This window comes from Lepus europaeus, chromosome 20, assembly GCF_033115175.1.
Source record: "Lepus europaeus isolate LE1 chromosome 20, mLepTim1.pri, whole genome shotgun sequence".
Classification (NCBI taxonomy): Eukaryota; Metazoa; Chordata; class Mammalia; order Lagomorpha; family Leporidae; genus Lepus; species Lepus europaeus.
In genome coordinates, this window is record NC_084846.1 from 8866820 (window position 1) to 8998089 (window position 131270).

Below are 131270 nucleotides of genomic sequence, written 5' to 3' on the forward strand. Positions count from 1 at the left end.
GCTTCTCCAGGTCCTCAATCTGCATCAAGAAACCCGTCTTGGGGTTGAATGTGCCCTGGTTGTACTGGGCGGAAAATAGTGGCCCCATGTGAATGACCATGGCTTCAGCCAATGGCAGCTTCGTTCTTCCCGGAGCTCAGCACAACACCCTACAGTCTCCCCTCACCCCTCACTCTCTCCCTGCTCGCACTTGATCCCATTGGAGACTCCTACCAGCTCTACCTCGTCACCCCCATGGCTCTGCAGCACTCACATGGTTAACCCCATCCAGGTCCCACACTTTGATGTTCATGTCCCACACTCTGTCCCCTACAACAGCTGAGGGCACCGGGGACATCCCAATTTGTCTGCTTCAGACCAAAGCCGATGCATGCAGCTGACACGGGGACCATGGTGCCAGCTCCCACAGAAATGTTTTCATTTCTGTCAGAATCAAAAGAAAACCTCAAGACAACACTAACGAATGTATTCAAGGAAGCTTTCTTGGGTAGCATTTATCTTTATGCCACACTGTCATAAAGTAATATTTCTAACTTTTGTATGGAAATGGGGTCCCATAATCCTTTGTCTTTCAAAGCCCATGATGCTGTTCGTGCAGCCGTGTCCTGCCCCTGGCTCCTTTACAGTAAAAGCCATGCTCATCCAGATCCTCCCAGCCTGGCCTGGTCCCTGCTCACTGTGGGTCAACCACAGCAGGACCCCTCTGCTTCCTTGAATAACAAGAGGGTCTCTTTGCCTGTCTGGATTCCTCTGCTCTCAAACAGCCAAAGGGCCCCCTCTCTCGGGTCTCACTTAACCTCCCAGCTTCTCAGGAAGGCATTCCAGGCCACACCCTCCCCCTAAAATTGCCAGCCTCCTGGCACACACCTGCCCAGCAGTTAAGATACCTGTGGCATCTTATCAGATGCCTCAGCTCAGTCTGGGCCCCAGCTCTTGACTCCAGAGTTGCTTGAAAGGTAGACACTCGCAGGGATCAGTGATGGCTCATAGTGCTGGGCTCCTGCCAACCACACGGAAGAACGGGATTGAGCCCCAGCTTCCAGCTTCAGCCTGGCTCCAGGCAGTGTGGGTATTTGGAAGAGTGAATTAGGGGATGGAATCTCTTTCTCTCTCTCTCTCCCTCCCCTTCCTCCTTCCCCCTCCCTCTCAAACACCTGAACATGTTCACTTTATAAAAATATTTATTTATTTTATTATTTGAAAAGCAGAGTTATAGAGAAACAGAGGCAGACCATTTGACAACGGTCAAATCCCCTACAATGGCTGGAGGTGCGCTGAACAGAAGCCAGGAGCCAGGAGCTTCTTCTGGGTCTCCCATGCAGGTGCAGGAGGGACCTGGGACATCTTCTACTGCTCTCCCAGACTGCTTTCTCAGGCCATAGCAGAGAGCTAGATCAGAAGTGGAGCAGCCAGGACGTGAGCCAGCACCCATATGGGATGCCGGCACTGCAGGTGGCAGCTGTGCCTGCTACGTCACAGTGCCAGCTCCTGAATATGTTAATTTTAAAACACACACATGGGGCTGGCGCTGTGGCGCAGTGGGTTAACACCTTGGCCTGAAGTGCCGGCATCCCATATAGGCGCTGGTTCGGGACCCGGCTGCTCCACTTCCTGTCCAGCTCTCTGCTGTGGGCTGGGAAAGCAACAGAAGATGGCCTAGGTCCTTGGAACCCTGCACCCACATGGGAGACCAGGGAGAAGCTCCTGGCTCCTGGCTTAGGATCGGCGCAGCTCCAGCCGTTGTGGCCATCTGGGGAGTGAACCAATGGATGGAAGACCTCTCGCTCTCACTCTCTCTCTCTCCCTCTCCTCTCTCTGGGTAACTCTTGACTTTCAAATAAATAAATCTTTTTAAAAACACACACACACATGGGGCCAGCACTGTGGTGCAGCAGATAAAGCCATCATCTGTCGCACTGGCATCACACATGGGGGCCAGTTTAAGTCCTGGCTGCTCCTCTTTCTTTCTTTCTTTCTCTCTTTCTTAATTTATTTGAGAGGTAGAGTTACAAACAGTGAGAGGAAGAGACAGAGAAAAAGGTCTTCCATCCGCTGGTTTACTCCCCAAGTGGCCACAACAGCCGGAGCTCCGCCAATCCGAAGCCAGGAGCCTGGAGCTTCATCCAGGTCTCCCACATGGGTGCAGGGGCCAAAGTACTTGGGCCACCTGCTTTCCCAGGCTATATGAGAGAGCTGGATCAGAAGTGGAGCAGCCAGGACTCAAACTGGTGCCCAAATGGGATGCAGGCACTGCAGGTGGAGGATTAACCTACTGTGCCACAGCACCAGCCCCCTGGCTGCTCTACTTCTAATCCAGCTCCATGCTAACGTGCCTGGGAAAGCAGCAGAAGATAGCTCAAGTCCTTGGGCCCCCAAGCCCAGGTGGGAGACCAGGAAGAAGCTCCTGGATCCTGGCTTTGAATTGGCCCAGATCCAGCCATTGCAGCCATCTGGGGAGTGACCCAGCAGATGTAATCTCTGCCTCTCTCTGTCATCCACTGTCTCTCTCTCTCTCTAACTCTGCCTTTGAAATAAATAAATAAATATTTAAACACATTTTTTTGAAATATCTGTCATGTGTCACACAATGTCACACAACATCCTCCCAGGACACCTAGGAGAGGACACTGAGGCTCACATGAAGGTCGTTCACTCAAGGTCACAGCATCAGGGCAGTGAGGTGATGGCAGACCACAAACCCAAGCACCACCAACCCAGAGCCTGCACAGCCCAGGGCAAAGTATCTAAATGGAGACTCGCATTATGTCTGATGATGACACCCGGCCTGGGCTTCTGGGGGATGCGCCCGGGGAAGTGGCCCTGGTGTTTCTGCTGAGACACCTGTGCTACCGAGTAGATGCTGAAGCCCAGGGCCGGCACCGAGGCGGAGAACAGCAGCTCTGGGCTGGGCTTCTGGCCCTCTGCTTGGGGCAGCAGCAGCACCTCGGGAAAGGGAGGGGGAAGCTGAGCCAAGAGGCACTGGGTGCGCACAGAAAGCATCACACTCAGTACAGCAGGCAGCAAACTCAAGGAGGGGAGGGAGCCCTGGGGAGGGAGGAGAGAGATGGGGGAGGCAATGGAGGGAGGGAGGACTGCAGGGGAGGAGGAGGCTCAAGGGAGGAGGCCGTCTGGGAGGCAGGGGCTCTCCAGAAACACGGAGGAAATGTCCTGGGGGGATTAAAGGGGGCAACTCGGGTGGGAGAAATGCTCCGAAGGGATGCTAAGGGCCAGAGCGGGCAGAGATCTGCAGGGACAGGAGGTGACCACGAGGGGGAGGGCCATGCCCATGGGTGTCCACGGGTGACAGTCCCTGAAGGGGCTCACATCGCTGGGCACAGCGTGGCCACTGGGGTCCTTCAGAGGAAAGTGCCTGCACTGACCGCAGCCGCACCATGCGGCCCACCTTCCTGGCCAGGGGGTTGTAAATGGCGACCTGGAACTGAGGGAGGGGGACAGGCAGGGCGGGGTCACAGCACGCATTCTCTAAACCTTGGGTGGTGACATCACTGGTTACCCTGGTGTGGTCACCAACCTCCACCTTGGTCTCTGCCCTGCCCTGGGGTAGCAGATCCTCAGGAAATCTCACCCAGAAGGGCCGAAGATATAAATTACCTAACCTCCCCTGCAAGAGCCATCAGATGCAGCCCTGCCTCCTCCTCGCCCTGCCCCACCACCTCTGGGGTCACCTCCCTCTGGGGCCCCGCCCGCGGCACCTGCCTCCCGCCCCGCCCCCACCCCGGCTCACGCGCGCCGACGACGTCTGGCTGAGCGGGCAGACGCTGATGTTGAGCTCGGGGCAGATGGAGAAAGCCTCCTGGGAGCCGCTGAGCCGCGCCAGGGCGTTGCTCAGGAGAACCTGGGGAGCAGCGCCACGGGGCGGCTTCGCTCTAAACGCACACCCGGGTCTCCTTTCACTCTGGGAGCACAGCACCCCCCTATTGCGTTCCCGGCCCTGTCTCCCAGGTGGTGACACCCGCCCCACCTTTCTATGTTAATTTGTTTGTTCTATGTTAATTTTCTATGTTAATTTGCAGACGCACTTGCCCCACCCCTTTATCTTCTTCTATTCATTGCCAGGCCCTGTGGAGCTCACTGAGCATCTGCATTGTGCCCTAGCCCTAGCCTTGGCCCTGTCCCCACCTTCCCCGCCTCCTCCAGTCCAAGACCCCACCCTCTCATGTCCCCACCCCCTCCTCTCCAAAGCCCCGCCCCACTCACCTTGCAGGGCCTCTAACCTGCAGCCAGCTGGCACGGGTAGTCTTCCACCACGTGCTGGCTGGAGGTGCCACTTACCACTTTGTGGTTCTGAAGCACCGCCATGGCTTTATCTGAGGACCCCAAGAAGACAAAAAGGCCCCATATGGGAGGAAATCTTGCAGAGGTTAAAAAGGGGCTTGAGGGGGTGGCCCAGGGCTGGGTCCCACCTGCAGCCCCTCTCCTGTCCCCAACCCCACGCCGGCAGACCCCTACCTAGGGAAGCACTGTCTCCTGACCCATAGGGCCCCACATTGGCCGCCGGGCCCACCAGCGCCTCCAGCTGCTTGCACACCTGGGGAGCAGTGCACAAGTTCAGGCTCCTGGTCTAAGGGGCCTCCTGGCTGCCCCCTCCCGCCGGCGCCGCCCACCCACAGGAAGCTATAGCTGACACGCTCATAGTGTTTGAGGGCCGGCCGGCTGGAGAAGTAGCCGGTCCAGAACTGCTGGGGGCCATGGGCATACGGGAAGTAGTCGTCCTCCTTCAGCGACCTGCGTGCGCAGAGGGCAGGATCACAAGGTGTGGAGCACGCCAACCCCCAGCCTCCCTCCGGGATCCCCCAAATACCAGGTGAGGTTGGCCTTGTTCAGCTCCCAGAGGTAACAGGCATGGCTCCCGTTTGCCTGCTGCTGGGGGGAGGGGAGTGGGTGAGCCCTGGGGGACAGTGCTGGGTCCCTGGGACCCACAGTTGTGCATATCCAGCCTCCCACCCAGTACCCACAGGCGCTGAGTCAATGGTGCACCTTTTGAGTGCATCATTGCTCAGGTGTGAAAAATTTAGTCAAATCCAAACATTAGCATCCTTGGCAGGATTCTTGGATGATGCAAGAATTTTACTCAACCTTTTCTGTAACCAAATTTTACTATGATAATTGTTCATGGGAGAGCCAAATGTGACCTTATCACACTTATGATCACACTTATTATTCTACATCATCCAGAGATGATTTAAAGTATAAAGGAAGAGGCCACCATTGTGGCACAGCAGCTGAAGCTGCCCCATATGAATATCATCTTCAGTCTTGTCAAGTGTTTCTAAAAACCAGTTTTGCTCACCCTTAACTTAGTAGGTGGGGGAACAGGATCGTGATATGCATGAGAAACAAAGATGTTCTGCAGGCCGGCGCCGTGGCTCAACAGGCTAATCCTCCACCTGTGGCGCCGGCACACCGGGTTCTGTCCCGGTTGCCCCTCTTCCAGGCCAGCTCTCTGCTATGGCCCGGGAGTGCAGTGGAGGATGGCCCAAGTGCTTGGGCCCTGCACCCCATGGGAGACCAGGAGAAGCACCTGGCTCCTGCCATCGGATCAGTGCGGTGCGCCAGCCGCAGCGCGCCTACCGCGGCGGTCATTGGAGGGTGAACCAATGGCAAAGGAAGACCTTTCTCTCTCTCTCTCTCTCTCTCACTGTCCACTCTGCCTGTCAAAAAAAAAAAAAAAAAAGATGTTCTGCAGTGCTGTGGCCCAGTGTACACCGTAGGTGCTCAACAAACATTTCAGTGTACCAAGAGCTGTGCATCCAAAAGTCTACACACATCCATTCATAGGTGCGTACAGTTGGCCTTCACTATCCATAGGGCCACCCCGTGTCTATCTATGTCTTTATGTACAACAAGGATGCTTCAATATTTCATGGTAAATTCAACTGAAAGGTAAAATTATTTTGGTGCCATATATATAGAAATCATGTATACTGTTTCCATAATACATATATCCGTGAGCTTTTTTGAAGACCCCCTCACGTGTGGTCAGGAATATCAATGAGGGGCAGGCACTTGATGCAGCAGTTCAGAGACCCCCTTGGGATGACAAATCTCATATTGGAGTGTCTGGGTTCAGATCTCAGCTCTACTCCTGGTTCCAGGTATCTGGTGTATACATCCCAGGAGGCAGGAGTTGATGGTGCAGGTACTTGCAAGCCTTTCACCTACAAAGCAGATAGGGATGCAGTTCTGCATTCCTTTCTTCAGCCTGGCCTGACCTAGTTCTTTCAAGCATTTGGGAAGGAAATCAACAAATGGAAGGTCGATCTCTCTCTTTTCTCTTTCTTCTCTTTTTCCCTCTCTCTCTCCTTCTCTCCCTCCTATCTCTATCTCGCAAGCACTCTGCCTTCCCAATAAATGAATAAACAAGTAAATAAATCATTTTTCAAAGGATGCTTTCAATGAAAGCTAAATTGATTTTGACTCTAAAAAATTTAAATCCATACATTGTTTTTTCAATATGCATCTCTAGGAACCTATAGAGGACCCCTTATGGCGCATGATGGCACACAGACACACGAAGAGCCACAGGCTGGTGAGCAGTTCTCCTGGGAGCACCACATGGATGAGGACACTGGTTCCCACGGCTACACTGTTCCTGCATGGGTCAATGAGGAATGCATGCAAATCTACTGTGGGACATGGAGACCGTGACTGGAACAGTACATTCCCCCAAGGGCCATGAGAAGGTGTTAGGCATTGTGTGGGCTGTGGGAGAGGCTGTGTGCCATGTGCACCTCAGTCCCACAGGCTATGAACACCCAGTTACCTGGGTGGCAGCCAAGTCGAGGAAGTAATCAACCAGTTCCTTGGTGTTGTGCTCAGGGCTGTTGGGATTGTCCACCAGGGGCTTGTCACCACATAGCCTGTCCCAGCACAGATACCTTGGGGGGTCATAAACATTGGGGAGCACACCTGTGGGCCACACCAGTCTCAGAGTCTAGCCCAGCTCCACAGACTTGCCCTAGGATCAAAGCTGGCCATACCTCCCCCAGGGAGGGCTTCAGAATTTGTAGGGTCCAAAGCAAAAGGAAAATTCTAGGCTCTTGTTCACAAACATTAAGAATTTGAAGACGCAGACAGCAGAGCACTAAATCAAGACCGAGGCCTGTGTAGCTTGGGACCCAGCCAAGTCCAGGCCCCATGTGACCCTGGGGCACTGGGCAACTGCTCAGGTCACCCCACAGCCTCATCAGTGAAGAGGTCAGCAGTCAGGGGTTGCAGGCTGACACTGGTCTGCCACACCAGCTCCATCTCCCACTGCTTCTCCTGCAGCTCTTTGTCTTGGTAATCCACACGTCCCAGGGAGACCCTCAAAGCTCATCTAGGGGTGGGGCAGGAGAAAGCACTGGGAATTAGTACCCATCAAGCTCCCTTTGGCTTGGGAGAGGCAGGCAGAACACAGGTAGATGATGGGGCTAAAATCAAGTTTCTTTCAAAGCTTTGTGAAGAGTCAGAGTATACCACATAACCTTGGGGAGAGGCGGGACACATGTCAGAATCCATCTGCACCTGCCCAGCAATGTCAAGGCCAAAAGGAAACGACCCATGTGTAATCTGAGGGTGTCTGTGCCAGAACACAAACAATGGAGGTGGGTTTAAAGCACCCTAGGCTTCCACCTGCCACTCAGCTTGGAAGGAGCCAGGATCCTAGCAAGTGGGGTGGGACCAGAGCACGGAGAGGAGAAAGGAGAGAGCAGAGTCAATAAAAAGGGGTTCACTCTTGGAGCCAGACCTGGCAGGGCTCACAATTGGCCAAGGGCTGGGTCAGTGGCGAGGGAGGAGTCAGAGCGAGTGAAAGGGGGCATCCAGAGAAGACAACACAGCACCTGTGCAAAGAGCAAAGCCTGTTCCCGAGAGTGCCCAAAGGGGTCGATGTGCCAGGCCACACGGGGGCGCCCGTCGTCGCCGAACGTGTCCTGCAGGAAGCGCAGCCCCAGCGTCATCTGGTCCACGATGGCGCCATAGTGGGTGGCCGCCTCGTCGTTCATCACCCAGCCACCGTTGGCAAACTCCAGGCGCCCTGCGCGGGAGGGGCTAGGTCAGGGTCCAGGGAGAGTGGTGCTGGGATGAGAGGAGAGCGTTCACTCCCCGTCTCAGAAGCCAGGGTTACAGGAGGAAGCTGAGCTGGGCTTCCATTTCCCCGTCCTTGGGGCAGGCTCACCCTGGCGCACCAGCTCCCGCACGGCTTGCTGGGTTGCGTTCGTCTGCTGGTGCCACCAACGGGAGAAGAAGGCCATCTCCACGTACACGAACCTGCGGCTGGGCTCTGCCCGCAGAGCAGAAATGACAGAGTCAAGGATGTTCTTCAGGGCCCCATGGTGGAGCTCATTCTGAACTGTGGACACAGGGGTCGGGCACTCAGGGACCAGGAGAGCCGGGGGGACCCTCCTCCACACAGGAGCCCAGGCCAGGCATTGTCCCTACCCTGCTGTCCAGGGCTCAGAAGGGGTTCGAGGCCCAGGATGGGTGTCTGGGGCCACGTCCACCGAGTACTTACCCCCATAGTAGTACTGGTCCACTGTCTTGACCCAGCCCATGTCATCATGTGTGTGAGCCAGCAGGTGAACGTTCAGCATGTCTGGCTGCACCGTGGGGCATGTCCGCACGGGGACCCAACACACACACACCAGTGTCAGTACTCCCAGGGCAAAGAGGGGAGTGGGGAAGGGCCCGGCTCAGGGGACAGCATGGTTGACACTGGGGTTTGGTTGGAGGCCCCGAACTGAGCCTGTATGCAGAGGAGGCCAGGCCCTCCCAGGCAGGACACACGCATCCTGGCGCGCACATGCACAGCTCCCACCCCGCACAGCCCCCAGCGCAGCTCTCCCTCTCACCCGGGAAAATCATCAGAGCCCTGGCTGAGGTGCGTTCAGCCCCGCACACAGCTGACCCACGGGCTGAGGCTGGGAGCAGTGTCCCAAGTTCTCAGCTCAGCGTCCTGGGGCACACAGAGGGCAGCGACCTGGGTAAGGTAGCCACAGGAAGTGGAGGAGTCAGGGTGGACTTCACAGAGGTGGCTTCCACAGCCCCGGCTCTCACTGAGCGTCCTCCCCCCATACACCGCATCTCCTAGCCCCACACAGCCTTCCAATTACAGTCTAGGACATACAGAGGCCAGCAGTTTGGCGACACAGGAGAGACAGAGACCACCACGCTTCGTGACAGCCCGGACTTCACTGTGGAGTCAGCAGCCATTAGGAGCGTCCACACCCACGGCCCCTCCTCTCCCTGGTTGGCTTTGGATTCATCCCAGGGATTCGCTCACCTGGTATCCTGGAGCGTGTGCTGCGCGCTGCCATGAACAGCAGAAAGAGCAAAGACAGAGGCGGGAGTGGTGTCCACCAGGCTCGCCCCACGTCCCCGCAGCCCCCAGCGTGGATTCCCGAAGCCTCTGCGATGGCAGTCATGACTCCAGTGCTCTGACCCTGCCACAGCCACCACCGGGACTGCAGGAGGGTTCCTGGGTCCCACCAGGGCTAGACGTCACCCAGCCCCCAGAACCGGACCTGGCCAATCGGCGCTGGAGGGGGCGGGGTTCAAGCTTGGCCAGCGGTCACAAGGAGTGTGGCTGTAGTGCTATGTCAGCCTGGCTTCCTTGAACGCAGTGGACCATGGTCCTGGGATGGCCCAGGGGCGCCTTCAGCCTCTCGCCACCCCTGTGGGGGCCTGGGAACGACTCTATGCCCTTGAGATTAGAGGTCTCAGCTTTCCCTGAGGATGCCGGATGTTCTAAGTGGGTATGGCTGGATCCTAGCGGGTCTCATCGACCATCAGGGAAGGACTTCGGAGGGACCAAGCTGCGTTTGGAGCAGGGCTTGATGAGGGTGTGGGGATCAGGCCAATGGGACAACAAAGTGTCCTGGTGGCTTCCAGGTCCCACCAGTCCAGCCAGGTCCTCATCTTTCTACTAAGAAAACCAAAGCCCAGACTCCTGAGTGGTTGAAAATTGGTATCTCTCTCTCCCTCCAACCCTCTCTCACCTTACAGATAAATAATTTAAAAACATGTTTTAGAGGGATGTTTCTGTGGACAGGGTCCCAGGCTGAGCGGAGACTGGGTGACACTGTCCTTCTTGGCTTCCGTGTCTGACCCAGGCCAGACCCTGGCTCCCTCAGAGGTCACGGAAACCTCAGGATGCCCTCCCACAACCGGGACCCTCTGAGAGCCCGAGCCTGTCACAGCGAGGCCTCAAAGGCACTCCTGGTGATGGATCCAGGGGTCAGACCCAATAGTAGGAGATCAAAGGATGACCCGGGGCAGCTCCATGGGTCATCTTGGCTTCCCTAGGCCAGTGCCCGCCTATGGGACCACAGGCAGCTACATTTTCAATAGGTTCATGTAATCCCAAGTCCAAAGAGCACTCCTGCAACTCAGAAATCTGGACAACTTGGGCTGCACCATCTATGATGGTGAGCTTTATCTTATTTGCGATCAGATCGTCATTACTAACCAAGAACACCTCTAGCAAGTCCAGGATGTCCACTCTCACATCCATCAGCCACAAAGGGCCTGACCAAGGGTATTTGATGGGAGGGGATGTCACTCCCTTTCTACTCTGAACCTCAGCTTAAATCACAGCATCTCCTTGGTGACAGACACCAGAACACGCCATAAGTGTACATTACGCCAACCTCTGCGCCTCTGCCTCCTGGGAAGCCCACACCTGTCTGAGGCCTCCCTACTGGCACCTGCCACAGGTTCAACCTCCAGCTCCAGGACCTCCCCGGTTCCTCCCCCAAGGCCAGCTCAGGAAGGGCCTGGGTTCCCTGTGCCCAGGTCCAGCACAGGCCCTCCTTTGGTAGCTGCTTGAGATGGCTGTGCCAGGGCCTGCGAGCAGGGAGAAACAAAGCAAGAGGTGGGAAAAGGGGAGATGGGTGGGGCTGGGTGCTGCAGACACAAGGTCTGATATGAGCGTTGGCTTGGAAGAGACCTCCCTGCAAAAGGCTCGGCTGGGCGGGACAAAGAGCCTTATGGCACAGGGGATACAGCTGCTGTTTTCTAGGCTGGTGTCTCCTATCCGAGCGATGGCTTGACTCCTGGCTGATCCACTTCTGGTCGTGCTCACTGCTAGTGCACCTAGGGGAATAACACAGGATGGCCCAAGTACCTGGGCTCCTGCACACCCCATAGCAGACCTGGATGGACTTCCAGGATCCTGGCCATTAAGGTCATTTGGAGAATGAACCAGCAGATAGAAGACTTCTCTCTCTTCTTCCTCTTCTCTCTCGTTCTCGCTTGCTGTCACTTTGCCTTTTAAATAAATGAATCTTAAAAAAAAAAAAACTAAAAAGTGCCGGCGCCATGGCTCAACAGGCTAATCCTCCGCCTTGCGGCGCCAGCACACCGGGTTCTAGTCCCGGTCGGGGCACCGATCCTGTCCCGGTTGCCCCTCTTCCAGGCCAGCTCTCTGCTGTGGCCCGGGAGTGCAGTGGAGGATGGCCCAAGTCCTTGGGCCCTGCACCCCATGGGAGACCAGGAGAAGCCCCTGGCTCCTGCCATCGGATCAGCGCGGTGCGCCGGCCGCAGCGCGCCTACCGCGGCGGCCATTGGAGGGTGAACCAACGGCAAAAGGAAGACCTTTCTCTCTGTCTCTCTCTCACTGTCCACTCTGCCTGTCAAAAATTAAAAAAATAAATAAATAAATAAAAATAAAAATAAAAAAACTAAAAAGTAAAAATACCTCAGCTATGTTTGGTGACCATTTTAGATTATAGATTCTACTTCCCTCCAAAAGGTGCCACAACCAGGCCAACGGAGACCCGACCCTTGGTGACGCCATTTTAATCGTGTTAGTGGGTGGTGGCAGAAGCCGCAGTGGCAAAGAGAAGAGGGAAGAGTTCAGGCTTTGAGGGGGGTGTCCCCGAGGGCCCCGGCATCCTTTTCCATTCAACCACAGCTACAAAAGTGCGGATCTCCATGGGCTGCAGAGTGATGGCAGCCGGGTCAGGACGGTGCACAGGGGGGTTCCTTATGGGGCCTGAAGAGGAGCAGTGGAGGGCAAGAGTGAAGGGGTGCAGACGTCATCACCCAGTCACTCCCTCCCCTGGGCCTGTCTACACTCTGCACCAACAAACCCATCCCCAGAGCCTCAAACCCGATCCCTACATGACTTCCCTGGGTGGACCTTCCTCTGCAATGGCTGGCCCTCGCCCTCACACACCCAAAGCCACCCCAGGGGAGATGGATACCTTTGGAGAATTAGAAACCCATGAAGTCCCTCAAATCTTTGTTCCTGGGACCAAATTCTCTATTGCTACTGTGCTCAATGTACTTTGGACCCTGAAGCCCCAAGCCTGGATCTGCCCAGGGTCCTCGGGTTCTACACTGGATCCTGGCCCACATTCCCATGTCTCATATACCACCCCCAGCTGCCAGCCCCAGGCAGGAACCCACCCCACCCAGACTAGGTGCCCACCAGAGTTTGATGTCCACTTGAGCCTGGAGGCGCTGGCCCGGGGCTGGTTGGCCGCCAGTGTGGTCTCCTGCAGGCGGGTGATGGTGAAGGTGGAAAACAGGTCCTGCGAGAACCGTGGATGGGCTTGGTCAGTAGGGGCAAAACCAGGTATCCCCTCTTTATGTCTCTCTCTCTCTCTCCTTCACCCTCTCTCTGTCTCTCCTCTCTCCTGTTTCTTTCCCACCTCTGCTCTCCTTACCAGCAAATTCAAGGTCACGGGGGAGCTCAAGTTGTGGCCTGAGTCCTCCCCGCTGGCGAACTGGTGCTCCAAGCGCAGCAGCAGCGTCTCTGGGCCCCAGCGGGCCAGGGTGAGCAGGTGCACGGAGGGCGGGAGCTCCCGGTGCAGCCCTGAGAACTGCCAGGAGACACAAGTGGACTGATCAGAGAGGGGCATGGCTTGGAGGAAGGTGGTGGGGGCTCAGCAGAGGGGCATGGACAGGGTCCTGCAAGACTGAGCCACTGACACTATGGGGCAGCCATTAGTTGGGGGATGGTCCCAGCTATGTGGGTCTCAGAAAGGTGGAACTGATCTGACCATACGTCCAATTAGAGTCAGGGCAGGGGTGAAGATAGGGAGAGGCGGGGCGTCAGGGGAGGGTGAGGCAAGGCGGAGCCTGGGAGAGGAGAACGGTTGAGAAGGTGGGGTTCACCTGAGATGCAGCGGTGCCAAGGGGTTAGAGCTGGGGCTCCATGTGAGGGAACTGGGCAGGAGCTATCCTAGCTGCTGACCTGGCTTTTGCCTCCCGAGGTCAATTTAAGGTTCAGCAAGGTGGATCGCAGCTGAGCCACAGACAACCTGTACCCAGGCCAGCTCCGGGCTCAGGCTCCACTGCAATCCCAACTCACTGCCCACCATGCAGCCCCTCACCTGTGTGCGTTGGGCGGCTCCTGGGTGGTAGGGGGTGCCTGTAACCGGGGCCAACACCACTTGTGGGGCCAGGACCTCCTTCTGTGCCAGTAGCCGGTGCCCCACGGCCGCCTTGCCCACCACGTCCAGCAGTACAAGGTGGCGCCCTCGCACCCACGACCCCGAGCCCTCCTCCAGCAGCGGCTCCCCCAGTCCATGCTTATCATCAAGCAGCAGCTTTCGGTGCACCTGGAGAGAGTGTGGCCAGGAGAGGGTAAGGAGGCACCGGGTGTCCTTGTCCTTTGTCTTTAGGGGGTCAGTGTGGGAACTGGTGTGAGGACCCCTGCATGGCTGGAGCTCCCCCGCCCACTCACCATGAGCTCCAGGGAGCCGTCCTGCAGGCTGCTGCCCCCCTGTGAGCGATCTGTCAGCACCGTCAGCTGCTTCTTCCCGTCCTGGGGGCAGGGGTGAGTGTGAGGGTGGGGTGGGGAGCCAGCCCCAGCCCCCGGCACCTGGGAGATGCCGCCAGTGAGGAGCACTCCCCAATCTGTACCCCGGGAGGTGCAGGGTGGGGGAGGGTACCGTGATGTAAATTCGAGTGTTGACTGGATAGTAGTTCCCCGCCACTGGCTCTGTCTGGGTCAAGTTCCAGGTGGGCCGATAATTCCTCCTGGGGTGGGGGGAGATCATTTTGTCAGGCTGGGGGACTGGCTCCCCCAGTCTGCTCTCTTCCTTCTTCCTCTCCCTCCCACATTCACACCATCAGCCAGCGCCCCCACCCCTGGCCCCCACACATCACCACTGCCCCGTGGGTGCCCTGTGTCCCCCTCACCTCCTCTTCAGGATCTCCCGGCCATTGCTGTCCGTGTAGAAGTAGCCCTTGGTGTCCAGCGGTGTGTCGAAGCGACTGATCACTTCCTTCCCAAAACTGTCACTGTACCCAACAAGATAGCAAGCTCATGAGCCTCAACTAAACTCACTCTGTAGGAGGTGTTTGGAGCAGAAGTGAAGACACCAAAGGATTGGCCAGTGTCCCATATCAGAGTGAGTCCCTATGCAAGGCCATAAAGCAAGTCTCAGCAAATTCAAAAAAATTGAAATCATACCATGCATCTTCTCTGACCACAATAGAATGAAGCTGGAAATCAACAACTCAAGAATCTCTAGAGCATATGCAGACATATGGAGATTGAACAGCATGTTCCTGAATGAATGATGAGTCATAGAAGAAATTGAAAGAGAAATAACAAAACTCCTGGAAACAAATGAAGTTGACAATACGAACTTATGGGACACAGCAAAAGCAGTGTTAAGAAGGAAGTTTATAGCAGTTGGTGCCTACATGCAGAAATTGGAAACATACCAAATAAATGAGCAATAAATGCATCTCAAAGACTTAAAAAGAATAAGAAACCAAACTCCAAATTAGGAGGAAAGAAATAATTAAAATTAGAGAATAAACAAGATTGAAACAAAAAAGTACAAAAGATCAGTGAAATACGCCTCTGGTCTTTTAAAAAAATGAACAAAGTTGATACATCATTGGCACAATTAATCAAAATAAGAGGGAGAAGACCCAAATTAACAAGATCAGAGATGAAAAAGGTAATGTAACAACACATATCACAGAAATGAAAGAGTCATCAAGAATTACAACAAAGAGCTGTATGCCAACAAATTGGAAAATCTGGAACAAATGGATACGTTCCTGGACACATACAATCCACTCATACCAACTCATGAAGACATAAAAACCTAAACAGACCAATAACCAAGATGTAAATTGAATCAGTAATAAAGATCGTCCCAACAAAGAAAAGCCCAAGACTGGATGGCTTCACTGCTGAATTCTACCGGACTTATAAAAAAGAACTAACTCCGGGACCAGCACTGTCATTTAGCAGGTAAAGCTGCCACCTGCAGTGCCAGCATCCCATATGGGCTCTGGATCAAGTCCCAGCTGCTCCATTTCCTATCCAGCTCTCTGCTATGGCCTAGGGAAGCAGTAGAAGATGGCCCAAGTCCTTGGGCCCATGCACCCCATGGGATACCTGGAGGAAGCTCCTGGCTCCTGGCTTTGGATCGGTGCAACTCCAGCCATTGCTGCCATCTTGGGAGTGAACTAGTGGATGGAAGACCTCTCTCTCTCTCTCTCCCTCCCTCCTTTCCTCCCTCCCTCCGCCAATCTGTAACTCTACCTTTCAAATAAATAAATAAATCTTTAAAAAAAAAAAAAGAACTAATTCCAATTCTTCTCGAGCTACTCAAAACAATGGGAAGGGAGGGAATCCTCCCAAACTCCTTCTATGAAGCCTGCATCACCCTAATTCTTTTTTTTTAAAGATTTATTTATTTATTTATTTATTTGAAAGTCAGAGTTACACAGAGAGAGGAGAGAGAGAGAGAGAGAAAGAGAGAGGTCTTTCATCTGCTGCTTCACTCCCCAATTTGCTGCAATGGCTGGAGCTGTGCCTATCTGAAGCCAGGAGCCAGGAGCTTCTTCCAGGTCTCCCAGGTGGGTGCAGGAGCCCAAGGACTTGGACCATCTTCTACTGCTTTCCCAGGCCATAGCAGAGAGCTAGATTGGAAGTGGAGCAGCCGGGACTCAAACTGGTACCCATATGGGATGCCAGCACTTCAGGCCAGAGCATTAACATACTGCACCACAGTGCTGGCCCCCACCCTAATTCTTAAACCAGAAAAAGATACAACTGAGAAAGAGAACTATAGACCAATGTTCCTGATGAACATAGATACAAAAACCCTCCACAAAACAGTAGCTAACTGAATCAGACAACACATCAGAAAGATCATTTGCTCAGACCTGGGATGCAGGGATGGTTCAACAGTAATATATCAATGTGATACATCACATTAACAAACTGGAAAATAAAAATCATATGATTATCTCAATAGATGCAGAGAAAGCACTTAATAAAATACAACATCCTTTCCTGATGAAAACCTTAAGTAAATTGGGTATAGAAGGAACATTCCTGAGCACAGTCAAGGCAATTTATGACAAACCCACAGCCAGCGTCCTACTGAATGACAAAAAGTTGGAAGCATTCCCACTGAGATCTGGAACCAGACAAGGATGCCCACTCTCACCTTTGCTATTTAATATAGTCCTGGAAGTTTTAGCCAGAGCCAATAGGCAAGAAAAAAGAAATCAAAGGGATACACATTGAGAAAGAGCAAGTCAAACTATCTTTATTTGCAGATGACATGATTCTATATATAGGGCATCCGAAAGATTCCATTGAGAGACTATTGGAACTCATAAAAGAGTTTGGTAATGTGGCAGGATATACAATCAATACAAAAAATCAATAGCCATTGTATATACAGGCAAAGTCATGGTTGAGAAAGAACTTCTAAGATCAATATGATTCACAATATCTACAAAAAGTATTAAATACTTTGGAATAAATCTAACCAAGGATGTCAAAGATCTCTATGATGAAATGTATAAAACATTAGCCGGCGCCGTGGCTCAACAGGCTAATCCTCCGCCTTGCGGCGCCGGCACACCGGGTTCTAGTCCCGGTCGGGGCACCGATCCTGTCCCGGTTGCCCCTCTTCCAGGCCAGCTCTCTGCTGTGGCCAGGGAGTGCAGTGGAGGATGGCCCAAGTGCTTGGGCCCTGCACCCCATGGGAGACCAGGATAAGCACCTGGCTCCTGCCATCGGAACAGCGCGGTGCGCTGGCCGCAGCGCGCTACCGCGGCGGCCATTGGAGGGTGAACCAACGGCAAAGGAAGACCTTTCTCTCTGTCTCTCTCTCACTGTCCACTCTGCCTGTCAAAAAAAAAAAAAAGAAATGTATAAAACATTAAAGAAAGAAGTAGAATAAGAAACCAAAAAAGGAAAAATTTTCCATGTTCATGGATTGGAATAATCAATATCAACAAAATGTCCATACAACCAAAAGAAATTTATAGATTCACTGCAATCCCAATCAAAAAATTGACATTCTTCTCAGATCTAGAAAAAATGATGTTGAAATGCATATGGAAACACAAGAAATACTAAATAGCTAAAGCAGTCTTCTACAACAAACACAAAGCTGAGGGGAAGCATCCCAATACCAGATTTGAAGTCATACTACAGGGCAGTTATAATCAAAGCAGCCTGGTACTGGCACAAAAACAGACATGTAGACCAATGGAACAGAATAGAAACTCCAGAAACTAAACCATGCATCTACAACCAACTTCTCTTTCACAATGGAGCTAAAATCAATCCCTGGATCAAGGACAGTCTTTTAAACAAATGGTACTGGGAAAATTGGATCTCCACTTACAGAAGTGTGAAGCAAGACCCCTGTCATACACCTTACACAATCATCCACTAAGAATGGATCAAAGACCTAAATCTACTACCTGATGCCATCAAATTACTACAGAACACTGGGGAAACTCTGCAAATTGTTACCATAGGCAAAAACTACTTGGAAAAGACCTCAGAAGCACAGGCAACCAAAGCCAACATTGACAAATGGGATTACATCAAGCTAAGAAGCTTGTGCATTGCAAAAGAAGCACTCAGCAAAGTGAAGAGGCAACCAGAAGTGCTCCTGCTCCCTGCTCATGCAGACCCTGACAGGCAGTAAGGACAGCTCTGCCACCCACTCAAGAGACCCAGGTTGAATTCTCAGCTCCCGACTTTCATGTGTCCTGGCTCCAGCTCTTTCTGGCATTTGGAGTATCAACTAGTGGATAACAGAAATCTGTCTACCTGTTGCTGTCTCTCTGTGTAACCCCTTGGAGGGGAGATCTCTGTCTCTCTATTTCCATTTCTCTCCCTTTTGAATGAATAAATAAAGATTTCAAAGATTCAGGTTATTTTTGTTTCAAAGGCAGAATGACACAGAGAGAGGGAAAGAAGCAACAAAGAATTCTAACATCTGATGGTTCATCCCCATAATGGGCACAATGCCCAGGGCTAAGCAAGGGCGAAGCCAAGAGCCTGGAACTCCATTCAGGTTTCCATGGAAGGGAAAGGAAGTCAAATAGTTTGGCCATAATTTGCTGCTTTCCCAGGGACACAAGCAGGGAGCTGCATAGGAAGCAGAATAGTCAAGGGCTCCACAGGCCCATGGACATGGGATGTTGACATCACCAGCTGCCACTCCACTCACTGTGCCTTGAAGCCAGTCTCTTCTGTTTTTAAATTTTCAAAAAGAGGCTGGTGCCGCGGCTCACTAGGCTAATTCTTTGCCTGCAGCGCCAGCACCCTGGGTTCTAGCCCGGTTGGGGTGCCGGTTCTGTCCCAGTTGCTCCTCTTCCAGTCCAGCTCTCTGCTGTGGCCCAGGAAGGCAGTGGAGGATGGCCCAAGCCCTTGGGCCCTGCACCCGCATGGGAGACCAGGAGGAAGCATCTGGCTCCTGTCTTCGGATCGGCACAGTGCGCCGGCTGTAGCGGCCATTTGGGGGGGGGGTGAACCAACGGAAGGAAGACTTTTCTCTCTCTCTCTCTCACTGTCTAACTCAGCCTGTCAAAAACATTTTTTTTCAAAAAGAAAACTCACTCTACTTTCACCCACAGCCCAAGTATCAGCGCTCGTACTCACTGCAGAGGTATCGGCCCCACGGTCCACTCCAGCTCCAGGTGGCGCTGTCCGCGGTACAGGCGAACCACCTGGGAACACCAGGCTGAGAAGTTCTGGTGCACCTCCTGCACCAAGGGCGTCTGAGGACACACAGGGCAGAGGGTGGGGGTCAGCCCACCCTTGGGCAAGGAGAGCCGTGCAAATGCCCCCTGCTGTAAACCCTCCAGAAGCTTCCATCAGGTCAACCCCAAAACTGCACAGGAATCCTAGCCATTACCAGGACCTGCCTGGATGTGAAGTCCACACTTCCCTCTCAGTCACTGCCATAGAATTCCAGAGGAGGACACATGCGCTCATGGTCCACCAATTCTCCACCTCTCCTGCTTACAGCAGAGGCTGAGCTTGGCATGGGGAGACCTGGAAAAGACTTTCTTGTCCTATCTTCTCAGAGGCTGTTATTAGCTGTGTGACCGAAGCCTGCCCCCATGGAAAATGGCCATGGTGCTGTGAACAGTGTTGCCTACCCTCTCCCTTTCAACTGACTCAAATGTAGATGTGATGGCTGGAGGTGGAGATCCATTTTGGATCTCCAGGAAGCCGCATGTTGTAGAAAGCTGTGTGGTGAGACAGAGCAGGCCTGGGTGACTGTGGATCCATCCTGCTGGCCCCAGATGGAGTGGCCTGGCTTCCTGTTTCATCCATCTTGTTTGAGACACGGTGTAGTTGGACCATCAGGCACAACAGGCAAAACTGTATCCCAATCTCACGAACTGGCACAACGACATTCACGTCAAGAGGAATAATGTCATCTACCAGGCTCCTGGGCCTGCACACATGTGAGTCTTCCCATTGTCTGTCCTTCTCCCAACCTAAGAGGAAGCAGCAATGCAAGGCCTGGGAAAAATGCCCTTCCCAGCAGGTGCCTACACTGAATGCCACTCACTCAGGCATCTACCCAAGTCTCAACTCTCAAATCTCCACTCCCAGGATCACTTCCGCTTTCCACAGACCTTGCTGACTTCTGCAAGTACCTGTACTGGGCTCTCTCCATTCATGGTCCAAGTGGGAGGACCCCAGCCCTGAATTCCAGTGCTAAGAGTAGTCCTGACACCCACAGCAGGTGTGAATGCCTTCATGGGTGCTTCCTCGGGAGACAACCCACCCCCTCTTAGGTCTCAACCCTCTTATCTGAGGGAGGTGGGAACCCTCTCCCTTCTCCACCTCACACCTGGCACACCCCTGCCATACCCTACACCCCCACCCTCCACCCCCTTTGCCCAGTCATCATCATTCCTGGCCCCGGACCTTCAGCAGGTGGATCTCAGCCCAGCTGCTCATTGGGGATGGTTCCAGTTGGCTGGGTCTAAAGATGTAGGCACCAGAGACACCAGAGACATCAATGTTTTCCAAGTCCCATGGGTTAGCATTATACCTATAGTCAGGGCAGGTGAGAGTCAGGTAAGGGCTTCCAGCTCTATGCACCCCCTCCCTGGCCGATGATTCCCCTCTCACCAGAAAAATGACTGGCTCACGGGGAGCACAAGTTTCTGCTCCATGTCTTCAATCTGCATCAAGAAACCTGTCTTGATGCTGAATGTAGCCCGGATGTACTGGACAGAGAAAGGTGGACACATATGAATGACAGCAGCCTTAGCCAATGGCAGCTCTGTTCCTCCTAGAGCTGAGGACCTGCAGTCTCGCCTCCTCCTTTCCCCCTATCACTCCTCAAACTTGATCTCATTAGAGAATCCTAACAGCTGCACCTTTGTCACTCCACAGCCCTCCAGGAACGACACAGTTGGACCCTGACAGGTCTTCACTTTTATGTTCATGCCTCACATTCTGTCCCCCATAACTGCCTGGGGGCACCTGGGACATCCCAACTCCCATCACTCTCAGGAGACACAGCCTGGGAATCTGATACAGCCACCACGAAGCCAGCACCCACAGGAGCTCTAAGGGCCCCATGAATGTTTCGTTTCTTTTAACATCTAAAGACAACACAGAGGCCATCACTGTGGTGCAGCAAACTAAATCACTGATTCAGAGGTGGACACCTGTTTTCAGAGCTACAGTTCGACTCCAAGCCACTCTGGTTCCAATCCAACTTCTTGATAACACATCTGGGAAGGCAGCCCTAAATGGCTCAAGGGGCTGTGCTGCTGCTGCCCATCAAAGACCTGGATGAAGTCCCTGGTTCCTGGCTTCAGCAGGGGCAAATGTGGCCATTTAGAGAGTGAACCAGAACATGGAGGTTCTCTCTCTCTCTCTCTCTCTTTCTCTCTCTCTCTCTTTCTCCCCACCCCCTTTCCTTATCTGTGACTCTGCCTCTCAAATACCCAAACTTTTTGAAAAAAATTATATTTATTTATTTATTTATTTGAGAGGCAGAGTTGCCAACAGTGAGAGGCAGAGAGAGAGAGGAGACTTCCACCTGCTGGTTCACTCCCCAGATGGCAGTAATGACCAGAGCTGTGACAATCTGAAGCCAGGAGCTTCATCCGGGTCTCCCACATGGGTGCAGGGACCCAAGCACTTGGGTCATCTTCTGCTTTCTCCACCACAGCAGAGAACTGGATCAGAAGTAAACAGTCGGGACTAGAACCAGTGCCCATATTGGATGTTGGCACTACAGGCAGAGGATTAACTTACTGCACCACAGTGCTGACCCCACAAATACATGAACTCCAATTTAATCTTCAAATTCAATACATACACAAAATTGGATTCCTCCACCTGCACTAGGCTGTCACAAGTCTCTTCATGTTACCTACAATCACGCTGGGACCTCACAACAGCCCCCAGAAAGACACTGAGGTTCACATGAAGGAGACACACACAAGGTCACACCACCAGGGCAGTGAGGTGGTGGTAGACCACAAAGATAGAAACCACCAACCCAGAGCCCACACAGCTCACCACGACACAAGGGAAAAGGATATAAAAGGAGTCTCACCTCGTTTTGGATAACCAAGACACCAGCCCTGGACTTCTGGAGGATGGGTTCGGGGCTGTGGGCCTTGGGATTCTGGAGAGAGACTCGGGCTACGGAGTAGATGCTGAAGCCCAAGGCTGGCACCGAGGCGGAGAACAGCAGCTCTGGGCTGGGCTTCTGGCCCTCTGCTTGGGGCAGCAGCAGCACCTCGGGGAAGGGAGGGGGAAGCTGAGCCAAGAGGCACTGGGTGCGCACAGAAAGCATCACACTCAGTACAGCAGGCAGCAAACTCAAGGAGGGGAGGGAGCCCTGGGGAGGGAGGAGAGAGACGGGGGAGGCAATGGAGGGAGGAAGGACTGCAGGGGAGGAGGAGGCTCAAGGGAGGAGGCCGTCTGGGAGGCAGGGGCTCTCCAGAAACACGGAGGAAATGTCCTGGGGGGATTAAAGGGGGCAACTCAGGTGGGAGAGATGCTCCGAGGGGGGCTGATGCTAAGGGCCAGAGTGGGCAGAGATCTGCAGGGACAGGAGGTGACCACGAGGGGGAGGGCCGTGCCCATGGGTGTCCACGGGTGACAGTCCCTGAAGGGGCTCACATCGCTGGGCACAGCATGGCCACTGGGGTCCTTCACGAGGAAAGCGCCTGCACTGACCGGCAGCCGCACCATGCGGCCCACCTTCCTGGCCAGGGGGTTGTAAATGGTGACCTGGAACTGGGGGAGGGGGACAGGCAGGGCGGGGTCACAGCACGCATTCTCTAAACCTTGGGTGGCGACATCACTGGTGACCCTGGTGTGGTCGCCAACCTCCACCTTGGTCTCTGTCCTGCCCTGGGGTAGCAGATCCTCAGGAAATCTCACCCAGAAGGGCCGAAGATATAAATTACCTAACCTCCCCTGCAAGAGCCATCAGCTGCAGCCCTGCCTCCTCCTCGCCCTGACCCACCACCTGAGGGGTCACCTCCCCCTGGGGCCCCGCCCAAGGCACCTGCCTCCCGCCCCGCCCCCACCCCGGCTCACGCGCGCCGACGTCTGGCTGAGCGGGCAGACGCTGATGTTGAGCTCCGGGCAGATGGAGAAAGCCTCCTGGGAGCCGCTGAGCCGCGCCAGGGCGTTGCTCAGGAGAACCTGGGGAGCAGCGCCACGGGGCGGCCTCGCTCTAAACGCACACCCCGGTTCAATCCCCCTCATCCCGGCCACACCCCTGCCAGACTCAACCAGGCCCCAATACCCAGGCCTCGCTCCTTCCCTTCTTCGCCCTGCCCTTGTCAGAAGCCCTTAGAGGGTCCACTTCACCACCCTCCCTATACCATCGCCGCCCCTTTCTCTCAACACCCATTCGCCCCCAAGGCCCTGACGCTGACCCTACTCTCCCAGGCCAAGAGGCCACTTGCGTCTGCCTTTGCCCACACTCTGTGACCCCGCCTCTTCCAGTATCCACCTGGTCTCTCCCAGCCTAGGCCCCGCCCCTTCCTCTCTCTGCCTCTTCCTCTTTTGGGCCCCCGGCTGGCGCACCTCGCAGCGCCCCCAGCCGGCAGCCAGCCGGCGTGCGTAGTCTTCAGCCACGAGCTGGCGGGAGGTGCCCGTGATGGCGTCGTGGTGCTGCAGCACCGCCATGGCCTCCTCTGCGGGCACACAGGGGCTGGGCAGGGTCTGCATAGCACTCACGGCCCAGCCCCGAAAAGAAAGAAAAGTCCCCTGGGAGAGGGCATCTTAAGGGCGCTAAGGGACCTGGGGAAACGCAGGGCTGGATCCCACCTGCAGCCCCTCTCCCGTCCCCACTCCCGCGCCGGCCGACCCCTACCTAGGGGAGCGCTGTCTCCTGACCCATAGGGGCCCACGTTGGCCGCAGGGCCCGCCAGCGCCTCCAGCTGCTTGCACACCTGGGGAGCAGTGCACAAGTTCAGGCTCCTGGTCTAAGGGGCCTCCTGGCTGCCCCCTCCCGCCAGCGCCGCCCACCTGCAGGAAGTTGTAGCTGACGCGCTCATAGCGCTTGAGGGCCGGCCGGCTGGAGAAGTAGCCGGTCCAGAACTGGTAGGGGCCATTGGCATAGGGAAAGAAGTCGTCCTCTTTCAGCGACCTGCGCCGGTGGAGAGGGCGGAGTCACGAGGCGCGGGACGTGCCAACTCCCCGGCCCCCCAGGACCTCCAAATACCAGGTGAGGTTGGCCTTGTTCAGCTCCCAGAGGTAACAAGCTGGGGTGGAGTAGAGCACGTGGACGCGGCTCCCGTTTGCCTGCTGCTGGGGGGAGGCAAGTAGGTGAGCCCTCGGGGACAGCGCTGCGTCCCCGGGACCCACAGCTGCGCACATCAGACCTCCCACCCGGCGCCCACAGGTTTGCATGCGGTCAGCTCGGGTGCTGAGTCCACCTTCTGAGTGTGCACCATTGCTCTCGTGGGAAAAAGAATACTGGGCAAAAACATTACCATCCTTGGAAATACTCAGGGTTAATGCAGAAATACATCTGGAGTTTGCCTAAAACCGTTTCATGAGTCCAATTACATCATGAACAACGTTCGTGGGGAATCAGTGTGACGTTATAGGGTAGGAGTCACTATTTTCAGACCTGTCAGGTTGTCGCCAAGACACAGTTTCTATAATGAATGGACACTCGCCTTCAACTCCCACTCAGATAAAGGTGACATGCATGAGCAGAAAGATGTGTGTCCTGCCATGCTGTGTCGCGGTGCACACAGTAGGTACTCAGTGAACATTTCCATGAATGAGGGGATGTGCACGTATGGACAAACATGTGTCTACACACATACATTCATACATACATACATTCCCCCAGGATCCACAGGGGAGTGGTTCCACGACCCCAAGCAGATAACCAGATCCACAGATCACGAGTCCCTTGCGTGGTATTTGCACAGCACCCGTGCACATCCTCCCAATACTTTAAATCATCTTGAATGAAATAGTCGCTGCACAGCGTGGCTCAGGGTGAAATTACAGGAAAAATATGTAGGGCGGGCATCTGGTAGGACAGTTAAGATGCACCTGTGGATCCCCACATCCCACATTAGAACACCTGCTGGGTTCAAACTCCAGCTCTGTCCCAATCCAGCTCTCAGCTCATGAACACCCTGGAAGATAGCAGGTGCTCACTCAATTGTGTGGATCCCTAGGAGACCTGGAGTGAGTTCCCCTCTCCTGGCTTTGGTCTTGCCAAAAGGACATCACAGGCATTTAGTGAGTAGACCAACGGATGGAAGATCTCACTGTGTGTGCCTGTATTTCTGCTAAAAATGAAAGTAAAGAAAGGAAAAATTTGTAAATATAATAGGGAAGGAACTGGCATTTTGGTGCAGGTGCAGTCAATACTTGGACAGGTGCATCCCACACTGGAGGGCTGGGATCACATCCCAGCTACTCCGTGCTTCTAATTCTGTCTGCTGCTGATGCATCCAGCACACAGCATGTGATGGCCCAAGTCCTTGAGTTCCTGTTCCCCATCAGAGAGACCAGGATGGACGTCCTGGCTCCTGCTGTTGGCCTGTGCAGTCCTAGGTGCTCCAGGCATATGGGACTATGAACCTGCAGATGGAAAATCTATCCTCCCTCATTCTCTCTCTCTCTCTCTCTCTCTCTCTCTCTCTCTCTCTCTCTCTCATTCCTACCTCCTTCCCTTCCTTTCAAGTAAAGATTAAAATAAATAAATTACATTTTTAAAAATAAAATAAGGACTTGGTATAGTTGTGTAGCAGGTTAAGCCACCACTTGGACATTTGCATCCCATAATAAAGGGCCTGGTTAAAATCATGGCCACTCCCATCTTCTGACCTGCTGCCTGCTAACAATCCTGGAAACCGACAGATGTTATTCTGAGTGCTTGGGTTCCTGCCACTCATGTGAGGGACCCAGCATCAGTTCACAACCTGCAGTCTCAGCCTGGCCCAGCCTTGGCCACTGTAGCTATTTGGGGGTGAACCAGCAGTTGGAAGATCTCTGTCTGTTATCTGTCTCTCTCCGCCTTTCAAATAAAAATGACAATAAGTATCTTAAAATCTAAAACTGAAACTGGAAGAGGGATGCCAAGAATACAAAAGATATGTGATTACAGACACAAGTGACAGAAGGGCGCTACATGGGTGGTATTGATGAGAGAGGAAGGGGCCAGGATCCAAGGAATGCAGGCAGCATCTGGAAGCTGGAAAAGGTAAAGACGCAGGTTCTCTCCCAAAGAATCCAGAAGGCGCCCAGCCCTGCCCACACCTCTGGCCAGCCCAGTGTGATCTGTTCTCGACTGCTGACCTATAGAACTGGGGGATCACAGATTTCTGATGTTTTGAGCTGCTCAGTTTGTGGTCATTTGTCACAGAAGCAAGAGAACACTAAGACGGCACCTGTAGCTGTGCCCATGACCCAGGCCCCTGCACCCAAGTACGCTCTGGGACAGGAGCACCACAGGGCCGGGACACTGACCTCTGAGTTGACCAGCTGGATGAGCTTGTCAAGGTTACTGAACCACATGTCGGCGTTCTCATAATGGAAGTCATCACCCATGGTTATCACAGTGTGGTTGGTGCGGTAGGACCGGCGCTGCAGGGCAAAGGCAGTTCTCAGTCTATGCTGTCTCTGGACACCCCTGTGTCTAGAATTGTTTTGATCTATACAAGTGTGCCAAAAAAAAATTCATGGAAAATTGAATTAAAAATAAATTGAGGGGCTGGTGCTCTGGTGTATCAGGTAAAGCCGCCGCCTACAATGCCAGCATCACATATGGGTGCCAGTTCGAGTCCTGGCTGCTCCACTGCCCATCCAGCTCTTTGCTAAGGCCTGGAAAAACAGTAGAAGATGGCCCATAGTCCTTGGGTTCCTGCACCTGTGTGCGAAGACCCAAAGGCTTAAGCTCCTGGCTCCTGGCTTCGGATCGGTGCAGCTCTAGTTGTTGCAGCCATCTGGGGAATGAATCAGTGGATGGAAGACTTCTCTTTCTCTCTGCCTCTCCTTCTCTCTCTGCATAACTCTGACTTTCAAATAAATAAATAAATCTTTTAAAAAAGATAAATTGATTTTGGTACAAAACAATATTGAAACCCATGCAAAAATGTTTTGTGATATACAGTTTGATGAGCTTTTCAAAGACTCCACCTATGTGATCAAGGATATCAGTGCAGCAGTCACAGTGGGAGATTCCACATGCTCAGCGTTTCCTGGTTACCTGCTGAGAGACATTGCTGGGGAAACTGAACTTATACTGAGGACTACACAGATCCTTTGGATGGTCCTTAGGACAGAGGAGATGAATATTATACCCACTGGGGCTAGCACTCAGGCACTAGTCTCCATTGAGCAGAGGAGCTCAGCTGAACAGAATGAATTTCCCTTACAATTAAATAAAAGGAGAGAGAGAGAGAGAGAGAGAGAGATTTACCACACCAAACCTGGGTATGTAACCTTAGGCACGCCCTTAACCCTGACCCTGGAGAACTGAACAGAGCTCTCTGGCCACATCCACTACAAGTCTCTAGATAGTCACTGAAAGGAGACATTGCACTCACTTATCTAGAGTCATACTAAAAAGATAAAAGCCTTCACAGAAAAAAAAAAAGAGCCAATGAGTGTCTCCACATATGCTGAATAATAAACACACCAATTCAAGAAACAAGAATAAGGAAGACAACATGATGCCCCCAAAATAACATGACACTTCAATACTAGATTGTGAATATTATGGAAGAAATGCAAGAAATGGAATTCAAAAAATTCATCATAATATTACATAGAAATGGGGCCAGCACAGTGGCTTACTTGGTTAATCCTCATGGCACCGGCATCCCATAGGGGTGCCGGGTTCTAGTCCTGGTTGTTCCTCTTCCAGTCCAGCTCTCTGCTGTGGCCTGGGAAGGCAGTGGAGAATGGCTCAAGTGCTTGGGCCCCGCATGGGAGACCAAGAGGAGGCACCTGGCTCCTGGCTTTGGATCAGTGTGCCGTAGTGGCCATTTTGGGGGTGAACCAAAGAAAGGAATACCTTTCTCTCTCTCTCTCTCTCTCTCTCTCTCACTGTCTAACTCTGCCTAATAAAAAAAATTACATAGAAGTAATCAGAAGCAAATGCGTGAACTACTGAAATCCATACATGACCTGAAAGAAAATTTCTGTCATGAAATTGAGATCTTAAAGAGGAATCAAAATGAAATGAAGAATTCACTAGAACACATAAAAAAATACAGTGGAGAGCCTTAACAACAGAATTGGTGAAGCAGAAGAAAGAATATCCGAACACAAAGCACAAGAAATTATACAGTCAAACCAAAGACAAGAAAAGGAAAATAGGAAACTAAAAAAACACTGTTGGGAATCTGCAGGATACTATAAAAAGACCCAATATACTGGTATTAGGACTTCCTGAGGGCATGGAAAGAGAAAAAGGATTAGAAAGCCTTTTTAGTGAAATAATAACAGAAAACTTCCCTAGTTTGGAGAAATAAAGGGACATCCAAATATAGGAAGCACGTAGAACTCCTAATAGACATGACCAGAAAAGATCCTCACCACGACACATTGTAATCATGTTCACCATGGTAAAACATAAAGAGAATATTCTAAAATGTGCATAAGAGAAATGCCAGATTAGTTCAGAGGATCTCCAAGTAGACTCACAGTGGACTTATCAGAAACCCTACAGGCTAGGAGAGAATGGCAAACTATAGCCTAAGTCTTAAGAGGAAAAAAAAAGTCATCTCAGAATATTATACCCTGCAAAGCTCTCATCTATGAATGAAGGTGAAATAAAGACCTTCCACAATGAACAGAAATTGAAAGAATTTGTCAAGACCCATCCAGCCCTACAATAGATGCTTAAGGATGTGTTGCACACAGAAACACAGATCCATGATCATTACTATGAAAGAAAATAAAGGAAGAAAATCTCTCAGTAAAAGTTCAAAGGAAATTCAAAGTCAAAAAATAGAAATATTTTTGTGAAAATTGAAGGTCAAATTCATTACTCATCAATAGTCACCTTAAATGTAAATGCCCTCAACTCTCCAGTTAAAAGAAACAAACTGGCTGAATGGATTAAAAAATAAAACCCATCTATTTGCTGCCTAGAAGAAACACAATTCACCAACAAAGATGAACACAGACTGAAAGTGAAAGGATGGAAAAAGATATTCCATGCTAACAGAAACCAAAAAAGAGCTGGAGTAGCCATCCTAACATCAGACAAAATAAATTTTAACGAAAAAACTGCTATAAGAGATGAAGAAGGGCGTTATTTAAGGGATCACTTCAACAGGTAGATATAACTATTATAAACATATGTGCACCTAATTGCAGGGCACCTGGCTATTTAAAAGAAATGTTAAGGGATTTAAAGTGAGACTTAGAATCCAATACAATAGTATTGGGGTACTTCAATACTCCACTTTCAGCAGTGGACAGATCATCCACACAGAAAATCAACAAGGAAACAGCAGATTTAATCGAAACTATAGACCAAATGGATCTAACATATATCTACAGAACTTTTCATCCTACAGTTTTAGGATACACATTCTTCTCAGCAAGGCATAGAACTTTCTCTAGGATTGATCACATGATAGGCCATAAAGCAAGTATCAGCAAATTGAAAAAAATTGAAACCATACCATGCATCTTCTTGGACTACAATGGAATGAAGCTGGAAATCAGCAACTCAGGAATCTCTAGAGTACATGCAAACACATGGAGACTGAACAACATGCTCATGAATGAACAGTGGGTCATAGAAGAAATCAAAAGAGAAATTTAAAAATTTTCTGGAAACAAATTAAGATGACAACACAACATATCAAAAAATATGGGATACAGCAAAAGTAGTGCTAAGAGGAAAGTTTATAGCAATTGGTGCCTACATCAAGAAAATGGTAAAGCACCAAATAAATGAGCTATCAATGCATCTCAAGGATCTAGAAAAAAACGACAGCAAACCAAAGCCAAAACCAGTAGAAGGAAATAAATAATTAAAAATTAGAGGAAAAAATCAACAAAATTTTAATCCAAAAATACAATACAAAAGATCAGCAAAACAAAGAGCTGGTGCTTTGAAAAAATAAACAAAACTGACACACCATTGGCCCAACTAACCAAAAAAAAAAAAAAAAAGGAGAGAGAAGACCCAAATCAATAAAATTAGGAATGAAAAGGAAATGTAACAACAGACACCACAGAAATAAAAAGAATCATCAGGAATTACTACAAAGAGCTGTATGCCAACAAACTGTGAAACCTAGAAGAAATGGATATATTCCTGGACACATATATCCTACGTAAATTGAGCCATGAGAACATAGAAAACCTAAACAGACCCATTAGCAAGATGGAAACTGAATCAGAAATAAAGGCCCTCCCAACATAGAAAAACCAGGACCAGATGGCTTCGCTGCTGAATTCTACCATTCATTTACAGAAGAACTAACTCCAATTCTTCTCAAGTTATTCAAAAGAATTGAAAAATAGGGAATCCTCCCAAATTCCTTCTACAATGCCAGCATCACTTTAATTCCTAAACCTGAAAAAGATGCAACAGAGAAAGAAAATTAGATGCCAATTTCCATGATGAACATAGAAGCAAAAATCCTCAACACATTCTAGGCAAATGAATCCAACAACACATCAGAAAGATCATCCACCTAGATCAAGTGGGATTTATCCCTGATATGCAAGGATGGTTCAGCATCTGCAAATCAAACAATGTGATGCATCACATTAACAAACTGCTGAACAAAAACCATAGGATTATCTCATTAGATGCAGAAAAAGCATTTGATAAAATATAACACCCTTTCATGATGAAAACTCTAAGCAAATTAGATATAGAAGAAACATTCCTCAACACAATTAAGGCAATTTATGACAAACTCAAGGCCAGCATGAATGAGGAAAAGTTAGAAGCATTCCCACTGAGATCTGGTACCAGAGAGGAATGCCACTCTAATCATTCCTATCCAGTATAGTCCTGGAAGTTTTAGCCAGAGCCATTAGGCAAGAAAAATAATTCAAAGGGATACAAAGGAGGAAGTCAAACTACTCCTATTTGCAGATGACATGATTCTACATATAAAAGATCCAAAAAGCTCCACTAAGAGACTATTGGAACTCATAGAAGAGTTTGGCAAAGTAGCAGGATATAAAGCCAATACCCAAAAATCATTAGGCTTTGCATACACAGACAATGTCATGGCTGAGAAAGAACGTCTATGATCAATCCAATTCACAATAGCTACAAAAAAACAAATACCTTGGAATAAATTTAACCAAGGATGTCAAAGATCTCTATGATGAGAATTACTAAACATTAAAGAAAGAAATAGAGGCCGGCGCCGCGGCTCACTAGGCTAATCCTCCGCCTTGCGGCGCCAGCACACCAGGTTCTAGTCCCGGTCGGGGCGCCGGTTCTGTCCCGGCTGCCCTCTTCCAGGCCAGCTCTCTGCTGTGGCCAGGGAGTGCAGTGGAGGATGGCCCAAGTGCTTGGGCCCTGCACCCCATGGGAGACCAGGAGAAGCACCTGGCTCCTGCCATCGGATCAGCGCGGTGCACCGGCCGCAGCGCGCCAATCGCGGTGGCCATCGGAGGGTGAACCAACGACAAAGGAAGACCTTTCTTTCTCACTGTCCACTCTGCCTGTCAAAAAATAAAAAAAAAAGAAAGAAATAGAAAAAGATACCCAAAAAATGGAAAAATCTTCCATGTTCATGGATTGGAAAAACCAATGTCATCAAAATGTCCATTCTTCCAAAAGCAATTTATAGATTCAATGAGATACCAATCAAAATACCAAAGACATTCTTCTCAGATCTAGAAAAAATGATGCTGAAATTCATATGGAGGCACAGGAGACCTAGAATAGCTAAAGCAATCTTATACAACAAAAACAAAGCTGGAGGCATCACAATACCAGATTTTTTTTTTTACAGGCAGAGTGGATAGTGAGAGAGAGAGAGAGAGAGAGAAAGGTCTTCCTTTTTCCGTTGGTTCACCCCCCAATGGCCGCTGGGGCCGACGTGCAGCAGCCGGCGCACTGCGCTGATCTGAAGCCAGGAACCAGGTGCTTCTCCTGGTCTCCCATGCAGGTGCAGGGCCCAAGGACTTGGGCCATCCTCCACTACACTCCCGGGCCATAGCAGAGAGCTGGACAGGAAGAGGAGCGACCCGGCGCCCCAACCGGGACTAGAACCTGGTGTGCCGGCACCATAGGCAGAGGATTAGCCTATTGAGCCGTGGCGCCAGCCAATACCAGATTTTAAGACATACTACAAGGCAATTAGAATAAAAACAGTCTGGTACCAGCACAAAAACAGATGAGTAGACCAATGGAACATAACAGAAACACCAGAAATCAATCCAAACATCTACAACCAACTTATATTTGATCAAGGAGCTAAAACCAATCCCTGGAGTAAGGACAGTCTCTTCAACAAATGGTGCTGGGAAAACTGGATTTCCACATGCAGATGTATGAAACAAGACTCATACCTTCCACCTTACACAAAAATGTACTCAACATGGATTAAAGATCTAAATCTATGACCTGACACCATCAAAGTATTATAGAACATCAGAGAAACCCTGCAAGACATTGATACAGGCAAAGAGTTCTTGAAAAAGACCCCAGAGGTGCAGGCAGTCAAAGCCAAAATTAACACATGGCATTACTTCAAATGGAGAAGTTTCTGTACCGCAAAACAAAGTCAGGAAAGTGAAGAGGCAACCAACAGAACAGGAGAAATTATTTGCAAACCATGCAACTGATAAAGGGTTAATAACCAGAATATATAAAGAGATCAAGAAACTCCACAACAACAAAACAAACAACCCAGTTAAGAAATGGGCAAGGACTTAAACAGACATTTTTCAAAAGAGGAAATCCAAATGGCCAACAGACACATGAAAAAATACTCAGGATCACTAGCCATCAGGGAAATGCAAATCAAAACGACAATGAGGTTTCACCTCACCCCAGTTAAAATGGCTTTCATACAGAAATCTACAAACAACAAATGGTGGTGAGGATGTGGGGGAAAAGGTACCCTGATCTACTGTTGGTAGGAATGCAAACTGGTAAAACCACTTTGGAAGACAGTTTGGAGATACCTCAGAAATCTGAATATAGTCCTACCATACAAGCCAGCCATCCCACTCCTTGAAATTTACTCAAGGGAAATGAAATCAGCAAATAAAAGAGTTATCTGCACCCCCATGTTCATTGCAGCTCAATTCACAATAGCTAAGACATGGAATCAACCTAAATGCCCATCACCAGAAGACTGAATAAAGAAACTATGGGATATGTACTCTATGGAATACTATACAGCAGTAAAAAAAATCCTGTCATTTGCAACAAAATGGATGAATCTGGAAAACATCATACTTAGTGAAATAAGCCAGTCCCAAAGAGACAAATATTGTGTGTTCTCCCTGATCTGTGATAACTAACAGAGCACCTAAAAGGAAACCTGCAGAAGTGAAATTGACACTGTGAGAAGCAATGACTTGAACAGTCCTTGTCTTGACTGTTGAGGAACAGCTTATTATTTTATTTTTTTACTATTTTCTTCTTCTACTTAATACCATTGGTTGAACTTTTTTATTTAACACAGAATTATTCATAGGTATTTAAATCCAATTGAAAATAGACCCAGTAAAAAATAAGAGTGGGAATAAGAGAAGGGAGAGATGTACAGTTCTGTACACATTCCCATGGTGTTACCCCTAAAGGTAAACTTAAAAACTTGCCATGGGACTCCAAATCCCATTAAGCTGGGTGGTACTAATGTCATCTTATGTGTTAAAGTGATCATATTAAATGTGTGATTGATCATATACATAGGATTAAGTGTCAAAGAGATCACATAAATAAGACCAAGTGTCTGGTAATAACAATAGATAGAACTAAAAACAAGAGAATGTTCTAATATGGAAGCAGTCCACACAGTAGACTCATAGAATGACAAATGCCCTAACCAGCACTCTAACCTCAGAATAAGCCCTGAAGGCATTCGAATCTGTCTGAAAATCCCATGAGAGCATTTCAGGCAAGGAAAGCCGAGGAACTGTGGCAAAAAAAAAAAATCTACATGAAGAAGCTCTGTGAGTGAGATCCCAGGGGAAAAATGGGGCCATCAAAGAAGGATGTACCTTTCTCTGAAAGGAGGAGAGAACTTCCACTTTGTTTGTGGCCCTGTCTAGATACTGACAGAATTTGTGGACTCAAAAGGCTTCCATAGCCTTGGCAGTTCATGTCAAGAGTCTTGGGTGATCACTGATGTCATAAATAAGAGTGTCAATTGTTAAATCAACAGCAGGAGTCACTGTGCACTTAGTCCCCATGTAGGACCTCTGTCCTTAATGAGTTGTACTATGAGAATTAACTGTAAAGTACTTTCTACTTTGGTGTCTGTGTGGGTGCAAACTGTGGAAACCTTACTTAGTATAGAGTTGGTCTTCTGTATATAAAGTTAATTAAAATTGAATCTTAATGAAGAATGGGATGGGAGAGGAAGTAGGAGGTGGGATGGGAGTGGGGGTGAGAGGGTCGGTATGGGGGAAGAACTGCTATATTCCTAAACTTGTACCTATGATATTTGCATTCATTAAGTAAAAGCTTTCTTTTAAAAAAATGGTGATCTAATTAAAACAATAATTTCTAATAGAAGAAGATATAAGTGCAGGAAACAAAAAAAATAACATATAAAAAAGAATATCAGTGCAGGGCAAGTATTTGGTGCAGTGGTTAAAATGTTTCCTGGGAAGTTCAGTGGCGTGGCGTAGCGGGTAAAGTCATTGTGTACGATGCTGTCATCCCACACGGTCACTGGTTCAAGTCCCGGCTTCTCCACTTCCGATCCAGCTCTGTGATAATAGCCTGGGAATGGCAGCAACAGACGGCTCAAGTGTTTGGGCTCCTGCCACCCTCAAGGGAGACCCAGAGGAAGCTCCTGGCTCCTGGCTTCGGCCAGATGCTGCTGCAGCCACCAGGTTGTGAAACAGCAGATGTAAGACTTTTCTCTCCCTCTCCTATCTTTAAAATAAATCAATATTTCTTAAAATTAAAAGATGCTTCCTGGGATGCCCACATCCCATATCAAAGTGCCTTGTTCACGTTCCAGATCCACTCCTCATTCCAGCTTCCTGCTAATGAGTAGTCCAGGAGGCATGAGATCAGGCTCAAGTACCTGGGTTGCTGCCCCTTATGTGGGAGATCCTGGTGAAGTTCTGGGTTCCTAGCTCAGTCTCACCCAGCCCTGACTGTTGGTAGGCATTTGTGAAATAAACTAACATATGGAAACTCTTTCCCTCTCTCTCTCTCATTCTCACTTTGTCACTCTGCCTTTAAGTAAATAAATCTTTAAAAAATAGTCTAGGAGCCAGCTTTGTGACCTAGCACACACATTACATCCCATGCTTACATGCCTGGGAAAGCAGATGAAGATGACCTAAGTTCAAGGGGTCACCCATGTGAGACCCGGATGAGGTTCCAGAGGCCACTCTTAAGCAATTTGTGAAGTGAGACGGCATAATCACTGTCTCTCCTTTCCCCCCCCCCACTCTTTCAAATACATGAAACAAATTTTTTCTTAAAGATTTATTTATGTATTTAATAGAGTTACAGAGAGAGAAGGAGGCAGAGAGAGAGTTATCTTCCATTCACTATTCACTCCCCAAATTGCTACAACAGCCAAGTCTGAGCCAGGCTGAAGCCAGAAAGCAGGAGGTTTATCCAGGCCTCCCATGTGGGTGCAGGGGCCCAAGCACTTGGACTATCTTCCATTGCTTTCCCCAGGCCATTAGCAGGGAGATGGATTGGAAGTGGAGCAACTGGGACACCAATTGGCACCTGTATGGATGATGGCATTGCAGGTGGTGGCTTTACCTGTTGTGCCACAACGTGGCCCTGAAACAAATCTTTGAAAAAGCATAAATGATGGATTTATTTTGGTGTAAAAGGTTTCAAATATTCATGCTTCTTTTTTTCAATTCCCATTTCCATGAATGGTTTCCGACTCATGACACGTGACCCAGAATTTGTGTGTGGGATGTTATCGTGAGAGGGTATGGCCACACAAAGAGACCCTGGTTATGAGTGGTTCTCATGCGCTCACTCCCTAGATGAGAACACTGAGACCCAGTGCTGTGAGAGCACAGTGCTATGCTGTCACCTGCATGCTCAGTGAGGAATGTATGCAAATCCAGATGGGGACAGACTGTGAGAGGAACAGTACCTTCCCCCAAGGGCTATGAACAGGTGTTGGGCAATGTCTGGGCCATGGGAAAAGCTGTGTGCATTGTACACCTCAGGTCCACAGGTTCTGGACACAGAGTTACCTGGTAAGTGGCCACATCCAGGAAGTAACGAGTCAATTCCTTGGCATTGTATGCAGGGTCAGCAGGGTCATCCACCACATGCTTGTCATAACACAGTAGATCCCAGCACAGACCCTTTGGCGGATGATAAACATTGGGGAGCACACCTGTGGGCCACACAGGTTCAAGGGGTGACCCTGTGCCCCAGAATCACCCTAGTGTCAAAACTGGCCATGCCTGACCCAGGACAAGTGCTGGAATGTGCAGGGCCCACTGCATAAAGAAAACTCTAGACTCTTGTTCACACTGGAATAAGACTCTTTAAGACACTGACAGTGGAGCACTACAGTAAGCCCAGGGCCTGTGTGAGTCTGGGGCCCTAGGTGAGGGCTCAGCTCACCCCACAGCCTCACCAGTGAAGAGGTCGGCAGTCGGGGGCTGTAGGCTGGCGCTGCCCCGCCACACCATCTCCATCTCCCGCTTCTTCTTCCGCATCTCTTCATCTTGATAATCCACACGCCCCAAGAAGATGCCATCAAAGCCCATCTGGGGATGGGGAGGAGGGGATACCAGGAATGAGTGCCCAGCCCTCGACCATCAAGCTCCTCCTGGCTAGGGAGAGGCAGGCAGAACACGGGTAGACAGTGGGGCTAAAATCAAGTTTCTTTAAAAGCTTTGGAAAAAACATTAAAGAAAGAAATAGAAGAAGTTATACAAAAAAGGGAAAAATCTTCCACGTTCATGGATTGGAAGAATCAATAGCATCAAAATGTCTGAACTACCAAACACAATTTACAGATTCAATGTGATCCCAATCAAAATACCAATGACATCCTTCTCAGATCTAGAAAAAACAATACTGAAATACGTACGGAAACACAGGAGACCTCAAATAGCTAAAGCAATCTTATACAACAAATAAAAAGCCAGAGGCATCACAATATCAGATTTCAAGACATACTGTAGGACAGTTATACTCAAAACAGCCTGGTACCAGCACAAAAACAGATGGGTAGATCAATGGAACAGAATAGAAACTCCAGAAATCAATCCACGCATCTACAACTAACTTAACTTTCACAAAGGAGCTAAATTCAATCCCCAGAGCAAGGACAGTCTCTTCAACAAATAGTGCTGGGAAAACTAGATCTCTGCATGCAGAAGTATGAAGCAAGACCCCTACCTTCCACCTTACACAAAAATGAACTCAAAATGGATCAAAGACCTAAATCTATGTCCTGACACCATCAAATTATTAGAGAACATTTGGGGAGCCCTGCAAGAGATTAGCATAGGCAAAGACTTCTTGCAAAAGACCCCCAGAGGCACAGGCAATCAAAGCCAAAATTGATAAATGGGATTACATCAAGCTGAGAAGCTTCTGTACTGCAAAAGAAACACTCAGGAAAATGAAGAGACAGCCAACAGAATGGGAGAAAATATTTGCAAACTATGCAACTGATAAAGGATAAATATCCAGAATTAAAGAGCTCAAGAAACTCAACAACAACTAAACAATCTAGTTAAGATATGGGCAAAGGACTTAAACATTTTTCAAAAGAGGAAATCCAAATAGCCAACAACATATGAAAAAAATGCTCAGGATCACTAGCCATCAGGGAAATGCAACTCCAAACCACAAGGAGGTTTCCCCTCACCCCCATTAGAATGGCTATCATCTGAAAATCAAAAAACAATAAATGCTGGATATGATATGAGGAGAAGGATACCATAATTCACTGTTGGTGGGAATGTGAACCAGTACAACCATTATAGAAGACAGAATGGAGTTTTCTCAGAGATCTGAAAATAGATCTAACATATGACCCAGCCATCACACTCCCAGAAATTTACCCAAAAGAAATAAAATCAGTATATGAAAGAGCTATCTGTACCCCCAAGTTTATTACAGCTCAATTCACGATAGTTAAATATGGAATCAACCCAGATGTCCTTCAACTGAAGACTGGATAAAGAAATTATGGTTTATTGGGGTCAGCGCTGTAGCGCAGAAGGTCAAAGCCCTGGCCCTCAGTGCCAGCATGCCATATAGGTGCCTGCTCAAGTCCTGGCTGCTCCACTTCTGATTCAACATACTACTAATGCACCTGGGAAAGCAGCAGATGATGGCCGCAGTCCTTGGGCCCCTGCATCCATGTGAGAGACCTAGACTAGGCTCCTGGCTCCTGGCTTTGGATTGGCTCAGCTCCAGCTGTTATGGCCATTTGGGGAGTGAACCAGCAGGTGGAAGGCCTCTCTCTCTCTCTCTCAAATAAATAAAATAAATCTTTTTAAAAAGAAATTATGGTATATGTACACCATGGAATACTACACAGTGATAAATAAAATGAAACCCTGTCATTTGCAAAAACATGGATGCAATTGGAAACTATTATACTTAGTGAAATAAGCCAGTCACAAAAAGACAAATACCGTATATTCTCTCTGATCTGTGATAACTCATAGAGTACCTAAAAGGTAATCTATAGCAGTGAAATTCACACTTTGAGATGTGATGACTTTGAACAGCCCTTGTCTCAAATGTTGAGGAGCAATTTTTTTTATACTATTTGTTGAACTCTTTACTTAGTGTAAGGTTAATCTCATGTATAAGGATAATTGAAAATTGATCAAAGTAAAAAATAAGAATTTGAATAGGTTAGAGGAAAAAAATTGGGAGTGTAGGTGGGAGGGAGGCTAGGGTGGGAAGATTCACTATGTTCCTAAATTTGTATATATGAAATGCACGAAGTTGGTATACCTTAAATAAAAGGTTTCTACCACACCATGAGGAAAACTAAAGACATATATGTGACTTCCGGTTCGACCCTCTGGCAAGTGAGTGTGGAAGAAAACAGCAGTTCTCGCATAATTACTTGAAATTAGGAAAGCACTTATTTCCTAAAAATAAAAGTTTAAGTAAATAAAAAAAAAGGTTTCTAGATTATAAAAAATGTATAATTGGATTTAAAAATAAAACTAAAAGCTTTGAGAGGAGTAAGAGCACACCATGTGGCTTTGGAGAGGAGGTGGGACCAATGTCAGAATCCATCTCCACCTGCCCAGCAACATCAATGCCACAAGGAAAGGTCCCCCTGCCATAGCAAGGATGGCTGGTGTCAGAACACTGAGAACGGAGCTGGTTTTAGAGAGGCCAAGACCTCCACCTGTCACTCATCTTGGGAAGGAGCCAGAGACCTAAGAAGGGGGTTAGTATTGGCGAGGGGGTGTGGTCAGCCTTAGGTTGAGAATTGCCAGAACTCAAAAATAGCCCAAGGTGTGGAGTTTCATTAGGCCAAGGCTGGCCCAAGGAAGATGGCAGGGAAAAGGCGGGGCTTAAATGACCAAAGGAGGAGTCAGGGCAAGTGAAGAGGTGGACCTAAAAGGCGGGGCTTAAATGACCAAAGGAGGAGTCAGGGCAAGTGAAGAGGTGGACCTAAAAGAGGAAAACACAGCACCTGTGCAAAGAGCGAAGCCTGTTCCCGAGAGTGCCCAAAGGGGTCGATGTGCCAGGCCACACGGGGGCGCCCGTCGTCGCCGAACGTGTCCTGCAGGAAGCGCAGCCCCAGCGTCATCTGGTCCACGATGGCGCCATAGTGGGTGGCCGCCTCGTCGTTCATCACCCAGCCACCGTTGGCAAACTCCAGGCGCCCTGCGCGGGAGGGGCTAGGTCAGGGTCCAGGGAGAGTGGTGCTGGGATGAGAGGAGAGCGTTCACTCCCCGTCTCAGAAGCCAGGGTTACAGGAGGAAGCTGAGCTGGGCTTCCATTTCCCTGTCCTTGGGGCAGGCTCACCCTGGCGCACCAGCTCCTGCACGGCTTGCTGTGTTGCGTTCGTCTGCTGGTGCCACCAACGGGAGAAGAAGGCCATCTCCACGTAGACGAACCTGCGGCTGGGCTCTGCCCGCAGGGCAGAAATGACCGAGTCCAGGATGTTCTTCACGGCCCCATGGTGGAGCTCATTCTGAACTGTGGACACAGGGGTCGGGCACTCAGGGACCAGGAGAGCCAGGAGGACCCTCCTCCACACAGGAGCCCAGGCCAGGCATTGCCCCCACCCTGCTGTCCAGAAATCAGAAGGGGTTCGAAGCCCAGGATGGGTGTCTGGGGCCACATCCACCGAGTACTTACCCCCATAGTAGTACTGGTCCACTGTCTTGATCCAGCCCACGTCATCATGTGTGTGGGCCAGCAGGTGAACGTTCAGCATGTCTGGCTGCACCGTGGGGCATGTCTACACAGGGACCCCAACACACACACACACACACACACACACGTCAGTACCCCCAGGGCAAGGAGGTGGAGTGCAGGGGAGGGGCCGGCTCAGGGGACACCATGATTGACATTGTGGCACGGTGGCGGGGGGGAGGGGGGGGGGGTGCCGACCTGAGCCTGACTGTGTGCAGAGGAGGCCAGGCCCTCCCAGGCAGGACACACCTCGCACAGCCCCCCAGCGCGGCTCTCCCTCTCGCCCTGGGAAAATCATCAGCGCCCTGGCTGAGGTGCTTTCAGCCCTGCACACAGCTGTCCTGCGGGCGTCCTGGGGCACACAGAGGGCAGTGGCCTGGGCACAGTAAGTGGAGGAGCCAGGGTGGACTTCAGGGAGGCGGCGTCCACAGCCCCGGTTCTCTCTGAGCGCCCCCCGCCGCCCCCACACCGCCCTCACGGGGCTGCACAGCTCAGGCCGGCGGCCCGGGGACCGGGGAGGCGGGGACCCCCTCCATGGCAGCCCGCACGCATTCGGATCCCGTGTGGGACCCGCCGCCCCTCCAGGCACCCCCGGATCGGACCCGTCCACACCCGCGGACCCTCCTCAGGCTTCCCCCGGCCGGCTCCCTCACCTCGTACCCCGCGGCGCGAGTGCCGGGCGCCGCCACCAACACCACAAAGAGGAAGGTCAGAGGCGGGGGCGGTCCCCGCACGGCGCGCCCCGCGTGCCCCCAGCCGCCGGCGCGGACCCCCGAAGCGGGACCGAGGGCGGTCATGGCTCCGCTGTCCCCGCCGCCGCCGCCTCAGGAGGGTTCCCGGGTCCGGCGGAGGCGGGGCGAACGCTCCGCCCCCAGAACGCGGCCTGGCCAATCGGCGCCGGAGGGGCGGGGCCAAGGCTAGCACTGGCGCCGCCCAGGACTGAGGCTGCCCAGAGTCCTCGGGGTCCCTGAACCCAGCCAAGCGCGGGACAGGTGCTGCCCTCGGGGCGCTGGGCTGGCCCAGGGGCGCCGCTCGGCACTCCGTGGGGCACGGGAATGACTCTGCCCCCTGAGAGTAGTGCCCTAGCTTTTCCTGCAGCTTCTGGATTTTCCTAGGGGGTGGAGGGTGCGCGGGGGGAATTCTAGGGTGTCCTGTTTTGGGGGGACCCTGGAGGGACCGAGCTGGGCTTGATGAGGAGCGGTTCTGCCCGCTGGGGAAACAAAGTTCCATCGCAGAGCCTCAGCTCCCACCAGGGCAGCCAGAGCCTCATCTTTGTAGTAAGAAAACCAAATCCCAGATTGCTTAGTAGTTGGGAGATTCTCTCTCTCTCTCTCTCTCTCTCTCTCTCTCTCTCTCTCTCCTTCTAACTCTGCCTCTGCCTCTCTGTAATTCATCGTTTCAATTAAAGACAAATCTTTTTTTAAAGAGAGAGAGAGATTTGCGGTTGACCAGATCTAAGGAACCATCTCTGCTAGCCTACAAATACAACTTGGGTGGGGCATCCCCTAGGGTGCCGCCTTTTATCTTCTGTGCGAATCAGCTCCGCACTAGCCAAGGAACCCACAACAAGCCACTCGGGACAGAAGGACACTCGCTTGGGTGCATGGCTTGGGATGTTCCCCATTCAAGATAGGATGAGTTCCATCGATTCAGCTGTCGGCTGAGGCCAGAGGACAGGATGGATGAGGCACGGGCAGAGAGAGCGGCCCACATTTATCCAGGAAGCAGAGACAGCCGCTGGGCCCCACTCAGACCTCCAGAACCAACACGCTCATAAGAACAGCATTGCAAGGAGAGCTCCCCAGTGACCTAAGGCTCTCCCACTCCTGGTTGTTTTTTTTAAGTTATATATATATATATATATATATATATATATATATATATATATATATTCTTCAAAATACAGAGTGACAGAGAGAGAGAGAGAGAGAGAATCGTTTGTCTGCTGGTTGACTCTCCAAAGAGCCTCTTACCACCAGGATGGGGCACTGTGGAAGCCAAGAGCTTGGAGCTCCAGCTGAGTTTCCCACATAGGCGCCAGGGATCTGAGCACTTGGCCGTCTTGCCACTGCTTTGTTAGGGGCATTAGCAGGGAGGTGCATGTGGGGTGGAGCAGTTCAGTCTTCAACCCCAAGGTGCACTTCCTAAACACCGTAATTAAATTAAGTTCCCACCCTCTCAGTACCCTAAGTCTATGACTTAGGGTTAAAAAAGCTAGATGAGGGGCCAGTGTTGCCTGCAAGTCCCGGCTGCTCCACTTCCAATCCAGCTCTCTGCTATGGCCTGGGAAAGCAGTGGAAGATGGCCCAAGTCCTTGGACCCCTGCACCCATGTGGGAGACCTGGAAGAAGCTCCTGGCTCCTGGCTTCAGATCAGCTCAGCTACAGCCGTTGCAGACATTTGGGGAGTGAACCAGCAGATGGAAGACCTCTTTCTCTACTTCTCTCTGTAACTCTGTCTTTCAAATAAAATAAATCTTTAAAAGAAATCTGCGCCAGCACCGTGGCCTATAAGGCTAATCCTCTGCCTTGCGGCGCCGGCACACCGGGTTCTAGTCCCGATTGGGGTGCCAGATTCGATCCCGGTTGCCCCTCTTCCAGGCCAGCTCTCTGCTATGGCCCGGGAAGGCAGTGGAGGATGGCCCAAGTCCTTGGGCCCTGCACCCGCATGGGAGACCAGGAGAAGCACCTGGCTCCTGGCTTCAGATCAGCGAGATGCGCCGGCTGCAGCGGCCATTGGAGGGTGAACCAACGGCAAAAAGGAAGACCTTTCTCTCTCTCTCTCTCACTATCCACTCTGCCTGTCAAAAAAAGAAAAAGAAAAAGAAAGAAAGAAAGAAATCTGCATGAGCTCAGGAGCCAAATCCCATTCAGCCCACAGCAGCTGTGTGCTCTCATGTTGTGGATTCACCAACATTCCAATCAAAATGGTGACTTGGGAAAATCGGTGAAAAGGCCATCCAGCAACCACGCTCCAGGCCTGAGTAAAAGCAGGACCAAGGCACCCTGCTCAGGCTTCCCTCCCCAGCCTGGGGGGCTTCCTTCCTCCCACTTACCAAGAGGTCTTGGCCCACAGCCCAGCATCAGGGCCCCATGCAGGGTGCAGCTGGCCCTGGGACGCCCTCTGCTGGCCTCTTTCTTTGACTGCAGTCTGGGACTCAGGAGCCTTTTCAGGCAAGAGCCTAAGATAACCCAGGCCCATCAGGAGCTGTGGGCACCCTGGTCACCATACCCGAGCCTCCCTCACTGGCCAGGTCCAGTCTCCCTTAATAGGGGTGGGATTTAGAAAAACTGACACAACCTTGGGGCTGGTATTGTGGCACAGCAGGTGAAGCCACTGCTTGCAATGCCAGCATCCCATAATGAGGCACAGGCTTGAATCCCAGCTGCTCCACTTCTGATCCAGCTCCCCGCTAAGGTACCTGGGAAGGCAGCGGAAGATGGCTCAAGAACTTGGGCCCTGTCACTCATGTGGGAGACCCAGATGTCATTCCTGGTTCCCGGTGTCACCCTGGCTCAGCCATGACTGTTCTGGTCATTTGAGGAATGAACCAGTGAATGGAAAAATACCTTGGGACTGGCACTGTGGCATAGTGGGTAAAGCTGCCTTAAGCAGATCCAACATCGCACATGGACACCAGTTCCAGTCCCAGCTGCTCCACTTCCAATCTAGCACTCTGCTATGGCCTGGGAAAGCAGTAGAAGATAACCCAAGTCCTTGGGCCCCTGCACCCATGTGAGAGACCTGCAGGAAGCTCCTGGCTCCTGGATTCGGATCAGTGCAGCTCCGGGTGTTGCAGTGATTTGGCAAGTGAACCAGGGGATAGAAGACCTCTCTCTCTCTCTGCCTCTACCTCTCTGTAACTGTGCCTTTCAAATACATAAATCTTTAAAAAAAAAAAAAAGTCAACTGGGGTAAGGGGGAGGGGACAAGCAGTGTGGCCCAGTGGGTTAGGCTGCTGTTTGCCAATCCAACATCTCATATAGCAGCAACAATTCCAATCCTTGAGGATCCTCTTGTGGTTCCACTACCTGTTAATGTGACTTGGAAGACAACAATTGGTGGCCTAAGTACTTGGGTCCCTGTCATCCATGCGGGTGACCCGGATGAAGTTCCAGGATCCTGACTTTGGTCACCACCAGCACAACTTTAGAGGCCTATTGGGGAGAAAACCAGCAGATGGGAGATCTTTCTCTGTCTCTAATTCTATCTCTCTCTTTTTTTTTTAAGAGAGATTTTATTTACTTGTTTGTTTGTTTGTTTGTTTTGACAGGCAGAATGGATAGTGAGAGAGAGAGACAGAGAGAAAGGTCTTCCTTTTTGCCATTGGTTCACCCTCCAATGGCCGCTACGGCCGGCGCATCTCGCTGATCCGAAGCCAGGAGCCAGGTGCTTCTCCTGGTCTCCCATGCGAGTGCAGGGCCCAAGCACTTGGGCCATCCTCCACTGCCTTCCCGGGCCATAGCAGAGAGCTGGCCTGGAAGAGGGGCAACCGGGATCGAATCTGGCACCCCAACCGGGACTAGAACCCGGTGTGCCGGCACCGCAAGGCGGAGGATTAGCCTGTTAAGTCACGGCGCCGGCCTCTCTATCTCTATCTCTATCTCCGTCACTCTGCCTTTCAAATATGTAAGTGAATTTATTTAAGATTTATTTATTTATTTGAAAGTCAGAGTTACAGAGAGAAAGAGAGGCAGAGAGAGAGAGGTCTTCCATCCACTGGTTCACTCCCTAGTTGGCAGCAACAGCTGTGCCAATCTGGAGACAGGAGACAAGAGCTTCTTCCAGGTCTCCCATGCAGGCACAGGGGCCCAAGGAATTGGGTCATCTTCTGCTGCTTTCCCAGGCCATAGCAGAGAGCTGGATCAGAAGTGAAGCAGGCCAGCGCCGTGCCTTAACAGGCTAATCCTCCGCCTTGCGGCGCCGGCACACCGGGTTCTAGTCCCGGTTGGGGCACCAGATTCGATCCCGGTTGCCCCTCTTCCAGGCCAGCTCTCTGCTATGGCCCGGGAAGGCAGTAGAGGATGGCCCAAGTCCTTGGGCCCTGCACCCGCATGGGAGACCAGGAGAAGCACCTGGCTCCTGGCTTCAGATCAGCGTGATGCGCTGCCCACAGCAGCCATTGGAAGGTGAACCAACAGCAAAAAGGAAGACCTTTCTCTCTCTCTCTCTCTCTCTCTCTCACTATCCACTCTGCCTGTCAAAAAAAAAAAAAAAGTGAAGCAGCCAAGACTCAAACCGGTGCCCACATAGGATGCCAGAACTGCAGGCAGCGGCTTTACCTGCTACACCACAGCACCGGCCCCAGTGAATTTTTTTTACATAAGATTTATTTATTTATTTGAAAGGCAGAGTGACAGAGATAAATCTTCCATCCATTGTTCCACTCCCCAAAAGGCTGCAACGGCCAGAGCTGGGCCAAAGCCAGGAGCCAGGAGATCCTTGTGGGTCTCTCATGCAAGTGCAGGAGCCCAAGGAAGTGGCCATCTTCTGCTGCTTTCCCAGACACATTAGCAGAGAGCTGGATTGGAAGTGGAGCAGCCGGGACTCGAACCGGGGTCCATATGGGATGCTGGAACTGCTTACAGCAGCTTTACCCACTATGCCACAGCACCAGCCTCTAGGTCATACATTCTACCTCCCTCTAAAAGTGCCACAAAGATTCCTTCAGCGACCTGAGTGTCATCACTATTTTAATGGCATTTTGGGCGGCAGCATGGGGAGCAGAGGGGAAGAGAGTCAGACTCGCCCCAGGAGCAGAGAGCTCAGGCTTGCAAGGCGACTTCCCTGCAGGTCCCGCCGTCCTCTTTCCACTGGACCGAGGCCACAAACGTGCGGATCTCCATGGGCTGCAGTGTGATGGCGGCCAGGCCCAGAGCAGGCACTGAGGGGTTTGGTACGGGGCCTGGGCAGGGGAGAACCAAGAGTGAGAATTCCCCGCCCTCCTTCACTCCTTCCTCTGGGCCTGAATACCTGTGGGTCTCCAGATGTCCCCCCAGGGCTCATCCTTGACATTAAACTCTTTTTTCAAGCCTAAATACCACTGCTAGACGCCCCCCCCCCCCATTCCTCTGCAATGCCTGGCCCTCACCCTCACACCCTCAAAGCAACCCCAGAACTAGACAACCACGGAGACCCTCGAAACTTGTTCCCGGGCCCGAATGCTCAACCCACACAACCTATTGCTCATTTACTGAACCCACTTTGGACTCTGAAGCCCCGAGCCTGGATCTGCCCAGGGTCCTCAGGTTCTACACTAGATCCTGGCCCACATTCCCATGCCTCATACAGCGCCCCCAGCTGCCAACCCCAGGCAGGAACCCACCCCGCCCACGCTGGGTGCCCACCGGTGTCCGGTGTCCACTTGAGCCTGGAGGCGCTGGCCTGTGGCTGGTTGGCTGCTAGCGTGGTCTCCTGCAGGTGGGTGATGGTGAAGGTGGAGAACAGGTTCTGCGGGAACAGTGGACAGGACCTGATCAGTGGGAGCCAAAGTGGCTTCCCCCACCCCACCCCCCGTTTCGTCTCTCCCTCGCGCCCATTTTCTGTCTGTTTCCCACCTCTGCTCTCCTAACCTGTAAATCCAAGGTCACGGGGGAACTGAAGTTGCGGCCCGAGTCCTCCCCACTGGCAAACTGGTGCTCCAAGCGCAGCAGCAGCGTCTCTGGGCCCCAGCGGGCCAGGGTGAGAAGGTGCACGGAGGGCGGGAGCTCCCGGCACAGCCCTGAGAACTGCGGGGAGACGGAGGCGGGGCTGAGCCGGAGAGGGGCGGGGCTTTGGGCAGGGTGGGCGGGGCTCAGAGAAGAGGAATGGACGGGATCTTGCAGGACTGAGCCAATGAGAGGACGAGGTGGTCCCAAGATGGCGGAAGATTCCACCTGCTGGTGTCTGAGGCCCGAAGGGGCAGTACCGATGGCGTGAGGCCAGGGATGAAGATCAGGAAAAGGAGGAGTGGGATGGGGGAGGCAAGAGCGGGATGCATAAGAGGCGGGGCCTAACCGAGGTGGAGCGGGGCCGAGACGGAGAGGCGATGGTGGGGCGGGAGCTGGGGCTCTGCCCTGCCAGCGGAGGCGTGGGAGGGACCACTGAGGCCACAGACCTAACCGACCGGCTCCCAAGTCCAACCAAGGTCCCCCAAGGTGGCTCCCAATCAGGCCAAACAAAACCCGCAGCCAAGCCCCACCCTCCGGGGACTCCTTGCGCATTCGGTCTCTCGGCCTACAGTGCAGGCCCTCACCTCGGTGAGCCGGGCCGTTCCGGGCTGGTAGGGGGCGCCGCCACCGCCACCGGGGGCCAGCACCACCTGCGGGGCCAGGACTTCCTTCTCCACCAACAGCCGGTGCCCCGCGGCCGCCGTGCCCACCGCGTCCAGCAATACAAGGTGGCGCCCTCGCACCCACGACCCTGAGCCCTCCTCCAGCAGCGGCTCCCCCACTCCACGGTTATCATCCAGCAGCAGCCTGCGGTGCACCTGGGGGGAGAGCAGCCAGGAGAGCCTTAGGGCCCAGCGCGGATCCCTGTCCTTAGTTCTGCATAGACCTGGAAGGAGGACCCTTGGATGGCTGCGGCTCCCAACACACCCACTCACCATGAGCTCCAGGGAGCCGTCCTGCAGGCTGCTGCCCCCCTGTGAGCGATCTGTCAGCACCGTCAGCTGCTTCTTCCCGTCCTGGGGGCAGGGGTGAGTGTGAGGGTGGGGTGGGGAGCCAGCCCCAGCCCCAGGCACCTGGGAGATGCTGCCAGTGAAGAGCGCTCCCCATTCTGTACCCAGGGAGGCGCGGGGTGGGGGAGGGTACCGTGATGTAAATTCGAGTGTTGACTGGATAGTAGTTCCCCGCCACTGGCTCTGTCTGGTTCAAGTTCCAGGTGGGCCGATAATTCCTCCTGGGGAAGGAGGTCATCTGGTCAGGCTGGGACACCGGCTCCCCCACTCTGCTCTCTCCCTTCTTCCTCTCCCTCCCACATTCACACCATCAGCCAGCGCCCCCACCCTGGACCCCACACATCACCACTGCCCCGCGGGTGCCCTGCGTCCCCGTCACCTCCTCTTCAGGATCTCCCGGCCATTGCTGTCCGTGTAGAAGTAGCCCTTGGTGTCCAGCGGCGTGTCGAAGCGACTGATCACTTCCTTCCCCCATTTGTCACTGTACCCAACGGAACAGCAAGCTCCTGAGCCTCATCTAAACTCACTCTGGGGGCAGTGTTGGGGGCAGTGGCTAAGACACCAGCTGGGACGCCACCACCCGTATCACAGTGCCCGGGCCTGAGTCCCAGCTGTGCTCCTGCTTCCTGCCTCTGTTGATGCAGACCCCGAGAGACAGGCAGGGACAGTGACAGCCCTGCCACCCACACGGGGGACCAGGTTGAATTCCTAGCCCCCAGCTTCCTCCTGGCCTAGCTCTAGGTCTTTGGGGGCATTTGAGGAGTGAACCAGATGGGAGGAATCTGTCTAAAGGATTCAATCTCTTTTCTAACTCCATTTCAAAAAACAATGATATTTTAAACTAAAGCATCCTGAATCGGTGCTCAACCCCAGCCCCAGCCCCAGCCCCCGCACTCACCCCACAGGGATGGGCCCCACCGTCCACTCCAGCTCCAAGTGGCGCTGTCCGCGGTACAGGCGAACCACCTGGGAACACCAGGCTGAGAAGTTCTGGTGCACCTCCTGCACCAAGGGCGTCTGAGGACACACAGGGCAGAGGGCGGGGGTCAGCCCAGCCATGGGCAGAGGGGAGACATGCAAATACCCCCTGCTGTGAACCCTCCAGAAGCTTCCATCAGGGTCCAACCCAAAACTGCACAGGACTCCCACCCATCACTGCACCTGCCTGGATGTGATGCCCACCCTTCCCACTCAGTCCCTGCCCAGAAGTCTCAAGTGGGGCCCATGTGCTGGCTGCCCACATAACCTCCCCCGCCCTCCTCAGAGCAGAGTTCTAGCTCCACATGTGGCTCCCTGCAAAAGAGTACATTGTCCCAACTTCCCTGAGGCTATCGGTAGCTAGGGGATCACACCATGGCCTGTCTCGGTGGTTCAAGTGCAGATGGAATAGCTGGAGCCTGCAGCCATGCTGGATGGACCACGAGTAGCTGACTGTAGAGGAAGGCAGTGCACCAAGACAGAAGGGGCCTGGGTGCCTAGGGAATCACCCAACATGCCTGGTAGACCAGCCTGACTTGGTGTTAAAAAGAGTCTTTGTCTCGCTTAGACACAGTTAACTTGGGTAATCAGTCACAATCAGTAAGACCACATCCTACTACACTGATGACCTAGGCAGGAAGGCACACACCTCGAGAGGAAGAACATCAACTCTCAGGCTCCCGAGCCTGCACAGATGTGGGTCTTGCCATTGCCTGCCCTTCTCCCACCCTATGACGACACATGGACGCAAGAACCTGGAATACTGCCCTTCCCTAAAAACCAGGCATCTCTGCAAGTGCCAACTCTCCAATCTCCACTCCCAATATCAACTCCTCTTACACTGACCTCGGGGACCTCTGCAGGTCCCTGTCCTGGGCTCTCCCCATGCGTGAACACCCCAAACCTGATTTCCAATGCTGCCAGTAATCCCGACACCCACAGCAGGGGTCAGTGGCATCACGTGTGTGTCTCTGGGAGAGGCAGCCGCCTCTCATTAGCCCCTGTAACCCTCTTCCCTCAGGGACACTGGACTCCTCTCCCCTCTCCACCTGGCACCTGGCTCATCCCCCTCCCCTCCCCACTGCCCACTCATCACTCCTGGCCCCAGACCTTCAGTACGCGGATCTGAGCCCAGCGGCTCACGGGCAGTGGTTTCAATCCGTAGGGTCTAAAGATGTAGGCTCCAGAGGCCTGATCGCTTTTCTCGTCACCTGTACTGGCGTTATACCTGGAGTTGGGGCAGGTGAGAGTTAGATAAGGGGCTCCGGCTCCACATTGCCCCCCTCCCCAGCCTGCAGATCCCCCCTCACCAAAAAAAAGCCTGGCTCACGGGCAGCACGAGTTTCTGCTCCAGGTCCTCAATCTGCATCAAGAGGCCTGTCTCAGGGTTGAAGGTCGCCCGGATGTACTGTGCAGAAAACGGAGGACACACAACAAAGGGCACGGCCTCAGCCAATGGCAGCTCCGTTCTTCCTGGAGCTCAGGACAGCACCCTGCAGTGCCCCTCCCCCTCTCACTCTCCCACTCCTCACGCTGAATCCCATTAGAGGATCCTAATGGGTCCAGCTTCATCACCCCATGGCCCTCTGGGACTGGTACAGTGGATCCCTTCCAGGTCCCTAGCTCCTGTGTTCATGTCCCACACTCGGTCCCCACCGATGGCCTGGGTCAGCCCAGCTCCAATCATAGCCCCCATGGCTTCAGATCAAAGCCAGCACGGGCAGCTGACACAGGGACTGTGATGCAGGTTCCACAGATGTTTACGGGTCCACGGCAATACTTTCATTTACATTAGAATCCAAACACAAACTCAGTATAACACTGATGAATGCATTATAACAAAGTCTTCCTGGATGGAATTTACCTTCAGACCAACATCGACATACATTAGGATTTTCTACATTTTTTATGGAAACAGGGTTACAATAGCCTTGGATTTTTTTAAACTCATGACAATCTTAATGTAGTCATATCCAGCACATGGTTCCTTCATGGTAAAAGCCACAGTTCTGGGGCTGGCCTTGTGGCGTAGCAGGTAAAGCCACCGCCTGCAGTGCTGGTATCCCATATGGGCACCAGTTTGAGTCCTGGCTGTTCCACTTCTGATCCAGCTCTCTGCTATAGCCTGGGAAAGCAGTAGAAGATGGCCCAAGTGCTTGGGCTCCTGCACCCACATGGGAGACCCAGAAGAAGCTCCTGGCTCCTGGCTTCAGATCAGCTCAGGCCCTTGGGGCCATTTGAGGAGTGAACCAGCAGAAGGAAGACCTCCCTCTTTCTCTGACTCTTTCTCCCTCTCTCTCTGTAACTCCGCCTTTCAAATACATAAATAAATCTTCTTTTAAAAATTGCAAACTGCTACATGCCATCCTCTTTGGCTTTCCTGCTTTCCTGTCCAGTGTCTCCCATGATCACCCTGAGTCCTCACAGCAGCCCCGGGAAAGGACGCTGAGGCTCAGATGAAGGTCACTCACTCAAGGTCACTCCATCAGGGGAGTGAGGTGATGGCAGACCACAAACCCCAGAACTGCTAACCCAGAGCCTGCACAGCTCACCATGAAAGCTCAGATTTGTCATCAAAGAAGGAAAAAGCATCACAGGGAGTCTCACCTCGTTTTGGATAACCAGGACACCAGTCCTGGACTTCTTGGGGATGGGTTCGGGGCTGCGGGCCTTGGGATTCTGGAGAGAGACTCGGGCTACGGAGTAGATGCTGAAGCCCAGGGCCGGCACCGAGGCGGAGAACAGCAGCTCTGGGCTGGGCTTCTGGCCCTCTGGTTGGGGCAGCAGCAGCACCTCAGGGAAGGGAGGGGGGAAGCTGAGCCAAGAGGCTCTGCGTGCGCACAGAAAGCATCACACTCAGTACAGCAGGCAGCAAACTCAAGGAGGGGAGGGAGCCCTGGGGAGGGAGGAGAGAGATGGGGGAGGCAATGGAGGGAGGGAGGACTGCAGGGGAGGAGGAGGCTCAAGGGAGGAGGCTGTCTGGGAGGCAGGGGCTCTCCAGAAACACGGAGGAAATGTCCTGGGGGGATTAAAGGGGGCAACTCGGGTGGGAGAGATGCTCCGAGGGGGGCTGATGCTAAGGGCCAGAGTGGGCAGAGATCTGCAGGGACAGGAGGTGACCACGAGGGGGAGGGCCGTGCCCATGGGTGTCCACGGGTGACAGTCCCTGAAGGGGCTCACATCGCTGGGCACAGCGTGGCCACTGGGGTCCTTCACGAGGAAAGCGCCTGCACTGACCGGCAGCCGCACCATACGGTCCACCTTCCTGGCCAGGGGGTTGTAAATGGCGACCTGGAACTGGGGGAGGGGGACAGGCAGGGCGGGGTCACAGCAGGCTTTCTCCAGACCCGCCCACCACACCCCCGGGACCAGCCCCCTGTGGGGGGGTTCAGTGGTCTCTGTCTTGCCCTGGCTTGGCTGAGCCCCACAAAGTCTCGCTCGACAAAGGTCATCCAAAATAATTACCACCACCCCGTGCACCCCATCACCGGGAGCCCTGACTCCTCCTCTTCCGTGAGCCCCACCACCTGTGGGGTCACCACCCCCTGGGGCCCCGCCCAAGGCACCTGCCTCCCGCCCCGCCCCCACCCCGGCTCACGCGCGCCGACGTCTGGCTGAGCGGGCAGACGCTGATGTTGAGCTCCGGGCAGATGGAGAAAGCCTCCTTGGAGCCGCTGAGCCGCGCCAGGGCATTGCTCAGGAGAACCTGGGGAGCAGCTTCGCTCTAAACGCACACCCCCACACCCCAGGCAGTCTACCTTGAAGCCCGCCCCCACCGTCCCCTACCCCACCAGATCCCCTCCTCTCCGAGGCCCCGCCCACTACCTTGCCCCAGACATAACTCCTCCCCACCAGCCCTAGTCCACACCACCTGGGTCCTCAAACGCCCCTTATCCTGGTCCCCGTCCTCTCCTATCAGCTGCAGGCCACGCCCCCTAAAAGCCCCGCTCTTTCCCTTTCAAGCCATGGCCCCGCCTTTTTCCCAGCCTTGCCCCTCCCCTCCAAGGCCCTGACTCCGCCTCTTTCCATCTCCGCTAATCCGTTTGTAAGACGATCCCGCCCCTTGCCCCACCCCTTGTGCCCACCCACTCCTTCCAGGCCCCCGTCCCCACAACTTGCATCCCCCTTCTCCAAGCCCTGACCACGCCCTGCCTCTCCGCTCCGAGCCCCCGGTCCCGCCCATTTCCATCCACCACACGTCACTCTAGCCATGGCTCCGCCCCCTCCCGTCAGGGGCCCCGCCCCGCGGACCTGGCCAGGCCTCCAGCCGGCAGCCAGCAGCCTCGCATAGTCGTTGGCCACGAGCTGGCGGGAGGTGCCGCTGACCGCGTCGTGGTGCTGAAGCACAGCCATCGCCTCCTCTGCGGGCACACAGGGGGTCAAGAGCGGTCGCCAGGGGACTGTTAGCCCGGACCCCACAGAGGACAAGAAAAGCCCCATGCGGGCAGCTATCCTCTTACAGGTGCTAAGAAGGGACCTGGGAAAGCCCAGGGCTGGGTCCCACCTTCGTCCCCTCTCCCGTCCCCATCTCCACGCAGGCCGACCCCTACCTAGGGGAGCGCTGTCTCCTGACCCATAGGGGCCCACGTTGGCCGCAGGGCCCGCCAGCGCCTCCAGCTGCTTGCACACCTGGGGAGCAGTGCACAAGTTCAGGCTCCTGGTCTAAGGGGCCTCCTGGCTGCCCCCTCCCGCCAGCGCCGCCCACCTGCAAGAAGTTGTAGCTGACGCGCTCATAGCGCTTGAGGGCCGGCCGGCTGGAGAAGTAGCCGGTCCAGAACTGGTGGGGGCCATCGGAGTACGGGAAGTAGTCGTCCTCCTTCAGCGACCTGCGCGGTCAGAGAGGGCAGAGTCACGAGGCATGGGGCACGCCAACCCCCAGCCCCCCAGGATCCCCAAATACCAGGTGAGGTTGGCCTTGTTCAGCTCCCAGAGGTAACAGGCTGGGGTGGAGTAGAGCACGTGGACGCGGCTCCCGTTTGCCTGCTGCTGGGGGGAGGCGAGTGGGTGAGCCCTTGGGGACAGCGCTGCGTCCCCGGGACCCACAGCTGCGCACATCAGACCTCCCACCCGGCGCCCACAGGTTTGTATGTGGTCAGCTCGGGTGCTGAGTCCACCTTCTGAGTGCGCACCAGTGCTCACGTGGGAAAGGGAATTTTGGCCACAGCCAACCATTAGCACCCTTGGAGCGATTCATAGATGATGAAGAATGGACATGGAGTTTCACTAAACCTTGCCGGGAGGGTTTTTAGAGTGAATGGATGCTCACCTTCCGCTGAGGGAGGTGAAGGTACTGGAAAGTGAGGTCCATGAGGAACAAAGATGTTCTGCCGAGCTGTGTCCCAGGGGTACACAGTAGGTGCTCAACAAACATTTTAATAAATGAAGGGGTGTGCAAACCCAACATCCATTCATACGGTCGTCCCTCGGGATCCACAGGGGATTTTACCAGGACCCCCAGAAGCTACCAAACTGCACACATCACAAGCACCTTGTAGCAGCTGCATTGAATTTACACAGAATCTGTGCCCGTGCTCCCCTAAAGCTTGAATCATCTCAGGATGACTGAACAATGTGAGTACTTGAATGAGTTGTTGGACAGCGTGTTTAGGGGAGAGTTCCAAGGAAAAAACCGCAGTGGGCATTTGGTGGGACAGTTAAGATACCACTTGTAATGTCCACACCCCATATATGAGACCCTCACATCCAATCCCACACCTGTTCCCAAGTCCAGCTTTCTGCTGTTGCACAGCCTGGGAGGTAGCAGGTAACGGCTCGAATGGGTGGTCCCTGGGAGACCCGGACTGACTTCCCCCTTCCTGGTACAGGGCAGGTCATTGTATGTGTTTGAGGAGGGAACCAGCACAAGGAAGATTCTTCCCTAAGTCTCTATCTTTCCTAAGATTGAAATAAATATGGATTCAGGGGTGGACATTGGGTATATGAGTTAATATGCCAGCTGGGACACCCACACCCCACATCAGAATGCCCGGGGTTCAAGTCCCACCTATGCTGATTCCAATTCCTGCTAATGCACCCCTGGGAGATAGCAAGTGATGGCTCAGCTAGGTGGGTTGCATCCACCCACATGGGAGATCTGTTCAGTTCCCACCTGTTCCACTTCTGATCCAGTTCCCTCATGATGCACCTGACAAAGCAGTGCTTGGGAGACCCAGATGAAGCTCCTGGATCCTGGCTTTGGTTGTAGCCATCTGAGCAGGGAACCAGTAGATGGAAGAGCTGTGTGTGTGTGTGTGTGTCTTCCTGTCTCCCTATAACTCTCACTTTCAAATAAATAAATACATCATTAAAAAGAACTAAGTAACTTTTTTTAAAGAATTGTCAAAGGCACAGAGTTAGTAAGTGGCAGAGCCTTAGACAGGAGAGGGGAGACCAAGTTTCTGTGCTGCGCGAAAGGAAGGACTGTGACCATGGCCACAGCAGCAGGCCACTAACACTGCCCAACACACCTACCCATGGCCAGAAGTAATGACCACCAGATGGCTCTCTCCTTGTCCCCAGAACTTGTGACTATGCCAGGGAGCATGATAAAGGAGAAAATCGAGGTTGCATATGGAATTCAGGCTGCTGATGAACTGAGCTTACATAGGTGGCTTAATCTGGATTAGCTACAGACCAGATGCAATCGCAAGGGTCTGGAGCACTGGAGGTGGAACACTGGTAGTTAACACACTGCTTGGGACACCGGCGTGCTCTATCGGAGAGCCTGGTTCGAGTCCCAGCTCCTCTGCTTATGATCTTATTTCCTGTAAGGCACACTGTGCGGAGTAGCAGATGATGGGTCCTATATATGGGTGCCTGCCACCCACATACTAGACCCACACTGAGTTTCCAGCTCTGGCTCTAGTTTTACCAAGCCCTAGGGGGATGAAACAAGGGGTGAAAGACCTCTCTCTGAATCTCTTTTTCAAATAAAAATGAGGGGCCTGTGCTGTGGCTTAGTGGGTAAAGCCACCACCTGCAGTGCCGGCATCCCATATGGGCACTGGTTCGAGTCCCGGCTGCTCCACTTCCCATAGAGCTCTCTACTATTGCCTGGGAAAGCAGTAGAAGATGGCCTAAGGCCTTGGGTCCCTGCACCCACGTGGGAGACCTGGAAGAAGCTCCAGGCTCCTGGTATTAGATTGGCACAGCTCCAGCTGTTGCGGCCATCTGGGGAGTAAACCAGCAGATAGAAGACCTCTCTCTCTCTCTGCCTCCCCTTCTCTGTGTGTAACTCTGATTTTCAAATAAATAAATAAATCTTTAAAAAATTTCAAAACAGAAAATAAACTGGGGAATGCAGGCAGGGTCCAGACTGGAAAAGGCAAAGATGTAGGTTCTCTCCCAAAACCTCCAGAAGGCGCCCAGTCCTGCCCACACCTCCGTGCCAGCCCAGTGCAAATCTGTGCTTGACTGCTGACTTATAGAACTGGAGCACCACGGATTTCTGCTGTTTTGAGCTGCCTGATTTGTGGTTATTTGTTGCAGAAGCAAGAGAACACTAAGAGGGCACCTGTAACTGTGACCACGACCCAAGTCCCTGCATCCAAGTATACACTGGGACAGGAGCACTGCAGGGCGGGGACACTGACCTCTGCGTTGACCAGCCGGATGAGCTTGTCGAGGTTCTTGAACCACATGTGGGCGTTCTCATACTGGAAGTCGGAGCCCATGGTCATCACGGTGTGGTTGGTGCGGTAGAACCGGCGCTGCAGGGCAAAGGCAGTTCTGAGGCCACCTTGTCCTGGCCACCCTGTGTCTAACTGGGTCTCTGTATACACAAGGAATGTTTCAAAATGTTTCTAGAAAATGGAATTAAAGGGGCCAGCGTAGCAGCACAGTAGGTAGGCTAAGCCTCCGTCTGCAGCAGCAGCATCCCATGTGGGCACCAGTTTGTGTCCTGGCTGCTCCTCTTCCAATCCAGCTCTCTGCTTATGGCCTGGGAAAGCAGTGGAAGATGGCCCTAGGCCTTGGGCCCCTGCACCCATGTGGGAGACCCAGAAGAAGCTCCTGGCTCCTGGCTTCAGATCAGCCCAGCCCCGGCCGTACAGCCATTTGGGAGTGAACCAAGGATGGAAGATCTCTCTCTCTCTCTCTCTCTCTCTCTCTCTCTCTGTGACTGTGCCTCTAAAATAAATAAATAAATCTTTAAAACAAAAAAATGAAATAAAATAAAATGGAATTAAAAGACAAATCTATTTTGGTGCAAACAACTCAGAAATTCATGTATAATGTTTTCACAATACCTATTGTCATGAACTTTTTAAAGACACGTCTCCAACCCCCACATGTGCTCAAGAACACCAAAGCGGGGCCGACGCTGTGGTTTAATGGATGAGGCGGCACCTAGAGTGCTGGCATCCCATGTGGGCGCCAGTTCGAGGGCCCCTCTCTTTCTCTCTCTCTGCCTCCACCTCTTTGTAACTTTGCCTTTCAAATAAAATAAATAAATCTTTAAAAAGAAAAAAAGGGCCGGTGCCGTAGCTCACTTTGCTAATCCTCCACCTGCGGCGCCGGCACCCCAGGTTCTAGTCCTGGTTGGGGCACCGGATTCTGTCCCGGTCGCTCCTCTTCCAGTCCAGCTCTCTGCTGTGGCCCGGGAGTGCAGTAGAGGATGGCCCAAGTGCTTGGGCCCTGAACCCCATGGGAGACCAGGAGGAAGCACCTGGATTCTGGCTTTGGATTGGCACAGCGCGCTGGCTGTGGCGGCCATTTTGGGGGGGGTGAACCAACGGAAGGAAGAACTTTCTTTTTCTTTTTTTTTTTTTTTTTTTTTTGACAGGCAGAGTGGATAGTGAGAGAGAGACAGAGAGAAAGGTCTTCCTTTTTCCATTGGTTCACCCTCCAATGGCTGCTGAGGCCGGCGCATCGCGCCGATCCGAAGCCAGGAGCCAGGTGTTTCTCCTGGTCTCCCATGCAGGTGTAGGGCCCAAGGACTTGGGCCATCCTCCACTGCCTTCCTGGGCCATAGCAGAGAGCTGGCCTGGAAGAGGGGCAACCGGGACAGAATCCGGCGCCCCAACCGGGACTAGAACCCGGTGTGCCGGCGCCGCAAGGCAGAGGATTAGCCTGTTAAGCCATGGCGCCGGCCACTTTTTTTTCTTTTTTTGACAGACAGAGTGGACAGTGAGAGAGAGAGAGACAAAGAGAAAGGTCTTCCTTTGCCGTTGGTTCACCCTCCAATGCACCCCAGTCCTCCAGGTTCGGGACACCAGGTTACCTGGGCAGTGGCTACGTCGAGGAAGTAATGGACGACTTGCTTGGCATTGTATTCAGGACTCTCAGGGTCGTCCACGATGGGCTTGTCGGCACACAGCACGTCCCAGCACAGATCCTTGGGTGGGTTGTAGTTGTTGGGGAGGATACCTGAGGGGTGCACCACATACACCTGAGGGTCAAAACCAGCCATGCCTCACCCAGGGCGGGCTTCAGAATTCACAGGGCCCAAAGCACAAGGAAACTTCCAGACTTCCGTTTATAAGACACTAAGGAGTTGTGTTTTTTTTGTTTTTTTTGTTTTTTTTTTTTTTTTGTTTTTTTTTTGGACAGGCAGAGTGGATAGTGAGAGAGAGAGAGACAGAGAGAAAGGTCTTCCTTTTTCCATTGGTTCACCCTCCAATGGCCGCTGCGGCCAGTGCATTGTGCTGATCTGAAGCCAGGAGCCAGGTGCTATTCCCGGACTCCCATGCGGGTGCAGGGCCCAAGCACTTGGGCCATCCTCCACTGCCTTCCTGGGCCATAGCAGAGAGCTGGCCTGGAAGAGGGGCAACCGGGACAGAATCCGGCGCCCCAACCGGGACTAGAACCCGGTGTGCCGGCACCACAAGGCAGTGGATCAGCCTGTTAAGCCACGGCGCCGGCCCGACACTAAGGATTTTAAGACACTGACAGCACAGCACTCAATGCAGCTCAGGGCCTGTGTGTCTTGGGGTCCCGGGTGATGGCTCTCAGGTCACCCCACAGCCTCACCAGTGAAGAGGTCGGCAGTCGGGGGCTGTAGGCTGGCGCTGCCCCGCCACACCTGCTCCATCTCCTGCTTCTGCTTCCGCAGCTCTTTGTCTTGGTAATCCACGCGCCCCAAGAAGAAGCCATCAAAGCCCATCTGGGGTGGGGCAAGAGAGGGTCTCTATGAAGGAGTGCCCAGCCCTCCACCATCAAGCCGCTCTCAGCTTGGGAGAGGCGAGCAGAGCACAGGTAGACAGTGGGGGCTGCAACCAAGCGTATATCCAGGGTGGGGGCAGGGGCAGAGAGTAGCACTTGATGGTGGGGACGGGTGGAGTCCAAAGTCAGAACCCAGCTTCACCTCCTCCACAAGGTCAAAGCCAAAGGAAGGTGGAAGGCAATCCCTTCTGAAGTCAGAAGGAGGCTGGGGCCAGAACACAGCGAACTGAGCCGATTTTAAAGCAATAGGGGTCTCCACCTGCCACGCACTTGTGGAGAAGCACAAATCCTAGCAAGTGGGGCAGGGCCAGAGCACTAGGAACAGAGGGTCAGTTTAGGGGGTGGAGCTACTGAATGAGAATCTGCTTTGGGGGCCAACTTTGGGCTGAGCTAGTAAAGTCACTTGCATCCCACACGGGTGTAGGTTTGAGTCCCAGCTGCTCCGCTTCTGATCCAGCTCCCTGCTAATGCACCTGGGAGCAGCAGAAGATGGCCCAAGTGCTTGGACCCGTGCAATCCACATGAGAAGCCCGGAAGAAGCTCCTGGCTCCTGGCTTCAGCCGGGCTCAGCCCTGGCTGTTGCAGCCATTTGGGGAGTGAAAAAATGATGGAAGATCTCTATCTCTCTATCTATCTCTCCTCCTGTCTCTGAAACTCTGCCTTTCAGATAAATAAATTTTTAAAAAATGCTTCAGTTGGGATGGGGTAGGACTCACAGCTAGCCCAATGGGTAGGGTTTCATTAGGCCAAGGCCTGGTCCCAGGGAGATGGCAGGCAAAAGGCGGGGCTTAGATGACCAAGGGAGGAGTGAAAGGGAGTGAAGGAGTGGATCCAAGATGGGTCCAGACAGCACCTGTGCAAAGAGCGAAGCCTGTTCCCGAGAGTGCCCAAAGGGGTCGATGTGCCAGGCCACACGGGGGCGCCCATCATCGCCGAACGTGTCCTGCAGGAAGCGCAGCCCCAGCGTCATCTGGTCCACGATGGCGCCATAGTGGGTGGCCGCCTCATCGTTCATCACCCAGCCACCGTTGGCAAACTCCAGGCGCCCTGCGCGGGAGGGGCTAGGTCAGGGTCCAGGGAGAGTGGTGCTGGGATGAGAGGAGAAAAGCGCTCACTCTCAGGCCCTTGTATCCAGATATGGAGTGGGAGCTTCCCAGAGGAGCCCCTGGAGGTGGGGCTTTGCAGGACACAGAGATGTTTCCAGATCACAACAGTGCAGACAGCCTGCACAGTAGCATGATGGACTCTCAGAAGCCAGGGTTACAGGAGGAAGCTGAGCTGGGCTTCCTCTTTTTCACTTCCTTGGGGCAGGCTCACCCTGGCGCACCAGCTCCCGCACGGCTTCCTGTGTTTCGTTCGTCTGCTGGTGCCACCAACGGGAGAAGAAGGCCATCTCCACGTAGACGAACCTGCGGCTGGGATCTGCCCGCAGGGCGGAAATGACCGAGTCCAGGATGTACTCCACGCCAGCGTGCTGGAGGTTATTATAAACTGTGGACACAGGGGTCAGGCACTCAGGGACCAGGAGAGCCGGGGGACACTCCTAGACACAGGAGTCCATGCCAGGCATTGCCCCCACCCTGCTGTCCAGGGCTCAGAAGGGGTTCGAGGCCCAAGATGGGTGTCTGGGGCCACACCCACCGAGTACTTACCCCCATAGTAGTACTGGTCCACTGTCTTGATCCAGCCCACGTCATCATGTGTGTGGGCCAGCAGGTGAACGTTCAGCATGTCTGGCTGCACCGTGGGGCATGTCTACACAGGGACCCCAACACACACACCTGTGTCAGTACCCCCAGGGCAAAGAGGTGGAGTGGGGAGGGGTCTGGCTCAGAGGACAGCATGATGGACACTGGGGTGCGGTGGGGAGGCCCCGACCTGAGCCTGACTGTGTGCAGAGGAGGCCAGGCCCTCCTAGGCAGGACACACGCATCGTGGTGCTCACACGCACAGCTCCCACCCCGCACAACCACAGCGCAGATCTCCCTCACCCTGGGAAAATCATCAGAGCCCTGGCTGAGGTGCGGGCTAAGGCTGGGCTCAGTGTCCCAAGTTCTCAGCTCAGCGTCCTGGGGCACACAGACAGGTAGCCACTGGAAGGGGAGGAGCCAGGGTGGACTTCAGGGAGGCGGTGTCCACAGCCCTGGTTCTCTCTGCGCGCCCCCCGCCGCCCCCACACCGCCCTCACGGGGCTGCACAGTTCAGGCCGGCGGCCCGGGGACCCGGGCAGGCGGGGACCCCCTCCATGGTACCCCGCAGGCATTCGGATCCCGTGTGGGACCCGCCGCCCCTCGGAGGCACCCCGGATCGGGCCGTCCACACCCGCGGACCCCCTCAAGGCTTCCTCCTGGCTGCCTTTCGCTTCGGGCCGCAGGCCGACTCACCTCGTATCCCGCGGCGCGAGTGCCGGGCGCCGCCACCAACCCCAGGACGAGGAAGGGTAGAAGAGGCCGTGGGAGCAGCAGGGCGCGCCCCACGCCCCGGGAGTCCCCAGCGCGGTCCCCCGAGGTCCGCGCGGCGCCGGCCATGGCTCCACGGACACCGCTGCCGGCCGCCACCACAGCCACCGCCGCTGCCTCAGGGTTCCCGGGTCCGGGCCGGGGTGGGGCGAACGCTCCGCCCCCAGAACGCGGCCTGGCCAATCGGCGCAGAGGGGGCGGAGCCATGGCTGGGGCTTGCAGCTCCTGAAGTCTGCCGGGCTTAATAACGCAGGAGATCCTGGGTCAGGGGGTGCCCTGGGGGCGCTGGTTGGTTTGTCCAGCGATGCCTTTAGCCTCTCCAGAACTCCGTGGGACTTTGGAATGAACCTGTCCTCCCTTGAGAGGCGAGGCCTCAGCTTTTCCTGCGGTGGGGACTGGGTATCCCTAGGGAGGTCTTCGTGGACCCTCAGGTGTCAGGGTGGGCACCTGGAGGGGCTGAGCTGGGCTCCAGGCAGGGCTTGATCTCGACGCGGTTCTGCCCCGTGGGGCCCAGGGCAGGTTCCCACCACTCCAGCCTGGATACGTTCCCAGGAGTCACCAGCAGGTGTACCAATCCTAGGAGTCCCGCAGAGCCTTAGCCTGGCCCCTGCGACCACTCCGAGTCTCTGGCAAGCCCTGGCCTGTCACAAGGAGGACTTAGAGCGGTTTATGATGGCGGATCCAGAGCTCAGGCCCCGCGGTGAGGGCCCACAGGAGCACCCAGGGCGATTCCATGGGTCCTCTTGGCCAGTACCTCTCTCTGCCAGGACACTTGGATATTTTTTTCAAGAGCTACAAGGATAGCAAGGCCCAAAGAACCACCCATGCGCCCTGAGAAATGTGACGGATTGGGGGGACAGGCTCTGCAGTGGTGCCTTTTATCTCCTATGTGATCAGACAGGTGTGCTCGCAGTCAGGCCAGGTTCCTGTTAGAATGCAAAAAAGGGAAGTTCCTTTCAGAGTGGACTAGATGCCTGCTTCTCCCCCGGAGAAATGTTTTTAGCAGGTCCAAATACCAATCTCACCCTTCTGAGTTTCTAGTTTTATCCAGAGAGTACAAAGATGAGGTTACCTATCCCACCTTTCTGATGGTTTTGTTGTTTTATCCTGAGCAGGCTACACAGGATTACAAATCCAGCCTTGTGATGGGTTCCCGTAAGGAAAAGGGGGAAAACAAAAACAAACAAACAAAAAGGGGGGAGCAGAAGAAAGAAAAGACAGGATTCAAACTCACAGCCAAAATAATTTTTTAAAGATTTATTTATTTGAAAGAGTTACACAGAGAGAAAGAGAGGAGGCAGAGAGAGAGAGAGGTCTTCTATCCACTGCTTCACAGCCCAATTGGCTGCAATGGCTGGAGCTGTGCTGATCCAAAGCCAGGAGCCAGGAGCTTCTTCCAGGTCTCCCACACGGGTGCAGAGGCCCAAGCACTTGGGCCATCTCCCTCTGCTTTCCCAGACCACAGCAGAGAGCTGGATCAGAAGTTGAGCAGCCGGGACTCGAACTGGCACCCATGTGAGATGCTGGCACTGCAGGTGGTGGCTTTATCTGCTACACCACAGCATTGGCCCCCAAAACAAATTTATTCAAGAAGAAAAACAAATTTGCAGAGGTAGCCTACTGCCAGGGTGCACACAGACCAGTGGGCTGGGCCTTGTAGATCTTAGGACAGGCTAAGGGTCCAGAGGTGGGGGGGGGGGGCAGTAGTGGGGGGTGGGTAGGTCTCTTCATACAGGTTTTTCAGGTTTTTTGTAGGCTTACAAACCTGGAAAAGAATGCAGAAGGAGGGGAGGGATAGAAGATGGAAGATCAGGGTGTGGGGCTGAACTGATTTCTTGATACAAGAGGAAAGGGCTCCATTGGGAAATTTGGTTTCAGGCAAGGAACTAAGACGACTGAGGCCTGTATCCACAGCCCACCAGTTCTCTCTCCCTGACCCCGCCCTCTGAGTGTCAACTGTTAAGCTGATCCCCCGAATTCTGCTTAAAAGACACCACTTTCTCAGGATTTCCTTTCTTGGAACCGCCGCCCTCCAGTTTGCCACAGCCCGAGGTTTCAGACTTAAATAAATCTTGCTTCGCTCACTGTCTCGTCCGCACGGAAATTCGTCCATGTGAGACAAGAACCGAGTTCCCCTTCCTCCATGGCCATTTCCCAGTGACAATTACTGCCACAAGTACCTAAAAACCAGCCACTTAACAAGGAAGGGGCGTTAGTTTTGCTCACCATGTGGAATGTTCACAGTTCAAGGTCAGGTGCGTTCCACTGTGGCCGTCTGCTGAGGCCCACGCAGAGGGAGGGTCCCATGTGGAGCCAGGAAGCAGAGACAGTGGCCAGGCCTCACTCAGACTGCTGGACCCAACCCTCTCACAAGAGCCCCCTTCTGGGGCTAGCGCTGTGGCGTGGTAGGCTAAGCTGCTTGCAGTGCTGGCATCCCATATGGGCACCGGTTCAAGTCCCAGCTGCTCCACTTCTGATCCAGCTCTCTGCTGTGGCCTGGGAAAGCAGTAGAAGATGACCCAAGTCTTTAGGCCCCTGCACCTGCATGGGAGACCCAGATAGAGCTCCTGGCTTTGGATTGGCCCAGCTCCAGCCACTGCAGGTGTTTGGTGGGTGAACCAACGGATAGAAGATTTCTCTTTCTCCCTCTCTCTGTAACTCTGCCTCTCAAATAAATAAATAAATAAAATCTTTAAAAAAAAAAAAAAGTTCTGCCTCACATGCACAAAGCCCCAGTGACTTAAAAGTCTCCCACTAGGCACATTTCTCTCTTTAAAAAAAAAAAAAAGATTCATTTTTATTTTATTTGACAGAGTTACAGAAAGAGGTAGAGCCAGAGAAAGAGAGGTCTTCCCTCTACTGGGTCACTCCCCAGTGAACGCAATGGCTGGAGCTAAGCTGATCCAAAGCCAGGAGCCAGGAGATTCTTCTGGGTCTCCCACGTGGGTGCAGGGGCTCAAGCACTTGGGCCATCTTCTACTGCTTTCCCAGGCCATCAGCAGAGAGCTGGATCAGAAATGGAGCAGCCAGGACTTGAGCCGGTGCCTATATGGGATGCCAGCAGTGCTGCAGGCTGGGGCTTTAACCCATTGTGCTACAGCATCAGCCCCCCACTTCTCTTAAATATATATATATACATATATATATATAATTATATTTTATTTGAAAGGCAGAGGGGCTGGTGCTGTGGTGCAGCAGGTTAAAGCCACGGATTCCAGTCCCAAGGCACAATTTTTTAAAAAGATTAAATTTATTTGAAAGAGTTACACAGAGAGGAAGAGATGGAGAGAGAGAGAGAGAGAGAGAGAGATCTTCCATCCACTGGTTCACTCTCCAAATGGCTGCAATGGCTGGGGCCAGGCCAGGCCAAAACCAGGAGTAAGGAGCTTCCTCCAGATCTCCTACTAAGGTGCAGGGACCCAAGCACTTGGGCCATCCTCCGCTGCCTTCCCAAGCACATTAGCAGGGGGCTGGGTTGGAAGTGGAGCAGCCAGGTGTCCACTCCATCCATTCATATGGAATACTGGCGTCATAGGCAGTGGCTTTACCCACCACGCCACAATGCTGGCCCCTCAAGGCCTACTCGCTAAACACCATGGTTAAATTAAGTTCCCACCCTCTCAGTACTATCCATCTATGACTTGGGGGTGAAACAGCTGCATGTGGGGCCGGCACTGTGGCGCAGTAGGCTAAGCCACCACCTGCAGTGTCAGCATCCTATATGGGCGCCGGTTCGAATCCCAGCTGCTCCACTTCCAATCCAGCTCTCTGCTATGGCCTGGGAAAGCAGTAGAAGATGGTCCAAGTCCTTGGGCCCCTGCACCCACATGGGAGACCTGGAAGAAGCTCCTGACTTTGGATTGACTCAGCTCCAGCCATTGCAGCCATCTGGGGAGTGAACCAGTGGATGGAAGACCTCTCTCTCTCTCTCTCTCTCTCTCTCTCTCTCTCTCTGCCTTTCAAATAAATAAATCTTTAAAAGAGAGAGAGAGAGAGATAAAGTGATGGGGGAGACTGGGTGCTGTAGACAGAGGGTCTGGTATGAGGATAAGCCACCAACTGACCTCCCTGCAAAATACTCAGGGAAGGAGTGCCGTGGTCTTGGCACAGTGGGTTAAGCCACTGTTTTTCTAGGCAGGTGTCTCATATCCGAGTGATGGTTGGACTTCTGGCTGATCCACTTCTGAGCAGGCTCACTGCTAAATGCAACTGGGAAGACAACACATTATGGCCCAAATCATGGTTCAAGAACTTGGGACTCTGTAAACCACTTGGAAGACCTGGATGGAGTCCTGTACCAACCCTGGTCATTAAGACCATTGGGAGAATGAACCAGCGGATGGGAGAACTCTCACCATCTCTGTCACGTTGCCTTTTAAGTAAAAAAAAAATTTAAGATGTATTGACTTATTTGAAAGACAGAAATAGAGAAGGAGAGAGAGTGAGCAAGCGAGCAAGAGAGAGAGAGAGAGAGATCTCCCATCTGCTAGTTTACCCTGCAGATGGCCCCACAGTGGCTGGGGCTGGATCAGGCCAAAGCCAGGAGCCAGGAGCTTCTTCCAGGTCTCCCACATGGATGCAGGGGCCCAAGCACCTGGGCCATCTTATGCTGCTTTCCCAGGCACATCAGCAGGAAGTTGGATCAGAAGTGGAGCAGCCAGGTCTCAAACCAGCACCCATATGGGATGCTGGCACTCCAAGTGAGGGCTTAACCTTCTACATCACAGTACTGGCCCTAAGTAAATGAATCTTAAAAACATTTAAAAAAGAAAAAAAGAAAACCTTAGCTAGGCTTAGGAGACCTTTCTAGATCATGCATTCTATCTCTAACAGAATCTCACACCCTCCCAGAACTAGGCACCCTCGGAGACCCTTGAATCTTGTTCCTGGGACCAAATCCTCAACCCCTAAAGACCTACTGCAAGTTTGCTGAACCCACTTTGGATCCCCAAGCCCCAAGAGCCCGGATCTGCCCAGGGTCCTCAGGTTCTATACTGGATTCTGGCAAACATTCTCACATCTCATACACGAACCCCCAGCTGCCAGCCCCAGGCAGGAGCCCACCCCGCCCACGCTAGGTGCCCACTGGTGTCTGATGTCCACTGGAGCCTGGAGGCGCTGGCCCGGGGCTGGTTGGCCGCCAGCGTGGTCTCCTGCAGGCGGGTGATGGTGGCGGTGCTGCAGGAACCACGAGCGGGTCCATTTCTTGCAAATCCAGCTTTCCCCTTTCTCATCACAAGGGAGTTCAAGTAGCGGCCCCGAGTCTTCCCCGGTGGCGAACTGGTGCTCCAGAGTTACCCCATCCGGCCAGGGCGAACAGGTGCACGGGGCGGGGCAGGAGCTCCCAGCCCAGCCCAATGAGTCGCCGGGGAGCTAGGCGGGGCCTGCGCAGGGAGGGCGAGGCTCGGCGGCTAGGAGCGGGCAGGATCGCAGAGGACCGAGCCAATGAGAGGACGGGACGGTCCCCGGTTGGGGGATGTTACCCGCCGAGCAGGTGCAAGCCCGGAAGGGGCGGAGCTGATCTGCCCAGAGGTCTGGGGGCGTTAGGGCGGGGCTAAAAGCCCGGAGAGGCGGGGCCGCAAGGGAGGGGGAGGCAGGACAGAGCCTGGGGAGGACAGCGGATCCAAAGGCCAGGTCGGGTGCCTGTGCTCGAGATAGGGCGGAGCCTAGGGCGAGAGCTCGGCTGGGTTCCACCCAGGAGAGGTGGGGCAGGTCCTGGTTCAAGTTCCAGGTGGGCCGATAATTCCTCCTGGGGCAGGAGGTCATCTGGTCAGGCTGGGACACCGGCTCCCCCACTCTGCTCTCTCCCTTCTTCCTCTCCCTCCCACATTCACACCATCAGCCAGCGCCCCCGTCCCTGGGCCCCCACACACCACCACTGCCCCGCGGGTGCCCTGCGTCCCCGTCACCTCCTCTTCAGGATCTCCCGGCCATTGCTGTCCGTGTAGAAGTAGCCCTTGGTGTCCAGCGGCGTGTCGAAGTTACTGATCACTTCCTTCCCCCACTTGTCACTGTACCCAACGGGACAGCAAGCTCATGAGCCTCATCTAAACTCACTCTGGGGGCGGTGTTTTGGCAGAGCAACTAAGATGCCAGTTGGGACGCCGCCAGCCCCATATCAGAGTATCTGGGATTGAGTCCCAGCTGTGCTCCTGTTTCCTGCTAATGAGACTCCGAGTGACAGCAGTGATGGCCCTGCCACCCACACTGGAGGCCCAGGGTGAGTTCCAAGCTCCCAAGGTCCACCTGGCCTAGCTCCTGGGAGCCAACTAGTGGATAAGAGAAATCTGTCTGTCTCTCAGTGAACCCCTGGATGGGAGATCTCGGTTACATTCTCTCTCCAACTCCCCCTCTCTCTTTCAAATAAATACATAAAACTTTCAAAGACTTTTTTTTTTTACATTTTAAAGGCAGAGTGACACAGAGAAAGGGAGAAACAGAGAGGGAAGCAGCTCTTCCACCAGCTGGCTCCTTCCTCAAATGGGCGCAATAGCCAGGGCTACGCCAAGACAAAGACAGCAGACTGGAACTCCATCCGGGTCTCTCACACAGGTGGAAGGGACCCAAATACCCAGGCCAGCCGTATTCTGCTGCTTTCCCAAGCACATCAGCAGGGACCTAGGTCAAAAGTGAAGCACCAGATGACCCCACAGGTCCCCAGTACGGAATGCCAGCCTCTGCCCGACTCACTCTGCCACAAAGTCAGCCCCTTCTTGGGGCCAGCACTGTGGCACAGCAGGTAAAGCCAGCCGTCCCAAGTGAGCACCAGCTCGGGTCCCCGCTGCTCCACTTCCAATCCAGCTCCCTGCTAATGCACCTGGGAAAGCAGTAGAAGATGGCCCAAGGGCTTGAGCCCCTGCACCCACGTGGGAGACCGGGTCCACTGTCTTGACCCAGCCCACGTCATCATGTGTGTGGGCCAGCAGGTGAACATTCAGCATGTCTGGCTGCACCATGGGACATGTCTACACAGGGACCCAACACACGCACACACACACACACACACCTGTGTCAGTACCCCTAGGGCAAATAAGTGGAGTGGGGGAAGGGCCCGGCTCAGTGGACAGCATGATGGACACTGGGGTGCGGTGGGGAGGCCCTGACCTGATCCTGACCATGTGCAGAGGAGGCCAGGCCCTCCCAGGCAGGACACACGCATCGTGGTGCTCACACGCACAGCTCCCACCCCGCACAGCCCTCCAGAGTGGCTCTCCCTCTCGTCCTGGGAAAATCATCAGAGCCCTGGCTGAGGTGCGTTCCTCCCCACACACAGCTGACCTGCGGGCGTCCTGGGGCACACGGAGGGCAGTGACCTGGGCAAGGGGGCCGCAGGAAGTGGAGGAGCCAGGGTGGACTTCAGGGAAGTGGCGTCCACAGCCCCGGTTCTCTCTGAGCGTCCCCCACCCCACCCCACCCACCCACAGCCTCCCCGCCCCCACACCGCCCTCCAATCACAGTTCAGGTGAGCGGCCCGGTGCACTCGGACCTCCTATCGCACAGCAGCATTGCTGGGCACCACCAGAGAGAGGGCAGAGGCGGCGGCGGTGCCGGTGGCCATCGTGGATTCCTGAAGCCCGCACTCCTCGGCTCCACTGCAGCAACCGGCAGAGGATTCTGGTTCTCGGTCCCGGGAGCGATGCGCAGCGGGAGCCCAGCCTCCGCACTCGGTGGGGGAGGGCCCGGGGCTGGGCGATGGAGGCTGTGGCCTTGAGTCCACCTGGGAGCCCTGGGGACCTAGGAAGGTGTGGGGCAGGTCTTGAAGGGAGGCCTTGAAACGACCGTGCCTGTAGTTGCTTTTCTTGCGGGGGCTGGGTTTTCCTAGGGGGTTTGCCTGGATCCTAGGGCATCTCACCCACAGCCAGGGAGGGGACCTGGAGGGACCGAGCTGGGCTCGCTGCAGGTCAAGAGGAGGATGTGGATCTGCCCAGTGGGGATCCAGACACCGGAAAGAGCCCTTGGAGCACCGTGACAGGCGATCCCCGTGGCAGGGACCGACGCCGGCGCCCCCTGGAGGCTGCAGGGCCTGATTGCCCAATTCCTACCCTGCCAGGTGCTCAGGCCGGCAGGGTCACTGCCAAGGTGCTGGAGTACAGGGTTAACCCTCTCACCTGTCACCTGGCTCAGCCACACTGCGCAGAGACCCTCCCAGGGAATAGAAGAGACAGGTGATGGAGGACAGCCAGAGTGAAAAACTTTATTACCAACTGATTTCAACAAGAGAATGGGGGAAGACCCCACCAACGTGGGCAGCATCTCCCCCCGCGGCAGGCAGGGTAAGGGAAGGATGGGGACGCCCCCCCCCATCCCACCGGCCAGGCTCCCTCCACCCTGCTGGGGGGAGGGGGAGGGGTCTGGGACCTCTTCACTCAGGACAGTAGCATTCTGAGTGGCCACAGGCCATGCCTGGGGCAAGTGGGTGGCACGGGTCCAGGACATGACCCCTCCAGGCTGCCATCACCAGGGGGGCGTCATGGGCTGAGGGTTCTGGAGATAGGACATCACCACGGCGGAGATGGAAAGCCTGGAGATGGGCAAAGAGGGGCGTGCCCAGGATGGGGGGAGGGGGTCTGGGGCCACCCCGCCCCTCATCCAAGAGCCCCCCACCCCTAGGTAAAGCCTCACATGAAGCTGCTCATCATCTGCTTGGTGTCCTCGGAGCTACGCGAGTTGGCAAAGCTGATGAAGGAACAGTAGACGGCCACCCAGGCGCACCACTTCAGCTGGGGGAAAGCAGGGGGCCGGCTGCTCGGGACCGCCAGGGACCCACGGCGAATGCCCCGACCCCACCCCCACCCCAACCACACTGCACACTGTGCGGGGCGGGGGGGGGGGGGGGTGGACACTCAGGCCAGCAGGTAAGACGCCAGCTGAGATACCCACAGGGTGCCTAGGTTGGCTGCCCAGCTCCAGGCCCCCAGAGGCAGCAGGGGCGGCTGCTCAAGTAGTGCTCACTCGGGCGCCTGCCGCCCACATGGGAGACTTGGACTGGGCGCCGTCTCCCAGCTCCAGGCCCCAGAGAAGCCAATCAACAGACGGAGCTCTCGGTATGTCTGTCTCTCTGCCCCTGTCCTCCTTTCACTCCGCCCTCCCTCCCTAGATCCCAAATAGTAAGTAGAAGATCTCATGTATGCTTTTTAAAATGACCCCACCTTGTCCAGTCGGGATCCTCCCCCCGGAAGTAGCTCCATCCCGCCCCCTTCAGAGGCAACTCCAGGTACCCAGCTCCTGGTTCAGTTCCCAAGCTTGCGTCTCTGACCCCACCGAATTCCCTGAGGCCCAAGAATGGCCTGAGACATTGCCCCATGCTGCCCGCCACCATCATTTTTTCCAGAAATTTCTTCCAAGTTGCTTCAAAGGCTGTCTCCACCCTCAGACCAACATGCGAGGCGCCTCAAGCTGACTCCGACCTGCGGCTTTCGAGGCCCCGCCCCTTATCACCTCTGTCTGGCCTCAGGCTCCGCCCCTCGCCGCTGGCTGACCCCAGGCTCCGCCCCCTCGCCGCTGGCCGGACGCCCCGCTTCCACCGGATCCCGCCCCCATTCTCTGGCCGAGCCACGCCCACGGAAACTCAGCCCCGCCCACCTTGAGCATTAGACCGCACATGCTGAAGATCATGCCCAGCAGGTTCATGTAGTCTGGCGTCGGGTCATCCAAGGCCGGGTTACACTCACTCGGCGGGGGCTTGTACCTGAGACAGACTCAAGAGTCTCGCCCCCGGGACAGGCAGGCGCCTCCCTTGGTCCCGACCCCCACCCAAACGCGAGACCCGCCACCACAACGCTGGGGTCCTCCCTCACCTCAGCACTTTGTTGGGCCTCCGTGGGTCCGACATATTGTTGGTGGACATTGCGCGCTGAAGGGCCAGCTGGCGTCTCTTCCGCTCCCGGAGCCGCCGCCGCTTCCGGTGCGGGAGCGGAGGATGCCTTTTAGAGTAACACCCACAACCCTGACGCTTCCGTTCCACACCGCGGAGGCCAGGACTTTCTCTAGGCAGAAGAAAAAAAAACTAAACGACATCCAAAATATTCCTTGAAAAGTGGAAGTGGTATGAGGAGGGGGGACCTGAGAGAGCGGGCTTCGATATTCTCAACATCAGTCACCACAGTATTGAAATCTTGAATCCGGAAGTGAGAAACCGGAAATAGGTATGGGGGGACAATAATAAGGTTACAACCAAGTGTGCCGGTGCCGCGGAGCCATGGCTTTTCCTGAGCCGAAGCCGCGGGCCCCCGAACTGCCGCAGAAGCGGTTGAAGACGCTGGACTGCGGGCAGGGGGCTGTGCGGGCGGTGCGGTTTAATGGTGAGCGCCTCCTTCGTGCCGCGGCCTCCTCCCGCCTCCTGAGGGTCTGCGGCCCCGTAACCGCCCCCCCGTCCGCGCCCGGTGTTCCCCAGTGGACGGCAATTACTGCCTGACGTGCGGCAGCGACAAGACCCTGAAGCTCTGGAACCCGCTGCGGGGGACGCTGCTGCGGACGTACAGCGGCCACGGCTACGAGGTGCTGGACGCGGCCAGGTGAGCCGCGCGGGCCGGGATCGGGGAGCGCCGAGGCCAGGATCGGGATGTGTGGGGGGGGCGGACGGCCACCTTCCCTCCGCCACCTCCTCTTCCTGCCCTGCAGCTCCTTTGACAACAGCAGTCTGTGCTCCGGCGGCGGGGACAAGGCGGTGGTGCTGTGGGATGTGGCATCGGGGCAGGTTGTGCGCAAATTCCGAGGCCACGCCGGGGTGAGTGCAAACCGGGAGACTCCCTGCCCCCCCCCCCCCAATCCCAAACCCTGAGCCACTCCTGACAGCCTGCCCAGAAGTCCTTCCCCCATGGGCCCATCAGCAAGCCCCGCCCTCTGACCTCCCCCACCCCCTAGGCTGTGCCCTTGCCCCAATCCTCCAAAAGGCCAGCCTCCTCTGAGTGGCAGTTCGTGTTTCTCAGAAGGTGAACACGGTGCAGTTTAATGAGGAGGCCACGGTCATCCTGTCTGGTGAGTCTGGGGTCTTAGGAGTGAAGGGCCGAGGGGCCGTCCCCACCCCCACCCCCTCTATAGGTGACCCCGCTTTCACGGTGGCTTTGCAGGCTCCATCGACTCCAGCATCCGCTGCTGGGACTGCCGCTCAAGAAGACCTGAGCCAGTGCAGAAGCTGGACGAAGCCAAGGACAGCGTCTCCAGTGTGAAGGTGTCGGACCATGAAGTTCTGGCAGGGTGGGTAGACCCTTGGTCTTAGTATTTATTTATTTGAAAAGCAGAGTTACAGAGAGAGAGGGAGAGACAGAAAGATCTTGCATCCACTGGTTCCCTTCCCAGCTGGTTGCAACGGCTGGAGCTGCGCCGATCCAAAGCCAGGAGCCAGGAGCTTCTTCCAGGTCTCCCATGCAGGTGCAGGGGCCCAAGAACTTGGGTCATCTTCTGCTGCTTTCCCAGGCTTGTTATCAGGGAGCTGGATCGGAAGAGGAGCAGCTAGGACTTGAACCGGTACCCATATGGGATGCCGGCACTGCAGACAGTGGCTTACCGGCACCCAGCACTGCCCCTAGACCCAGGATCTAACCCTTCCCCAGCCGTGCCATGGAGGATCAGAGCTGCCTCTGCACTGCTTCAAAATCTGCTTTCTCCTCACCACCGTCTATTCACAGCGCTGTGCAGTGCATGCCTCCCCCACCCGCCCAGCGTGGGCCCCTCGGCTTTTTATTTTTTTTTTAAAGATTTATTTTTAGGAGTGGTGCTGTGGCATAGCGGGTAAAGCCAGTGCCTGCAGTGCTGGCATCCCATATGGGCGCCAGTTCAAGTCCCAGCTGCTCCTCTTCCGATCCAGCTCTCTGCTGTGGCCTGGGAAAGCAGTGGTAGATGGCCCAAGTGCTTGAGCCCCTGCACCCGCGTGGGAGACCCAGAAAAAGCTCCTGGCTCCTGGCTTCAGATCAGCACAGCTCCGGCTGTTGCAGCCAATTGGGGAGTGAACTGGCGGAGAGATCTCTCTCTGCCTCTGCCTCTCTGTAACAAAAAGAACTTTCTTTTAAAAAGAGTTATTTATTTTAGGCAGTGAGGTCTTCCATCCACTGGTTCAGTCCCCAAATGGCCACACGGCCAGGGCTGGGCCAGGCCAAAACCAGGAACTCCATCCCAGTCTCCCACATAGGTGGCATGTGCCCAGGTGTTTGGGCTGTCTTCTGCTCCTTTCCCAGGTGCGTCAGCAGGGAGCTGGGTCAGAAGCTGAGCAGCCAGGACTGGACCACAACACTGGCCCCAGTTGCAAGATCATTCTAATTGGCTTTACATTCTATTCTAGAATGGGACGAAGCTTTTATTCCATAAAACAGGATGAGAGCTCCTATGAACTGAGCAGAGATTGGTTTTATAAACAGGGAAGAACAAAAAGCAGATTGGATTTTCCAGGAATGATGGTCTAGCAGGTTAAGGCACTGTCTACAACACCGGTATCCCATCTGGGCACTGGTTCGAGTCTCGGCTGCTCCACTTCCCATCCAGCTTTCTTCCATGCCCTGGGAAAGCTGCAGAACATGGCCTGAACAATTGGGCCCCTGCACCTGCGTGGGAGACCCAGATGAAGCCCCTGGCTCCTGGCTTCAGCATGGCCCAGCCCCAGTGGGTGGAAGACCTTTCTCTGTAACTCTTTCAAATAAATATTTAAAAATAAAAATAAGTAGAAAAGTAACTGCTTAGTTGAGTGCCAGGTTATATCAGGTTACCTTTCTTGCCTCTTTGGGAAACCTGGCTGTTTGCTGGTTCTTTGTTTTTTTAAAGATGTATTTATTTATTTGAAAGTCACAGTTACACAGAGAGAGGAGAGGCAGAGAGAGAGAGAGAGAGGTCTTCCATCTGCTAGTTCACTCCCTAAATGGCCGCAATGGCTGAAACTAGGCCAATTTGAAGCCAGGAGCTTCCATGTCTCCCTTGTGTGTGCAAAGCACAAGGGCCTGGGCCATTTTCCACTGCTTTCCCAGGCCGCAGCAGAGAGCTGGATGGGAAGTGGAGCAGCCAGGACTTGAACCGGCGCCCATATGGGATGCCAGTGCTGCAGGCGGCAGCTTCACCCTCTGTGTCACAGTGCTGGCCCCATGGGCTGTCCGTCTTTCCTCACAGAGAGCTTTCCAGATCAACCTTGGTCACTGGTGGCGGCTCCAGGATGACAGGAGCCACGCCTGGCATGATCACCGCCGAGTCCGAGGTGTCCACTCAGGACCTGGCCCCAGAGACATGATGCACACCCAAGTCACCTATAGGTCCTCCTGGGGAACGCGCAGCTTCTGTTCCCCACGGGAAAGACACCTCAGTACCTTCTCTGGGACTTCAACCAAGAGCCATGGGGTCCCAAGTCCCCACAGCTGATCCCCGTGTCTGCCACACTCAGCCTCCCAGCCAGGCCTGAAGCCAAGTGCCACGAATACAGGCGAGAAGATGGGTGTCAGGACTCGAACCTGTGCCCCTATGGGATGCCAGCACTGCAGGCAGCAGCTTTACCTGCTGTGCCACAGTGCCAGCCCAAGTCCTCTCTAGCTGACTTGTGATACCTAAAACGGTGGATTTGCTGTGTGGAGGTTATACGGAGGGGCTGTTACCTGGGAATGGTGACACTGTGTCCCCTGCAGACACCACTTCCTGTCCAAACACCCTTGAATCCCTGAAGGTGGGACCCGTGGGTTTCCAGGGGCGATGGTTCTGTCAGAGACCTGCCCAGAACACGCAGGAAAGGGTGTGGGGGGGTCCCAGAAGGGCTCCAGGGGGCTGAAAGTTGCAGAAATGAATGGAGATGGGGCCGGGCACCGGGAGCCTCAGCCACGTGTCCCCTCTCCTGCAGTTCCGTGGACGGCCGCGTGAGGCGCTACGACCTGAGGATGGGGCAGCTCTTCTCAGACTACGTGGGCAGTGAGTGTGGCCAGGGCTGGGGGGGCAGCCAAGGTTTCCTTGGCTCCCCCTACAGCTCCTCCATCCCCTGTCCCCAGGCCCTGTCACCTGCACCTGCTTCAGCCGGGACGGGCAGTGCACCCTGGTGTCCAGCCTGGACTCCACGTTGCGGCTTCTGGACAAAGACACTGGGGAGATGCTGGGCGAGTGAGTCCTAGGGGGGGTTGTGGGTCCCTCCCCCTGGTGTCCGGCGAGGCTGCTGCCACCCTGATGCTGCGCCCACCCTCCCAGGTACACAGGCCATAAAAACAAGGAGTACAAGCTGGACTGTTGCCTGAGTGAACGTGACACGCACGTGGTCAGCTGCTCGGAAGACGGGAAGGTGTTCTTCTGGGACCTGGTGGAGGTGAGCCTCCCCCAGAACTGCCTCACACACACCCTGCCTGCGCCCGGGGACACCCCTAGTGCAAGCCCCGGGCCACATGAACCTGGGCCGGTGGGGGGGGAGTGACCCCATTCAACCATATCCGAACCATCGCAGCCAGACTGGGGGCCCTGGAGGCCTGAGCAGCTGGAATCTAGCTGGGGGGTGGGCGGGCGAGAGGGGAACAGGTGCTTGCATAGGTGGGCTGCAGAGGGAGGGGAGACGCTGTGGCTGGGGAGGGGCAGGCAGGTGCAGCCAGGACAAAGGGCTGTAAGAATAAGTCGCTCCCCCCAAGATGTGTGGCCCGGCCAGCACCCCCGAGCGGCCTGCAGTGTCTGTGGGAGGCCCCTGGAGGGGGACGCCCAGGGCCCCTGGGAGCCGAGGGGTGGCTCGGCCACTGGCAGCCAACCTCCGCTCCCCACCCCCCACCCAGGGCGCCCTGGTGCTGGCCCTGCCTGTGGGCTCCGGCGTGGTGCAGTCGCTGGCCTACCACCCCACGGAGCCCTGCCTGCTCGCCGCCATAGCAGGCAGCGTCCAGTGCTGGCGGGAAGAAGGCTACGAGGCGGAGGGTGGCACCAGCTGACCCGGAGCCCCTGACCGCGGGCTCGAGACTGCCAAGCGTTTATTGCGCGGACACCGCTGGGAACCAATAAATAGGAGGGGGAGCTCCCGGGCCACGGCTCTCAGTCCTTGCTCTTCTCCGACACGAAGGCACTGGCCTTCTGGGCGAAGGTCTCGGCCACGAGCAGGGGAAAGACCAGCGAGGCATCAGCGTAGACCTGCGGCAGGAACCTGAGTGAGCCCCGGGGCCTCTGGCCGTGCCCTGGGAGCCACGGCGCCCCCTCAGCGCCCCCTCACCTTCACGGGCTGCGCATCCATCCGGATCTTGCCCCAGGAGACGGCCTCGTCCGGCCGGGCGCCCGAGTCAGAGCCGTCGAACTCCTGGGCCGTGTTGATGTAGACGGCATAGTCGGCCCCGTTCCGCTGTGGGCGGAGCCAGGACAGCCCCATCAGCGGGCCTCAGCTTCCAGGGTCCCCGCCACCCCTCGTCCGGTCCCTGCTCCCGCTCCCCCGCCCCCGTCTGTTCCCCGCGCCACCGCAAGAGGGTGGCAGTGAGCGCCTTAGAGCCACAGCGGGAGACCCACGCAGGGCATGTGGTGCATCGCTCGCTGCACCCGTCGCCGCGGGGACGCTGCGCCCAGTGGGCTCCCACGCCCTCCCGCGCTCACCATCAGGTTGGCGTTGGCAATGTGGTGCTTGACCATGCCGCCGCCCAAGATGATCATCCCCGTGCGCTTGGCGAAAATGGCCTGTGTGTTGATGAGCCGCAAGTCTGCGGGCAGAGAGCGTGCTCAGGCCCAGGCCCCAGCCCAACGGCCCCCACCCTCCCTCTGCCACTCCCGGGGCCCCAGCGCGCCTCACCTTCCACGATGTCCAGGACCAGGCCCGGGTTCTTGTAGGAATGGAAGAAGATCATGTCTCCCAGGGAGCCGTCAGTCAGCGCCGGGCTTAGCACGGGGATGTGGTTCTGCGGGCGGGCGGACAGCAGAGGGCCAGGCTGAGGCTTGCAGCCACTGGGGAGCAGCCTACCTGGGCCCGTCTGCTTGCCGCAGGAGGGCGCCTACGTGACACACACCCGGCGCTTGGCCACGGCCTGGCGCTCTGGGGCTGCTCCTGCATCCTGAGTTCGAGTCCCAGCTCCTGCGCATGTGCACTGAGCGGCAGCAGGGATGGCTCAGGTACCTGGGCCCCCGCCACCCACACTGGGAGACCGCGGTGGAGCTCCAGGCTCCTGGCTTCTGCCTTTGGCCCAGCTCTGGCTGTTGCAGCCATTTGAGGGAGTGAACCAGCAGATGAAAGCTCACACCGGTATCTGCTGTATTCAGAGAGCAGGGACCCCTCTCGGCTTGCCGCAGGGGCACGCTGCGTGTTAGCGGCCCTCACCTTCTGTGCCCAGTAATACACGGATTCCGGGCTGTTGATCTCCTTGCCAAGCCGGGCAATCATCTTGGAAGGCGTCCACTTCACACCCTGGGAGGGGGGACGTCAGCAGTCAGCCCACGTTCCTCTAACCCCCTGGGCCCAGCACCACACTGGACCCCACTCCCCACCCCCCAAGACTCTTCAGCCCCCACCTCTGTGTTCTGCTCCAGTACCATCTGGTCCAGGATGGGCATCAGCCAGTCCTCAAACTTGCAGTAATTGTCATTGGGCACCAGCAGGTTCCCAATCCTGGGGACAGAAGGCACGTGGCCATCAGTGCCCCCCCCGCAGCTTCGCCCCCCCCCCCCCAGCGGTGCGCAGGGATGCCCCCCTCCCCCAACCTGTTGATCCCATTCTCCCGGAGCTCCTTCCCTCTGAGGTTGAACTCGCCCAGGTACGTGGGCGCCAGGCACTTGATGAGGTCTTCCTCCACACCTCCGGCCGTGGTCACCAGGACATCCACCTGCAGCCCCAAGGCAGCGCAGTTGGGCCCCCGCCCTGCTCCCAGGGAACGGTCCCCACCTCAGCCTCAACCCTGATCTCCAGGAAAGAGCTTGGCCACTTTGGGGGGCGGGCACCACGTTCGGATGCAGAGTGCAGCCCTGGCTGCTCCACTTCTTGTTTTAGTGCATCCTAGGCAGGGGGCAGCAGGTGCTGGCTCACATACTTGGCTCCCTGCCACCCACATGGGAGACCCGGATGGAGCTCCTGGCTCCAGCATGGCCCAGCCCGAGCTGCTGCAGCCATTTGGGGAGTGAGCCAACAGATGGAAGATCTGTCACTCTGCCTTGCAAATAACTACGTAAATCTTTAAGAATGACAGCCCAAGGCTGCAGTCCCACCATGCTGTGCTGCACGAGGTAGCGGATGGTCTCCCGGATGCCTGAGCTGATGAGGTTGGATGTGTAGCCCAGGAAAATGGTGCAGCCGGTCAGCGGGCGGCGGCTCTTGGTCAGGTCCGCGTGCTGGTCTTCATCCTGCGACAGCGGCTCCAGTTTCTTCTCAATCTGGGGGCGGGGGCCGGGGTCAGGTTAAGTTTCCGGCGGCAAACGCCAGGGACTCCCCCAAGGTGAGTTCCGGAAATGAGAACGAACCCACTCAGGCACTTTCTAGAAGGGGGCACTTCTACTGGGGACTAAAAATCCCGCCCTACAGGATCTCCGCTTCCGATCCGGCTCCCTGCAAATGCGCCTAGGAAAGCAGCAGGTGACGGCCCGAGTGCCGGGGACCCTGCACCCGCGTGGGAGACCCCGACGGAGTTCCCCGTTTCTGTCTAATAAATAATAATTCGCCTAGAATCCATCTCCTACCAAAAATCAGGCCCCACCCCCTCCAGACGCTACCGGCCAAGGCCGCTTCGCAGTCGGTTCCCGCCCAGGGCGACGCACCGCCTCCGTCCAGGGGCAGCCACGCCCCTGAAGGAACCCTATTGGTTCTCCTAGAGGCCACGCGCCTTCTGGCCAGGAAGTCCCGCCCCGGGCTCACCATGGCGTTGACTTGCTGCACCGCGCGCCCGAAGTTGGTTGCCTGGAAGCCGGTGGTGCCGAAGGCCTCCAGCAGCGCGCGGTAATCTACGCCGCGGTTGAAGTCGTAGCCCCGGACCTGAGCGCTCTCGGGCGGCAGCGCCGAGCTGTGCTTCAGCACGGCGGCCAGCGCCGCGGCGGGCGCTTCCCCCTCCGGGGAGCCCTCCATGCCCCCGCGGCAGGGTCCTCACGGCTGAGCCCCCAACCGGGCCGGGCCCGCGGCGGCTTCGAAGCACGCTAGGCCCCAGCACGCGCGTCTCCGCGCAGGAAGCAGGGCTCAGGGAAGAGCCTAGAGGGAATTAACGGAAGTTGCTGAGTCACATGACGCCCTCTGGCGGCTGCGGCCCAGGGCGCCGCCATCTTGGCACGCGTGTTCCGTACTACGGAAGCCGTGAGGAGCCGTTAGGCCTTTAGGCGTACCTGGACATTCCTGTTTTGGCGCCACCTGCTGGACACTCATTGCGTGGCGCGGCGCTTACCTAATGTGTTTCTGTGCTCTGGGCTTCGTAGCTGTCACTCAGATAGGATTGGGGTCGACAAGAGAAACAGTTTCAGCCTCGAGTTTCTCTTGTCAATGGGGATAATGCTCCCTGTTCGTTCCCTCCCAAGTGTCCAGAGCCTCCACGCGCTGCAGGTGCCCCCTGTTTCATTCCCCCTGCGGATGCAGCCATCACCTCCTCCAGGAAGCCTTCTCCGACCTTCCACTGGCTCAGGAGCCTCCTCTGGGATTCAGGGCGGACAGCAGCGCCCCCTACACACACCCCAGAGCGACTGTGAGACCAGCACCTCATGCACCCTCCTAACCCACCGTGTGCAGGGCACGGAGAGGACCCCTTTGTCCACTCACTCTGCGCTTTATGAAGGCTTGGCTGTGTACGCTGGGGATTTACTGATTAACGAGACCCAGTGAGACTAAGAAAACAGGACAACAGGGGTCGACTCTGTGGGCATAGTGGGCTAAGCCTCTGCCTGCAGTGCCAGCATCCCATAGGGACACAGGTTCCAGTCCTGGCTGCTCCTCTTCCAATCAAGCTCCCTGCTTCTGGCCTGGGAAAGCAGTGGAAGATGGCCCAAGTGTTCAGGCCCCTGCACCTGCATGGGAGACCCAGATGGAGCTCCTGGCTCCTGGCTTTGGCCTTGGCCTGTCCCAGCCCTGGCTCTTGCAGCCATCTGGGGAGTGAACTAGTGGATGAAAGCTCTCTCTCTCTCCTCTCTATGTAACTCTTTCAAATAAACAAATAAATCTTTAAAAAATTAATAATAGACTTAGAAGGAGGCCATTAGTGTGGTCCATGCGGTGTCCCTCTGAGGAAATTTGTATACACAGAGTACGGAGGGGGTGGGGTGCAGCCCGTGTGCAGGTCCAGAAGAGAGGCCTCCAGCCCTGCCAGCTCCTAGGTCTTGAATTTCTACTCCCCAAGCTCCCAAGAGACAACGCTGTTGCACGAGCCCCCCCCAGCCTGGGGTATTTGGCGATGCCAGGCAGCAGCCTGTGAGGCTGGGGTTATTTATTTATTATTTGAAAGCTGATAGAGAAAACTTCCATCAGCAGGCTCACTCCCCAAATGGCCATTAACAGCCAGGGCCAGGATGGGCCGAGCGGGAGCCAGGAGCCAGGAGCTTCTTCTAGGTCTCCCTGGTGGGTGGCAGGGGCCCAAGCACTTGGGGCCGTCTTCCATTGCCTTCCCAGGCGCATGAGCAGGGAGCTGGGTGGGAAACTGGGATTCGGAGGTGGGATGCCGGTGGGAAAGCCTGAGTCCCTTACTTCTGCCTGGAGTGCAACAGCCAGGGAGGAGGGGGCCCCCCTGCAGAGGGGACATGGGGGGGGCAGGAAGTGCCCACAGTGACAGCAGAGGCCAGGCTGAGCTCCCGGCTTGAAATCTGGTCTGACAGGCACTTGAGATTGAATTGAGGGGGTACTAGGGTACTAGAGAGAGCAGGAGCTGGAGATTTGGGCTTGAAGTTACGCAGGTGGTGGTGAACTTGCCTGGGGGGCGGGGGTGGGGAGAAAGGGGCTGGGAGTGAGGGCACGTGACCCAGGAGCGGGTGGGGGGATGGGGGGGCACATCATGGGACCCGGAGCTAGGGAAGGGGAGGCTGGGGCTGGGGTCCCGGGGAACATGGGAAACAGCGAAGCCCGCTCTGCGAAGAGCTCCCCGCAGGGTGGGACAGACAGAGGGGAGGCAGGCTGCCTGGGGCTCTGGCATTGCCTGGCAGAGCAGGTGCCCTGGGGCCAGCCAGCAGGGGACCCAGCAGGTCAGAGAGGCCAGGGTGCCCCACTCCCCTTTCTTCTTTGGCTTGGTCCCCACGGCCAAAGCCACGCAGCCAAGGGGCCTCCGGGGGGGGTGGGCAGGGACCCCCTCCGTTGGCCGTGGCAGCTGCTGCCGCTGGTGACATTTCACTTCCCGGAGTGCCCTGGCTTCAAAGTCTCCGCAGGGGTGGGGGAGGGAGACGAGGGGCTGGGCGGCCGGTCGGGCTGGGCAGGGGGAGGGAGGGAGCCAGAGCCGGGCAGCCGCCACAGGAGAAATCAGCCCCGGGAATCTTCGGGAGCCCTCAGCTGAAGGTCAGCAGGCCCAACCTGGGGGCGGGGAGTGGCCACCCCTACGCCACAGTTCCCATGGGGGGACACGGGGCTGGGCCTGGTGCTCACAGCCCTGCCGGCCCTCCCCCAGATGTCGGGCAAGGTGGCCATCGGCAGCGACATCGGGCAGGCCCGCCGGGCAGTGGAGCAGCTGCGGATGGAGGCCGGCATTGACCGCGTGAAGGTGAGGGGCCGGGGCGGGGCAGGTGCCCGGGGCAAGCAGGGGGCGGCGGCAGGCGCCTTTCTCCCCACCCCCGCCAGGGGCAGGCTGACCAGGCCTGGTCTGCAGGTGTCCAAGGCGGCCGCTGACCTGCTGCAGTTCTGCACGGAGCAGGCCAAGAGCGACCCCTTCCTCGTGGGCATCCCGGCCGCCACCAACCCCTTCAAGGAGAAGAAGCCCTGTGCCATCCTGTGACTCCCAGGACCCCCGGCACAGCGCCACCACCCCCACAACCGCCTCAATAAACATGAGGGGAACGCTCATCACTCAACGTTCATCTTGGCTGGGCCGGGCCGCGATGGGCCCCCACCTTCCCACCCGCAGGGGATCAGCCAGGTACCTGGCCAACTCCCTCCTCCGCGCGCACGCGCGCACACGCACTGGGACCTCCGAGGCATCCAAGCCCGCCCACTGTGCACTGTACATCGGCTTTTTATTTCTGCTTTGCTGTCTGCGCAGCGGCGCAGGCTGTCCAAATTGTAACCAAACCAGGGCGCCCAGGGTGCAGCGTGGCCCCCTTGGATGGGCCAGGACCCCCACATCACCTCCCCAGGCGGCGTACCTCCCCACGGTCCGAATTCTCTGTGCCCCCCAGACCTGCGGGGCGCGCGAGGGCCCCGGGCGCGGGTGGGGGTGCAGAGGCAGCACCAACGGTGGGGAGGAAGGTCCCCGCAGGTAAACGGAGGCCGGGCCCAGCCAGCCGGCCGGCAGCATCCATCTCCGTGCACACACCCAGGGCCGCTCACGCCTGCAGCCTCCAGACCTCCAGCGACAGGCCCCCGGAGGCCGCCACCACCAGGTTGCCCTCGGCGCAGATCTGGGAGGCAGGGACAGAAGGTGTCAGGGGGCAGGGGCCGGGCAGGACCGGGGGCAGCGCCTGGCGCGTGGGGCAGGGCTCACCCCGTTGAGCACGTTGTGATGGCTCCGGGTGCAGATGGTCTTCGGCGGGTCTGTGGGCACGTGCACCTGGGCAACACGGGGGCGGGGGGGGGGGCAGAAGGTCAGGAGCCCGGCTGGGGCTCGTGGGCGGGGCGGGGCAGGCAGGGGCGGGGCCTCACCCGGATGGTCTTGTCGGTGGACGTGGTGTACAGCGCGCCCAGCGAGTGCTTGATCCCTGTGATCTGGAACCTGTGGCCCACGTCGAAGGACTGTGGGGGTGGGGCCAGAGGCGGAGGCTCAGGAGAGGCCCCGCCCACCCCACCCCACCCTGAGGACGGCGAGGGGATGGGAGGAGGCCCCCGGGGGGCACACCCGAACGAGCTGGAAGCAGCCGTCGCGGTTGGCGAAGACGTGCAGCAGGCCCTGGCTGTCGCCGGCCCAGAGCTGCGGCCCCAGGTAGGACATGCAGAGCAGGTAGGAGGAGTCCAGCTGTGGGCGGGGCGGGGGCGGAGACGCTGCTCAGGCAGGGCGGGGCCAGGCCGCAGCCCCGCCCACGCCCGCCACGCCCCTGGGTGGGCGGGGCCCCACCTGCAGCCGCTGCAGAACGCTGTTGGCACGGCGGTCGAACACCGCCAGGGTGTGGTCCTCGCTGCAGGAGATGATGTGCCGCTCGTCGGCCAGCAGCGCCAGCACCGCGCTCGAGTGCAGCCGCCGGCTCTGCAGCTGGGCCGCGCCGGCTGCGTGGGCGTGGGAGCGGGGCCGTCAGAGCCCCTAGGAGAGCGAGCCCAGGTCTCGCCGCCGCCCCCACCCCATGCCCCAGCTGGACCCAGGATCCCAGAACCCCTGCCCCACCCCCACTCCCGCACCAAGGCAGGAGACCCGCCTCTCCACCGCCCCAGCCCGTCCCTGACCCCCAGGCCGCCTGCCCCGCCCCACCCGCCCTGGATGAGGCGCGCTCGCTCGCTGGCCCAATTCCACAAAATAAGGACAGATTTTTAAAAATGAACCACGGCAGAGTGGGTTCCAGGTGTCTGTGAGAGAAACTAACTTATCAAGCCCCGCCCCCTGCCCCCACCCCCTCTCCCATCCCACTGGGCCCCACGGGAGAAATGAAGCCCTCCCCCGAGCTGGCCTGTGGGGGAGCCAGGATTCTAACCCAAGCCCGGGGGGGGGGGGGGCAGCCCCGTGACTTCCTCTGCCCCCAGCCGCTAGGCTTCCGTTATGCCCAGCACAGCCCAGGCCTCTCCCTCCCTCTCCCTCTCCCTCTCCCGACCCCCAACTGGGCCCACCTCTGGGGTCGTAGATGGTCACCCTCTTGTCGTAGGAGCCGGCCACCAGGATGTCAGGCAGGTAGGACAGGCACAGCACAGCCGCCTTGCCCCTGGGGACACACGGACCACGGGGCTGGGGCGGCGGCCGGCCAGGGCCCCCTCCCCACCCGGGGCCCCTTCCGGGGACCTCTCACACTTGATCTCGCCGAACTGTTGCCCGTCGGCCGCCATGTCCCAGAGTTTCACCGTGCTGTCCCAGGAACCCGAGCAGGCGCGGTGATCCTGTGCGGCCAATGACCACACCCAGCCCTGTGTGTCGGGGGGAGGCCGCAGGGGTCACACGGGGGTCCCCAGCTCCCCTCGGGGCCTCCTCCCTGAGCTGTGCCCGTGGGCACAAGGGGCTGCGGCATTCCTGGTTTTTTGGTTTTTTTTTTTTTTTTTGCAAAGGAGGCTCAGAGAGGTCCATACACCCACCCAGAGCCACACAGCTTTTCCCTTCCGACTGCCCACTTTATTTGAAAGGCGGAGAGACGGAGAGAGCCGAGAACACAGAGGATGTCTTCTGGCCAGATCAAGATAGGCCAGGCCGAAGCCAGGAGCCTGAACCTTGAACCCAGGTCTCCCACGTAGGTGGCAAGGACCCAAGTGCTTGGGCCTGGCCTGCTGCCTCCCAGGGTGCGCAGCTGCAGGAGGCTGCAGTCAGAAGCAGAGCCGGGACTCGAACCCCGGGGTCCCGTGGGAGCTCAGCACCGGTCATGGCTGACGTGAGGCCTGGCCGCCAGGACCCCAGCCAATCACCCTGCCTCTCTCGGTTTCCTTATCCACAGAACCAGAGAAAGGCCCCCACCTCGGAGGTGGAGGCAAAGAGATCGCCCCCTGCTGGCTAACTTGTTCCTTGGCGACACCCCCCCTCGAAGACAAGGGGTCCCGACAGGCTGGACCCAGGGCTCACACAGGATGGACCCGGAGCTCAGAGAGCTTGTCTTCTCACCCGAGGTCACACAGCCAGGGAGCAGCAATCACGCACCGCTGTCCCTGACGGCCCCAGCCACCGGGGGGGAAGGCACCCCTTCTGCCCAGCGGCCTTGCTTAAGGCATACAACCATACGTCAAAATGTTCATAGCAGTTTCTTTTGGCGCAAAAAAAAATCCTTTCTGTAATTCACACATAGGAAAATTCTTGGTAACGCAGGTTAAAATGTTATCTCAGGGCCAGTGTGGTGGCATCCTGGGTTAATCCACCGCCTGCAGTGCCAGCATCCCATGAGTGCCGGTTCAAGTCCCGGCTGCTCCACTTCTGATATAGCTTCCTGGTTTTTTGTTTGTTTGTTTGTTTGTTTAAGATTTATCTATTTGTTTGAAAGGCAGAGTTCCAGAGAGGCAGAGAGAGAGAGAGAGAGAGAGAGAGGTCTTCTATCCGCTGGCTCACTCCCCAGATGGTCATAACGGCCAGAGCTTGGCTGATCCGAAGCCAGGAGCTTCTTCCGGGTCTCTCAGGCAGGTGCAGGGGCCCAACGACTTGGGCCATCTTCCACTGCTTTCCCAGGCCACAGCAGAGAGCTGGATTGGAAGTGGAGCAGCCGGGACTCAAACTGGTGCCCATGTGGGATGCGGGCACTGCAGACAGCGACTTTACCTGCTACGCCACAGCGTCGGCCACCAGCTTCCTGTTAAAGCACCTGGGAAAGCAATGAGTTATGGCCCCAGTCCTGAGACCCTGCCACTCTTGCAGGGAGACGAGGACGGCGTTCTGAGTTCTTCGTTTTGGCCTGGCACAGCCCTGACTGTTGCAGCCATTTGGGAAGTGAACCAGCAGATGGAAGATCTGACTCATTCTCTCTCTCTCTCTCTCTCTCTGCCTTTCAAATAAACTTTTTTGGAAAGTGCATATTATGAAAATACTCTGTACAGATTTCAATTTTTTTTTTTTTTTTTTTTTTTGCACAGGCTTCCTGCTAACACGCACCCTGGGAGGCAGGAAGGGAGGGCTAAGGGCTTGGGCCCCGCCCACCACGTGGGAGACCTGGATGGAGCTCCTGGCTTCAGCCTGGCCCAGGGCTGGCTGTGGTGGGCATTTGGGGAGTGACCCAGTGGACAGAATACCCCCCCCACCCTTAACCACAAAAACAGGATCCTTGGGCCTCCTGCTTTCCATGCCCACCTGCCCTGGCTCACCTTGTGGGTGCTGTTCTGCTGGGTGCCCAAGGCCTTGACCAGGACCCGGCTGGGCTCCGTCCCCAGCTGCCGCAGGTCCCACAGGTTGACGTTGCGATCCCTGGAGCCCGACAGGCAGAGAGTCCCGCCCTGGGCAACGAGTGAAGGGGGTGGGTGAGGCTGCGCAGGCTGGCTCTGCCGGCATCCCCCGCCCCCCCCCCCCCGCCCGCCTCACCTGGAGCAATAGCACCGAGTCGATGGACGCAAAGTGCCCATCTGCCAGACAGAAGTACTCGGCCCGGCGCCCATCCTCCGCCCAGCGCGACAGGTGCTGTTCCAGCTCAATGCAGGCTGCTGGCCAGTCAAAATCCTCCTCTGTGGGGCACCACGCGCAGGGGCCGGGGTGGGCAAAGGCCAGGCTCTGGGCTGCAGATCATGCGCCCACCTAACACCCATGCGGGTCTGGCCCTACGCCTCACCCCAATTTCCAAAAACTGGGGGCTCAAAACCTGCTTTCCCAGGCCCCATCCCTCAGGACGCTGAGCTCCTGCTTCCCCCCCCCCCCCCAGCCCAGCATCTCCTGCCTTGGCCATCAGGGCAGGATCCCGGGAAATGCTTGCTGTAGGGGGTGCAGACATTGCAGAGTTGAGAGCTGGTGGGACCCAAGCATCTGCTCGTCAAGCTGTGTGGCAGAGTCTGACCCAGGGAGTGTCCCAGGAGCCCCCGCCACCTCGGCAATGGCAGGTGATCCACTGCCTAACCCGTCACTCGTGTCAGCTCAGGGCCTGAGTCCCAGAGTCACCATCAACATTAACAGCTTGGGAGCCAGCGCTGTGACACAGCAGGTGAAGCCACCATCGGGGACGCTGGCATCCCATATGGGTGCCAGTTCGAGTCCTGGCTGCTCCACTTCCGATCCAGCTCCCTGCTGTGGCCTGGGAAAGCAGTGGAAGATGGCCCATGTCCTTGGGTCCCTGCACCCACGTGGGAGAAACAGAAGCTCCTGGTTTAGCCCTGGCCATTGCAGCCATTTGGGGATTGGAAGATTTCTCCCCCTACTCTGTAACTCTGAATTTCAAATAAACAAATCTTTATATGTATCAGTTCAAGTTCAAGGTTCCCAAGCTGCCAGGGACTGGTGAACTCAGGAACTCCGGAGGAGTGACCACCAGCCCCTACCCCAGATGCCTGGCCAGACCCAGGCGTCAAAGGCCTGTGTGGTTGCTGGGATCAGAGGGTCTCAGCCCCTAAAGACTTGCTGGTTCAAGGGTGGTAGGCTCTGCCCCTGCCTCATCCCCCAGCCTGGGATCAAGGGTTTTGGCCTCAACTGGTGGCTGCTAGCAGCTTCTGGGCTAAACCCAGAGCGAGAGGATTCTTGGACTAGTGTGGATTCCCCCACAGCCTGAGACTTCAATGCCGGCGTCCAGCACCACCTCCCCCCCCCCCACCCCGCCAGGGTACTTTGTTACCCCCAGACTTCAAACCTGAGAATCAGGGACCCCACCCGCCTGCCGTCGGTTTTCACCACCGTCCACCAACCTCAGCTTCCAGCCAAGTCTATGCCATTCCGAAGCCCGCGCCAGGGGCTGTGCCTACGGCAGCCCCGGGGATTCCCCCTCCCCCTCCCCCCAAGCTAGACCTGAGCGGGAGCCCGCCCCCGCCCCCTCGAGATCGCGCGCACCTTCCACCACTGGGTAGGGCGCGCGCACACGGCGCTGCGCGCGTAGCCGCCAGGTGACATGGTCACGCACGAGGTCGCGCAGCGCGTGGCACACGCGGGGCAGGACGTGGAGCACGAGGCGCGCGTCCAGGTAGGCGCATATCTCGAGCAGTAGCTCCGGAGGAAGGCTCAGCAGGCCCGGCGCACCCACGGCAGGGACTCTGGGCCCAGCCCGGGGCTCCAGGGCGCCCGGAGACGGGGCGGGCGTGGGCAGCAGCGAAGCGCGCGGGGGCGCCACCTCGGATTTCGGTGGACTGAGCACGCGGGCCACGTAGGCCTCGGCCTGCGCGTCGGGGTCGGGGTCGGGGTCCGGCTCCGGCTCCGAGTCATCGTCCCAGCCTCGGGGATCATCGGAGGGCCCAGGAGGCAGCTCCATGGTGACCGGGTGGGCGCGGCCGGCCCGGCTCCGTCAGCCGCCGGCCCCCGCGTCCTGTCTCCTAGGCAGCGCGAGGCCACTTCCGGCGCCGCCTAATGACGCAGATCGCCGGCCGGAAACCAGGCGCCCGCGGGGAACCGAGCGCGCTTCGGCTTGGTGCGGGTAGTTAACGCTTGCTTCCCGGCCCCTCAAACGTTCCGTGCACCCTGGCTTCTAGAATGTTCCAGCACGCCCCGCCCCCCCCCCAAGCCAAGGACACGGGAGGCCGGAGACCAAGGTTTCACAAGAAACTGATCTTTTTTACTCAACAAAGTTCTACACAAGTGGAATCTCAACGCCACCTCGGCGCCAGTCCCCAGCACAGCACGGTAACAAATGGACAGACCCGGGAGCCCGCAGTGGGGAGAGGGCGACGAGGGAAGGGGGCGCGGGTGAGACTGCGGATCGAGGCCAGTGTTGGGTCCACAGCCCTGGGCAGGGAAGAAGGTTGAGAAGCTGAAACTTCGTTGTGCAAAAACCAACAAAAAATAAATTAAAAAAAATTAAATAGCTTTCTTTAAAAAAAAAAAAAATAAGGAACTAGATAGAAGAACCAGGCTCCCCTTCTCTGAAGGTAGTTGGAGTGCCCCTCCCCCGTCGTGGGCAGCGAGGGTGTGGTTTTTTTTTTTGGTACCAATCTCAACAGACGGCCAATCCATCCGCACACCCCAAAACCCAGCGGAGGTCGCTCCGAAAGAACTGGAATTACCAAGAAATTAAACGGTAGTTTTAAAAAGAAAAAAAGATTGACAAATGGCTTTCCAGAGACCCGCTGGAGCTTCGCAGGGAGCGGGGGAGGAGACACCTGCGTTACGGAATGTGCACTGAGCGCCCCCTAGCGGGTGGAGACGGGGCCTGACCTGGCGGAGAAGAGCGCGGGGCGGGGCGGGGGTCCAGGGCCCCCGGGCAGGAATGGATGCTGCAGGACTCCCGCCAAACTCCAGATCAGAAGCCCCCAGAGAAACAGAAAGTAGGCAAGGGAAAAAGGAAAAAAAAGGGTGGGGACAACCAGAAGGGGGCTGCTGCCGGGCCCACGACGCCCCGCCCCCACGGCCACAGCCCACCTCCCTAGCCAGTGCCAGCAGTCTTGGCCTCAGCCTGGCGGGGCATGGTGCGGGGGGGGGGGGGGGGGGGGAGCGCTGGGCGCTTCAGTGGGTCAGAAGTCCCAGGGCCACCAAGCAAGCGTGTGACTTGCGGGGCTGGAGGACACTCCCCCCGCCCCCAGGGTCTCCTTCGTCCTGCTGCCATCGGTGAGACGCCGCTGCAGTCCAGGGCCCAGGCGCCCAGGCGCCCAGGCGGGCAGCACGCGGGATGTCCAGGTGCTGGTGCTCTGGCTCGTGTTCCGCCCCCCGCAGCTCTCCCAAGGGCGCCGCGCTGGGGCTCAGGGGAGGGAGAGAGGGGGCCCGAGGCCAGCCCCCCTCCGCGGCCCCAGCTGGCCGGGTGGGGACCGGGAACGGACAGGGGGACCCACGGGCCAGGGCTGCCACAGGAAGTGTGCGGGGCAGGTCCAAAGCGTGCACGTGCTGACAAGGGCGGCCCCAGGCGGCCGACCTCCTCCCCACCCCACCCCCGGCCCCCTCCGGGGGTCCCGGCCGAGGCCCGGCGCCCCCACCCCCCCACAACCCACCCAGCCCTCCCCAGTCACCGCCGGTTCCGGCAAAAACAGCAGAAGCTTCTTAAACTCTAGATGCAGGTTACACGGAAGGCCTTACGGGTTAACTCAGGGGGTCACTAACTAGTCTCCATGCAGGCGGGGAGCGGGGCGCGGCCCACCCGGCTGGGTTCGCGCGGACCCCTCCCTCCCCGCCTGCCGCCCCCTCCTCGCCGCCTCCCAGGCCGGATTCGGCCGGCCCTGTGGGTTTCTCCCGCCCTCTTGGTTGGCCCCAGCAGACTGCCTGAGACGACCCCGGGTTTTAGAGGTCGGGGGGACCCTCCCTCTAGCCCGCCATCAAGCCCCACCCCCCTCCCGTTTTGTAGGCTGAGCGTGGAGGCCCCTCCCCCTGCCCCACCCACAGTGGCCAGGCAGGTGACCCGACAGGGAAGGCCGCGTCTGGATTTGGGTCCCGCTCACTCCTCCCCAACCCCCCTCCGACCAAGGGCTCAGCGACTCCGGACGCAGCGCGCTCCCCCGCAATCCCTCTGACGACGATGACGCAGACAGAAACCTGCGGGCAGAGGCCGAGGGTCAGGGCCCGGGTCCCCCCCCGCACCGGGCCCCCGCCGGCCAGGGCTGCCCGCTCACCTGGCGAAGTCCCCCCCGTCCGCCTAGACGCCGTAGAAGGCCGCCAGCCTCTCCTTGAGCAGCGGCGGGAACTGCTCCGAGAACTGCTGCCAGTTCTCCTCGCCGACTTGGTCTTTGAAGCCATGGAGAATCTGCGGGGAGCAGGGAGGGGGTGAGGGGCGGGCCCCCCCTCCACCCCGCCCGGCCCTGCCGGGCCCCCCCGGGGCCTCCTCACCTTATAAAACATGTCCCGGAGGTCATCCTTCGGGCTCACCCAGGAGGCTACAGCGTCGCAGAAGAAAATAAAGTCCTAGAACGCGAGGGGGCCCAGGTGAGGGGCCGCCCGGGCCCCGCCCCGCCGCCCGCGCAGTCCCGGCTGCCCCGACCTGCACCACGCCGCCGGGGTTCACGCCGATCATCACACAGATGCCACGGAAGGCCGAGTCCTTCTCTTCGTTGTCCCGGATGTTCCTCAGGGAGGTGCACCTGCGGGAAGGTGGCCAGGTGAGCCAGGGGAAGGGGGCGGGGCTTGCTGGGAGGCCTCGCCCACCCCGCGGCAGGCCCCGCCCAGGCAGGCACACACCAGGGCCGGATGAACTGCTGCAGCATAGGCGCCACCTCCTGCGGGCACACGTAGCCCAGGCGGCCGATGGTGATGGCTGGAATGGCAGAGGGGCTCGTCAGGCGACCTGCAACCCCGAGTGGCCCCGGGACGGTACGTGGCGGGGCCTCTAGTACGAGGCCCCGAGCCCCGCCCCATGGGCCCCAAGGGAGTGGCTCCTGCGGCCAGCCCGACCCCCGAGCTCTCCCGGCCCCATGAGGGGCTCTTCCCGGGGGGCGCCCCGCCCCGCGCACCTGTATTCTCCAGCAGCGTCTTGGGCGTGTTGGGCCGGTTGATGATCTCCACCAGGTTGTTGAGGACCATCTGCACATAGGGCTGCATCTCGGCGCCTGGGGGCCCCACCTGTCACAGCCCACTCCTCCCCTCCCAGCTCACCAACCCCAGCGGACTATGCCCCTCCCCCCAAAACACCACTGCCCAGCTTCCCCCACCCCCTGGAAAAGCAGCCAAAACCAACCAACCAATCCCGGTGGGCATGAGCTGGTCCAATCAGAACAGCCCTCTGGCCCTGCCTCTTTGGAGAAGCCAATCACTGTCTCTCAGCGCCTTTATTGGCTCCGCCCCCAAAGAAAACACTCATAGAGGGGTCCTCGGGGCTAGCTGCCAGTCAGAACCAGTTCCCACCCCGCCCCCAAGCCAGGAAGAACCAATGGGGAGAAGCCCTTACCCATCTGCATGCAGATCTCGCCAATGGCCCACGTGGCATTGTTGCAGACGGAGATGAACTCGGGGTTCAGGTTGGTGCCCAGGATGGGCATGAACTCAGCTGATGGGGAGAGAAACGGGGGGCGCTGAGCAAGACGGCCGCCAGGGGGCGCTCCCGGAGCTGGCCAGGCAGGCCTCCGTCAGACAGTACGAATACAACCCGGGCAGGTCACGGTCATCCCAGGGCATTTCTGCATCACGTGAGGGCGAGGCTGGTGCTGGGGCTGGGGCCGGGGCCGGGGTTGGGGTTGGGGGCGGAGGCCACGGTGGGTACTGTACCGATACAGGGCTTGACGTGGATGAAGCAGGCTTTGGTGAGGTCTCCCAGGAGGGCAAAGGAGCTCTGTCGGACCTCGGGCATGGAGTCCTGAGGGGTTGGACTGGGGTCAGTGTGACAGGCAGCTGCGGGGGCACAGTGCCCGCCCCACGTCCTGACCCCGCCCAGCACGCAGGCTCCTGGCTCAGACTTTGCCAAGGGCCCTGATCCTGTAGGACAGACAAGTTGGCTCCCAGTAGGCACAGGTTCAGCATAGCCCAAAACCATTCGGATAGGTTTGCGATGCAAGTTAAGATACCCAGCTCCTTGCTAATGCACACCCTGGGAAGCAGCAGTGAGTGCACAGGGACGTGGGTTCCTGCGGCCCATGGGGCAGACCTGGGCACGCAGCCCAGGCCGTCGTGGGCCTCTGGGGAGTGACCCAACGAAGGAGAGACGTGTCTGTCTCCCTGTGTATCTGTGTGTCTGCTCCTCAAGTCAATCTAGAAAACACTGCAGCCGTCCCAAACATACCACAGACTCTGCCATTTCATGACTCCAGAAACAACACGGTCTGACAGCGGCTGACCATGTTCTACGTCCTCCAGAGGCGGCTTCAGGTATACACGCCCCATGCAAATCCCACGCCCTTGTAGAGAACACACTGGAGCACGCACGGATTTTGGTACTAGGGCGAGGGGAGGGGTCCTCAAACCAATCCCCTGGGGTCCACAAGAGCGCATTACTACGCATTTCCAACATGATCTGCTTTGGGAATGAGACTCTATTCCCCTTCTTTGTGGGCCATCACTTTCTTACATGCGCGGAAGCTTTCAGAAGCGGTCCCTTCTGTCCCATGTACGTGGGGACCGCTGCAGCGGCTGGGACTCGGTCCTGTCCCCGGGCACCCCACCCACCTGCATACACTGGAAGAGCAGGGTCATGATGTTGCTGCGGGCCACCAGCTGCTCCACATGGCCGCCCAGGCCCTCAGCCAGGCCGCTGAGCAGGTCCAGCGCCACGATCATGAAGTCCTTGTCGGGGGCCTCGTACTGCTCCGGGTGCTGGGTGTACATCTGGACACAGAGGGGGCAAGGCGGGGGTCAGGGCACCTCACCGACCGTAACGGGGTGGGGAGTGGGGGGCAGGGGCGCTCACCATAGCCTGGGCCAGGGTCTTCTGCACCAGGGTGACACAGCGCTGGTACACGGGCTCGCAGTAGGGCAGGAAGCCATTCTGCAGGGCGGTGGCCACCGAGGACAGGCACTGGCAGGGAGGAGGTTGGTTGACTGGGGCCGCGGTGGGCGGGGGGGGCCGCGGGGAGGCCTGGGGCCCCGCTCACCTCCAGCAGCGGGAAGAGGTCCTTGTCTTCGTCCTTGAGCTCATTCCACTTCTGGATCAGAGGCGGCATCAGCTTCTGGATGTACTCCTGCCGGGGAGGGGGAGGGGGGACAGGATGTTGGGGCTCCCTGGCTAGCAGGGGCAGCTGGTGACTCAGAGCCAGCTGCTACCTGACATATGAGGTCTGGGGTCCCTGCTGTGGCTAAGGACCACCCCCAACACAGCACTTACCTAAACACTGTCTCATAAACGTCTCCCCCACCGCTAGACAGGGGACAGGGCAAGGGCGGAGCCGGGTGCCTGTCTGCTTGCCGAGGTCACACGGCCCTATCCCTGGCCTGGGCCGGCAATGGCGGGGTCACCCCCATGGCGTCTCACCGGCTGGTTGAGGTGGTGGCCCACAGAGTCAGCCAGGGTGCCGATGGCATCGTAGAGGATGAGCAGGTTCTTGTGCTGGTATTTGCCGAAGGCGAAGACGAGGGTGTCCAGGATGTAGCTGAGGTAGGGCACCAGCTCTGTGCAGGCCTCCTCCTCCAGGGTGGCGAAGGCACTGGTGGAGGACAGGGCAGGGCGAGGGCCTTCAGTGGGGCCTGGCAGGTGGCACTGGGCCAGGGGGGCCACCAGGAGACGCGCTCTCGGGATCAGCCAGTACGAATACAGGAACCATCAGGGCCATGTCAGCGGTCACAGATATCATCATATCCCGGAGAGCAGCTGGGGGGAGGGAAGGGCTTCCGGGTCAGGGGTCAGGAGTCAAGGATCACCTGCACGCTGCCTCCTGCACTCTTTTATTGCCGTCCAGGATACGCTGCAGCAGCTCGGTCATCAGAGGTTTGAGGTGCATGTCGGGAGGCTGGCTGACCACCCAGTGTGCGTAGCGGCTCAGCGTCCAGCAGGCGATGGAGCGGACCAGGGCCTTCTTGTCCGACAGGCACTGGATGAGGTGTGGGATCAGCTCGGGCAGGTAGGGCACCATGCCCTGCATGCAGCCTGCGGCCGGCGGGAGACAGGGGACGGGCAGCTCAGCTGGGGCGTCCGAGGCCAGACTGCGCCCCGGCCCAGCCCAGCTGGCCTCGTGCATGGGGAAGGATGTGCCCCACATGACACAGGTGGCGACGCATGGATGTGGGCGAGGCCGGGCTGGAGTCTCACTCTCTTGGCCTTGGCCTGGCCCAGGTCTGGTCCTAACAGGCATTTGGGAGTGAACCGGGAGGATGGAAGATCTCGCTCTCTCCCACTCTCTCGCTCTCTGCCTTTCAAATAAATAAACCGAAGTCTGCAGGCTGCACAGTGAGGAAGCAGCAGCCCAGAGGGATGGGAAGCTGCTCTCAACTCAAGCTCTGCTGAGACAGTTGGTGGATTTCTGTTTCTCCTCATCTCCTCCTTTTAAAAATTAATGGCGGGGCTGGCACTGTGGCGCAGTAGGCTAAGCCTCTGCCACATACCAGATGGGCACAGGTTCTAATCTTGGCCACTCCACTTCCGTGCCTGCTTCCCGGGAGGCAGTGGATGGCGGCCCACGTGCTCAGGCCCCTGCCACCCATGTGGGAGACCCAGATGGAGTTCCAGGCTCCTGGCTCCAGCCCAGCCCAGCCCTGGCTGTTGCAGTCCTCTGGGTAGCCTTACGTCCCGTATCACAAGACTTACTACTCCTCTGCTTCTGATGCAGCGCCCTGCTCCTGCCAACCCTGGGAGGCAGCAGCAAGGTCTCAAGTGCTCAGGTGGCAGACCCGGATGGAGTTCCAGGCTCCTTGGCATTGACCAGGCCCAGCCCTAGTTGTTGGAGGCATTTGGGGAGTGAACCAATGGATAGAAGACCTCTTTGTCTCTGTGCCTTTCAAATGAAGTGAACATAAATAAACCCTCCAGACTGAGGGTCTCTGGGGCCGTGTCTGCAACTTCAGGGCAGGTTAGAGACAGGCGATTCCAGGGGCCACCTGTTACCAGCTGTCCTATTGGTCAAGTTGAGCGTCTCATCAGCACTACAGGATTCTGGAACCAGGGCCAGGTGCCGGCCCACAAGGGGTTAAGCTGCCGAGCACTTGCATCTGAGGAGCTCTGTGAGCCAGGGGCACCCTGGGTGGCGGCAAGGGAAGTGACATCACCTTCTCTGTATCTACACAGGTGGGAACTGCAGGGATGGGGAGGTCCGGAAGCGGACTCACCCTGTGGCTGCTGTCGGTCTGCTTAAAGCATCATGGGATGGCCTGCCCGTGAGGATGACGGGCAGGGCTGGCATTTGGAGGCTCAGGGGCTCCTTTTCAGGCCCGGAAGCCAACGCAGGGGGGCAGGCAGCTGCAGGACTCACCCTCGGCGATGGCGCCCAGCACCAGGATGCCCGACTCCTTGACCACCCACTCCGGGTGGAAGAGGAGGCCTTTGAGAAGGGGCAGGAGGTGGGGCAGCAGCTCCTCCCGGAAGACGTTGGCTAGAACGTCCAGCGCCGCCGCGGAGCACTTCCCTGGGTGGGCATGGGGAGCAACAGGCTCAGGCCGCCACGCATGTGGCTGGCTCCCCCAGCCCCACCCCAGACCCAGTGACTTCCGGAGGCGGGGCCCAGAGCTCAGCCCCACCCCCAGGCCAAGCACTCAAGAGTCCAATCACGAGCTCTGCAATGTTCTGACATTTCCAGAGGTGGGGCCCAGAGCCCAACCCGCCCCTGACCACGCCTCTCCGCCAAGCACTCACTCAGATTCCAGTCAGACAGAGCGTCATCGTCGTCGTCATCATCATCTGCGTCCTCGGAGCTGTCAGGCCGCTCGGCCTCGTGGGGCAGTGTTACAGTGCGCGACTTGTGGAAGCGCGGCTTGATGTCCTGCTCGCTGTCCGGCACCGCCTCGTCTTCCTCCACATCCCCCTGGGCGCCAGGCAGGGGGACGGTGCACGGCTGAGCACCTGCTGCCCACCGCACCCCAGTCCACCTGCCACACAGGCCCCGCCCCCCCACGCTGCACCTGCCCCGCCCCCTGACCTTGAGCAGGATGATGTCGATTTCCGAGTACTTCATCCCGTTGACCAGGATGGGGATCAACCTGTAGGGGGTAGGGGGTGGAGGCAGATGCCAGGGCCCTCCCCCAGCCCCCGGATCACCCCACGGGCCAGGGGCGGGGCGGGATCCGCGCCTGGGGGCAGGCAGGGGCACACGGACGGTGCCAGGCCCACAAGCGCTGCTGACCCTCATCCAGAGGGAAGGGTCCCAGCAGGACGGCTGCTCCCGACCCGGGCCTGGCCACCCTCAGACCCCGGAAGCCACCTGAAAACCCTTGGAACTGTACCCGGCCCTGGCACAGGCTGAGGCAGGAGCTGACGTGGGGCTGGGCGGCGGGGCCGACACAACAGATATTCTCAGAGAACTTTCCCAACCTGCTCTGCCGGAGCTGTCGGCCGGGCCCCTACCCCTTCCTACCTCTGATCAAGGAGATACCACTCAGGAGACAACTGCTCATGTGGGGGCTCCGGGGCTGGAGGCAGGCACGGGCCATTCAGATGCCCTGAGCACCTGGATCCAGCCACACCTGAAGCCTCTCACACATTTCTCAGCTCGTCCTGCCGAGCAGCCACCAAGTACTCTTTATGAACTCACTCGAGCTGCCCTAGTCATGGCAGCGAGAGTAAATACCCAAAGACCTAAAGGGACCCAGGATTCCAAGCGGACTGCAGCCCAAGAGGCGGGGCGGGGCGGTACTCACTGGACCAGGTGGGAGGCCAGGACTTCCTTGCAGATGGGCTGCTCGGCCAGAGTCAGCCAGAACTCACAGGCCTCGAGGGCCACGTTCTCGTCGTGGTCCTGGGTCCTCTGCAGCATGTACTGGGGCACAGGGGAGCGGCTGAGGCCCGGGCCGCCCCGCCCACCACCATGCCCCACCCTGCCCCTGCCCTGCCCCGAGCCCGCCCACCTGCCCGCGCCTGCATGCGCTCACCTGGATGATGCTGTGCATGTGGGGGATGAGCCGGTCGATGCGCACCTCCAGCAGCATCACCAGCGCACGGCACACATTCTTCCGCACCTCTGGGTCGTCGTCCACGGCCAGGGCGAACAGGTGCTGCTCGGGCAAGATCAGGGTCAGCGGCCTCGGCCTCCCCCTGCCCAGCCCGCCCCCAGGCCGGCCGGCCCGCCTACCTCTATGAACGTGTCGATGTTGTCCATCAGCGCCTGGGCCCGGTCCATGATGAACTGGTTGACACAGGCTATGGCGTGGGACCTGGGGAGGAGCAGGCACGCAGGTCACCCCTGACCTGGCCTGCCTCCCGGCCCCCCACGGCCCCGGGTCGCGGCTCCCACCGGATCTTGGGGCTGCAGTGCTTGAAGAACTGCAGGAACTTGGGGATCATGATGTTGAGGGGCCTGTTCAGGGCATCGCTGTCCAGAAGCTCTGAGGAGTCCTCGCAGATCTTCTGCAGGGCCCCGAAGGCTCCCTGGGCAGACAGGAGCAGAGAGAGGGAGGGAGAGGGAGAGGTGGGCGTGGTGCACCCCAGCCCCAGCCTGCTCCCACCGTGGCTCCCGCTCCCGCTCCCGCTCCCGCTCCCGCTCGGGCGGCCTACCTCGCAGGTGTTATAATCCTCTGAGTTGAGCAGGTTGCAGAGCTGGGGTAGCAGCTCCGGCCACATCTGCAGCTCGCCCTTGGAAGCGATGGTGGTGATGAGAATGCCTAGGGGGACGGTGGGACAAGGAGGCTCATGCCTGAGGCTGGGCCAGGCTGCCCCTCACCACGGGGCGCCTGCTCACTGCTGTCTTTGCGCACGTGCGCGCACACACACCCCTTTGGAGGCGGGCACAGTAGCACCCAGTGACTCAGCAAACAGCCTTTGAGCCTTACTGTGACACGGCCTGGCCCCAGCCGGCCCCTCCTGCCCTTAGAGGGAGGCACCAGGCTCCAGCTCCGGCCACAGAAGTGGGAGGCCCCATGCCTAGGACTGAGGGAGAAACATAGCAGCAAAGATGGCAACAGCTGGGGGTGGGGAGCAGCAGTTTCCCAGCCCAGACAGGCCACGAGCAGGTGACATCTGTGGGAAGTGAAGAAGGTGAAGGAGGAGACATCCGAGCATCTGGGGGACCAGCAACTAGGCAGGGGGATCTGCCAGTGCTTATCCAGGCCCAGGGGTAGGGCGGCCTGGTGTGCTCCCACATGGGCAAGGGGCCGGTGGGGAATGCAGTGGCGGTGTGTGTGTGAGAGGAGGTAGGAGCAGGCAGGTGACGGGGGAAGCGACACAGGGTGTCATGGCTGTATACAATCTGTCCTATCCCAAACGCCCCAGGAATCTGAAACGTGAGAGCTGTGCCACCCAGCATGTGGTGCCACTAGGTGGCAGTGTTGCCCAGAGGGGGAGGTGGCCAGAGCCAATGCTCAGATAACCTTGACCCTGCCTCAAAAACAGGTGCCTCAAAAACCCTGTGGCCAGCTCTGCAACCACCCCCCTGCCCACCCCCGGACCCCGCCAAGGTCTAGGTCCAGCCCTATCATCCAACTCTCTGCACCTCAGAACTCCTAACCCCAATGAGGTTTAAAAAACAAACCAAAACACCACACTCCAGGTGACGGGGCACCTGCCACCACTATGGGAGACCAGGACTGAATTCCAAGCTCCCGGCTTCTGCCCCCACCCCACCCCGGCCACTGTGGCCATCTGCAGGGTGAAACAGCAGATGGGAGCACTCTCCGTTTGCTTCTCAAAAACAAAACAAATTATTTTTGAAAGGCAGAGTTAGAGAGAGACATAAAGAGGGATCTTCCATCTACTGATTCACTGCCCAAATGGTCGCCAACAGCCAGTGCAGGGAGCGGCCAAGGCCAGGAGCCTGGCACTCCATTCGAGCTTATCTTATGCGTGGCCAGGGCCATCGCCTGCTGCTTTCCCAGGTGCATTCGCAGGGAGCTGGACTGGAAGCAGAGCAGCCAAAGCTTGAACCGGCACTCTGATACGGGCTTAGCCCCGCCGGCCCTCAGATACTGTCAACCCAGGGATGCTTGTATCCAGGCACTTGGTACTTGTAGAAGTGGGATCCGACCAGCCTCGGAACTCAGGAAGTCTAGATTCTTCCACCAGCCTCAGACTGGGCACTGCTGGGGCTAGGAGACACTCCAACTGAGTCAGCAGGCCACACAGCCAGCCCCAGGGTCTGGCTCCAATTTAAGACTATTTTTGTCTTACTGCATTTATTTTAAGGTTATGTTCCCTCGAGAGCAAGTAAGCCTGTCTTTCCATTTAAAACGGTTCTATGTAATCTCCTTATTTATTTATTTATTTATTTTTTAAGATTTATTTATTTATTTGAAAGGCAGAGCTACAGAGAGAGGTCCTATATCTGCTGGTTCACTCCCCAGATGGCCGCAACAGGTAGAACGGGGCCGATCCAAGGCCAGGAGCCAGGAGCTTCTTCTGGGTCTCCCACTTGGGTGCAGGGGCCCAAGGACTTGGGCCATCTTCCACTGCTTTCCCAGGCCATAGCAGAGAGCTGGATGGGAAGTGGAGCAGCCGGGACTAGAACCGGTGCCCATATGGGATGCCAGCCCTGCAGGCATAGGCTTTAACCGCTAAGCCACAGCACTGGCCTCCTAGTCTCCTTTCAAAAGCAGCCTTTTAGAGGTGGGCACTGTGGCACAGTGGGTTGGGCTGCCACTTGTGCTACCCGTATCCCATATTGGAGCACTGGTTCAAGTCCAGGCGCCTCTGCTTCCCAGTCAGCTTCCTGCTAATGCACCTGGGAAGGCAGCAAGACGGCCAAGGGCTTCAGCCGCTGCCACCCACCAGGGAGACCCGGATGGAGCTCTAAGGCGCCTGATTTCAGCTTCGCCTAGCCCTGGCTGTTGTGGGCATTGGGGTAGTGAACCAGCACTGAAAGATCTGTCTCTGCCTCTTCTTCTCTGTTGATCTGCCTTTTGGGTAAATGAAAATAAATAATCATTAAAAAAAAAAGTCATCTTTTCAAATTGATGAAGATTTAGGCCAACGCTGTGGCATGGGGGGTAAAGCTGCCGCCTGCAGTGCCGACATCCCATATGGGCACAGGTTCGAGTCCCAGCTGCTCTACTTCCAACCCAGCTCCCTGCTAAGGGCCTGGGAAAGCAGCAGAGGATGGCCCAAGCCCTGCACTCACGTGGGATACCCAGAAGAAGCTCCTGGCTCCTGGCTTTGGCCTGGCCCAGCCCTAGCTGTTGTGGCCATTTGTGGAGCGACCCATTGGATGAAATCTCTCTCTCTAACTCTGCCTTCCAAATAAGTAAAATAAATCTTTATAAAAAAAACCCATGGAGATTTCACATGTAAAATTGCTAACAAATAGGGCTGATATTCAGCAGGAGTGAAAAATTGTAAGATAAAATGGCTTCAGTGGGGCTGACGCTGTGGCATAATGGACTAAGCCTCCATCTGCGGCACTAGCATCCCTTATGGATAGTGGTTCGAGTCCCGCCCGCTCCTTTTCCCTGGCACTAGGAGTGAGGCGCCGGGGGGCCTCAGGGGCCGCCCGCCCCCGCCCCCACCCAGCCGCCCCTCTCACCGATGGTGGCCCGGATGAGCGAGGAGGCGTCGCCAATGTTGTTCAGGCACTCCTGCTTGATGAAGTCGGCCACAGGCGGCGGGAAGCTCTGGTAGTGTGCTTTCACATTGTTCTTCAGGATGAGGCCGCTGAGGGAGCGCGTGGGCTCATCTGGGGGGGGGGGGGAGTCCACTGTCATCAGGCACCCCCACCCCGGGCCTGGTGCAGGAAGGTGGTGGGGACCGCAAGGGACGCACAGGGGACATTACCTTCGGACTTGAGTCGGGTCAGGACGAAGATCAGGTAGTTGTTGAAGTCGGGAAACTGGTTGAGTTGTTTGAGTTTCTGGCGGGCGGTTAAGGGGCTTGGGAGACAGGGGTCTTCCCCCCCCACACCCCCACCCCATCCGGCCGTGGAGCACACTCCCGCCATAGCCATCCCTAAGGCCCAGACAGCGCAGCAAGGGGACCCCAGCAGCTGCAGAGCAGCAGGTGAAGCCACTGCCGCCCCACTGAGGACCCGGCTCCCTGCTACTGCGCCTGGGAAAAGCAGCAGAAGATGGCCCCAGGGACTTGGGTCCCGCCGCCACCCACATGGGACACCCGATGGAGCTCCAGGCTCCTGGCTTTGGCCTGGCACAGCCTTGGCTGTTGCAGCCATTTGAGCAGACGGAAGATCCCTCTCTCCCTCTGCGTGCTTTTCAAATAAATAAATTTTAAAAACTCCAGCAAGGAGGAGGCTGCAATGCCTTTGCTTCCCTGGTGCCCCTGGGAAAGGTGAGGACCCCGCATGACTGATGGGAGTAGGGGCTTCCCTGCCCTCCTTGCCTGCTTTCCAGTGAGGCCTGGGTTTTCATCCAGAGAGAGAACAGAACCCAGACGTGCAAGCACAACTTGCGGCTGTTTGCAATGTCTATCATTTTTTTTTTTTTTCATTTATTAAACAACCACAGAAAGAACTTTGGACTAGGGGCAAAAGAAAAGCCAAGTACCACCTCGGCCTGGGGCTCACTCTCTCTCACTCAGACCTACCTACCCCTCCCGCCTCTCCACCTGGGCTGGAATTCCCACCCTGGCTTCACTGCCTACTAGCAGCTGCTGCTGCGGCAAAGCCTCAGCGTCCTCATCTGCACAATGGGTACAGTAACGGCGCCTACGTTCACTGACAGTTAACGGAGTAAGTTCAAGTGCTCCCTGAAAGTTAGCTGTAGCTCCACTGACCCGGCTAAGGAACCCTTGCAACTCAGGGAATGGGACCCAAGCCTTCTCTGACCCTCCTGCCCCTGTCCTGGGAAATGCTCTGATGCCCCAAAGTCTGGGGTCAGGGAGTCCGCCCCCCACCACCACCCCGCATGCAAGGGCCGTGGCCATCTGTGCGGCTGCCCCAGCCCCAGAAGGCAGGAAGGATACATCTTGCACAACACGCTGCGTGGCCGTGTTGGGCGACTGCGAGTCTTTGAGCAGCTGCAGGACCTGCTGCAGGCCCTGCTCATCTGGTTGCCAGTCCATGGCTCAAGGCGAGCTGCGGGGGTAGGGGCCGGGGTCAACGCTGGGCTTCTGGGTCTCGCTGAGAGACCCGGGTTGAGACTCCGAGGTGGCGGCGGCCGCATGACCATGGCAGCATCCTCGGCGGACAGGCGGAGGCCGCCGATCCACACCCGCCCAAGTGCGGGGTCCCAGCCAGCTGCACCATCCCTGGCCGCGCAGCCGCGGGCTCCGGAGCGCGGGTGGGGGGATGTGGACGCGGGCCACCAGCGGCGGCGGCGGCAGCGGGGCCCAGTGTGGAGCCCTCGTCCCAAGTCAGCCCATGCCGCCGCCACCCCCGGCTGCGGGCACTAAGGTTTGCACCTCCCTCTCTGGGCGAGGGCCCAGCCGCCTCCAAGTCCAGGAGCCCCGCCCCAGGCCGCGAGAGCGCCCCGGCCCCCGTGGTCTCCCCACAACGAGAGCGCGGGCCCGGAGAGGTCCCCTTCTCGCGAAATCAAGGCCCCAAAGCTCGGCCAGATCCCAGCTGCCCTGCTTGGCCCCCAAGGCGCCCAATGGCCCTGATCCCCCGCCCGCCTCCACTCCTTATCCGACCCCAGGCGCCCGCCGCCTTTCCAGGCCTGGCCAGGTAACCCCGGAGCAGCCCCCTTGCGAGAGAGCCAGTTCAACCCGCGAGCGGAGCCCCCCGGACGCGTCCCTGTCGCCTTCCCCAATCAGGTCCGGCAAAATCCTCCCCAGCGACCCCGCTCCGCCCCGGTCGGCTGTGTAACTCCCGCCGATGGATCCCAATCAAGTTCGGCCAAGCCCCTCTGCGTCCTGCAGCAGCTTCCCCCCACCCCACTCCCGGATCAGGCCTGGCCGAACCGCCCCCCCCCCCCGCCCGAGCAGCCCCCTCAACGGATCCCAGCGTCGCCCGGCCGTCGGACCCAGCAAAGCCCCTCTAGGACCCAGCCGGCCGCCCCCTTCCCCGCCCAGGGCCCGGCGAGCTTCCTCCCCCACCCCGCAACTTTCAACGCGGCCTCCCCCCGGGAGACCCAGCCGAGCCCCTACACACACCCGATCCTCGCGACGTCCCCCAATCAGGCCCTCAGCAGTTCCCAGGCAGATCCCCCTCCTGCCCGACCCCAGCCCGCCCCACTGGCCCGTTTCTCGCGGCACCGCGACCTGGCCCGGCCCCGAGGCCCCACCCCCCCCACCCCCGGAGCTCGGCCCGGTGCCCCCCCACCCCCCGCCCAGCCCGTTCTCCCTTCCTCGCGGATCGGGCCCAACCGGGTTCTCGGCCTCTCCCGGTCAGGCGCGGCCCCGATGCTCGGGCCGCGCACGGCGCAGGCCCGGAGTCCGGCGTGAGGAGACTCGGGCGTGGGCCGAGCGGGTCCGGCTTGGAGGGAGGCCCACTTACCCCGGCCCCGGGCAGCGGCGGCGGCGGCGCCTTGCGATGCGGCTTCTCCAGAGACTCGCGCGGAAGGAGGGAGCCAAAGAGGGGAATTAAAAAAAAAAAAAAGAAAGAAAGAAAAAAAAAAAACGCGGCCGTCAATGAACCGGCGCGGCTTCCGTACTCCGTTCAAACTGGGGCAATGCAGCCAATGGGAGGAAGCCGCCGGCGCACGTGACCTGGCGCGGGGAGACTTGGCCCGCTCAGGAGCGAGTCACGTGACAGAACGGGTGCGGCCTCTCTAGCCGTTCGGTCCTCCCAACGTCTCGGTTCCTCGCCGTCTCAACGCCAAGCCGGCTCGGTGCTTTTTGCAAGAGCCAGAAGTTCGGTGGCGCACAGGGAGGTTGGCTGTGCGACAGACCCGGGAACCCCTCGGCCACAGCCAGCTGCGCCTTTGTCACTCCCGTCCTCTTTAAGAATAGAACCGTGCCTCCCACCCCGTTAGCCAGACACTTGGGAAGAGAGGAGCACAGAAAAGGCTTTCTGGACTTAGCACCCTAGACAAAGGGAAGACAGCTGGACCGAAGCCACGGCCACATGTAGTTATTCTGACAGTTTATCAGCGAGGAGCACGAGGACCTGAAATTTTAAATGAAATAATACGAAACTCGAGCAGGGAGGAGGTGACGGTCCTTGCCCAGGAGACTCGGGGCAGGACAAGGAAGGTCATGAAGAAAGAAATCGTGACCCCTGCGCCATCTGACAGTGTGGGGAGGAGCTGGGGACCCTGAGCCCCCCGCCCCGCTTCCCCTCCCAGCCCTGCCGACGCCAGGCGGGAGACCTCCTGCACTCGGAGCCTTGGTTTCTCCACTTACCCAATGGGTATCGGCACAGTCTGTTCTCTTGGAGATAGTTCAAGTGAGGCACCACCTGGCCAGTCAGAACTGGTCTTTAAAAACGTGGCTTTTTACTCCGCAAAGGCTGGGGACCACCCTGCCACTGTATGCGGCCCCTCCCTAAAGCAATAGTTGCTGACTGCACCGAAGTCCTCATCCTAAAGAGAGCTCCGGCCCCGCCCGGGGGCACGCGCCGACGCCCGGGGTCGGGCTTTGCCCCAGCCTTGAAGGAGAGGTACAGGTGTCAGCCCACTTCCCGTGAGCACACTGCTTATGGGGCTGTCCCAGGCCAGGGAAAGGCCGGCCGGTGCCCGACTCCCAGCGTGCGGGAACACTCCGCCAAACCAAAAAAGAGCAGCGGGCAGGACTCCTGACCGCAGCCACCTCAGACCGCACGGGAACCCGGTTTGGAGACGCACGTGCGCGAAGCGGCAATCTGCGCGTGCGCAGAGCCCTCTTTCCCGCCGCGTGGAAGCCGGAACTACAAATCCCGACGTGCAACGCAGCTCCGTCGCCGCGCTGAGGCTCTGGTTTGGACTCGAAAGGATTGGGGGTGGGGGCGGGGAAGGGCGAGGGGCGTCTGGAGTTCCCACCCCTGCCCCCGCCCAGACCTGGGGGATTGGGAGGGGTAGGGACTAGGTTTCGGAGTCTGCAGAGGACGAGGCGGGAGCGGCGGGAGCTTTGTGGCCCAGCCGGGGCGGGGGAGGGGGCCTGCCCCAGATAGGAGCCCCATGGGGGACCGAGTTCGGAGGCGTGAGTTTGTGTAATGTTTCCTCTTCCCAGAGGCCAGCCTCGGGAGAGCCGGGGCAGAGCCGCGGGTGAACTTGCTGAATTGGGACAAAGGTCCCGTCCCCTCCTCTCCCCACCCCCCGCCCCCAACCGCCGTCTATTTTTTAAGCACTTGCTATCTATCGGGCGATTTCCAAAAACTGCAATTTCTAGCAGCTTCATGCGTAAAACAGCCTGCTTCCGTTAGGAGCGCTCCGTGCAAAAAAGAAACTGGTGCCCAAGGGTGACTCGAGATGGGACACAAACGGGCTCCCCTCCCGCCTGAGCGGCTCCCTCGCCCAGAGAAGCAATGGTGGTTTTATCAGCCATCTCAGGATTCAAGCTGGCCGTGTCAACGTGGTCCTTGCTCCAGAAGCCCCTGTATTTCACCCCTTCATCTATTACTTAAAAATATATGTATATATAAAGAACCCGAGCCATAGAAAGGCTAAATGAATTTTCATCCCAGATCACACAGCCTAACAGGCACCAAAATAGTGTTGGAGCCAGGGCTGTGTGACTCACCAAAACCTGAATTTTGTTCCCAGGTCAGAGCCGGCTAAGGGCTGTGAAAGGAGGCGCCTGCACTTCCAGCTCCTCCTGACACTTTAAAATAGAGGCTGAGCTGGGGCAGGGCCGACCTACTTCGCTCGCTGGTTGCTTTTTAAAGATCCAGGGGCTGGCTGCTGGCTTTCAAAGAGAAGGTAGCTGCCCGTTGCACACGCGCGTGTACACACACACACTCTCCAGCCCCAGCGTCCCCTCAAGTAGGAGGGAGAGATCGCGGGAGTGGGTGGGAAAGGCAGGTGTGTACACAGGGACAGAGGGAGGGAGTGTCCAGTTCTGCAGCCTGATCTTGGTTTCTTCTTTCACAAGCCGAGACGCCTGGTTTCCGACCCCCCAGTCTTTGCACCCACCGGCTGTTCTGCCTGGAACACTCCACGGAGCCCCGATCCTGTTCCTGCACTGCCTGCCGTTCCCACCCATCCCAGACCAACTTAACTTACACTGGGGCATCTCTGGTCTCCTCCGGGCCCCCCTGTAGAATGCATGGCCATCTGATGTGTGGTTTCTGGTCTCCCCAACCCTCCATCTCGGGCCCCACCACCACCAAGGTCAGATTGGCAAGGCCAGGGATTTTTCTCTCTGTAGCTGCTTTATCCCCACATAGCAGGTGCTCCACCCCAACCTCCCAAGGCTGCATCTGCTGAGCTCTGAGGACAAGGGCGCCCCACCAGGACCACACTGAGTCTGCCCTTTGCCCCCGGGACCCAAGTCTCCTTGAAGCACCCCAGGAGGGCCACTCTCTGACCTGCCTTTGCACAAGCTGTTCCTTCCACCTGGGACACGCTTCCTCGCTGCCCTCAAAGACCCTACCTTGGGGGCAGCTGTTGTGGCTGAGAAGTTAATGCTGCTACTGCAGACAATGGCCGCCCACACAGGAGCTCCTGGGTTTAAGTCCCAGCTCGGCTTCGGATTCAGCTTCCAAATAATGTGCCTGGGAGGCAGTAGGGGCCAGCTCAAGGACTTGCGTACCTGCTGCTCACATGGATGACCCAGATGGGAGTTCTGGGTTCCTGGCTTTAGCCTAACTAGTGGAGGAATGAACCAGTGGATGGACAATCTCTCTGCCTTTCAAAATAAATAAAATTTTTAAAAAATATCCTGAGGGCAAGCTTTGGTGTGACAGGTTAAGCTGCTGCTTATAGCGCTGGCATCCCTTATGGGCATTGGTTTGAGTCCCGGCTGCTCCACTTCTGACCCAGCTCCCTGCTAATGCACCTGGGAAAGCAGTGCAAGATGGTCCGAGTGCTTGGACTCCTGCGCTTGCGTGGGTGACCCAGAAGAAGCTTCTGGCTCTTGGCTTTGGCCTGGCCCAGCCATCACGGCCATTTGGGGAATGAATCAGCGGATGGAAGACCTTTTTTTCTCTCTAACTCTGCCTTTCAAATAAACCTTTGAAAAATAAAAGCAGCAGCCTCTACACTTGTTAGCAGCCACTACTCAAAACTTCTCTTGCCTGTGTCTGTCTCCCTCTGCTTAGGCAGGGAGGATCCCGCTTGGTGTTTTTTTTTTTTTTTCCCTGTGCCTCCAGGGCGCTCAAACAACCTTGGCATACAGCAGGTGCTCACTAAGTGTCTGCTGAATCAACGAAGTTAACAGCTTTGGCCCAAGCCAGGGATGAGGAGCTGGATCTTGCACCTGGGCCCACCCTTCCCCACCCTCCGCCCCTCCTCCCCTCTGCCCCTCGGGCTGGCCGAGGGCTTAGATAGGAGAGAGTGAAGAAGACAAACCAAGGACACGGCTCCAGCACTACATCACGTTCTTTACTTCCCAGAAGTGATGGCTAAGGGGAGGGTGAGAGGGGCGAGGAGGAGGAGGAAGAGGAGGAGGAGGAGACAGAAGAAGACCCAGGGACAGCAAGGAGTGGGGGAGAGGAGACAGTAAACCACTGTTCTATGAAGTCTCAGGAGTCAAGTGCTCAAGGTAAAAAAAAAAGTCCTGGAGAATCGGCCGCGGCTGCGGGAGGTGTCTCAGTTTCCTTGTGTTAAGTCCCCCGGGGGAGGCCGCCGCTGCTGCCGCTGCATTAAATAGTTATGTACAACGCACAGTCCCAGGCCGTGGGCAGACGGGAGAAGGGGTCATTTCACCAGGGGCCGAGTTTTATCATCATCGCCACACTGGTGGGCTTTGTACTTTTTCACTTCCGCCATGTACTTGGCCCACGCGTCACCTTTACTTGTTAATACCTGCGGGGGGTCGGGGAGGGAGGGGGGGTGCCAGGGAGGCCAAGAACCCAGGGTCAGGACTGTCCCGGCGACAGCTGACCCCAGCCCCGGCATCACCCTGATGGCCCTGGGTTCAAGGTTAAGCTATGGGGGGGGTTCTGGGAAGGAAAGCCCACCTTCCCCTCCTTGCCTTCCACCCATGCCCTCTACCCCCCCAGGAACACACCCACCCTCCCACTCACCTCATCCTCCGTCTTCTGCTTCTTGGCTACTATTCCCGTCTTGAGGGCTAGTTTGTTCCCGCCTCTGCGTTTGCCCACCTGGGTGAAGGGACAGAAGACTGCAACGGTTAAAGGAGCCGGGCCCGCCCTGGGCGGCGCTGAGGCGAACTACACCTTCCTAGCCCGGCCCGGTGGCCCGTCCCGACGCCGCGCCCAGCTCCGCCAGCCGGCCGACCTGCGCAGCAATCAGAGGAGCACACGCGACTCTTAGCGCCTGCCCTGGGCCCCCCGCCGGTGCCCAGGCAGTCCTGGGGACCCGGGCTGCCCTCCCAGGGCAGCAAGGGGGAAGCACCCACCACGGTGGGCACTGGCCCTGTCCCCACTCACTCACTCTGCGAAAGAAAGCTTCCCCCACCACCACCACCCCTTGCTCTACGAGGGATCCCGTACCTAAGTGGCCAGCAGCTGCTTTTATTGAGCGCTTACTGTATACGCTCAAGAGCTGGAACTATTTTGTGTCCTTTCCCGTGGCCACTCTGGGTGGAAGGCTATAATCCATCGCCTTTTAGAGGGAAAATGCCTCATGATGGCAACAGACACTGATTCAGGGTCCGGTAAGTCTACACCACTGGTCCTTAACCCCCCTAGCACCTCCATTCTGCCCTGCCGCCAACCCTGTACACCCGCGGTGCCACTTGGGAACAAATGCCACAGCCAGGCACAAGTGTTACTCCCTCTCAACGGAGGGGTCCTCAGCCACGCCTGTCACCCCTTCCTGGGTCACCCGGGTGTCCCACTGACTGCGAGCCTCTGTCCAGTGCTCCCTGGGCTACAGAAAAGCCTCGCACACGCCAAGATCACCCTGTCTGTGCTCCTCCACCAGGCAGGGAGGGGACCTGCGCTCCCGGTTAAAAAAAAACTCTCAGTGTCTTTAACAGATGAAGCCGGGAGAGGCCAGGTCACTTGTCCAAAATTCACACAGCCCCAGCCGGGAGGCCGTTAAACTCGGAATTCAACAGCCGAGATGGAGCAAGCTCCCAGCTGACAGCATCTAGCCCGGGGCCCGCTGAGCCAGTGCAGAGTTCCTGGACCTGGGTCTGAGTGGAGACCTCCGGAGCTGGATCGCTGTTGGCCGGAGTAGGGACAGGAGGCCGTCTTCTTAGGCACCCGAGCAGCAACCCTGGCCTGTATCCGTAGATGTCACCAGCACTCCCCACCCCCAGCTCTGACCCCCCCTTAAAAAATGCCTCTAGACATGGCTACGGGTGGGGGCGGCATCTCCAGCTTAGAAGCCCCCGGTTTCTAGCCCGCCCCCCCTCCCATCAGAAGGTGCAGCCACGCCAGCTCCACGCCCAGCACAAGGGACCGTGCTCAACACACGGACGCTGGGCAGTCCAAGCGTTTTCCTAAAGTCTCACGGGAACAGGCTTTATCTAAGGAACACAGTTCAGACTCCACGGGGCTCCAGTGTACGCCCCGACCCCGTTCCCCACAACGGGGAGTGGTCCCAGAGCCCACAGTCCGGGTTACCACCCGAACGCGAATCCTGGGATTCAGGTCTGCCCTTACCCGGAGCGCTGCTCCCAATGCAATTCCCACGGAGAAGCTCCAGGGGTCCCGACTCCCGCCCAGCCCCCACCACCACCGCGGTTCCCCTCTCGTGAGGAATCCAAGCGCCACATCCTCAGCGGGGGGACCCCAGGGGCCCCTCATCGGGGCGCAGGGCGGCCCTGGATCCCGATCCCCCTTCTTGGGCCCCGACTCCCCCTGCCAAAGGAGGCCCCGGCGCCCGCCCCCACCCCCGCGGCTCCTTACGAAGCTGAGTGTGGGGCCTGGGCCGCCCTTCCTCTTCGGATCCCCTGGGCCCGCGGCGGCGGCGGCCGGCTGGTCGGGTCGCGGCGGGCCCGGGGGCGGCTCCTCCTGCCGCTGCCGCTGCTCCTCCTCCATCTTCCGCTTGAACAGCTCCAGGAAGCTGCCATCGTTGGCGAACAAGTTCACGCCGCCCGACACCGGGCTCGAACCAGCGCCCGACACCTCCTCGTCCCCGCTCTCGGACGACGTCCCCGGCCCCGACTCAACCCATCGGCTCCCGCTGCCCCCGCCGCCCGCGGGGCCCGGCGCCTCCCGACCTGGAGGCTCCGCCCGTCTCCCTCGGGCAGCCATTTTGTCGCCAGGTGCCGCGCAAAGGACTCCGGGAAGGCCGCTCCGGCCCCGCGCTTGGCGCCCGACTCGCTTCGTCCCAAGCAATGCATGCTGGGAAGAGCGGTCTAGCCCTAAGACCGTCCGCAGTGGGGGCGGGGCAGGGGCGGGGCGAGCCAGGGGTGTGTCTAGAAGGGCGTGGCAAAGAGAGTCACGCCCCGAGGGTGTTCCTCTTCTGAGAAGAGCCCGGGCCGCGTCGCTCTGAATGGCAAGCTCCCCAGGAAATGGAGCTGGCTATCGGGATCGCGGTTCCCGCTCGGGGCTGGGGCTGCAATTGCTTTCCAGGGGTAGAATCCCTGTCTAGCTCCAGGGATAGCTCCTAGGAGAAGGGCTCCGTTGGGGGCTTGTGAGTTCCAGCTGATGCCTCAGAACTTCACTCCCTGACCAGGTCTACAGGCTCTCTGTAGCCGGTGGTGTCTCTGGGTTGGGTACCTAGCTCTGGGATGCAGCTCACATCTGGAAATGGGGGAAACAGCTGGCTCCGTGGAGCTGGGGTTCTTGTCTGAGGGGGAAAAGTTACTTAATGGGCTGGAGTACTCAGTAGAAGCTAGGGGTGAGGGGCGGGGAGGCTTCTAGGCTGCAGTCCCCCCCCCTTCTAAGGTTAAGAAAGTTCTGGACGCCCGGAACCTGGGATCTCCGGGGCAGAGAGTTTCCAGCAGGGAATTCGCTGAATTGGGAGTCTTCCCCCTGGAACAGGCCGGAAACGGTTTTCAAGATTCTACGACCAAAAGTTACAAGTATGGCCCCTCCCTGCCCAGCAAGGCGGTGGGGAGCGGGGCGGCTCGGGCCGGCACTGGACAAAGGTCTGCGGACCCTACCCACAACCGAAGTCCTCTTCCCCCAGCCCTGAGACCGGTCTCCAGTCCCTTAATCAGCTCGTCTACAATTGGTCTGCGGCAAGAGCCGGGTGGCTCACAGCCAATGGAATAACAGAAGGGGCGGACCTGAGACGAGGTTGCCCCCAACTTGCAGAAGAGGGAGGGAATGATGGACGCGACGTAGGGCCTATGGAGTGAGGCCAGGCCGGACCGGGGATTTAACTTCACCGCAAGGGCTTGGACGGGGTGTTTGGCTGGTTGCTAAGGAGAGGCTGGCGGCTACCGGGATGTGAAAGTGATTGGTTGAAGTCAGAAAAGAAGCAGCCAGTGAGAGGAGGGCTGCAAGACTTAGGGCCCAATCACTGGAGGGGAGTAGTCTGGACCGTACCAATGTCTCCATTAGGCAGGGAGAAGCTGTAGAAAAATTTAGACGACAGGTCTGCAAGATGAACCCTGAAAGCGGAGGAGAGTGAAAATATAGCTTCTATTAGACCGTTAGAGGCAAGCCACGAGAAAATGAATTCAGTCTCCTGACCTCAAAGCAGCGGTAATAGGGAATTTCCCCCCCGTAGGTGTTCTGCATGGTGCGCTCCGCCCTATCACGTGAGCCGGTTCCAAGATGGCGGCGGGGGCGGCCGGGTGGGGGGTTGAGGCGGAGGAGTTCGAGGATGCACCTGATGTGGAGCCGCTGGAGCCCACGCTGAGCAACATCATCGAGCAACGCAGCCTTAAGTGGATCTTCGTCGGGGGCAAGGGTGGTGTGGGCAAGACGACCTGCAGGTAGCGAGGCCGCGGCGGGGAGCCGGCGAGGCGGGTGGGATGTACCACCGGGCGAAGGGGAGACCGAGACACCGGTTTTTCCACGCGGGGCCGGCGAGGGGGCTGGGGGGGTCTTCCAGTTACCCTTCCCGAAGCTACCTCCCCAGTGTGGGCCTGGCGCCCCCCGGAGCTGAACCATGCCTGTTGGGGCTTCCGTGAGCCCGGCGCACGGGGCAGCGAGGGTGCTGGGGGAGGGAGCACTTCGGGGTCCCCACCAGCTGGGCCGTCCCCGGGTTTGCCCAGTAGGCTGAGGGACACTGGGGCTAGCTGTCCTGGCCTAGCGAACCCTGCCGAGTGTGGGATGGGAGGAGGAGGAGGAGAAAGCGCATGATCAGACTGCCCCCGTCAGCTGAGGGGAGGGGGTCTTTGGAGCAGCAGATGAGTTAGAGTTGACAGAGGGGGCACAGACGCAAGCCTCGCTGGCCGGGCAGCTGAACTAGTGCCACCCGGTGCCCAGCAAAGGAACAGGCGCCAGGCTGGATTGGAGCGGTCAGCACGGGAAGCCTAAGACCCCCGCCCTGCAGGGACCTGTACACGTGTCTTTTTATTGTTGTTGTTTGTTTTGAAATTTTTTTGACAGGCAGAGTGGACAGTGAGAGAGAGAGAGACAGAGAGAAAGGTCTTCCTTTTCCGTTGGTTCACCCCCAATGGCCGCTGCGGCCGCCACACCGCGCTGATCCGAAGGCAGGAGCCAGGTGCTTCTCCTGGTCTCCCATGCAGGTGCAGGGCCCAAGGACCTGGGCCATCCTCCACTGCACTCCCGGGCCACAGCAGAGAGCTGGACTGGAAGAGGAGCGACCAGGACAGAATCGGGCACTCCGACCGACCGGGACTAGAACCCCGGGTGCCGGCGCCACAGGCGGAGGATTAGCCTATTGAGCCGCGGCACTAGCCTTGAAATATTTACTTATTGAAAGAGTTAATAGAGAAAGGGAAGGCCGGCGCCGCGGCTCAATAGGCTAATCCTCCGCCTGCGGCGCCTGCACACCGGGTTCTAGTCCCGGTCGGGGCGCCGGATTCTGTCCCGTTTGCCCCTCTTCCAGGCCAGCTCTCTGCTGTGGCCAGGGAGTGCAGTGGGGGATGGCCCAAGTGCTTGAGCCCTGCACTCCATGGGAGACCAGGATAAGCACCTGGCTCCTGCCATCGGATCAGCGCGGTGCACCGGCCCCCGGTGGCCATTGGAGGGTGAACCAACGGCAAAGGAAGACCTTTCTGTCTCTCTCTCTCTCTCTCTCACTGTCCACTCTGCCTGTCAAAAAAAAAAAAGAGAGAGAGAAAGGGAGAGACAGAGAGAGGTCTTCCATCCACTGGTTAATTCCCCCAGATGGCCACAATGGCTGATGAGAAGCTAGGAGCTCCTTCTGGGTCTCCCATGTGGGTACAGGGGCCCAAGCTAACTAACAGATGGGAAGTGAAGCAGCTGGGACTCGAACCCATGCCCATATGGGATGGACTGCAGGAGGTGGCAGCTTTACCCGCTATGCCACAGCACCGGCCCCAACGTCTTAAGTCTCCTTTTAGCGCAGGTCCCTGCTCCTGGGACCCCACAGCTTCCCCTCCTTGCAGACCCCAGGAGGGAGCAGAGGCCAACCCCTGTCCTCCCATCCAACTACCTTCCCTTGCCTAGCTGCAGCCTGGCGGTCCAGCTGTCCAAGGGGCGGGAGAGCGTGCTCATCATCTCCACAGACCCCGCCCACAACATCTCCGACGCCTTTGACCAGAAGTTCTCCAAGGTGCCTACTAAGGTCAAAGGTTATGACAACCTCTTTGCCATGGTGAGTGGTCGCCTTTTCCTCAGTTTAACCACGGGGCGAGGCACAAGTGAGGACCCTTGGAGGAGCAGGAAGGAGGCCAGTGTTGAGTGGGGCTTGGGGAGCAAGAGAGCTTGGAATCTACCCAGATGTAGGGAGGGCTGGGCTTTGCAGGCTGTGCCAGGCAGTTTGTCCTTGCTTTGGTCATTCTGCTTGGTTGTTTTATTTCTCTGAAAGGCAGAGACCAAGAAGGAAAAGAGATATTTTCCATCCATTGCTTCACTCCCTCTCCTGCCCCAAAAGGCCACAACAGCCGTGTTTGGTGAGCCACGCTGAACCCACAGGCCCAGAACTCCATCTGGGTCTCCCACATGAGTGGCAGGGACCCACATATTTGTCCCATCCGTCACCTGCTCCGTGCCAGGGTGCACGTTGGCAAGGAAGCTGGAACAGGAATGGAACTGGGACCCAAACCCAGGCACCATGGCCTGGGATGCAGGCATCTCCCCCCACTGCACCACGCTCCCAGCCCCGACTCCCTGCTCTGAAGCGGAGTTGTTAGGTGTCTTAATGTTTCAGAGAGTTCCTCTGCCTGCTGTGGGGAGACTGGATTGAAAGTCGAGGGTGTGAGAGAAAGCTGGAGTATGTCCCGGTTAGCAACGGCAGCAGCCTGCACATGTGTGGCGGCAGAATACTGAGAGACAGTCAGGCATAGTTGAGATGTGTTCTCAAAGGAGAGCATGGTTGTAATGAGGGTGGGGCAGAAACAAATCAAAACAGCTCTCTTATTTGAGAGGCAGAGTTACAGAGAGATGGAGAGAGAGAGGTCTTCCACCTGCTGGTTCAGTCCCCAAATGGCCGCAACAGCCAGAGCTGAGCCAATCCAAAGCCAGGAGCTTCTTCCAGGTCTCCCATGCGGGTGCAGGGGCCCAAGCACTTGGGCCATCTTCTACTGCTTTCCCAGGCCAGAGCAGAGAGCTGGGTTGTGAAACAGACAAGCCAAAGCTTGGTCCCAGGCACTCCGATACCAGGATGCTGGGGTCCCAAGCGGTCAGCACCCCGACGCCTGCCCCCAGGAGGGGACTGTCTGGGGAGGAGCCAGGAGGAGGGGACTGCATACCGGTGACAGCCAGGAGGGGCGCTGGGTGTGAACAGGTTTTACAAAGAGAAGGCTGAGGCGAGAATGGGGGGGGGGGCCTGTCAGAGGCAGCCCAGTGAGTGGGAAGAAGCCATCAGAGGCAGTGACGCAGCCGGAGAGGGGGGCAAGCTTCCTGCAAGGGAGTGACCCCTGAGGCCACTGAGCTGGGGGGGGCTGGGTTTCACACGGGGCACCTGTGACGTCACCAAGGAAGGGCCAGTGGAAGGGCGGGCGTGGGAGGGAAGGCTACAGCAGAGACTCAGGAAGTGTCATTGTTCCCCTGGGAATTCCGGGTACACGTTGTGGTCCCCCTGCGTGTCCCTTTCTGGTTCAGGGCCCCAAGGACGCAGCTTTGAACAGGACGGAGCAGCCTGTGCCCCCCCGGGGGGGCTGAAGTTCTGGGGGAAGCACCCTGTGTGGGGGCGTGCAGGGGCTGTGACCTCAGAGAGGCTGGGGAAGGCTCACCTTAAAGGTGAGTGGGGGGCAGGTGGAGCAGCAGATTAGCAGATTGGGCCTGCCATGCCGCTGCAGAGCTCTGGTTGGAGTCCCGGCCACTGCTTCTGACCCAGCCCCCACCCCCACCCCCCCTAATGCGCCTGGGAAAGCAGCAGGTGCCCCTGCACCCACGTGGGAGACCCAGGTGGAGCTCCAGGCTCCCAGCTTCCTTCTGGTCCAGCCCCAGTGTTCGCGGAGTGAACCAGCTTGGTGGAAGTTCTCTGTGTGTCGGTCGGTCTGTCTGTCTCTCTGGATTTGCCTCTCCAATAAATAAATAAATCTTTAAAAAAAAAAAAAAAAGAGGTCAGGGACCAGCCGGAAGCCAGGTGTGAGGCTGCGGCCCCCGAGGGAGAGTGGTGGAGGGAGAGTGATGATCGTAAGCCAGGGTGGCCCCGAGGCCGTCCCCGACTGCTGCGCCTGCACCCCCAGGAGATCGACCCCAGCCTCGGGGTGGCAGAGCTGCCAGACGAGTTCTTCGAGGAAGACAACATGCTGAGCATGGGCAAGAAAATGATGCAGGAGGCCATGAGCGCCTTCCCGGGCATCGACGAGGCCATGAGCTACGCAGAGGTCATGAGGTCAGGTCGGAGTGGGGAGCGGGCTGGGGTCAGCGGAGGTAGGGGGAGTGGGCAGAGGTGGGGGTGGGCGGAGTCCGCGGAGGGGTGGGCGGGGTCTGGGCCTGGCACACCCCCTCACCGCCCCACCCCGCCCCCTCAGGCTGGTGAAGGGCATGAACTTCTCGGTGGTGGTGTTTGACACGGCGCCCACGGGTCACACGCTGCGGCTCCTCAACTTCCCCACCATCGTGGAGCGGGGGCTGGGCCGGCTCATGCAGATCAAAAACCAGATCAGCCCCTTCATCTCGCAGGCAGGCGGGGGGGAGGGGTGCCGGGGGGGGGGGTGGGAGTGTACTCTCCAGACCCCAACCCGCCCAGCCATCCCCCATACACACACCGTCCCCGCCTGCCCATCAGCGCTTGCTTCTTCCTGGTTGGACAGGTGGGGAGGCGGGACTTGTTGGCCCCGCCCCCAGCCACCTGCCCTCCTGGCTCCCCGTGCAGCCTCTCTAACCTCACTGGGCTTCCTCGCCTGTCCCATGAGCATGACACTTCACACACACACACACACACACCCCCGGCACAACCCCCCACAGTGTGTGCGCCCGCGTGTACGCCACGGGTTGGCACCCCGCCCCCCACCCAGGGACATCGCGTCTACAGAGTGGGGGGGACTTGCTCCAGGTGGCCACAGCAGGCACAGAAATGGGAGCGCTGGGGTTTGAGCCCACTGGGAGGTATCAGAGTCGTCCCAGGGGGGTTTAGGGAGCCCCCCCTAGGTAAGCGGAAGCGGGGGAACCTTCTCACAGCCCCACGCACCACCCACAGATGTGTAACATGCTGGGCCTGGGAGACATGAACGCCGACCAGCTGGCCTCCAAGCTGGAGGAGACGCTGCCCGTTATCCGTTCGGTCAGCGAGCAGTTCAAGGACCCTGTGAGTCGCGGGCAGAGGCTGTGGGAGGGAGTTGGAGGCGGGGAACCAGGCTCGGAGCCCGGCCCTGGCTACCATCATCCTGTGGTGCCCCCCACCCCCACCCCGGCGATGGCAGGAGCAGACCACCTTCATCTGCGTGTGCATCGCCGAGTTCCTGTCCCTGTACGAGACGGAGCGGTTGATCCAGGAACTGGCCAAGTGCAAGATCGACACGCACAACATCATCGTCAACCAACTCGTCTTCCCCGACCCGGAGAAGCCCTGCAAAATGTGCGAGGCCCGCCACAAGATCCAAGCCAAGTACCTGGACCAGGTGCGGCCGCCGGCCCCGCCCCGCCCCCAGCCCAGCCCCTGCTCTCCGCCCACACCCTGCCCTCTGACCTCTGACCTCCGCCCCGCTTGCAGATGGAGGACCTGTACGAAGACTTCCACATCGTGAAGCTGCCGCTGCTACCCCACGAGGTGCGGGGGGCCGACAAGGTCAACACCTTCTCCGCCCTGCTCCTGGAACCCTACAAGCCCCCCAGCGCCCAGTAGCACCCCCGACCCCACCCACCCCCACCCCCGCCAGCCCTAGCTGCTGCCATTTTCACACCGCCCGCTGCTGGGGCAGTTTGCACAAAGTCCACCCCTCCCCCACAGCGCAGGGGGGAGCGACGTGTTGGGGGGGCGGGAGGCCGGGAGGGGTCCTGTGCCCCCTGGTGGGGCTGGAGGGCTGTACTCGCCCCCACCCCTCCCCGCCTCCCACCCCTCAATAAAATGATCCGAAACTGCTATCGGTGTCAGTTTTATTTTATTTATTTTTTTAAAGATTTATTTATTTAGTTGAAAGAGTTACACAGAGAGAGGAGAGAGAGAGGTCTTTCATCCGATGGTTCACTCCCCAGATGGCCCCAATGGCCGGAGCTGGGCCAATCCAAAGCCAGGAGCCAGGAGCTTCTTCAGGTCTCCCATGTGGGTGCAGGCGCCCAAGGACTTGGGCCATCTTCTACTGCTTTCTCAGGCCATAGCAGAGAGCTGGATCGGAAGTGGAGCAGCCGGGTCTCGAACCGGCACTTCAGGCCAGGGCATTAACCTACTGTGCCACTGTGCCGGCCCCTATTTATTTATTTTTAATCAATTTGAATGGCAGAGCAACAGAGAGAAAGAGGTCTTCAGGCTGGCGCCATGGCTCAATAGGCTAATCCTCTGCCTGCGGCGCCGGCAACCCGGATTCTAGCCCCAGTTGGGGAGCCAGATTCTGTCCTGGTCGCTCCTCTTCCAGTCCAGCTCTCTGCTGTGGCCCAGGAGGGCAGTGGAGGATGGCCCAAGTGCTTGGGCCCTGCACCCGCATCGGAGACCAGGAGAAGCACCTGGCTCCTGGCTTCGGATCAGCACGGTGCGCCGGCCGCAGCGACCATTGGAGGGTGAACCAATGGCAAAAAGAAGACCTCTCTCACTGTCCACTCTGCCTGTCAAAAAAAAAAAAAAAAAAAGAGGTCTTCCATCCGTGCTGGTTCACTCCCCCCAAATGCCCACAACAGCCGGGAGTGGGCCAGGCTGAAAGCCAGGAGCCTTGGAACCCCACCCAGGTCTCCCAGGTGGGTGGCAGGGACCCAAGCACATGAGCCATCGCCTGCTGCCTCCCGGAGAGCATCAGCAGGGAGCTGCATGGGAAGCAGAATGGGGACTGGAACGCTGGGCACTCATGTGGGATATTAACTGTGCCAAACGGCCACCCCCACCGTGCTAGCTAAGACAGGCAGTTTGGGGGGAGTCGTCACCTTCATGTAGGGTTGTACACTGCACCAGTGTCACATCTAAATGGGTACATTCGCCACAGACACCTCACAGATGCTGCTGTATCATCATTGCACATTTGAAGGAGAGAGGCTGGGTAGTGATTGTAGAAGGGGAGGTGTCCTGGCTGGGATCCTGAAGACAAGGGCAGCTAGCCACTTCCTCGAGGGGGGGGGGGAGCTCGGAGCGTGGGAATCCAGAGACCCCTGGGCCAGCCTCAGGCTGGTGGGGAGCGGATTAGGCCGGCAGTGGGCCCAGCATTGCCTGCTGTTTGATTTGGGAATTAGCGGGCACCCTGGGCAGAGGCTGGGCGGGCCAGATGGGATTAACTGTCTCCACCCCTTTCCCCCCAGTTCCTGCCTGCCCAAGAGGACACCAGCCCCTCCCAGGATAAGGGCTGCAGCAAGGGGGCTGCTTGGGGGGGACAGAGCAGAGAGGAAGCCAGAAGACTCCCCTGTCCTGTCCTGCCTCCAGGGCCGACTCCCATTGTGGGCTGGAGCACAAGTCTCATGCCCTTTGAACTACTGTCGCCTCCAGTTTAAGATGAGCTAAGCATGGCCACTCTCAGAGCCGCCGCGGCCCCAAAGGCACCTAATGGGCCCCTCTCAGCTTCTGCCCTCCCCTCCTCCCTCTGCCACTGACCAAGAGAAGAGAGAGAGAGACTCAGGGACAGGGCACGACCTGCGGGTTCCAAGCCAGAGCTGGGGTGGGGGATGGAGGCAGCAAGGGGGTAGAAGAGGGTTCAGCCGAGTTCAGGGAGCACCGAGAGCACAGGTCTAGGTGCCCCCCCACCCCGAGCCCTGCATCAGAGGTGGAGCCCACAGGGCGTGCTGCTGTGGGTGTGGACACCTTGGGGCGGTGTGGCGCAGCTAAGGCAAACACCGGGAGGCAGAGACCCCAGGCTCCCAGCCACGCCGCCGCCTGGGTTTGATCAAGTCCCAACTGTGCAACAAGCCACATCCTCCTAGGTTTCCCGGAAGAGATTTGTTTTTCACAAGGGTTCCAAGGGAAGAGAAATGCGATGTTACAACCGCACGAAGCTCACACCTGCTAAGGAGCTGTTTGTTATCATTTGCTGTTAAACTCAGGCACTAGAAAACAGGTCCCAGCAACCTTTCCCGGACCAGGGGTCAGGACACTCTCAATGTGGATGGGAACTAGTGTGAGCCCAGGGAGGAGGGTGACTGGGGGATGGGCTGCCCCCCCCAGGGCATCCAAGGACACGTCCTACTAGCAGGTGGGGACCAAGCCCCGCTCCTCCCTGGGGCCCCGCAGCCATCAGGGCCACCCCAGCTGTCCCCCATACCCCAGTTTATGAGCTGTCCAGCAGCTGGACAGCGGAGGTGCTGGTCTGAGGGTGACCAGCCCAAGCTGGCTCGTAATTACGCTGGGGTGGGGCGGACAGCTGTCAGTCTGGGAACACGGAGTCCTCGTGTTCCTGGCTGTGTAAGGAGCGCACAGGGTGGGCACATGGGGCTCACCATGGACACCCCAAGGCGCCCCTCCCTACGGACCTCCACCCTTCCCGCACCCATCTGCACACTGATGTCCTTGAGGTCGGAGAACAGAGCTGGGGGGAGCGGTGCTGTTTGTACCGAGCTGGGGATACCTCCACCCCTTTCTAGAGCTGTGTTTGCAAAAAAGGGCACGGCTGTCCCGTATTGAGGCCAAACGTAGGCACAAGGATTTATGTCCCCGAGGTAATGTGTCCCCGGCAATGGTATCTGAGACTCAAGTGTGTGTGTGTGCCTGCTGCAGCCAGGGAGCTTGGGTTGGAGCAGGTGGGTGTGCCCAAGGGTTCATGTTCAAGTGGAGACCAGGGGGCAAAACGTCACCAGGGCTCAGCGCTTGCTGGAGCCGTCGAGAAAGGAAGGTGCTGTTCTGTGAGAATGAGTTGCACCATAGGTAAATCTGGGGTCCATCTTCGACACCTCCCTCCGGAAAAGGGGGGAGCTGCATACCTCCGTGTACAGGGGAGGTGCGGCTACATCTGGTGTGTGAGACCATGGCTGTGTCTTCATGCTGGGGAGAGGGGAATCAAAGTCCCGTGGGTCCTGCGCTTAGCTGGGTGTGTGACCTTGAGGTGGTTTGACCTTGAGGGGAATGTGGGTGGGTGTGGGAGGGTGGGGGGAGTTTCTTGCTTGTTTCCCTCCCGGCATGCTGTGTGCATGCTTGCAGGTGCGGGTCTCACTGCCAGGTGTGCCTGGTGTGTGTTTGTGACTCTGGTGTGAGAGGGAAGCCCGATGGTTTGTGTCTGGGTCTCAGACAGGTGCTTCTGTGTGCATCTGGGTGACAAGGCGTGTGGCTCCAAGCACCTGTCCTGTGGATTAACCCAGCCTCGCTGAGCTCTGCAGGACTGGACCAAGAGAAGGTCCCTGCCCCTCCCTCCCCTGCAGCTCTAGGTCCCAGATCCTTTGAACGGCCCCGTGAGTGACTGGGAGAGAGGGCCCGGGAGAAGCGACAAAGAACAGATTTTTCCTCCTGCCCCAGGTGACAAACCGGCCAGGCTTCTCCAAACACAGCATGCTGAGGCTCCAGTGCTGCCCCCGGGGAGGGGGTGGGCCAGGGAGGGGCTGCCCACGCCCACTCCCCAGCCCTCTCCCGCCTGGAGTTCTGGCGCCCCAAGGCCCCACCCAATGCTGAAGCCACCTGCCCATTCGGTCTCTGTCCCCGTGTGTCCCTGCACCTGCCATCCGGCTGACAGGTGAGAAGAGCCCAGAGTTGGGGGTGGGGGGGACAGGGGCTCTGGGGAAGTGGAGGGGTGGGTGAGATTGTAGGCGGGACTCCTCCTCCCGGTGGGGAGTGGAGGAGGGCTTAGGGAGGCGGGAGGGAGAGGGCGAGGAAGCCTCCGCAGGAGAAAGCGGGCAGAGCCAGGGCGCTTAAGCGGGAGGTGCACCTGCTGGGAGAGCCAGTGCGGATTCGGAGGGTTTTTCGGAGGGCGTGCGAGGGGTCCGGGGGAATGGGAGCTGTAGTAGGCGACAGCATGGGACAGGAGTGGAGGATAAGGTAGGGGAACAGAAGCTATGAGAACCACAAAACCGAGGCACCCCAGGCTGAGGGCGCGGTACAGTGCGGGGGAGGCTGCCCCAGCCCTGCCTCTGAGCCGGATGGGACAACTCAGGAGCTAATCGCGTGGACCCAAAAGTTTGGACGGCGGCGCGGTGGGAGAGCCAAGGCTTGGGGAGGGGTGAGGGTGGGGTCAGCCAGGTCCATAGGGAAGGGTGGGTGCCAACCAGGAGCTGTGGGCACCCGAACCTCTCAGCACCCCCACCCCCACCGCAGGCCCGGGTCCAGCCCCGTCCCTCCCACCAGCCAGGTGCCGCGATGACCGTGACTTACACCGCCCGAGTGGCCAACGCCCGCTTCGGGGGCTTCTGGAAGCTCCTGCTGCTGTGGCGGGGAAGCATCTACAAACTCCTGTGGAGGGAGCTGCTCTGCTTCCTCGGGCTGTACATGGCGCTGAGCGCCGCCTACCGGTGAGGTGGGGGGAGTGCGGGCCGGGCGCGGTGGGCGGTGGGCGGGGAAGAAAGTCTGGACCCTGACCGCCTCCCCTCCCTCACAGTTTCCTGCTGACCGAAGACCAGAAGCCCTACTTCGAGAAGCTCGTTATTTACTGCGACCAGTACGCCAGCCTCATCCCCGTCTCCTTCGTGCTGGGTGCGGTTGTGTCCTGGAGCCCCACCCCTCCAACCCCACTCCCACCCCAGGCCCCTTATCAGTCTGCCTCTCTCGGGGACCTGTCCCTCTAACCCAAAACCGTACAGCTCCCCAATTTTCTGGATCCAGGGCACTCTCACCCCAGGGACCCCATAAAACTCCGCCTTCCTGGAGGACTTTAAAAAGACTTATTTATTTGAAAAGCGGAGAGAGGAAGTGAACCATACGCGGGTGGCAGGGACCCATGTACTTGGAGCATCACCTGCTGCCTCCCCAGCAGGTGCCTTTAGTAGGGAATCGACTGAGAAACAGAGAAATAGGGACTGGGGCTCCTATGTGGGGGACTTTGGGATGTCCCAAGCACTGTGCCCCAATGCCCACCCTTGTGGGGGACATTTCTCTGACAAGTCCCTAGCCCCTAGTGTCGAGTGACCTCGTGTGACCCCAGGCTCCCTCTCACCACCACCAGAATGCATCCCTGATACAGACCCTATGCCCAAGCCCTAGGTCAGATGTCCAGGGTGGCTACTGTGACAACCTGCCCAGATGTCCCCAGGGGTGCAACTCCACAAAACCAGCCCTCGCTCCCCCTACCATGTTTCCAGTCTCCCTGCTCCCAGCCAGGTGACCCAGGGTGACAACTGGCCCATGTCCCCACTAACATGGACTCTGTGCCTCCACCTCCACACTGGGAACCCTGCCCCACCGGGTGACAGCCAAGGTGACCCAGCGTGTTCTGGTCTTCTCCGTCGTCAGGGTTGAACCCCCAAAGATCCCCAGCCCAGGGGGACCCCCATGATCAAAACTATCCTGCTTTGGGCATCCTTGATGCAAATCCTACATTGTCCCACTCTGGCCAAGAACTCCTGGCCCTGGTGTTCCCCCCATCCCCACCACCACCACCACCACCATGCTGAGCCCCTCTCCTCTCCCTCCTGACCCCTGCAGGCTTCTACGTGACGCTGGTGGTGCACCGCTGGTGGAACCAATACCTGTGCATGCCGCTGCCCGATGCACTCATGTGCGTGGTGGTGGGCACAGTGCAAGGGCCAGATGACCGGGGCCGCCTCTACCGGCGCACGCTCATGCGCTACGCGGGGCTCTCGGCGGTGCTGATCCTGCGTTCGGTCAGCACCGCGGTGTTCAAGCGCTTTCCCACCATGGACCACGTGGTGGAGGCAGGTGAGGACCCCCCCCAACACACACACCTCCTGGGAGGCAGGGCAGGGGCGGACCCCGAGGGCCAGAGGGCGGGGCGAGGGACCGCTGACACCGCACCTATCCTCAACCCCCGTCTGTCCCCCCCACAACCAAGGGTTTATGACCCGCGAGGAGCGCAAGAAGTTCGAGAACCTGAATTCGTCCTACAACAAGTACTGGGTCCCCTGCGTGTGGTTCTCCAACCTGGCGGCGCAAGCTCGGCGGGAGGGTCGCATTCGAGACAACAGCGCTCTCAAGCTCCTCCTGGAGGTGGGGCCGCTGCGGGGAGGGGGCGTCCGTCTCTTAGCACAGCCCCTGGGAAAAACGGACGTCACTATGGCCTGCAGTGAGACAGATTCCAAACCTCCTTACTTGGTAGCCCCCAGGTGCACACCTGTCTCCCAGCACCCTGGGTGTGTGTGTCGGAGGGGGGAGTTGGGGGGCAGCCCCAAACTACAGGATATACCCACATGCCAGGTGTGACACCCACCACCAAACCTGCACACTCTGCAACCTGCATGCCAGGTACCCACACCTGGAGCTCCAGGTGTGGCTTCACCACTCACCTCTACGTGCACCCTCCCAGGAACTGAATGCATTTCGGGGCAAGTGCGGGATGCTCTTCCACTATGACTGGATTAGTGTTCCCCTCGTCTACACCCAGGTAAGCCCCACCGTGACCCATCCCGGTGACTCCCGATCCCGGCCCTCCGTTTCTCTAACCATCACCACCTCTGCTCCTGCCCCTCCTCCACTGTCCCCACCTCTGGCCACCAGGTGGTGACCATCGCGGTGTACAGCTACTTCCTGGCTTGTGTCGTGGGCCGGCAGTTCTTGGACCCAACCCGTGGCTACAAAGACCACAACCTGGACCTGTATCTGCCCATCTTCACTCTCCTGCAGTTCTTCTTCTACGCGGGCTGGCTCAAGGTGGGGGCTTGGACTCCACCTGAGGAGGGCTTGGTGGGCGGGAGAGGCAGGCGGCAGGTGGGGGCTCTCGGTTCCACCTGCCTGCCTCCTCCCCCCAACCGCCCCCCGCCCAGGTCGCCGAGCAGCTCATCAACCCTTTCGGGGAGGACGATGATGACTTTGAGACAAACTTTCTGATCGACCGAAACTTTCAGGTAAGAGTCCCTGCTACCCCTACCCCCCACCACAGCTTCCAAATGGATCCTTGGCTCTGATCCCCTTACTCCCACCCCGAGGCAGGGGCGGGGCGGGGCGGGGCCTCGTCCCAACCCCTCCTGCTCGCTGTCACTCGGCCCTGAAGGCGTGGACACACACACACACCCCGCCCCAGCGTGTCCGCCTCGCCCACGCCCCACGCAGGTGTCCATGCTGGCGGTAGACGAGATGTACGACGACCTGGCCGTGCTGGAGAAGGACTTGTACTGGGACTCGGCGGAGGCGCGCGCTCCCTACACGGCGGCCACTGCCTTTCTCCTTCAGCAGCCCTCTTTCCAGGGCTCCACCTTCGACATCGCGTGAGCCGGCGCGGGGGGGGGGGGGGGGGCGGGCCCACCTGGCGGAGGGGCAGGGCTTAGGGCTCCGCGGGGCAAGTCGCGTTGAAGGGTTTATTGGGGACTGGGAAGCGGGCAGGGTCCAGGCCTGGGACCAGAAGTCGGAAGGATGAGGCCAGGCTCTTGGTGGGGGAAAGGGGGAAGGGAGATTTAAGAGGATGGGCGGAGCCAGGGGAGACCCCGCCTCGTCGGTCAAGGAGAGGGGCGCTGACCCCCCTACTCCCCCGCTGCGGGTCCCGCAGGCTGGCCAAGGAGGACATGCTGATCCAGCGACAGGACGGCGTGGACGGACCGCTGGGCGAGGCGCACGGCGACTTCCTGCAGCGCCTCCTGCCGGCGGGCGCGGGCATGGCCGCAGGCGGCCTGCTGGGCCGGCGCCTATCGCTGTTGCGCCGCAAGAACAGCTGCGTGTCGGAGGCGTCCACGGCCGCCAGCTGCGCGTGCGCCGGCGCCCCCGACGGCGCGGGCCCCGAGTGCAGCTGCGAGGACCCGCTGCTCGACCCGGGCCTGCGTGAGCCGGAACCCGAGCTCCCCGCGGGTCCCGAGCCCCCTGCTCCCATAGCCGGACCAGGCACCACCATTGCCATCGCCGCGGCTGCTGAGCCCTTCACCTCCGTGGTCATCCCCGGGCCCCGGGGACTGGCGCCGCCCTGGCTGCCCAGCCCTATTGGCGAAGAGGAGGAGACTCTGGCCTGAGGTCCCCCTGGCCCCGACCCCCTTCCCCTCGCCCCAAAAAATAGACAGCCTGCAGGCGGCTGTCCAGGTCTGAGTTAAGCGTTGTGCGCCTGCGCCAGGTGCACCTGCTCACTTTGGGCCGAGCCTGCTTCCTGCGTGGATCTGGTGATGTGCTGAGAGCACGGGTTCTCCAAACCTGGAGCAGGCCTTGTTCAGTCTCCAGCTCAACGTCCCAACCCCTGCGGCCTGACAGCACCCCCCTTCCCCCAACACACACGTGGCACGAGGGGATGGGGGCGTCCTGCCCTCTTCTTTGGAGATGTGCCTGATTCCTGGACGCTGAAACGAGATGACTTCTTGGACGCATTGTTTAGATAATAGGGACTCAATAAACTCTTAGCGGTGTTTACTCACACGTGCTTAGCGTGACTTCCCCCAAGCGTTAAGAAAGTAAGATTTGGACGGGGCCAGTGCTGTGGCATAGCAGGTAAAGCTGCCACCTGCAGTGCCGGCATCCCACATGGGCGCCAGTTCGAGTCCCGGCTGTTCCACTTCCCATCCAGCTCTCTGTTGTGGCCTGGGAAAGCAGTGGAAGATGGCCCAAGTGCTTGGGCCCCTGCACCTACGTGGGAGAACCGGAAGAAGCTCCTGGCTCCTGGCTTTCGATTGGCCCAGTTCTGGCCACTGTAGCCATTTGGGGAGTGAACCATCGGATGGAAGACCTCTCTCTCTCTCTCTCTTTCTCTGCCTCTCTGTAACTCTGCCTTTCAAATAAATAAATCTTTTTTTAAAATGAATTTGGGAATTCTTGTGGGTGTTTCTTGAGAAAAACATTTTTTTAAAAAGATTTATTTATTTGAAAGGCAGAGTTAGAGAGAGAGGGAGAGATCTTGCATCCAATTGCTCACTCCCCAAATGGCCACAGTGGGCAGAGCTGGGAGCTGAATCAGACGTGGAGCAGCCAGGACTCAACCCGGCGCCCATATGGGATGCCAGCGCCACAAACAGTGGCTTTACCCGCTACTCCACAGCGCCAGCCTCCAGATGAATCTTAATTTAATCACATGCTGGTGCCTGCTGGAGTCCCTCCTGCCAGCTTGCTAACTGCCTCGCTCATGTGCAGGTAGGTCTGAGGCACTGGGAACAGAGCACTCCCTCCAATATGTCCCTTCCATGCCCTGTCAGCTTTGTCTTCCAGCTGCTGAATGGCTGTCACTGACGCCTCTCACCTCCCTGCACCATCAACCCAGCAGCAAATCCTAGCGCCTCTGAATCCAGCCATTTCTCACCCCGCCCTGGCCGAGAGAGCATTCATTCTCAGCCACCGCACCTGCTCACCTGGCTTCATGAGCCGGGTCCTGGTCTTCCAATTCCAGCCTCCCCCAACCACCACCACCCGGTTTGTTCTTCCCACAAGGGCCACTAGAGGGCGCCGATGAACACCTGAGTCAGGTCAGCTCTTCCACTGTTGTCACTCCTTCAGATGAATAAAATAAATAAGTTCTTAAGGAAACTTTTTAAAAGATATTTTTTTTTTTTGAGAAGCGGAGTGACAGAGAGGCAGCTCCCACTCACTGGTTCACTCCCCAAATGGCCACAGTGGATGGAGCTGGGTCAGGCTGAAGCCAGTAGGCAAGAGCTTCATCCGGGTCTCCCACGCAGGTGCATGGGCCCAAGGACTTGGGCCATCCTCCGCTGCTTTGCCATGGCAGAGAGCTGGATCGGAAGTGGAGCAGCCGGGACTTGAACTGGTGCCAATGTGGGATGCCAGTCCTGCAGGTGGTGGCTTTACCAGGACACTGGCCCCCCAAATAAATCTTCACCAAATTAAACCACATACACACACACACACACAAACATGATTCCCACCTGTCACTGGGGGCTAGCAATCACTCACACTTGAGTAAGAATGCAAGTCAAGATACTGTTATGATCTCAAAGAGTCTGGAGTCCCTGGCCCGACTTCTCCCCTTCACCTTGGTGCCAGAGCAGGTTCAAAGTCTTTATTGTTTTTTTTCTGATAGAAAACCACGTTCTCCCCAGACAGCACGTTAGCGCCCGAGAGAGAAAATCAAAGATAAAAACCACACGGCTTCAGAGAACAGGGCCATCCCGGGCCACACCTCCTTTCCCACACCAAAGGACGGACACGGGTGCAGCTGCTGGCCAAGGCCCGGGCGCTGGGCACCATGGGAGTGGGAGGAATCCCGGGACAGGGCGAGCTCCGGCTGGCCCGGGCAGCAGGCAGAGGCCCCGAGGCGTGTCAGTGTTTGTCAGTGGCCGGGCGTAGGCTCAGCGACCCCAGGCGTCCCAGGGGTCCGCGGCGGGCGTTGGTGGCCAGACGCTGCTGAGCCAGGAAGGACTGGGCGTGGGCGGGTGCCCGCTCCTCCCCCGCACGCTGCTGCAAGGCCATGCCCTGGATGGACAGAGGGAAGAGGTGTCGCTGAGGGCAGGTAACGTCAGCGCTCCCAGCCGCAGCACGCACGCATGGTGACGCCACGCTCACCATGTTATACCAGGCGCTGATGAGCAGTTTCTCCTCCTGCTCTCGCTGGCTTCGGCTCTTCTCGTAGTCCATCTGCCAGGGAGACAGGAGTTACGGGCCTTAGGGGGAGGAGGGGGCTGGCATCGGGCACAGCAGGTCAAGCCTCTACTGGGGAAACCCACAGCCCGTATCAGAGTGCAGGTCCCAGTGCCGCTGCTCCACTTCCCATCCCGCTCCCTGCTAATGCACCCGGGAAGCAGCAGGTGACGGCTCAAGTGCTTGGAGCCCTGTCACCCATGTGGGAGACCCGGATGGAGCTCCTGACTCCTGAATTCAGCCTGGTTCCCAGCCCTGACTATTTCAGACATTCGGGGGGAGTGAACCAGCGGATGGAAGATATCTATCTCTAGTCTCCCCCTGTCTCTCTCTCTCTCTGTAACTCCGCCTCTCAAATAAATAAATCTTTAAAATCGTTTTATATCTGGGGCCAGCATTGTGACAAAAGGTTGCTACCTGCAATGCCAGCACCCCATCTGGGCGCCGGTTCGAGTCCCGGCTGCTCCACTTCTGACCCAGCTCCCTGCTAATGCACCTGGGAAGGCAGTAGAAGATGGCCCAAGTGCTTGGGCTCCTGCACCCATGAGGGAGCCCTGGAAGAAGCTCCTGGCTCCTGGCTTCTGGTCGGCCAACCCCTGGCTGTGGCGGCCATTTAAAGAAGATGGAAGACCCCTATTTCTAGCCTCTCTCTCTCTCTCTGTAACTCTGCCTCTCAAATAAATAAATCTTTCAAAAAATTTTTAAAATTTCTTTTTAGTTTTTTAAAGATTTATTTACTTATTTGAAAGGCAGAGTCACAGAAGGAGGAGCGGGGGAGAGAGAGAGAGGAAGAGTGAGAGGGAGAGAGAGAAGAGAGAGAAAGAGAGAGATCTTCCAATTGCTGGGTCACTCCCTAAATGGCCGCAATGGCCAGGGCTGACCCAGGTCAAAGCCAAGAGCCAGGAGCTTCTTCCAGGTCTCCCATGCAGGTGCAGGGGCCCAAGGACTTGGGCCATCTTCCACTGCTTTCCCAAGCACATTAGCAGGGAGCTGGATCAGAAGTGGAGCAGCTGGGACTTGAACCAGCACCCCTATTGGATGCTGGTGCCACAGGCCATGAATTAATCTGTGCCATAATGCCGTCCCCCAGAGAAATGAATGAGGGGCTGAACATGCTGGGGGTGGGAGGGCAGTGCCAAGACAGGTAGACCCACCTCCAGGTGCCGGATTCGGACGTCTCGATCCCGGAGCTGTGACCTCAGGGTGTGCAGCTCTGGGGGCGGCCCCGCAGGGGGCCTCTGCTTAGGTTCCAGGGCCTGCATGACCTATGGGTGGGGCGGAGTCACAGGCCAGGTGATCTTGGCCCCGCCCCACCCCTTGGACATTCTGGAATGCATTCACATTTGACCACCTGTTCCCGTGGTGGGGAGGGGTGGCAGTTTACAGAACTGTGCGCCCGGAGGGGAGGAGCAGCAGGTGCAGGTGAAGGGGGGGGGGGCTCTGCGGGAGACTCCACCCCCGCCCCCACCCCACCCCCACAGCATCCGCACCGTGCGCGCCTTGTCCACGTAGCGGCGGTACCGCTCCTCCATGGCCCGCAAGTCGGCGTCTTTTTTCTGTAGGCTATACTGTAGCTCCTCAATGCGCCGCGCTGCTGGGGGCACCAGGGCGGGAGGCGGTCAGCCGCAAGCCAGGCTCCTGTCTCTGGGCTCTGCCCGCCCTCCCTTGTGCACCGGGGCCCCGCTTACTGCTGCTGTCGGCCGGCGGCTCCAGTTCCTCGATGTACTCTCGCTTCCGTTGCAGCTCCAGGTCCGCCTCATGCAGCTTCTGCCTGCGCCAGCGCACGTGGGGACGGCAGAGCAGGCTGAGCCCCGGGATCAGCCGCAGGGATCGCTCTGCCTGCCCCCTCATCCCTAGGGGACTGAGTGCCCTGGCCCCTGGCCCTGCAGGAGATCCCTGCCCTCCTCCTACCCCCACCCCTCAAAAGCCTGTCCACCCACCATCAACCCTAGCAGCCTCTCCTGCTTTCAACCCCTCATCCATTCTCCACCCAGCAACCAGAGATCTTTCTAGAAACCCAAAAGTCTTAGGACAAAAGTGCCAGCCCTGTGGCATAGCAAGTTAAGGCGCTGCTACAGCATCCATAGGAGCACAGGTTCGAGTCCCAGCTGCCCCACTTCCGATCCAGCTCCCTGCTAATGTACCTGGGGAAGCAGCAGAAAGATGGCCCAAGTGCTTGGACCCCTGCCACCCACGTGGGAGAACCAGATGGAGGTCAGGGCTCTGGGGCTGGACCAAGCCATTGCAGCTATGTGGGGAGTGAACCAGTTGATGGAAGATCTTTCTCTCTCTCCCTCCCTCTCTCTCTCTAACTCTGCCTTTCAAAATAAACAAAATATTTTTTAAAAAGAAGATATTTATGGAGCCGGCGCTGTAGCATAGCAAATAAAGCTGCCGCCTGCAGCTCCCATATGAGCGTTGGTTTGAGTCCCAGCTGCTCCACTTCCGATCCAGCTCTCTGCTGTGGCCTGTGAAAGCAATGGAAGATGGTCCA

General features: G+C 57.3%; 13 protein-coding genes and 2 non-coding genes across 26 annotated transcripts in view; 4 read left to right on the forward strand and 11 right to left on the reverse strand.

Moving 5' to 3' along the window:
* LOC133749258 (lysosomal alpha-mannosidase-like) overlaps nt 1–8669 on the reverse strand; it is a 12965-nt gene extending 4296 nt beyond the window's left edge. Inside the window, 15 exon segments of the mRNA XM_062178475.1 lie at nt 1–64; nt 2761–2943; nt 3325–3367; nt 3369–3439; nt 3746–3856; nt 4219–4328; nt 4471–4549; nt 4626–4746; nt 4823–4884; nt 6785–6935; nt 7214–7321; nt 7323–7339; nt 7845–8038; nt 8180–8353; nt 8516–8669. The exon segment at nt 1–64 is cut by the window's left edge and continues 34 nt beyond it. Coding sequence (XP_062034459.1) covers nt 1–64; nt 2761–2943; nt 3325–3367; nt 3369–3439; nt 3746–3856; nt 4219–4328; nt 4471–4549; nt 4626–4746; nt 4823–4884; nt 6785–6935; nt 7214–7321; nt 7323–7339; nt 7845–8038; nt 8180–8353; nt 8516–8594 — 1567 coding nt within the window. The 5' untranslated portion in view covers nt 8595–8669.
* A 3079-nt stretch (nt 8670–11748) lies between these two features.
* Nucleotides 11749–41087, reverse strand: LOC133749863 (lysosomal alpha-mannosidase-like). The gene is made up of 24 exons (XM_062179225.1): nt 40934–41087; nt 40224–40326; nt 39888–40061; nt 39553–39746; nt 36508–36640; nt 36116–36261; nt 26231–26347; nt 23958–24040; nt 23762–23882; nt 23607–23685; nt 23318–23427; nt 22823–22930; nt 22400–22516; nt 21828–22013; nt 20384–20481; nt 20177–20303; nt 18893–19011; nt 14152–14253; nt 13902–13989; nt 13694–13774; nt 13341–13568; nt 12672–12827; nt 12434–12536; nt 11749–11995 (listed from the first exon to the last, which is right to left on the reverse strand). Exons 1-24 carry the CDS (start codon nt 41075–41077, stop codon nt 11808–11810), a joined length of 3105 nt encoding a protein of 1034 aa, XP_062035209.1. The 5' UTR covers nt 41078–41087; the 3' UTR covers nt 11749–11807.
* A 4869-nt stretch (nt 41088–45956) lies between these two features.
* LOC133749864 (lysosomal alpha-mannosidase-like) lies at nt 45957–61652 on the reverse strand. 2 transcript variants are annotated; one of them, XM_062179227.1, is made up of 24 exons: nt 61464–61652; nt 60732–60834; nt 60397–60570; nt 59933–60126; nt 58888–59020; nt 58139–58284; nt 56511–56627; nt 53819–53904; nt 53624–53744; nt 53469–53547; nt 53170–53279; nt 52517–52624; nt 52099–52215; nt 51526–51711; nt 50229–50326; nt 50029–50146; nt 48839–48957; nt 48320–48421; nt 48074–48161; nt 47866–47946; nt 47515–47748; nt 46853–47008; nt 46628–46730; nt 45957–46185 (listed from the first exon to the last, which is right to left on the reverse strand). In XM_062179227.1, exons 1-24 carry the CDS (start codon nt 61605–61607, stop codon nt 46046–46048), a joined length of 3057 nt encoding a protein of 1018 aa, XP_062035211.1. In that variant the 5' UTR covers nt 61608–61652; the 3' UTR covers nt 45957–46045. The 2 variants fall into 2 exon arrangements, with proteins under 2 accessions (XP_062035211.1, XP_062035212.1); XM_062179228.1 differs by having other exon boundaries at nt 53819–53901; nt 61464–61651.
* An 8250-nt stretch (nt 61653–69902) lies between these two features.
* On the reverse strand, nt 69903–71449 carry WDR83OS (WD repeat domain 83 opposite strand). The gene is made up of 4 exons (XM_062178037.1): nt 71336–71449; nt 71121–71226; nt 70161–70258; nt 69903–70059 (listed from the first exon to the last, which is right to left on the reverse strand). Exons 1-4 carry the CDS (start codon nt 71383–71385, stop codon nt 69993–69995), a joined length of 321 nt encoding a protein of 106 aa, XP_062034021.1. The 5' UTR covers nt 71386–71449; the 3' UTR covers nt 69903–69992.
* A 128-nt stretch (nt 71450–71577) lies between these two features.
* WDR83 (WD repeat domain 83) lies at nt 71578–76489 on the forward strand. 2 transcript variants are annotated; one of them, XM_062178033.1, is made up of 9 exons: nt 71578–71839; nt 71932–72052; nt 72159–72264; nt 72467–72515; nt 72608–72734; nt 74631–74715; nt 75346–75413; nt 75491–75599; nt 75684–75788. In XM_062178033.1, exons 1-9 carry the CDS (start codon nt 71737–71739, stop codon nt 75696–75698), a joined length of 783 nt encoding a protein of 260 aa, XP_062034017.1. In that variant the 5' UTR covers nt 71578–71736; the 3' UTR covers nt 75699–75788. The 2 variants fall into 2 exon arrangements, with proteins under 2 accessions (XP_062034017.1, XP_062034016.1); XM_062178032.1 differs by lacking the exon at nt 74631–74715 and adding an exon at nt 76250–76489 and having other exon boundaries at nt 71584–71839; nt 75684–75798.
* On the reverse strand, nt 76382–79621 carry DHPS (deoxyhypusine synthase). Its single transcript, XM_062178030.1, has 9 exons — nt 79285–79621; nt 78642–78806; nt 78141–78262; nt 77952–78048; nt 77761–77847; nt 77239–77344; nt 77046–77149; nt 76675–76800; nt 76382–76595 (listed from the first exon to the last, which is right to left on the reverse strand). The coding sequence occupies exons 1-9, from the start codon at nt 79489–79491 to the stop codon at nt 76500–76502; spliced, it is 1110 nt and encodes a 369-aa protein (XP_062034014.1). The 5' UTR covers nt 79492–79621; the 3' UTR covers nt 76382–76499.
* On the forward strand, nt 79269–82384 carry GNG14 (G protein subunit gamma 14). 3 transcript variants are annotated; one of them, XM_062178036.1, is made up of 3 exons: nt 79269–79365; nt 81995–82087; nt 82193–82384. In XM_062178036.1, exons 2-3 carry the CDS (start codon nt 81995–81997, stop codon nt 82316–82318), a joined length of 219 nt encoding a protein of 72 aa, XP_062034020.1. In that variant the 5' UTR covers nt 79269–79365; the 3' UTR covers nt 82319–82384. The 3 variants fall into 3 exon arrangements, with proteins under 3 accessions (XP_062034020.1, XP_062034018.1, XP_062034019.1); XM_062178034.1 differs by having other exon boundaries at nt 81995–82384; XM_062178035.1 differs by lacking the exon at nt 79269–79365 and adding an exon at nt 81831–81885 and having other exon boundaries at nt 81995–82384.
* A 161-nt stretch (nt 82385–82545) lies between these two features.
* On the reverse strand, nt 82546–88577 carry FBXW9 (F-box and WD repeat domain containing 9). The gene is made up of 10 exons (XM_062179117.1): nt 88109–88577; nt 86663–86802; nt 86449–86577; nt 84470–84582; nt 84292–84383; nt 83591–83739; nt 83375–83491; nt 83182–83271; nt 83024–83089; nt 82546–82940 (listed from the first exon to the last, which is right to left on the reverse strand). The coding sequence occupies exons 1-10, from the start codon at nt 88521–88523 to the stop codon at nt 82866–82868; spliced, it is 1386 nt and encodes a 461-aa protein (XP_062035101.1). The 5' UTR covers nt 88524–88577; the 3' UTR covers nt 82546–82865.
* A 1959-nt stretch (nt 88578–90536) lies between these two features.
* Nucleotides 90537–105272, reverse strand: TNPO2 (transportin 2). Of its 4 annotated transcripts, none has more exons than XM_062179512.1 (25): nt 104065–105272; nt 102594–102705; nt 101454–101529; nt 101206–101355; nt 98250–98356; nt 97990–98123; nt 97828–97909; nt 97628–97750; nt 97397–97515; nt 96679–96739; nt 96396–96564; nt 96016–96168; nt 94472–94697; nt 94086–94257; nt 93709–93795; nt 93525–93632; nt 93284–93442; nt 92390–92477; nt 92073–92171; nt 91639–91734; nt 91367–91472; nt 91170–91269; nt 91019–91093; nt 90805–90935; nt 90537–90727 (listed from the first exon to the last, which is right to left on the reverse strand). In XM_062179512.1, exons 2-24 carry the CDS (start codon nt 102690–102692, stop codon nt 90828–90830), a joined length of 2697 nt encoding a protein of 898 aa, XP_062035496.1. In that variant the 5' UTR covers nt 102693–102705; nt 104065–105272; the 3' UTR covers nt 90537–90727; nt 90805–90827. The 4 variants fall into 4 exon arrangements, with proteins under 4 accessions (XP_062035496.1, XP_062035497.1, XP_062035499.1 ...); XM_062179513.1 differs by lacking the exon at nt 104065–105272 and adding an exon at nt 103722–103741; XM_062179514.1 differs by having other exon boundaries at nt 90539–90727; nt 91367–91442; nt 104065–105271.
* On the reverse strand, nt 92244–92318 carry LOC133750133 (small nucleolar RNA ZL2). Its single transcript, XR_009864653.1, has one exon. It is a non-coding gene; the product is annotated as a small nucleolar RNA ZL2 (small nucleolar RNA).
* On the reverse strand, nt 94344–94413 carry LOC133750126 (small nucleolar RNA SNORD41). The gene has a single exon (XR_009864647.1). It is a non-coding gene; the product is annotated as a small nucleolar RNA SNORD41 (small nucleolar RNA).
* A 2735-nt stretch (nt 105273–108007) lies between the features above and the next one.
* On the reverse strand, nt 108008–110884 carry TRIR (telomerase RNA component interacting RNase). Of its 2 annotated transcripts, XM_062179082.1 has the most exons (3): nt 110467–110884; nt 108673–108750; nt 108008–108451 (listed from the first exon to the last, which is right to left on the reverse strand). In XM_062179082.1, exons 1-3 carry the CDS (start codon nt 110812–110814, stop codon nt 108344–108346), a joined length of 534 nt encoding a protein of 177 aa, XP_062035066.1. In that variant the 5' UTR covers nt 110815–110884; the 3' UTR covers nt 108008–108343. The 2 variants fall into 2 exon arrangements, with proteins under 2 accessions (XP_062035066.1, XP_062035067.1); XM_062179083.1 differs by lacking the exon at nt 108008–108451 and having other exon boundaries at nt 108674–108750; nt 110490–110884.
* Nucleotides 110885–112269: 1385 nt separating this feature from the next.
* GET3 (guided entry of tail-anchored proteins factor 3, ATPase) lies at nt 112270–118138 on the forward strand. 2 transcript variants are annotated; one of them, XM_062179064.1, is made up of 7 exons: nt 112270–112448; nt 114115–114262; nt 116301–116449; nt 116589–116739; nt 117257–117364; nt 117486–117677; nt 117770–118138. In XM_062179064.1, the coding sequence occupies exons 1-7, from the start codon at nt 112288–112290 to the stop codon at nt 117899–117901; spliced, it is 1041 nt and encodes a 346-aa protein (XP_062035048.1). In that variant the 5' UTR covers nt 112270–112287; the 3' UTR covers nt 117902–118138. The 2 variants fall into 2 exon arrangements, with proteins under 2 accessions (XP_062035048.1, XP_062035047.1); XM_062179063.1 differs by having other exon boundaries at nt 112272–112448; nt 117480–117677.
* A 4329-nt stretch (nt 118139–122467) lies between these two features.
* BEST2 (bestrophin 2) lies at nt 122468–126216 on the forward strand. Its single transcript, XM_062178854.1, has 9 exons — nt 122468–122619; nt 122706–122800; nt 123749–123982; nt 124116–124270; nt 124587–124664; nt 124778–124930; nt 125044–125124; nt 125330–125484; nt 125763–126216. Exons 1-9 carry the CDS (start codon nt 122468–122470, stop codon nt 126214–126216), a joined length of 1557 nt encoding a protein of 518 aa, XP_062034838.1.
* Nucleotides 126217–128122: 1906 nt separating this feature from the next.
* HOOK2 (hook microtubule tethering protein 2) overlaps nt 128123–131270 on the reverse strand; it is an 11965-nt gene continuing 8817 nt past the window's right edge. The window contains exons 18-22 of one of the 3 annotated variants that reach the window (XM_062178820.1): nt 130465–130547; nt 130267–130370; nt 129931–130041; nt 128702–128773; nt 128123–128611 (exon numbers count right to left, since the gene is read on the reverse strand). In XM_062178820.1, the coding sequence (XP_062034804.1) occupies nt 128459–128611; nt 128702–128773; nt 129931–130041; nt 130267–130370; nt 130465–130547 (523 nt within the window). In that variant the 3' untranslated portion in view covers nt 128123–128458. The remainder of the gene's footprint in view (nt 128612–128701; nt 128774–129930; nt 130042–130266; nt 130371–130464; nt 130548–131270) is intronic. The other 2 variants (XM_062178821.1, XM_062178819.1) reach the window with 2 other exon arrangements.

What these genes read in the sequence shown, in the direction of transcription:
- LOC133749863 (XM_062179225.1), bottom strand. Translation starts at nt 41,077, where the DNA reads ATGACCGCCCTCGGTCCCGCTTCGGGGGTCCGCGCCGGCGGCTGGGGG. An exon ending in CTCGCGCCGCGGGGTACGAG is followed by an intron (nt 40,327 to 40,933) that starts GTGAGGGAGCCG and finishes GTCCCTGTGTAG; the next exon opens with ACATGCCCCACGGTGCAGCC. An exon ending in AGGAGACAGCGCTCCCCTAG is followed by an intron (nt 23,428 to 23,606) that starts GTAGGGGTCGGC and finishes GTGTGCCCGCAG; the next exon opens with AGGAGGCCATGGCGGTGCTG.
- LOC133749864 (XM_062179227.1), bottom strand. Translation starts at nt 61,607, where the DNA reads ATGGCCGGCGCCGCGCGGACCTCGGGGGACCGCGCTGGGGACTCCCGG. An exon ending in CTCGCGCCGCGGGATACGAG is followed by an intron (nt 60,835 to 61,463) that starts GTGAGTCGGCCT and finishes GTCCCTGTGTAG; the next exon opens with ACATGCCCCACGGTGCAGCC. An exon ending in ACACTCGAATTTACATCACG is followed by an intron (nt 47,947 to 48,073) that starts GTACCCTCCCCC and finishes CCCTGCCCCCAG; the next exon opens with GACGGGAAGAAGCAGCTGAC.
- WDR83OS (XM_062178037.1), bottom strand. Translation starts at nt 71,385, where the DNA reads ATGTCCACCAACAATATGTCGGACCCACGGAGGCCCAACAAAGTGCTG. An exon ending in AGGCCCAACAAAGTGCTGAG is followed by an intron (nt 71,227 to 71,335) that starts GTGAGGGAGGAC and finishes AGTCTGTCTCAG; the next exon opens with GTACAAGCCCCCGCCGAGTG. An exon ending in TGTGCGGTCTAATGCTCAAG is followed by an intron (nt 70,259 to 71,120) that starts GTGGGCGGGGCT and finishes GCTTTCCCCCAG; the next exon opens with CTGAAGTGGTGCGCCTGGGT.
- WDR83 (XM_062178032.1), top strand. Translation starts at nt 71,737, where the DNA reads ATGGCTTTTCCTGAGCCGAAGCCGCGGGCCCCCGAACTGCCGCAGAAG. An exon ending in GGCCACGGTCATCCTGTCTG is followed by an intron (nt 72,516 to 72,607) that starts GTGAGTCTGGGG and finishes GTGGCTTTGCAG; the next exon opens with GCTCCATCGACTCCAGCATC. An exon ending in TCTTCTGGGACCTGGTGGAG is followed by an intron (nt 75,799 to 76,249) that starts GTGAGCCTCCCC and finishes CCCCCCACCCAG; the next exon opens with GGCGCCCTGGTGCTGGCCCT.
- DHPS (XM_062178030.1), bottom strand. Translation starts at nt 79,491, where the DNA reads ATGGAGGGCTCCCCGGAGGGGGAAGCGCCCGCCGCGGCGCTGGCCGCC. An exon ending in ACCTCGTGCAGCACAGCATG is followed by an intron (nt 78,263 to 78,641) that starts GTGGGACTGCAG and finishes TTGGGGCTGCAG; the next exon opens with GTGGATGTCCTGGTGACCAC. An exon ending in CGGGAGAATGGGATCAACAG is followed by an intron (nt 78,049 to 78,140) that starts GTTGGGGGAGGG and finishes TTCTGTCCCCAG; the next exon opens with GATTGGGAACCTGCTGGTGC.
- GNG14 (XM_062178034.1), top strand. Translation starts at nt 81,995, where the DNA reads ATGTCGGGCAAGGTGGCCATCGGCAGCGACATCGGGCAGGCCCGCCGG.
- FBXW9 (XM_062179117.1), bottom strand. Translation starts at nt 88,523, where the DNA reads ATGGAGCTGCCTCCTGGGCCCTCCGATGATCCCCGAGGCTGGGACGAT. An exon ending in GCCCTACCCAGTGGTGGAAG is followed by an intron (nt 86,803 to 88,108) that starts GTGCGCGCGATC and finishes GGTGCCCCACAG; the next exon opens with AGGAGGATTTTGACTGGCCA. An exon ending in CCACCGACAAGACCATCCGG is followed by an intron (nt 83,090 to 83,181) that starts GTGAGGCCCCGC and finishes CGTGTTGCCCAG; the next exon opens with GTGCACGTGCCCACAGACCC.
- TNPO2 (XM_062179512.1), bottom strand. Translation starts at nt 102,692, where the DNA reads ATGGACTGGCAACCAGATGAGCAGGGCCTGCAGCAGGTCCTGCAGCTG. An exon ending in ACATGCACAGCATCATCCAG is followed by an intron (nt 97,516 to 97,627) that starts GTGAGCGCATGC and finishes CCTGTGCCCCAG; the next exon opens with TACATGCTGCAGAGGACCCA. An exon ending in CGAGATCTGCATGCAGATGG is followed by an intron (nt 91,735 to 92,072) that starts GTAAGGGCTTCT and finishes TGGGGCCCCCAG; the next exon opens with GCGCCGAGATGCAGCCCTAT.
- TRIR (XM_062179082.1), bottom strand. Translation starts at nt 110,814, where the DNA reads ATGGCTGCCCGAGGGAGACGGGCGGAGCCTCCAGGTCGGGAGGCGCCG. An exon ending in CAGGCCCCACACTCAGCTTC is followed by an intron (nt 108,751 to 110,466) that starts GTAAGGAGCCGC and finishes CCCTTCACCCAG; the next exon opens with GTGGGCAAACGCAGAGGCGG. An exon ending in AGCAGAAGACGGAGGATGAG is followed by an intron (nt 108,452 to 108,672) that starts GTGAGTGGGAGG and finishes GACCCCCCGCAG; the next exon opens with GTATTAACAAGTAAAGGTGA.
- GET3 (XM_062179063.1), top strand. Translation starts at nt 112,288, where the DNA reads ATGGCGGCGGGGGCGGCCGGGTGGGGGGTTGAGGCGGAGGAGTTCGAG. An exon ending in ATGACAACCTCTTTGCCATG is followed by an intron (nt 114,263 to 116,300) that starts GTGAGTGGTCGC and finishes CTGCACCCCCAG; the next exon opens with GAGATCGACCCCAGCCTCGG. An exon ending in AAGCCAAGTACCTGGACCAG is followed by an intron (nt 117,678 to 117,769) that starts GTGCGGCCGCCG and finishes CCCCGCTTGCAG; the next exon opens with ATGGAGGACCTGTACGAAGA.
- BEST2 (XM_062178854.1), top strand. Translation starts at nt 122,468, where the DNA reads ATGACCGTGACTTACACCGCCCGAGTGGCCAACGCCCGCTTCGGGGGC. An exon ending in CCCCGTCTCCTTCGTGCTGG is followed by an intron (nt 122,801 to 123,748) that starts GTGCGGTTGTGT and finishes TGACCCCTGCAG; the next exon opens with GCTTCTACGTGACGCTGGTG. An exon ending in GGACCACGTGGTGGAGGCAG is followed by an intron (nt 123,983 to 124,115) that starts GTGAGGACCCCC and finishes CCCACAACCAAG; the next exon opens with GGTTTATGACCCGCGAGGAG.